This window comes from Loxodonta africana, chromosome X, assembly GCF_030014295.1.
Source record: "Loxodonta africana isolate mLoxAfr1 chromosome X, mLoxAfr1.hap2, whole genome shotgun sequence".
Taxonomy (NCBI): Eukaryota; Metazoa; Chordata; class Mammalia; order Proboscidea; family Elephantidae; genus Loxodonta; species Loxodonta africana.
The window spans coordinates 10,709,927-10,854,105 of NC_087369.1; positions in this window are offsets into that span (position 1 = coordinate 10,709,927).

Below are 144,179 nucleotides of genomic sequence, written 5' to 3' on the forward strand. Positions count from 1 at the left end.
AATTTATTTACCCATTCATCCGTTGATGGACACGTTGGTTGCTTCCAGCTTTTTGCTATTGTAAACAGAGCTGCCATAAACATGGGTGTGCATATATCTGTTTGTGTGAAGGCTCTTGTGTCTCTAGGGTATATTCCGAGGAGTGGGATTTCTGGGTTGTATGGTAGTTCTATTTCTAACTGTTTAAGATAACGCCAGATAGATTTCCAAAGTGGTTGTACCATTTTACATTCCCACCAGCAGTGTGTAAGAGTTCCAATCTCTCCGCAGCCTCTCCAACATTTATTATTTGGTGTTTTTTGGATTATTGCCAGCCTTGTTGGAGTGAGATGGAATCTCATCGTAGTTTTAATTTGCATTTCTCTAATGGCTAATGATCGAGAGCATTTTCTCATGTATCTGTCAGCTGCCTGAATATCTTCTTTAGCGTAGTGTGTGTTCATATCCTTTGCCCACTTCTTGATTGGGTTGTTTGTCTTTTTGTGGTTGAGTTTTGACAGAATCCCATAGATTTTCGAGATCAGGCGCTGGTCGGAGACGTCATAGCTGGAAATTCTTTCCCAGTCTCTAGGTGGTCTTTTTACTCTTTTGGTGAAGTCTTTAGATGAGCATAGGTGTTTGATTTTTAGGAGCTCCCAGTTATCTGGTTTCTCTTCGTCACTTTTGGTAATGTTTTGTATTCTGTTTATGCCTTGTATTAGGGCTCCTAAGGTTGTCCCTATTTTTTCTTCCATGATCTTTATCGTTTTAGTCTTTATGTTTAGGTCTTTGAACCACTTGGAGTTAGTTTTTGTGCATGGTGTGAGGTATGGATCCTGTTTCATGTTTTTGCAAATGGATATCCAGTTATGCCAGCACCATTTGTTAAAAAGACTATCCTTTCCCCAATTAACTGACACTGGGCCTTTGTCAAATATCAGCTGCTCATATATGGATGGATTTATATCTGGGTTCTCAATTCTGTTCCACTGGTCTATGTGCCTGTTGTTGTACCAATACCAGGCTGTTTTGACTACTGTGGCTGTATAATAGGTTCTGAAATTAGGTAGAGTGAGGCCTCCCACTTTCTTCTTCTTTTTCAGTAATGCTTTGCTTATCCGAGGCTTCTTTCCCTTCCATATGAACTTGATGATTTGTTGCTCTATCACCTTAAAAAATGAGATTGGAATTTGGATCGGAAGTGCATTGTATGTATAGATGGCTTTTGGTAGAATAGACATTTTTACTATGTTAAGTCTTCCTATCCATGAGCAGGGTATGTTTTTCCACTTAAGTATGTCCTTTTGAATTTCTTGTAGTAGAGCTTTGTAGTTTTCTTTCTTTTTTTTTTTTTAATTAATTTTTATGAAGCTTCAAGTGAACATTTACCATTCCAATCAGTCTGTCACATGTAAGTTTCCATACATCTTACTCCCTTCTCCCACTTGCTCTCCCCCTATTGAGTCAGCCCTTTCAGTCTCTCGTTTCGTGCCAATTTTGCCAGCTTCCCTCTCTCTCTATCTTCCCATCCCCCCTCCAGTCAAGAGTTGCCAACACACTCTCCCGTGTCCACCTGATTTAATTAGCTCACTCTTCATCAGCATCTCTCTCCCCGCCGCTGACCAGTCCTTTTCATGCCTGATGAGTTGTCTTCGGGGATGGTTCCTGTCCTGTGCCATCAGAAGGTCTGGGGAGCATTGCCTCCGGGATTCCTCTGGTCTCAGTCAGACCATTAAGTCTGGTCTTTTTATGAGAATTTGGGGTCTGCATCCCACTGATCTCCTGGTCTCTCAGGAGTTCTCTGTTGTGCTCCCTGTCAGGGCAGTCATCGATTGTGGCCGGGCACCAACTAGTTCTTCTGGTCTCAGGATGATGTAGGTCTCTGGTTCATGTGGCCCTTTCTGTCTCTTGGGCTCCTAGTTGTCGTGTGACCTTGGTGTTCTTCATTCTCCTTTGCTCCAGGTGGGTTGAGACCAATTGATGCATCTCAGATGGCCGCTTGTTAGCATTTAAGACCCCAGACGCCACATTTCAAAGTGGGATGCAGAATGTTTTCATAATTGAATTATTTTGCCAATTGACTTAGAATTCCCCTCAAACCATGGTTCCCAAACCCCCGCCCTTGCTCCGTTGACCTTTGAAGCATTCATTTTATCCCGGAAACTTCTTTGCTTTTCGTCCAGTCGACTTGAGCTGACCTTCCATGTATTGAGTGTTGTCCTTCCCTTCACCTAAAGCAGTTCTTATCTGCTAATTAATCAGTAAAAAAACCCTCTCCCTCCCTCCCTCCCTCCCTCCCCCCGGCCTCGTAACCACAAAAGTATGTGTTCTTCTCCGTTTGTACTATTTCTGAAGATCTTATAAGAGCGGTCTTATACAATATTTGTCCTTTTGCCTCTGACTGATTTCGCTCAGCATAATGCCTTCCAGGTTCCTCCATGTTATGAAATGTTTCACAGTATTCGTCACTGTTCTTTATCGATGCGTAGTATTCCATTGTGTGAATATACCACAATTTATTTACCCATTCATCCGTTGATGGACACCTTGGTTGCTTCCAGCTTTTTGCTATTGTAAACAGAGCTGCCATAAACATGGGTGTGCATATATCTGTTTGTGTGAAGGCTCTTGTGTCTCTAGGGTATATTCCGAGGAGTGGGATTTCTGGGTTGTATGGTAGTTCTATTTCTAACTGTTTAAGATAACGCCAGATAGATTTCCAAAGTGGTTGTACCATTTGACGTTCCCACCAGCAGTGTATAAGAGTTCCAATCTCTCCGCAGCCTCTCCAACATTTATTATTTGGTGTTTTTTGGATTATTGCCAGCCTTGTTGGAGTGAGATGGAATCTCATCGTAGTTTTAATTTGCATTTCTCTAATGGCTAATGATCGAGAGCATTTTCTCATGTATCTGTCAGCTGCCGGAATATCTTCTTTAGCGAAGTGTGTGTTCATATCCTTTGCCCACTTCTTGATTGGGTTGTTTGTCTTTTTGTGGTTGAGTTTTGACAGAATCCTATAGATTTTCGAGATCAGGCGCTGGTCGGAGACGTCATAGCTGGAAATTCTTTCCCTGTCTGTAGGTTGTCTTTTTACTCTTTTGGTGAAGTCTTTAGATGAACATAGGTGTTTGATTTTTAGGAGCTCCCAGTTATCTGGTTTCTCTTCGTCACTTTTGGTAATGTTTTGTATTCTGTTTATGCCTTGTATTAGGGCTCCTAAGGTTGTCCCTATTTTTTCTTCCATGATCTTTATCGTTTTAGTCTTTATGTTTAGGTCTTTGAACCACTTGGAGTTAGTTTTTGTGCATGGTGTGAGGTATGGGTCCTGTTTCATGTTTTTGCAAATGGATATCCAGTTATGCCAGCACCATTTGTTAAAAAGACTATCCTTTCCCCAATTAACTGACACTGGGCCTTTGTCAAATATCAGCTGCTCATATGTGGATGGATTTATATCTGGGTTCTCAATTCTGTTCCACTGGTCTATGTGCCTGTTGTTGTACCAATACCAGGCTGTTTTGACTACTGTGGCTGTATAATAGGTTCTGAAATTAGGTAGAGTGAGGCCTCCCACTTTCTTCTTCTTTTTCAGTAATGCTTTGCTTATCCGAGGCTTCTTTCCCTTCCATATGAAGTTGGTGATTTGTTGCTCTATCACCTTAAAAAATGAGATTGGAATTTGGATCGGAAGTGCATTGTATGTATAGATGGCTTTTGGTAGAATAGACATTTTTACTATGTTAAGTCTTCCTATCCATGAGCAGGGTATGTTTTTCCACTTAAGTATGTCCTTTTGAATTTCTTGTAGTAGAGCTTTGTGGTTTTCTTTCTTTTTTTTTTTTTTAATTAATTTTTATGAAGCTTCAAGTGAACATTTACCATTCCAATCGGTCTGTCACATGTAAGTTTCCATACATCTTACTCCCTTCTCCCACTTGCTCTCCCCCTATTGAGTCAGCCCTTTCAGTCTCTCGTTTCGTGCCAATTTTGCCAGCTTCCCTCTCTCTCTATCTTCCCATCCCCCCTCCAGTCAAGAGTTGCCAACACACTCTCCCGTGTCCACCTGATTTAATTAGCTCACTCTTCATCAGCATCTCTCTCCCCGCCGCTGACCAGTCCTTTTCATGCCTGATGAGTTGTCTTCGGGGATGGTTCCTGTCCTGTGCCATCAGAAGGTCTGGGGAGCATTGCCTCCGGGATTCCTCTGGTCTCAGTCAGACCATTAAGTCTGGTCTTTTTATGAGAATTTGGGGTCTGCATCCCACTGATCTCCTGGTCTCTCAGGAGTTCTCTGTTGTGCTCCCTGTCAGGGCAGTCATCGATTGTGGCCGGGCACCAACTAGTTCTTCTGGTCTCAGGATGATGTAGGTCTCTGGTTCATGTGGCCCTTTCTGTCTCTTGGGCTCCTAGTTGTCGTGTGACCTTGGTGTTCTTCATTCTCCTTTGCTCCAGGTGGGTTGAGACCAATTGATGCCTCTCAGATGGCCGCTTGTTAGCATTTAAGACCCCAGACGCCACATTTCAAAGTGGGATGCAGAATGTTTTCATAATTGAATTATTTTGCCAATTGACATAGAATTCTAGAAGGGAATCTTTTAAAAGCTCTTTTGTTCTGCCGGCATAGTTAAACCTATCTGTCTCAATCCTATGTTTTGAATTGTCTTTCTTAAGAATATTTGGTACAGGTTTCAGTGAACACATTCAGGAGGGTCTTCACTGGTCCAAGAAAGTTTCTGTGCGCTAAATGCTAACAGAAAAAGATAAGAGTGGAAAGTCTCCTGTGTTCTGTTTGGCTGGTTTCTGTGAAATGTTCCCTAAAAGATAGCCTCCAAGATTATCTTAGTGATTCTCTTTCTACCTCAGGGCCCAGTGGATGTGAGTTCAGCTCTAGCTTTATCATAATGTCTATTCTCAAGGACAGGGAATAATGATTCCAATATTATTTCCTAAATCAAGGGTGGCTTAGAGTCAGAATCAACTCAGAGATGGCAACGGGTTTGGTTCGATTTGGTTTTCACTGAGTGTACTGAAAGTTGTCTTTTCTTGAGACACCAGGAAGGTGTTTGTAAATCGAGATTATTGAAGACACTAAAATGAGAAGTGAGTGTAGCACTCCAAGAGATTGACATGGACTTTAAAATGGATGGCGGTGTTTCATCAACTTGATTTACAAAGGGGGTCAAGTACTTTCCACAAGCCCCTTAAAAGTGGTTGCTATGATTTGCTAGACTTCAAATAGGATAATAAGCCTTGTAGCCTGAACCTAAAAAGTTTAAGGCATTTGAACTTGTAAGTTAAATAAATCGAAGATCAAATTGTAAAATAATGAATCTCTTTGGTAGACACATGCACACCCAGGCGCAGAGCCCACTTACGAGGGTTATAATGGACACTTTGAAGGGCTGTTGTTGTCATTGTTGTTAGGTGCTGTCGAGCCAGTTCCAACTCATAGTGACCCAAGCACAAGGGAACAAAACACTGCCTGGTCTCTGTTGAGCCCATTGTTGCAGCCACTGTGTCAATGCATCTCCTTGAGGGTCTTCCTCTTTTTCTCGCTGATCCTGTACTTTACCAAGCAGGATGTCCTTCTCCAGGGGCTGATCCCTCCTGAGGACATATTCAAAGTCTGTGAGAGGTAGTCTTGCCATCCTTGCTTCTAAGGAGCATTCTGATTTTACTTCTTCCAAGACAGACTTGTTCCTTCTTTTGGCAGTTCATGGTATAGTCAATATTCTTCTCCAACATCAGGTTTCAAAGGCCTGCATTCCTCTTTGGTCTTCCTTATTGATTGCCTAGCTTTCACATGCATATGAGGTGATTGAAACAGAATGGCTTGAGTCAGGCACACCTTAGTCCTCAAGGTGACCTCTTTGCTTTTCAATACTTTAAAGAGGTCTTTTCCAGATTTACCCAATGCAATAGGTCTTTTGACTTCTTGACTGCTGCTTCTGTAAGGGGGAGGGGGAGAGCTTACACTGGAGAAGAAGAAGAGAGAAGGGGTGGTGTCATTTCTCCATAAAAGGGTCCCTAGGTAGTTAAACTTTAAGCCAAGGAAAGGATCCCTATAGGGGTCCCTAATTTGATAAAGTCCCTTACTTGATAAGGTCACTGACTTGGTACTTAAACCTTAAGCTAAGGAAATAGTCTTTATAGGGTTCCTGTCTTGGCTGTTAAACATTAACAGGGACAGACAAGAGACAATGAGGGTATAAAACCCTTAGAAAACAACTCTCGGGGCTCTAAGATTCTGTCTATATCTGAGTAGCCCGCTGGACGCTCCCTAGTCAAGTGTATTTTTGTTGCTGACCCTCTGTTAGATAATAAACCTCTGCTCCCTTGACACTATTTGTCTCCGTGTTTGAATTCTTTCCTACACTGAAGACAAGAACTGAGGCTATTCTCCGGTTACATTTCCAGGGGCCTTGATTGGGGATCCAATTAAGATGAAATCCTTGAAGAGCTCAGTCTTTTCTCCCGTTATCATGATGTTGCTTATTGGTCCAGTTGTGAGGATTTTTGTTTTCTTTATGTTGAGGTGCAATCCATAGTGAAGGCTGTAGTCTTTGATCTTCATCAGTAAGTGCTTCAAGTCTTCTTCACTTACAGCAAGCAAGGACTGTATAATGTCTAAATAACTGTGCCTACACACACACACGGATACACACATGCACAGAAATCACCAATCTGTCTGTCCAAGTTTATGTCAATAATATGATGAAATACTAGTAATGTTTACCATGTTGAATAGGGAATGTCATAACAGACATCTTAACTTTGATTTTAAGGCTTGTCTTATCCATGAAACCAAATATTAACCATAATGAAGAACCTAAAGCAAACTTGGAAAGTCTGCCAGAAAGTGCTGAATAGTGATGAAAATTTGTCTTATCCTGCTAGAAAGGAATAGTCAACCCACATTTACCTCATAATTGAAATCTCACAAAACTCTCCTGGCTGTAGGTGGGTGGACAGCCAAATCAGTAGCAACCAGATCAGAAGTCACCTGATATTGGTTGATCTCAACAAAGAGGGGAAGGTATGTGCTGTGCAATGAATTACTTAAGGTGGCCTTTCTGGCTATGCTCTTGTCACTCCCACCCAGGTGATTGGGGAGGACCCAGCAGATAAGGCAATTATAGCCTAGCAAGGGGTCTGGTCAGTTTTGTCATCCTACTGGGCTTGAAATCAGCCACTGCAGAGGTGGGAAAGAGCAGCCCCCTCATCATCAAGGAAGAATAGTCAGGAGCGTAGCTCATGCTTTGGACACGGGATCCCTGTACTGAGGAGCTCCTGGACCCAGGAGAGAGACAGTGAGCTGTAACCCTGAAGATGGCGAGAAGCAGTGGCAGAGAAACAACAGCAGGAGAGATCCAGCAGCAGGAGACAGCGAGGTGGGCTTCCTGGCCCATGGAAGAAGAAAGCTGAGTGCCTTTGGGCAGGAGCCTAGGGCCAGGGAGAGGCGTGCCCGCAAGCACAGCTGGGAAGTGGCTGTCCTGATGGAAGAACTGTATCCTTGAATGATCTTGAGCCTGAATTGTAAACTGTTCCTTCCCTAAAAACCCGATAATTGTGAGTATTGCCAGTGAGTTGTGTGTGGCCACTGCAATGAATTCTCGAACTCAGCAGAGAAGTAGAGAGTGCTGAGGGAGGGACGGTTGGTGTCAGAATTGGTAAAGATGGCAGAGAGGAGGCATGGCTGACCTGCGCCTCACAGGAGTCAAACTTGGGCTGTTGGCCTTGATTCTCCTTCCCCCTTGTGAAGTTTGAGGAGATCAGATGCTGCCCGCTTTTGTAGCAGGGTTCAGGCAATCCGGTTAGAATGAGCCAATAGTGGGTCTTCTATATTTCTCCCTCTTCTACTCTTTATAAGTCCCATTGACCCTAGCTTCTGGGAGCCATTGGCTTTTCCTGGTATCCAAATGGCCTTCCTACATGCATATAAAATATCTGCTCAGAATAAACCTTTTGTTCAATTTCCAGTGAGTTTTGATTATTTTGAATACCAGATAAATTCCACTGAACTCAGGATCCCTGCTCAGCCCTCTACAGCCTGCTTAGAGCCAATAAGGTCTGATAGGACTCAGATTGTGTTCCTCCAAAAACACTTCTGTTTCTGTTCTTGCATAACCTGAATGAAATGTTCTGCCCTTCTGATATTCTCTCATTTACAGGTGTGCTCCCGTGTGTGTGTGTTTTGTGCCCACAGTTCAGTAATTTCACTCTTTGAACTTGACTACAAATAAAAAGGTTGGTGTGTGGAACACACCAATAGGGGCACAGAAGAAAGGCCTGGTGATTTGCTCCTGTAAGGATTACAACCAACAGAAGTCTATGGGGCACATTTCTACTCTGTAATGCATGGGGTTCCCATTAGTCAGAATCAACTCAACGGGACAGGGTTCACCGGCTGACTTACATTCTTTAGGAAAGACAAGCTTAAGTCTATGCCCATTTCGGTAGGGAGCATCGTGGTGGGTCCAAACAACCCTGTCTGTGGGCACTGTGTGCACAGAAAGTACTGAGCTCTGATGGCTGAATTTCACCGTGGTAGCCCAGTGCCCAACGTTAGTGGGAGGCAAGCATTCCCTGGGCCCCACAGAGCACTACCATCAGCATCCGTATTCAAAATGGAGAATGTCTGCACTTACCCACCACCCACCGAACCCAAATCTGCTTTTTAACAAGCTCCCCAGGTGAGTCCTACGCACATGCAGTTTAAGAAGCATTGGTCTAGTGGTTTTTCTACCGTAATTTTATACTTGATTATTTACGTCAGCAGCAGTTAACTTGAGTGCAGTCACTTTTCTGGAGCAGGAAAATAAAATGAAATATTCCTTCTTTATGGTTGCCGTACATGTGGTGAGTTAAGTCACAACTTATATGCAGGGTAGTTACATTCTGAAAAAAGGAGAGAGAGAGTGAAAGAGACATATTGGTGCAGACAAGAGTACTCCCCCCCCCAAAAAAAACTAAACCCACTGCCATGGGGCGGATTCCCACTCATGGCGACCCCAGGTCACTGCAATCGCTCTGGCTCTGGTGTGCTGTTGTTTGAGTTTAATGTTCAGCAGGGAGTGTGGTAGCATTTATTTGTTTTGGGAAAAAAAAGCTTAGTTTTCAAGCTCTATTACATTGATAAATTGTTTTTGTTGGTATTTTTCGGTGTCATCAAGTGAATTTGAACTCCTAGCAACCTCATGGGACAGATTAGGCCTGCTCTGGTTTTCTGGGCTGTAATCTTTTTTTTTTTTTTTTGATCTTTACTGAAGTAGATAGCCAGGTGTGTCCCTAGGAAAGCTGCTGGGCGGATTTGTATCTCCACCTTAATGTAACCATCCACGTGCTTAACCATTGTGCCACTATCTTTAATTATCAATATGTAAGAACATCTGGATTGTAGAAATGACTTTTTTTTACCATGACGCATTCTCCTGTTTTTCCACAAGAGGGCAGCATAAGCCCATGTTTTAGCAAAAAGGTTTGGAAAGTCTGGTGCGTGAAATTGTGCTGCCATCTCGTGGTGAAATAGGAGAATGCTTCATGAATGGAGATAAACTCTGGTATTTTTGGTTCAAGGAGCCCTGGAGGTGCAATGGTTAAGTGGGCGGTTCAAACTCACCAGCTTGGTTGCCAGGATGGTAACTGAAGTCCTAAGGCTCAGTGGTGAAGAGTTCTGCAGCTAACTAAAAGGTTCGCAGTTCCAGTTCACCAGCCTCTCCTTGGAAAGCCTATGGGGCAGTTCTAATCTATCCAGTAGGGACGCTATGAGTCGGAGTCGGCTGGACTGCAACGGGATTGACTGATTGATTCATTTCTTATAACCGTCCTCTGTGATAGGGGTGCATCTTTCAACTCCAGGAGGATTTTGCAAAACCACAGATGCCTTACAGAGAACCAAAAGAGAAATATTCATATTTTGGGTGAAGAAGGAATGTGTGCATATTTGATATTTTCCACATGGGCAAAGTTGAAAATAATTAGGCTTCTAAGAATAATAGCTTTCAAATTCACTCTAAAACGTAAAATTGAGCAATTAAGCTGTGATTTTTGTGGAAAACGAGTTTTATATACAGCTTTGGAACCTTTTCAGAGAAGATTCTCTGTGTTGGTGAATTTCATTTATTAGATTTACAAGAGATATTCACGTATGTGGGGAGGTGTTAATTCAGAGCATTGAAGTGATTAAAGCGGGATCTGAGTGTCCTGTATCAAGAGATTCAATTGGACTTCAAAGTGGATGAAGGTGTGTCATTAACTTGATTTGCAAATGGCCTCGAATACTTTCCAATGTTGTAGGGGAAGAACATCAGAAAGTTTAGTAAAGCAAAAAGAAAGTCTTATTCGGCACGTATTCAAAAAGACAAAAGTTGAGAAGCGGACAAGCATGCTGCCAGAGCTGATGTCTCCCCGAGTCCAAGGAAAAGTTACAGAACAGACAAAAGTGGGAAAAGCGGGAAGCACGCTGCCACAGCCACGTCCGCCCGAGTCCAAAGACAGTTACAGAGTCGTCAGTATATATTAACGTTACAAAATGGGCAAAACCAGGGAAAACATCACCTTTTCACAGCCTGCCTAGAAACTGTGATCGTACATTTTCAATCGTCTTTCTTAACAACCTTTGGTGGAGGTTTCAGTACCCACAGTCAGGAGGGTCCTCACTGGTCCAACAAATTTTCTATTCACTAAATGCTAATAGAAAACAGGAATGTTTGATTGGCTTTATGGGAAAAGTTCCCTAAAAGATATTTTTCCTCCCTAAAAGATCATTTCCAAGGTTGTCCCATCTATTGTTTATCTAAGGGCCTAGTTGATGTGTCCTTGTGAGCCCTTCTGAGCCCAACACCAGCTGGGTCATATTCTCTACGCTGAAGAACAGGGAATAATGACTCCAATATTAATTCCCAAATCACCACAAGCCCCTTCAAAGTGCTTGCTATTATTTGCTAGCCTTTAAATAGAGTAATAAGGTCAGCAGGCTGAAGTTAAAGGGTTAAGGCATTTGAGCTTTTCAGTTAAATAAATTGACTATCAAATTGTAAAACAACAAATCTTTTTGGCAGGTACTTGTGCGCCCACACACACACACACACACACACTCCACTCACAAAGGGTATAATCAACATTTTGAAGGACTGTATAAACCAAAAAACAAACCAAACCCGTTGCCCTTGAGTCCATTTTGACTCACAGTGACCCTATAGGGCAGAGTAGAACTGCCCCATATGGTTTCCAAGGAGTGACTGGTGGATCCCAAATGCTGACCTTTTGGTTAGCATCTGAAGCTTTTAACCACTACGCCACTAGAGTTTCCTGAAGGACTGTATAATGTCCAAATAAGTGTGCTTACACACACACACACACACACACACACACAAAGACATTCACCAATTACAAATCGATCTGTACAACCCTATGTCAATATTAGGATCAAAGATAAAACCTACTGCCATCCAGTGGATTCTGACAGTGACCCCATAGGATTTTTGAGGCTGTAAATCTCTAAGGAATCGCACTGCCACACCTTCCTCCTGTGGAGACACTGCTGGTTTCCAACTGCGGACCTTTCCCTTAGCAGTCGATTGCTTTAAGCACTACGCCACCGAGGCTCCTTTAATAATATGGTCAAATACCAACTACTTTACCAGTGTTGAATAAGAAAATTAATAACAGACATCTCAGTTTGATTTTAAGGCTTTTCTTATCCACAAAAGCACATATCAACACTAGAAAAAGTGACCCCAACTGCAAAAGCCTGCCAGAAACTGCTCTATAGCAATGTAAATTTGTCTCATCCTGCTAGAAAAGTCCACAAAGCATTATCTCCTAATTTCCATCTCATCAAAAGTCTTTTGGATTCTGCATCCCACTTTGAAGTGTGGTGTCTGGGGTCTTAAATGCTAACAAGCGGCCATCTAAGATGCCTCAATTGGTCTCAACCCACCTGGATCACATGAACCAGAGTCTACATCATCCTGAGACCAGAAGAACTAGATGGTGCCCGGCTACAACTGAAGAATGCCCTGACAGGGAGCACAACAGAGAACCCCTGAGGGAGCAGGAGAACAGTGGGATGCAGACCCCAAATTCTCACAAAAAGAACAGACTTAATGATCTGACTGAGACTAGAGGAATCCCGGTGGTCATGGTCCCCAAACCTTCTGTTGGCCCAGGATAGGAACCATTCCCGAAGACAACTCATCAGAGATGGAAGGGCCTGGACAGTGGGTAGGAGAGAGATGCTGATGAAGAGTGAGCTACTTGTATCAGGTGGACACTTGAGACTGTGTTGGCATCTCCTGTCTGGAGGGGAGATGGGAGGGTAGAGAGGGTTAGAAACTGGTAAAACGGTCACGAAAGGAGAGACTGGAAGGAGGGAGCGTGCCAACCCTTTAGGGGGAGAGTAAATGAGAGTACGTAATAAGGAGTATATAAGCTTCTATGTGACAGACTGACTTGATTTGTAAACGTTCACTTAAAGCACAATAAAAATTATTTAAAAAAAAAAAACTCTGTTGGTCTCGGGGCGGGGAGAGCCCACTTACTAGTAGCCAGGCCAGAAGTAACCTGATATCAGCTGATCTCAGTAAAGAGGGGAAGGCAGGGTTCCCTCAATCCTGTGAAGATGAGCCAATGGTGGGTCTTCTCTATTTCTCCCTCCTCTTCTCCTTAGAAGGCCCGTCGTACCCAGCTCCTTGGAGCCTTTGGCTATGTCTGGAATCCAAATGGTCTCCCCCTATGCCTATGAAATAATCACTCAGAATAAACCTTATGTTCAAATTGCAGTGTCCTTATTAGGTGCCACCCAGTGGGTTGTGACCCAGCAACCACATGTGGCAGAGAACTACCCTGGAGGGTTTTCCTGGGTGTAATCTTTATGGGAGCAGATGGCCAGGTCTTTCTTAGGAGAAGCTACGGGGTAGGTTCCTACTGTTGACTATTAGGTTAGCAGCCAAGCGCTTAACCTTTGCACCACCAGGGCTCCTTACCCTGAGATTGGACAGCTATTAATCTTGGGTTTCATACTTACTGCTTTAAGACTTCTGGAACTTCCGTCAGTATATACAGTACAAAGCTTAACTAGTAAATAAAAGGAAAGATACAAAAATAATTTAATATATGGTCACTTAATGTATGGAGCTGCATGTTAGTATGCATTTTTCTAGGTGCTTTACCCTTAATAATAAAAAAGTTAAAAAAAGAAAATTTTAAGTGTTTAAAACGAACAAATCGAAATACTCATCTGCCTCATGCAAAACAGCTACTTTATCAGGCTGCATCTCCTGGTACTAAATCATTTTAATAAGCACTTAATTGACAGAAAGATCCAGCCAGAAATTGCACCAAGCTGCACCTCTCTGTGATCTGCGTTAGGGCACAGGCCGCCTCAGGGTAGAATTGTTACAGGAGAAAACGGCCTCGGTTCTTGTCTTCGCTGTAGGGAAGAATTCCAACACTGAGACAATTCGTGCCAAGCAATTCGAGGTTTATTAGCTAGCAGAGGGTTAGTAGGGATAGTACACTTGACCAGGGAGTGTCAAGGGGGCTGCTCAGAGAGAGAGAGAACCTGAGTGCCCCATCCAGTCATTTTCTTAGGACTTTATACCCTTTTCTTCTACCTCCCCCTGTTAACCCTTTACTGCCAAGTCAGGGACCCCTGTAGGGACCATTTCCCCTTTCTCTTTCTAGTGCAAGCTCTCCCTTCCCCTTATATCATCCATTTCCTCTCTTTCTTTCCCAAGTGCAAGCTCTCCCCCTTATGGAACCATTAAAAAATAAAATAAAGACAGTAGAGTAAGATCACTCTCAGTGGGCTTTTCTAGTAAATCCATCAAGGAAAAGTGAACATTTCAGGTAACAACTGTCAAACTTATTAAGAGGCAAAAAGTAGAAAAAACAACAAAAAAGAACGAAAAGAAAAGTGAATGAAAGAAAAAACGATCATATCTGTAGGGTGCTGAGATGTTCTCAGAAACAGAGCAAACGGCTGCCCCCCCGCAGCTGACTTCTACCACAGGTGGTGTTGGGCTTTTGCCCAGCCCAGGACACGTCCCAGGGTGCTGAGGATCCTCTAGAACACTTAAGAACTGGTGGCTGAGGAGAGAAAAGCGGCCAGTTGTAAGTACCCACAGCACCCAGAGTTAAGACAGAATGCTAAAACAGTCTCAAACTGCTGTGAGGACCACCCTAAATCCCACCTTGCAGCGCTTCCTTCATTTATTTAATGTGGTAAGATCTCTTTGGAGGAATCCCGGTTGCACAGTGGCTAAGAGCTCGGCTGCTAACCAAAATGTCGCCAGTTGGAATCCCCCAGCCGCCCCATGGAAGCCCTATGGGGCAGTGCTCCTCTGTCCTATAGGGTCTCTATGAGTCACAATGAACTTGAGGGCAGTGGGAAGGAGACCAATCAAAGAAAAAGAAAAAGGATGTGAGACTCATTAGCATATGGCTCTAAGTAAAGCAGGTAACTTACTTATGTCCTATCAGATAGAGGAAACATTCTTAAGTTTCTGTAGCTTTGAACTTAACTAGAGTCGCAACATATCTTGCCATATCAAAGAGTTCAGGTCAGAGCAGGGCTGCTGTGCTTTCTCTGTTCCCAAGTCTGAAGCCAAAACAAGAAACTGGGCATCTAGGAGGCTTCTCTTGCATGAGACACTCCACTATTCAGGTGAGTTTTGATTCTTTTGAACAGCAGAGAAATTCCACCCATGTCAGGAACCCTGCTCAGACGTCCATAGCCTGTGTAGAGCTGAGAAATTCTCATACCATTCAGATTGTGTCCCTCCCTAAGGCTTGTGTTTCTGTTCTTGTGTAATCTGAATCCAATTTTCGGCCCTTGTCACATTCTCTCCCATTTACAGATGTGTGTGTTTTCCCCCGCACTTGAGTGTGATTTCACATTTCCATCTTGATTACTGACTAAAAAATTGTTGGTTGGAACCCACCAGTGGTGGCACAGAAGAAAGGCCTGGCAATCTGCTTCTGTAAAATTCACCCCCAGCAAAACCCTAGAGAACACAGTTCTACTCTATAACCAAGGGGTCTCCATGAGTCAGAATCAACTGACAAAAGAGTTAACCAACTGATTCAGGTTCCTTTAAAAGACAAGCTTACATCTATGCCAATTTAGTAGAGAGCTTCGACGGCGGGTCCAAACTTTCCTGTCTGTGGCCACTATGTGCAAAGTAGATACTGAGCTCTGATTGTTTGAATTCCACCGTGGCGCCCTGTGCCCGACGTTAGCGGGAGGCACGCATTTCCTGGGCCCCACGGCGCAGTACCGTCAGCGTCGGCATCCAACGTGGGGAGTCTCTGGGCTTACCCCTGGATCTAAGTCTGCTTTTTAACAGGCTCCCCATGAGTCCTCACCCACCCAGTGCTGTCAAGTCGATTCCGAGTCATAGCGATTGAAGAAGCATTGGTCTAGAGGTTTTTCTATCATAATTTTATCCTTGATTATTTACTTCAGCTCGAGTTAATTTTAGTTCCATCACTTTTCTGGAGCAGGTCAATGAAATATTCCTTCTTGATTTTTGCTGTGCATATTTATTGTTGCTGTGCATGTGCCGAGAAACGTTCTAGGAAAAATCAAAAAAGACATGGGTGCAGACAAGAGTGCAGGTCATAGCAATCACTGTGGCCTTGATGAGCTCTTGCTTGAGTTTAATGTTTGACAGGGAACAGGGTGGCATTTTTTTTTTCTCAGTAAAAAGTTGACAATTTCAAATTCAGTTACATGGATAAATTGTCTCTGTTCTTGCTGGGTGCCATTGGGTCAATTTGAACTCTTAGTAATTCATGTGATGGAGTAGACATGCTCTGGTTTTTCAGGCTATAATCTTTTTTTTTTTTTTTTAATAATTTTTATTGTGCTTTAAGTGAAAGTTTAGAAATCAAATCAGTCTCTCACACAAATACCCATATTCACCTTGCTACACACTCCCAATTACTCTCCAGCTCTCTCCTGCCTCTCTCTCTTTTCCTATCCATTTCATCAGCTTCTAACCCCCTCCACCCTCTCATCTCCCCTCCAGGCAGGAGATGCTAACATAGTCTCAAGTGTCCTCACCTGATCCAAGAAGCTCACTCCTCACCAGCATCCCTCTCCAACCCCATTGTCCCGTCCAATCTATGTCTGAAGAGATGGCTTCAGGAATGGTTCCTGTCCTGGGCCAACAGAAGGTCTGGGGGCCATGACCACCGGGGTCTTTCCAGTCTCAGTCAGACCATTAAGTCTGGTCTTTTTATGAGAATTTGGGGTCTGTATCCCACTGCTCTCCTGCTCCCTCAGGGGTTCTGTGTTGTGTTCCCTGTCAGGGCAGTCATCGGTTGTATAGGCTATAATCTTTACGGAAGCAGATAGTCAAGTCTTTCTCCAGTGAAGCTGCTGGGTGGCTTTGAACCTCCACCTTTAGGTTACCAGCCAAGTACTTCACCATTGAGCCCCTATCTTTAATTATCCATGTGTAGAATACACACCTGGATTTTAGGATCGACTTTCCCCAATCCGAGGCATTCTTGTATTTGTTCACAAGAGGGCAGCATAAGGAGGTGTCTTAGCAAAAACCATTGACCAGTGTTGTTTTAGGAAATATGCTACCAACTCGTGGGGAAATAGGAGAGGGCTTCATGAATGGAGATGAACGCTGTTCTTTTCTGTTCCAATTGCCCTGGTGGTGCAATGGTTAAGTGGGCGGTTCCAAAACACCAGCTGCTCCTCAGCAGAGAAAACCTGGTGATCTGCCCCTGGAAAGTTTACAGCCCTGTGGGGCAGTTCTACTCTGTCCCATTGGGTCGCTGTGAGTTGGACTCGCTCAAGTGGCACACCACAACAATTGACTACTCGCTTTATTTTGATATGACTTGCACAAACATACTGTCCATGACATGATTTTTCTGATAAAAATGATTATATATTCATTACAAAATTTGGTATAGAGAAGAAAACACAAGTTGTCTGTAGTCACAACACTCAGAGGCAGCGAAGGTGACCAAGTTGGTAGTAACCTCACTTTTCTAGACGACACCTGTGGGAAAGAGGAGTCTACACATTTTAAAGGACGCAGGTCCCCAGTGTAAACTGTTTTCTCATCTTCCCTTTCACATCAAACCTATCTTGAGCGTCTTCCCCATATCCCCAGATATTCTTTGATATTAAATTTTTCTTGGCTGTAATAATTTACTTATTTATTTGTCTTATTAAAATTTAGGTGAATGTCTACAAAGGAAATTAGTTTCTCCTTGAGCAGTTAATACACAAATTGTTTTGTAACATTGGTTGATGTGATTATGAGTTTTAACGGGGCATGGTATCCTATCCTGAGGGTACATTATAACTGTTTGGACAGATACAAATTTGTCTTTTAGGTGTTTTACCCTTCTTTACATTGTAAATGGTTTCACATATAGGAACTCTACTGACAAAAAGTAAATCAGCCACCCAATTAATCACTGCCCGATCTTGATAGAGGTTGAATTTTTGCCCTCTTTCTTTCAGTTGTATTTCTGAAATACTAGTTTGCAGGGAAAGTTGAAGTACCCACTCCACAATTAATCGCTGTCCTTTTATCCCCACGGTCACCTCGGATCTGAAGTTGGTGTCATTCTTCCTATTCTTGATCGCAACCTGTTATTACCAAAGGATGTAGTGTTCATCAACTTAGAATTGTTCTGTTTTTCAATCTAATCATAAGCGCATGTTCTTTGGTCACTTAAGACTATAACTGTGAGATCTACCCATGTCGCTAGGGACACAGTACATTTTAGCAGTTCTAAGATATCATAATTTATCAATATAACTTCCTGGACCTCCAGAAGAATGGACAAATCTGTCTTGGGAGAAGTTCAGCTAGAATGGACCTCGGAAGGGAGGATGGCCCACGTACTTTGGGCATGTGGTCGGGCGGGACCAGTCCCTGGAGAAGGACACTGTTTTAGTCATCCAGTGCTGCTATAACAGAAATACCACAAGTGGATGGCTTTAACACAGTGATGTTTATTTTCTCATCGTAAATTTGGCTAAAAGTTCAAATTCAGGGCGTCAGCTCTAAGGGAAGCCTTTCTCTCTCTGTCAGGTTTGGAGGAAGGTCTTTCTGGACCACAATCTTCCCTTAGACTAGGAGCTCCTTTGCGCAGGAACCACACATCCAAAGGATGAGCTTTGCTCCTGCCACTGCTTTCTTGGTGGTCTGAGCTCCCCAACTCTCTACTTGCCTCCCTTTCCCTTTATCTCTTGGAAGATCCAAGGTGGTGCAGGCCACAGTCCAGGGATATTCCCTTTATACTGGGCCAGGGAGGTGACCTGAATAAGGGTGTTACAATCCCACCCTAATCGTCTTAACATAAAATGACAATCACAAAATGGAGGACAACTGCACAATACTGGGAATCATGCCCTAACCATGTTGGCACATATTTTTGGGGGGACACAATTCAATGCATGACAGACAGCATGCTTGGTAAGGTAGAGGGTCACCGAAAATAGAAAGACCCTTAACAAGATGGAGTGACACAGTGGCTGCAACAATGGGCTCAAGCATAACCAGGGTTGTGAGCATGGCACAGGACTGGGCAGTGCTCCATGCTCTTGTACATAGGGCCGCTATGAGTCTGAACCGACTGACAGCACCTAACAGCACCAACTAAGAAAGCAGCTTAGTTGCCCGGAGGGTGACTGCTATCTATTACAGGGATGCAGCTTTCAGCTCCAGGAGGGTTTGGCAAAAGGACGGAAGCCTTGCGGAAAACCAAAATGGAAGCATTCCTATTTTGGGTGAAGGAGGAGTGCGTGCATATCTGGTGTTTTATACACGGGCAATGTCGGACAGGATTTGGCTTCTAAGAACAATAGCTTCGGAAATCACTGTGAAATGTATGATTGAGTAATGAATGTAAGCTTGTGATTTTGGGGGAAAACTGATTTAGTTTACAGCATTGGAACATTTTAAGAGAACTTACGTTTCAGTCTATTTGTAAGTTTCATTTCTTAGATTTAACAGACTTATCAATCAGCTGGTGTTGTAGAGAAAACCTTGAACACTGTTTCAAGTTAAAACAGAAAGGCTTATTAAGTTTTTTAAGCCGCTGCAGTTGGGGAGCTATGTAGCCATTGAAAATGGAGCCAGGTAGTCCTGGGGCAGTTTCGTTATCCAAGTATTCTCATGGGGTAAAAAGAGGTACCAAACCCTAGGGCGGGCAATGACAGGAAATCAGTGAAGATTGTGATAATCACAGCCTGGTGGGTTACTAGTTATTCATGGTATAGTCCCTGATTACAGAGAGTTCCATAGGATGCTTAGATCATGGTGCCAAGATGCTTACCTGTATTTTTTTTTTATTAACTTTTACTGAGCTTCAAGTGAACGTTTACAAATCAAGTCAATCTCTCATATATAAGTTTATATACCTTTTACTCCGTACTCCCACTTGCTCTCCCCCTAATGAGTCAGCCCTTCCAGTCTCTCCTTTCGTGACAATTTGGCCAGCTTCCAGCTCTCTCTATCCTCTCATCCTCCCTCAAGACAGGAGATGCCAACAGTCTCAAGTGTCCACCTGATATAATTAGCTCACTCTTCATCAGCATCTCTCTGCTACCCAGTGTCCAGTGCCTTCCATGTCTGATGAGTTGTCTTCTGGGATGGTTCCTGTCCTGTGCCAACAGAAGGTTTGGGGACCATGACCGCCGGGATTCCTCTAGTCTCAGTCAGACCATTAAGTCTGGTCTTTTTATGAGAATTTGGGGTCTGCATCCCACTGATCTCCTGGTCCCTCAGGGGTTCTCTATTGTGCTCCCTGTCAGGGCAGTCATCGATTGTGGCCGGGCACCAACTAGTTCTTCTGGTCTCAGGATGATGTAGGTCTCTGGTTCATGTGGCCCTTTGTATCTCTTGGGCTCCTAGTTGTCGTGTGGCCTTGGTGTTCTTCATTTTCCTTTGCTCCAGGTGGGTTGAGACCAATTGCTGCATCTTAGATGGCCGCTTGTTAGCATTTAAGACCCCAGACGCCACATTTCAAAGTGGGATGCAGAATGATTTCATAATAGAATTATTTTGCCAATTGACTTAGAAGTCCCTGCAAACCATGTTCCCCAGACCCCCGCCCTTGCTCCGCTGACCTTTGAAGCATTCATTTTATCCCGGAAACTTCTTTGCTTTTGGTCCAGTCCAATTGAGCTGACCTTCCATGTATTGAGTGTTGTCTTTCCCTTCACCCAAAGCAGTTCTTATCTACTGATTAATCAATAAAAATCCCTCTCCCTCCCTCCCTCTCTCCCCCCCTCGTAACCACAAAAGTATGTGTTCTTCTCAGTTTTTACTATTTCTCAAGATCTTATAATAGTGGTCTTATACAATATTTGTCCTTTTGCCTCTGACTAATTTCGCTCAGCATAATGCCTTCCAGGTTCCTCCATGTTATGAAATGTTTCAGAGATTCGTCACTGTTCTTTATCGATTCGTAGTATTCCATTGTGTGAATATACCACAATTTATTTACCCATTCATCCGTTGATGGACACCTTGGTTGCTTCCAACTTTTTGCTATTGTAAAGAGAGCTGCAATAAACATGGGTGTGCATATATCTGCTTGTATGAAGGCTCTTGTATCTCTAGGGTATATTCCTAGGAGTGGGATTTCTGGGTTGTATGGTAGTTCTATTTCTAACTGTTTAAGGTAACGCCAGATAGATTTCCAAAGTGGTTGTAGCATTTGACATTCCCACCAGCAGTGTATGAGAGTTCCAATCTCTCCGCAGCCTCTCCAACATTTATTATTTTGTGTTTTTTGGATTAATGCCAGCCTTGCTGCTGTGAGATGGAATCTCATCGTAGTTTTAATTTGCATTTCTCTAATGGCTAATGATCGAGAGCATTTTCTCATGTATCTGTTGGCTGCCTGAATATCTTCTTTAGTGAAATGTGTGTTCATACCCTTTGCCCACTTCTTGATTGGGTTGTTTGTCTTTTTGTGGTTGAGTTTTGACAGAATCATGTAGATTTTAGAGATCAGGCACTGGTCGGAGATGTCATAGCTGAAAATTCTTTCCCAATCTGTAGGTGGTCTTTTTACTCTTTTGGAGAAGTCTTTAGATGAGCATAGGTGTTTGATTTTTAGGAGCTCCCAGTTATCGGGTTTCTCTTCATCATTTTTGGTAATGTTTTGTATTCTGTTTATACCTTTTATTAGGGCTCCTAGGGTTGTCCCAATTTTTTCTTCCATGATCTTTATCGTTTTAGTCTTTATGTTTAGGTCTTTGATCCACTTGGAGTTAGTTTTTGTGCATGGTGTGAGGTATGGGTCCTGGTTCATTTTTTTGCAAATGGATATCCAGTTATGCCAGCGCCATTTGTTAAAAAGGCTATCTTTTCCCCAGTTAATTGACACTGGTCCTTTGTCAAATATCAGCTGCTCATACGTGGATGGATCTATGTCTGGGTTCTCAATTCTGTTCCATTGGTCTATGTGTCTGTTGTTGTACCAATACCAGGCTGTTTTGACTACTGTGGCTGTATAATAGGTTCTGAAGTCAGGTAAGGTGAGGCCTCCCACTTTCTTCTTCTTTTTCAGTAGTGCTTTGCTTATCCAGGGCTTCTTTCCCTTCCATATGAAATTGATGAGTTGTTTCTCTATCCCCTTAAAATATGACATTGGAATTTGGATCGAAAGTACGTTAAATGTATAGATGGCTTTTGGTAGAATAGACATTTTTACTATGTTAAGTCTTCCTATCCATGAGCAGGGTATGTTTTTCCACTTAAGCATGTCCTTTTGAATTTCTTGTAGTAGAGCTTTGTAGTTTTCTTTGTATAGGTCTTTTACATCCTTGATTAGATTTATTCCTAAGTATCTTATCTTCTTGGGGGCTACTGTGAATGGTATTGATTTGATTATTTCCTCTTCGGTGTTCTTTTTGTTGCTGTAGAGGAATCCAAGTGATTTTTGTATGTTTATTTTATAACCTGAGACTCTGTCAAACTCTTCTATTAGTTTCAGTAGTTTTCTGGAGGATTCCTTAGGGTTTTCTGTGTATATAATCATGTCATCTGCAAATAGTGATAACTTTACTTCTTCCTTGCCAATCCGGATACCTTTTATTTCTTTGTCTAGCCTAATTGCCCTGGCTAAGACTTCCAACACGATGTTGAATAAGAGCCGTGATAAAGGGCATCCTTGTCTGGTTCCCGTTCTCAAGGGAAATGCTTTCAGGTTCTCTCCATTTAGAGTGATATTGGCTGTTGGCTTTGCATAGATGCCCTTTATTATGTTGAGGAATTTTCCTTCAATTCCTATTTTGGTAAGAGTTTTTATCATGAATGGGTGTTGGACTTTGTCAAATGCCTTTTCTGCATCAATTGATAAGATCGTGTGGTTTTTGTCTTTTGTTTCATTTATGTGATGGATTACATTAATGGTTTTTCTGATATTAAACCAGCCTTGCATACCTGGTATAAATCCCACTTGATCAGGGTGAATTATTTTTTTGATGTGTTGTTGGATTTTATTGGCTAGAATTTTGTTGAGGATTTTTGCATCAATGTTCATGAGGGATATAGGTCTATAATTTTCTTTTTTTGAAATGTCTTTACCTGGTTTTGGTATCAGGGAGATGGTGGCTTCATAGAATGAGTTGGGTAGTATTCCGTCATTTTCTATGCTTTGGAATACCTTTAGTAGTAGTGGTGTTAACTCTTCTCTGAAAGTTTGGTAGAACTCTGCAGTGAAGCCGTCCGGGCCAGGGCTTTTTTTTGTTGGGAGTTTTTTGATTACCGTTTCAATCTCTTTTTTTGTTATGGGTCTATTTAGTTGTTCTACTTCTGAATATGTTAGTTTAGATAGGTAGTGTTTTTCCAGGAATTCATCCATTTCTTCTAGGTTTTCAAATTTGTTAGAGTACAATTTTTCATAATAATCTGAAATGATTCTTTTAATTTCATTTGGTTCTGTTGTGATGTGGTCCTTCTCATTTCTTATTCGCGTTATTTGTTTCCTTTCCTGTATTTCTTTAGTCAGTCTAGCCAATGGTTTATCAATTTTGTTAATTTTTTCAAAGAACCAGCTTTTGGCTTTGTTAATTCTTTCAGTTGTTTTTCTGTTCTCTAATTCATTTAGTTCAGCTCTAATTTTTATTATTTGTTTTCTTCTGGTGCCTGATGGATTCTTTTGTTGCTCACTTTCTATTTGTTCAAATTGTAGGGACAGTTCTCTGATTTTGGCTCTTTCTTCTTTTTGTATGTGTGCATTTATTGATATAAATTGGCCTCTGAGCACTGCTTTTGCTGTGTCCCAGAGGTTTTGATAGAAAGTATTTTCATTCTCGTTGCTTTCTATGAATTTCCTTATTCCCTCCTTGATGTCTTCTATAACCCAGTCTTTTTTCAGGAGGGTATTGTTCATTTTCCAAGTATTTGATTTCTTTTCCCTAGTTTTTCTGTTATTGATCTCTAGTTTTATTGCCTTGTGGTCTGAGAAGATGCTTTGTAATATTTCGATGTTTTGGACTCTGCAAAGGTTTGTTTTATGACCTAATATGTGGTCTATTTTAGAGAATGTTCCATGTGCGCTAGAAAAAAAAGTATATTTTGCAGCAGTTGGGTGGAGAGTTCTGTATAAGTCAGTGAGGTCAAGTTGGTTGATTGTTGTAATTAGGTCTTCCGTGTCTCTGTTGAGCTTCTTACTGGATGTCCTGTCCTTCTCCGAAAGTGGTGTGTTGAAGTCTCCTACTATAATTGTGGAGGTATCTATCTCGCTTTTCAGTTCTGTTAAAATTTGGTTTATGTATCTTGCAGCCCTGTCATTGGGTGCATAAATATTTAATATGGTTATGTCTTCCTGATCAATTGTCCCTTTTATCATTATATAGTGTCCTTCTTTATCCTTTGTGGTGGATTTAAGTCTAAAGTCTATTTTGTCCGAAATTAATATTGCTACTCCTCTTCTTTTTTGCTTATTGTTTGCTTGATATACTTTTTTCCATCCTTTGAGTTTTAGGTTGTTTGTGTCTCTAAGTCTAAGGTGTGTCTCTTGTAGGCAGCATATAGATGGATCGTGTTTCTTTATCCAGTCTGTGACTCTCTGTCTCTTTATTGGTGCATTTAGTCCATTTACATTCAGGGTAACTATAGATAAATAAGTTTTTAGTGCTGTCATTTTGATGCCTTTTTATGTGTGTTGTTGACAATTTCATTTTTCCACATACTTTTTTGTGCTGAGGCGTTTTTCTTAGTAAATTGTGAGATCCTCATTTTCACAGTGCTTGACATTATGTTAGTTGAGTCGTTACGTTTTTCTTGGTTTTTATCTTGAGTTATAGATTTGTTATACCTTTTTGTGGTTTCCTTATTATTTACCCCTATTTTTCTAAGTAAAAACCTAACTTGTATTGTTCTATATCACCTTGTATCACTCTCCATATGGCAGTTCAATGCCTCCTGTATTTAGTCCCTCTTTTTGATTATTGTGATCTTTTACCTATTGACTTCCATGATTCCCTGTTATGTGTATTTTTTTTTTATTAATCTTAATTTGTTTGTTTTTGTGATTTCCCTATTTGAGTTGATATCAGGACGTTCTGTTTTGTGACCTTGTGTTGTGCTGATATCTGATATTATTGGTTCTCTGACCAAACAATATCCTTTAGTATTTCTTGTAGCTTTGGTTTGGTTTTTGCAAATTCTCTAAACTTGTGTTTGTCTGTAAATATCTTAATTTCGCCTTCATATTTCAGAGAGAGTTTTGCTGGATATATGATCCTTGGCTGGCAGTTTTTCTCCTTCAGTGTTCTGTATATGTGGTCCCATTCCCTTCTTGCCTGCATGGTTTCTGCTGAGTAGTCTGAACTTATTCTTATTGATTCTCCCTTGAAGAAAACCTTTGTTTTCTCCCTGGCTGCTTTTAAAATTTTCTGTTTATCTTTGGTTTTGGTGAGTTTGATGATAATATGTCTTGGTGTTTTTCTTTTTGGATCAATCTTAAATGGGGTTCGATGAGCATCTTGGATAGATAGCCTTTCGTCTTTCATGATGTCAGGGAAGTTTTGTGTCAGGAGTTCTTCAACTATTTTCTCTGTGTTTTCTGTCCCCCCTCCCTGTTCTGGGACTCCAGTCACCCGCAGGTTATCCTTCTTGATAGAGTCCCACATGATTCTTAGGGTTTCTTCATTTTTTTAAATTCTTTTATCTGATTTTTTTTCAGCTATGATGGTGTTGATTCCCTGGTCCTCCAGATGTCCCAGTCTGCATTCTAATTGCTCGAGTCTGCTCCTCTGACTTCCTAGTGCGTTGTCTAATTCTGTTATTTTATTGTTAATCTTTTGGATTTCTACATGTTGTCTGTCTATGGATTCTTGCAACTTATTAATTTTTCCAGTATGTTCTTGAATAATCTTTTTGAGTTCTTCAACAGTTTTATCCATGTGTTCCTTGGCTTTTTCTGCAGTTATCCTAATTTCATTTGTGATATCATTAAGCATTCAGTAAATTAGTTTTTTATATTCTGTATCTGATAATTCCAAGATTGTATCTTCATTTGGGAAAGATTTTGATTCTTTTGTTTGGGGGGTTGGAGAAGCTGTCATGGGCTGCTTCTTTAAGTGGTTTGATATGGATTGTTGTCTTCGAGCCATCACTGGGAAACTAGTTTTTCCAGAAAATCCGCTAAAAAAAAAATGCAGTCAGATCCCTATCAGAGTTCTCCCTCTGGCTCAGGCTATTCAGATGTTAATGAAGCCGCCTGGGGAGGGTGGAGGAGGGAACAGAGAGATAGGAGAGTAGCACCTCAGAATATAGCCAGAGTTGCTTGTCTTGCTTGGAATGACTATTATATCTGAGATTCCCGCGGGCGTGTCGCCTATGTGTGCTGGCTGTGTGGAGATTGCCCCCGGGGGGTCTGGCCCGCTGGAGTCACGGTCAGATCCTCCGCTTCCAGCCCCACGCCCAGCGTCAAGGCTCCCCTACTGTGACGGTGCACTCTCGACTCCAAAATCAGTCGCTGCCTCCCGGGGACTTCTCGTCCTTCCAGCCGCGTGGCCGTGCCGCCCTAGAGAACCAGTTGGGCCTCCTCCCGGGGTTAGTTCAGATGGGTGGAGCAGCTCCCCGTGCTTGTGCCGTGACCGAGTGTCCCGGCTGGGACGCTGTTCTCCCCGCTCCAATACCAGTCGCTGCCTCCCGGGGACTTCTCCTACCGGCTGAGTCCCACGCCGCCCGCGTGACCCGGCTGGTCCCTTTCCCGGGGTTAGTTCAGGGGGGTGGAGCAACTCTCTGTGTTTATGCCGTACCTGCGTCCAGTCCAAATCCCTTCGGGACGGTTCCCCGGCTCGGACGCTGTTCTTTCTGCTCCAAGACCAGTCACTGCCTCCCGGGGACTTCTCCTACCAGCTGCGTCCCACGCCACCCGTGGAACTGGCTGGACCCCTCCCGGGGTTAGTACAGGGGGTGGAGCAGCTCTCTGTGCTCGTGCCGTACCTGACAGGTACGCTGGCTCCAGGCTCTGGAAACAATCGCTGCTTCCCCGTATTAGTTCGCTCTCCGTCTCTAAATCTGTGTTTGTTGTTCAGGGTTCGTAGATTGTTATGTATGTGATCGATTCACTTGTTTTTCCGTGTCTTTGTTGTAAGAGGGATCCGAGGCAGCGTCTGCCTAGTCCGCCATCTTGGCTCCGCCTCCCCAAATCTGCTTTTTAACAAGCTCCCCAGGTGAGTCCTACGCACATGCAGTTTAAGAAGCATTGGTCTAGTGGTTTTTCTACCGTAATTTTATACTTGATTTTTTACGTCAGCAGCAGTTAACTTGAGTGCAGTCACTTTTCTGGAGCAGGAAAATGAAATATTCCTTCTTTATGGTTGCCGTACATGTGGTGAGTAAAGTCAAAAGTTATATGTAAGGTAGTAACATTCTGGAAAAAAAAAAAAAAACAAGGGAGAGAGAGAGAGACGTATTGGTGCAGACAAGAGTACACCCAAAAGAAAAAAAAACCAAACTCACTGTCATGGAGTGGATTCCCACTCATGGCGACCCCAGGTCACAGCAATTGCTGTGGCTCTGATGTGCTGTTGTTTGAGTTTAACGTTCAGCAGGGAGTGTGGTAGCATTTATTTGTTTGTGATAAAAAGCTGAGTTTTCTTACATTGATAAATTGTTTTTGTTGGTATTTTTCGGTGTCATCAAGTGAATTTGAACTCCTAGTAACCTCATGGGACAGAGTAGGCCTGCTCTGGTTTTCTGGGCTGTAATCTTTACTGAAGTAGATAGCCAGGTGTGTCCCTAGGAAAGCTGCTGGGCGGATTTGAACCTCCACCTTAATGTAACCACCCAGGTGCTTAACCATTGTGCCACTATCTTTAATTACCAATATGTAAGAACATCTGGATTTTAGAAACGACTCTTTTCTTACCATGACGCATTCTCCTATTTGTCCACAAGAGGGCAGCATAAGCCCATGTTTTAGCAAAAAGCTTTGGAAAGCATGGTGTGTGAAATTGTGCTGCCATCTCGTGGTAAAATAGGAGAATGCTTCATGACTGGAGATGAATGCTGTTCTTTTCTGTTCAAGGAGCCCTGGAGGTGCAGTGGTTAAGTGGGCGGTTCAAACTCACCAGCTTGGTTGCCAGGAGGGTAACTGGAGCCACAAGGCTCAGTGGTGAAGAGTTCTGCAGCTAAACAAAAGGTTGGCAGTTCCAGTTCACCAGCCTGTCCTTGGAAACCCTATGCGGCAGTTGTATTCTATCCAGTAGGGACGCTATGAGTCGGAGTCGGCTGGACTGCAACGGGATTGACTGATTCATTCATTCATTCATTCATTCATTTTAACCGTCCTCTGTGATAGGGGTGCATCTTTCAACTCCAGGAGGATTTTGGAAAACCACAGATGCCTTACAGAGAACCAAAACAGAAATATTCATGTTTTCAGTGAAGAAGGAATGTGTGCATATTTGATGTTTTCCACATGGGCAAAGTTGAAAATAATTTGGCTTCTAAGAATAATAGTTTTGAAATTCACTATAAAAGGTAAAATTGAACAATTAAGCTGTGATTTTTGTGGAAAACGAGTTTTATATACAGCTTTGGAACCCTTTAAGAGAAGTTCCTCTGCGTTGGTGAGTTTCATGTACTAGATTTATAAGAGTTATTGACATATGTGGGGAGGTGTTAATTCAGAGCACTGAAGTGATTAAAGGGGCATCTGAGTGTCCTGTACCAAGAGATTCAAATGGACTTTAAAGTGGATGAAGGTGTGTCATTAACTTGATTTGCAAATGGCCTCGAATACTTTCCAATGTTGTAGGGGAAAAACATCACAAAGTTTAGTAAAGCAAAAAGAAAGTTTTATTCGGCACGTATTCCAAAAGACAAAAGTCGAGAAGCAGACAAGCATGCTGCCAGAGCTAACGTCTGCCCGAGTCCAAGAAAACGTTATAGAAGAGACAAGAGTGGGAAAAGCGGGAAGCACGCTGCCACAGCCACGTCCGCCCGAGTCCAAAGACAGCTACAGAGTCGTCAGCATATATTAATGTTACAAAATGGGCAAAACCAGGGAAAACATCACCGTTTCACAGACTGCCTAGAAACTGATCCTACATTTTCAATCATCTTTCTTAACAACCTTTGGTGGAGGTTTCAGTACCCACAGTCAGGAGGGTCCTCACTGGTCCAACAAATTTTCTATTCACTAAATGCTAATAGAAAACAGATAGGAATGTTTGATTGGCTTTATGGGAAAAGTTCCCTAAAAGATATTTTTCCTCCCTAAAAGATCATTTCCAAGGTTGTCCCATCTGTTGTCTATCTCAGGGCCTAGTTGATGTGTCCTTGTGAGCCTTTCTGAGCCCAGCATCAGCTGGGTCACATTCTCTGTGCTGAAGAACAGGGAATAATGACTCCAATATTAATTCCCAAATCACCACAAGCCCCTTCAAAGTCCTTGCTATTATTTGCTAGACTTTAAATAGAGTAATAAGGCCAGCAGGCTGAAGTTAAAGGGTTAAGGCATTTGAGCTTTTCAGTTAAATAAATTGACTATCAAATTGTAAAACAACAAATCTTTTTGGCAGGTACTTGTGCGCCCACACACACACACACACACACAAACACACACACACACACACCACTCACAAAGGGTATAATCAACATTTTGAAGGACAGTATAAACAAAAAACCAAACCAAACCCGTTGCTGTCCAGTCGAATCCGACTCACAGTGACCCTATAGGACAGAGTAGAACTGCCCCATATGGTTTCCAAGGAGTGACTGGTGGATCCCAAATGCTGACCTTTTGGTTAGCATCCGCAGGTTTTAACCACTATGCCACTAGAGTTTCCTGAAGGACTGTATAATGTCCAAATAAGTGTGCTTACACACACACACACACAAAGGCATTCACCAATTACAAATCGATCTGTACAACCCTATGTCAATATTAGGATCAAAGCCAAAACCTACTGCCATCCAGTGGATTCTGACAGCGACCCCATAGGATTTTTGAGGCTGTAAATCTCTAAGGAAGCCCACTGCCACACCTTCCTCCTGTGGAGACACTGCTGGTTTCCAACTGCGGACCTTTCCCTTAGCAGTCGATCGCTTTAAGCACTGCGCCACTGAGGCTCCTTTAATAATATTATCACATACCAATAATTTTACCAGTGTTGAATAAGAAAATTAATAACAGACATCTCAGTTTGATTTTAAGGCTTTTCTTATCCACAAAAGCACATATCAACACTAGAAAAAGTGACCCCAACTGCGAAAGCCTGCCAGAAACTGCTCTTTAGCAATGTAAATTTGTCTCATCCTGCTAGAAAAGTCCACAAAGCATTATCTCCTAATTTCCATCTCATCACAAGTCTGTTGGATTCTGCATCCCACTTTGAAGTGTGGTGTCTGGGGTCTTAAATGCTAACAAGCGGCCATCTAAGATGCCTCAATTGGTCTCAACCCACCTGGATCACATGAACCAGAGTCTACATCATCCTGAGACCAGAAGAACTAGATGGTGCCCGGCTACAACTGAAGAATGCCCTGACAGGGAGCACAACAGAGAACCCCTGAGGGAGCAGGAGAACAGTGGGATGCAGACCCCAAATTCTCATAAAAAGACCAGACTTAATGGTCTGACTGAGACTAGAAGAATCCCGGTGGTCACGGTCCCCAAACCTTCTGTTGGCCCAGGAAAGGAACCATTCCCGAAGACATCTCATCAAACGTGGAAGGGACTGGACAGTGGGTAGGAGAGAGATGCTGATGAAGAGTGAGCTACTTGTATCAGGTGGACACTTGAGACTGTGTTGGCATCTCCTGTCTGGAGGGGAGATGGGAGGGTAGAGAGGGTTAGAAACTGGTAAAACGGTCACGAAAGGAGAGACTGGAAGGAGGGAGCGTGCTGACCCATTAGGGGGAGAGTAAATGAGAGTATGTAGTAAGGTGTATATAAGCTTCTATGTGACAGACTGACTTGATTTGTAAACGTTCACTTAAAGCATAATAAAAATTATTAAAAAAAAAAAAAGTCTGTTGGTCTCAGGTGGGTAGAGAGCCCACTTACTAGTAGCCAGGCCAGGAGTAACCTTATATCAGCTGATCTCAGTAAAGAGGGGAAGGCAGGGTTCCCTCAATCCTGTGAAGATGAGCCAATGGTGGGTCTTCTCTCTTTCTCCCTCCTCTTCGCCTTAGAAGGCCCATTGTACCCAGCTCCTTGGAGCCTTTGGCTATTTCTGGAATGCAAATGGCCTCCCCCTATGCCTGTGAAAATACCGCTCAGAATAAACCTTATGTTCAAATTGCAGTGTCCTTATTAGGTGCCACCCAGTAGGTTGTGACCCAGCAACCACATGTGACAGAGAACTACCCTGGAGGGTTTTCCTGGGTGTAATCTTTATGGGAGCAGATGGCCAGGTCTTTCTTAGGAGAAGCTACGGGGTGGGTTCCTACTGTTGACTATTAGGTTAGCAGCTGAGCGCTTAACCTTTGCACCACCATGGCTCCTTACCTTGAGATTAGACAGCTATTAATTTTGGGTTTCATACTTAATGCTTTAAGACTTCTGGAATTTAAGTCAGTATATACAGTACAAAGCTTAACTAGTAAATAAAAGGAAAGGTATAAAAATAATTTAATATAGGCTCACTTAATGTATGGAGCTGTACGTTAGTATGCATTTTTCTAGGTGCTTTACCCTTAATAATAAAAAAGTTAAAAAAAAAAAGAAAATTGTAAGTGTTTAAAACCAACAAATCGAAATACTCATCTGCCTCATGCAAAACAGCTACTTTATCAGGCTGCATCTCCTGGTACTAAATCATTTTAATAAGCACTTAATTGACAGAAAGATCCAGACAGAAATTGCACCAAGCTGCATCTCTCTGTGATCTGCGTTAGGGCACAGGCCGCCTCAGGGTAGAACTGTTACAGGAGAAAACCGCCTCGGTTCTTGTCTTCGGTGTAGGGAAGAATTCCAACACTGAGAACAATTAGTGCCAAGCAATTCGAGGTTTATTAGCTAGCAGAGGGTTAGTAGGGATAGTACACCTGACCAGGGAGTGTCAAGGGGGCTGCTCAGAGAGAGAGAGAACCTGAGTGCCCCATTCAGTCATTTTCTTAGGACTTTATACCCTTTTCTTCTACCTCCCCCTGTTAACCCTTCACTGCCAAGTCAGGGACCCCTGTAGGGACCATTTCCCCTTTCTCTTTCTAGTGCAAGCTCTCCCCCTTCCCCTTATATCATCCATTTCCTCTCTTTCTTTCCCAAGTGCAAGCTCTCCCCCTTATGGAACCATTAAAAAATAAAATAAAGACAGTAGAGTAAGATCACTCTCAGTGGGCTTTTCTAGTAAATCCATCAAGGAAAAGTTTGAACATTTCAGGTAACAACTGTCAAACTTATTAAGGGGCAAAAAGTAAAAAAAAAAAACAAAAAAGAACGAAAAGAAAAGTGAATGAAAGAAAAAACGATCATATCTGTAGGGTGCTGAGATGCTCTGAGAGACAGAGCAAACCGCTGCCCCCACCAGGCCTAACTCACCCCCAGCTGACTTCTACCACAGGTGGTGTTGGGCTTTTGCCCAGCCCAGGACACGTCCCAGGGTGCTGAGGATCCTCTAGAACACTTAAGAACTGGTGGCTGAGGAGAGAAAAGCGGCCAGGTGTAAATACCCACAGCACCCAGAGTTAAGACAGAATGCTAAAACAGTCTCAAACTGCTCTGAGGACAACCCTAAATCCCCCCTTGCAGCTCTTCCTTCATTTATTTAATGTGGTAAGATCTCTCTGAAGGAATCCCGGTTGCACAGTGGCTAAGAGCTCGGCTGCTAACCAAAATGTCCCCAGTTGGAATCCCCCAGCCGCCCCATGGAAGCCCTATGGGGCAGTGCTACTCTGTCCTTTAGGGTCTCTATGAGTCACAATGAACTTGAGGGTAGTGGGAAGGAGACCAATCAAAGAAAAAGAAAAAGGAAGTGAGAATCATTAGCATATGGCTCTAAGTAAAGCAGGTAACTTGATTATGTCCTATAAGATAGAGGAAACCTTGTTAAGTTTCTGTAGCTTTGAACTTAACTAGAGTCGCAACATATCTTGCCATATCAAAGAGTTCAGGTTAGAGCAGGGCTGCTGTGATTTCTCTGTTCCCAAATCTCAAGCCTAAACAAGAAACTGGGCATCTAGGAGGCTTCTCTTGCATGAGACACTCCACTATTCAGGTGAGTTTTGATTCTTTTGAACAGCAGAGAAATTCCACCCATGTCAGGAACCCTGCTCAGGCGTCCATAGCCTGTGTAGAGCTGAGAAATGCTCATACCATTCAGATTGTGTCCCTCCCTAAGGCTTGTGTTTCTGTTCTTGTGTAATCTGAATCCAATTTTCGACCCTTGTCACATTCTCTCCCATTTACAGATGTGTGTGTGTGTTCCCCCGCACTTGATTGTGATTTCACATTTTCAACTTGATTACTGACCAAAAAATGGTTGGTTGGAACCCACCAGTGGTGGCACAGAAGAAAGGCCTGGCAATCTGCTTCTGTAAAGATCACAGCCAGCAAAACCCTATAGAGCACAGTTCTGTTACCGCAATTGCGCGAGTTAGATCCGCCTGTCGCAAATAGCCAATTCTTGAGACGGGTCAGGTGGGTAGCAAGAGCTTTATGAGGTATGCCGGTATACGGAGACACAGGGGAATGATGTCCTCCTAAAGTCTTGTGTCTCACCAGAGTGCCGATCCGTTTGGGTTTTTAAGGGAAAAGGGCCCATAAGTTTTAGACGTGTGGGATGTGCACTCTCTTTCTTCTGTTCGGTTTTGGTGGTCGTATCTCAAACATGTTGATCTTTTCCTGCCATTATCCCATCAGATCAGGGGGTAGCTGGCGCCATCCTTCGTCTTATTTGGTGGGCTTAGATCAATATCACTTGTTTACCACAGTCTTAGAGAAAACATTGGTTAACAGTTAACCCTTTGGGGAGCCAACATCAGGATCTTACTTGGAGGCAGGGATGGGCTAGGGAAGGGAAAGGAGAGATAGAAGGAAAAAAAAATTGGCTCAGGTGTTGTTCAAGATATGGCTCAGCAGCCAGTTTCCGTTCTACTCCGTAACCTGTGGGGTCTCCGTGAGTAGGAATCAACTGACAGAGCAGAGTTAATCACCTGATTTAGGTTCCTTATAAAAGACAAGCTTACATTTATGCCGGTTTAGTAGGGAGCTTCGATGGCAGGTCCAAACAACCCTGTCTGTGCCCCCTATGTGCCCAGTAGGTACTGAGCTCTGATTGGTTGAATTCCACCGTGGGCGCCCTGTGCCCGACCTTAGTGGGACGCAGGCGTTCCCTGGGCCCCATGGAGCTGTACTGTCAGTGTGGGCACTCAACATGGGGAGTCTCTGGGCTTACCCCCGACCTACCGAATCCAAATCTGCTTTCTGACAAGCTCCCCAGGTGAGTCCTACGCACATGCAATTTAAGAAGCTCCGGGCTAGTGGTTTTTCTACGCTAATTTTATACTTGATTATTCAGCTCGAGTTAATTTTTGTGCAGTCGCTTTTCTGGAGCAGGTAAAGGAAATATTCCTTCTTTTTTATTGCCGTGCATGTGGTGAGATAAATCACAAGTTTTATGTAGTTTGGGAACGTTCTAGGAAAAGAAGAGAGAGACACATTGGTGCAGACATGCGTGCGGGCCACAGCAGTGTCCGTGGCTCTGACGTGCTTGCTGTTCCTTGCGTTTAATGTTCGACAGGGATCATGGTAGCTTTTATTTATTTTCAATAAAAAGCTGACAATTTTAAATTCAATGAAGCTGATAAATTGTCTCTGTTGTTGTTGTTGTTGGGTGCCATCAAGTCAATTTCAACTCATAGTAACCCTAAGGAAACCCTGGTGGCATAGCGGTTAAGTGCATGGCTGCTAACCAAAAGGTCAGCAGTTTGCATCCACCAGGTGCTCCTTGGGAACTCTGTGGAGCAGTTCTACTCTGTCCTATAGAGTCGCTATGAGTCGGAATGGACTCAGTGGCAATGGATGGGTGGAGTAACCCCATGTGACAGAGTAGACGGGCTCTGGTTTCTAGGCTGTAATCTTTGTAGAAGCGGATATCCAGCTCTTTCTCTAGTGAAGCTGCTGGGTGGATCTGAACCTCCACCTTTAGGTTACCAGCCAAGCGCTTAACCATTTCGTCCCTATCTTTAATTACCAATATGTCAAAAACACCTGGATTTTAGCAATAACTCTCCTCCAATCATGACGCATTCTTCTATTTGTCCACAAGAGGGCAGCATAAGCATGTGTATTAGCAAAAACCTTCGGAAAGTATTGTGTCTGAAATTGTGTTGCCATCTTGTGGAGAAATAGGAGAATGCTTCAGGAATAGAGGTGAAAGCTCCTCTTTTCTGCTCAAGGAGCCCTGGTGGTGCAATGGTTAAGTGGGCAGTTCCAATCCACCAGCAGCTCCTCAGGAGAAAAGACCTGGTGATCCCCTCCTGGAAAGATTACATCCCTATTGGGCAGTTCAACTGGGTCACGTTGGGTCGTATGACTTGGAATTGACTCAAGGACACACAACAACAACAACTGATTGCTCACTTTATACTGATATTACTTGTACAAATTATTCATTAGATTATTTTCTGAGAAAAATGAGTACATATTCATTATAAAAATTGGTATTGAGATGAAACCACAAGTCACCTATAGTCACACTACTCAGATGCAGCCAAGGTCAATAAGCTTGTGTTTTCACTTTTCTAGATGATAGGTCTGGGAAAGAGGAGGAATCTACACATTTTAAAAGACAATATGTCCCCACTATGTATTGTTTCTCTTCCTCCTTTTCACATCAAATGTATCTTGAGCACTTTCCCTGTATCCCTAGATATTCTTTGATATTATGAGTTTTAAAGATTGCATGGTGTTCCATCCTTTGTATACATTATACCTTGTTTATCAGATATAAACTGGCCATTTAGGCTGTTTTACCTGTCTTTAAATTACAAAAGATTTCAAATATAGAAACTCTATAGATAAAAAAGAAATCAGACACTCAATCACTACCCAACTGTGATACATGTTGATTTTTTGCCATCTTCGCTTCAGTTTTATTTGTGAAATAGAAGTTCACAGGGAAAGTTGAAGTACTGTCCCTACAATTAATCGCTATCCTTCTATCCCAGAGGTAACCTTGTATGAGAAGTTGGTGCTGTTCTTCCCACACTTGATCACGTACTTTAACTTCAAAAGGATGTACTCGTAAACAACATAGTATTGTTCTGTGTTTTTAAATTCTAGACATAAATGTAATCACAAATGCATACACTTTTTTCACTTAATATTATAATTTTGAGATACACCAGTGTTGCCATAGACAAAAAATAGTTTATTTTAATGGTTCTAAGATATCAACATTTATCAACATAATTTACTGGATAATTTCTCAGCACACCCCCCCTATTGAAGCATTTAGGTTGTTTCCAGTGATTAAGAGTCAGCGCTCTTGGATTTATGCAGTTGTGGATGAGCTCTCTAGGGGATGTCTCTAGTGAAGAGTTGAATATAAGAAACCGAGGTTATTGGGTACCTAGAAGAGGAAAAAAAAAAAAGAAGAGGAAAGGCTGATTCAAAAGTGTGAGCCTCCTCAGTTCTACTAGACACCACCACACTGCAGTCCCGGTGATGCTAATTGACAGTTCAGCCAGGAGTGGATGAGGGTGCCCTTTCCTTGATTCTCTCCACCACCCTTCCAACCTTGCTGTAAGCCTCTTTGAGGTTAAGCATCTCTAATGGGTTGAATTCTGGCCCTTCCCCAAAAATATATGTCTACCCTGTCTAAGAGTAATAGTGCTCACTCTGTTAAAGTAAAAACAAAGAGATTTATTGAAGGTAATACAAGTGTCCAGTTGGGGAAACAGAAGGCAGAGAGGAATCTATCAGGTTCTCTGAATAATGGAGGGAGAGGTGGCTTTTTATAGTAAAGATGGGGAAGGGAAGAACACAGTGGTCACATGGGGTCACAAGGTGTGTACCTCAGCAGCAGCTACTTCTTCCTAGAACGTCTAGAGTAAACTCCTTCTACAGTCACAATGCTGACCCTCACCCTTACTAAGAGCTTCTGAAGTGTATTCCTGACCCCCACTCTTATTGGACGTAAGTCACCTTGGGGCTAGAGCCAGGCCTGTTAAACAAGCTGATTGATAGGTGCTGGGCTTTTCTGAAAGCACTGAGCCAGAGGCCCAAGGCCATATGCATATGAATGAGATAAAGTCAAGGTTACATTCTCAGGAATGCAGAAGCAGGAGCCCGGGAAAAATGGAGTGTTGATTGAGACCTCCTGTCAGCTGTTACTGCAAAACACTGATTTGAGCTGCCTGCTGCAAAGCCAATACTGAGGCAGGGGTGAGGTAACCAGCAAGAAGGCTTTATTGGATACCAGCATACAAGACACAGAGGGAGATGGGCTCCTCCAAAGTCTGTCTGTCTGCTGGAGACCGACCAGAGGATTTTATAGGGTTAGGGCTTAAAACAAAACAAAACAAAAAAACCAACCAGAGGATTTCATAGGGTTAGGGCTTAGGCCTGAAGAATCTGGAGAATGGCATTTCCCCTTGGAGGGGGGGCATGTTGGCCACATTTCAGACATGGTGACCTTCTGTGGTATTCTTTAGAGGTCCTCTGATGCCATCCTGGTTTTCATCACAAGATGGGTCCCCATTGTCTGGTTGTCTCTTCCCAGATCTTACTGATCTTTGTTCTGCTCGTTCAAGAGGAACATAGGTTCATTTTAAACTTTATAGAACCGTGGAGAAAGGGAGAGGAAAGGGAGGAAACAAACCAGCAATCACAAAATCACCGGGTATGCAAAAGCTAACTATGCAAGCCATGTAGAAACAGTGCTCCATACCCAGGACCTTAAGCCCCTAGGATCTCTTTCTCACGCCGCCTCTTTCACAGCCATTTTGGAAACCCTGGTGGCCTAGTGGTTAAGAGCTACTGCTGCTAATCGAAAGGTCGACAGTTTGAATCCACCAGACACTTCTTGAAAACCCTCAGGGGCAGTTCTACTTTGTCCTATAGGGTCGCTGTGAGTCGGTATCGACTCGACGGCAACGGGTTTTTGGGTTCGGTCAGCCATTTTATTATGCCAAGTGCTTCGGTTTGCGTGTGGCCTTACTTGGGAGGAGGGTCTTTGCACACCAGTGACAAGTGTCCTGTCCAGGCGGGGAGAAGACATAGAGAAGAGGAGAAGGCCAGGGGAAGATGGAGCAGTGATTGGAGTGATGGAGCCACAGGCCAAGGAACATCCGGAGTCGCCAGCAGCTGGAAGAGGCCAAGAGCCTCCAGAGGGAGCGCGGCCCTGCCTGCGCCTTAATTGCAGACTCGTGGCCTCCAGAACTGGCATTTAAAAAAATTTTTTTTATTGTGATAAAAATGGATGTAACAGCACGGCATTCACCCATTAAACATTTTCTACACGTTCATTCAGCGACACCGATGACATTTATCATGTTGTGCAACCGTCAGCAGTATCCGTTGCCAAATTTCCGTCCCCAGAAGCAGATCCACGTTCCTTCAGAAATGGTGTCGCCCCTGCCCCTCCCTCCTGTCCTGGTCACCACTATTACAGTTTTGTCTCCTCATTTGCCTCTTCTAGATATTTCATATAAGTGAGATCATACAATATTTGTGCTTTGGTGACTAACTTACTTCACTCAGAATGATGATTTCTCGGCTCAGCCTAGATCAGACCTTCACTCCTCTTTATGGCTGTAGGGTCCCATGACTCGGAACCGACTCAGGACAGCGGTTAATATTCCATTAGATATAATCAGTTAAGGCAGCCCTAGGAAACTAATACCTTATCTCTCTGTGTTTCATCTTGTTAGCGGGTCTGTGGGGTGAAATCTCAGACCCTTCACAGATTCCTGACTTGCCAGGAACGAGCAGAGCCTGGGCGCTGTCACTGTTCTCAAGGAGCTGAGCTTTGGCGGAGGGACACAGCCAGCCTGTGGTGACCCTCGGAGGTCAGGCATTGTAGGCTGCTAAACCTCTTACAAAACACAGATAACAGAGGCTTATGTGGCCCCAAATGTCCATCGCACTGAGTTAGAGAAACCCTAGGCTAGAAACAATGGAAGGAAAGAGCAGTTTGGATTTGTTCCCCACTGTATCTCCTGTGGAAACCGTGGTGGTTTAGTGGTTAAGTGCTAATGCTGCTGACCAAAAGGTCGGCGGTTCGAATCCGCCAGGCGCTCCTTGGAAACTCTACGGGACAGTTCTACTCTGTCCTATAGGGTCTCAATGAGTAGGAATTGACTCGACGGCAACGAGTTTGTTGTTGTTGTTGTTTTTTTGGGGGAGGGGTTATATCCTGAGAAAACTCTGTTGCGCAGTGGCTAAAAGTTACAGCTTCTAACCAAAAGGTCGGCAGTTCGAATCCTCTAGCTGGTCCTTGGAAACTCTATGGGGCAGTTCTACTCTGTCAATAGGGTCACTATGAGTCGGAATTGACTCCACTTTGCTTTGGTTTTCTTCTGTTTATAAACCTAACTGTACCTAGCTTCTTCAAGCCATTTGCTCATTCTGGAGTCCAAATGGTCTCCCTACAGGAATAGAGAATAACTGCTCAGAATAAACCTTATGTTCACATTCCAGTGAGTTTTGATTATTTTGAACACCAGATAAATTCCACCCACACTCAGGAACCTTGCTCAGCCCTCCATGGCCAGCTTGCTGCTGATAAGGTCTAAATCGACTCAATTTGCCTTCCTCCAAAAAACTAGTGTTTCTGTTCTTGAATAATCTGAAAAAATGTTCTGCCCTTGTCACATTCTCTCCCATTTGTATGTGTGTGTGTGTTGTACCTGCACATGAATATGAGTTCACCCTTAGCACTTGACTACTAATCAAAAGGTTGATGGTTGGAACTCACCAGTTGTGGTGCGGAAGAAAGGCCTGGAGATCTGCTGTTGTAAATACTACAGTCATCAAAACCACATGGAGCACAGTTCTCCCTGTTTACATGGGGTCCCTACGAGTTAGAGTCAACTCAACAGGAAAGGGCTAGTCAACTGATTTAGGTTCCTTATAAAAGATAAGCTTAAGTCTATGGCAGTTTAGGTAGGGAGCATTAATGGCGGGTTCAAAGAACCCTGTCCATAGGCACTATGTGCGCAGGTAGTACTGAGCTCTGATGGTTGAATTCCATCGTGGTCGCGCTGTGCCCAACGTTAGTGGGAGGCGCGCATTCTTTGGGCCCCACGGAGCAGTACCGTCAGTGTCAGAATTCAACATGGGCATCTCTGGGCTTACCCCTGACCTACCGAATCCATTTCTGCTTTTGCACAAGCTCCCCAGGCGAGTCCTATGCACATGCACTTTAAGAAGCATTGGCCTAGTGGTGTTTCTACCATAATTTTATACTTGATTATTTACTTTAGCAGGAGTTAACTTTAGGGCAGCCACTTTTCTGCAGCAGGAAAACGAAATATTCCTTCTTTACGATTGCTGTGCATGTGTGGAGATAAATTACAGGTTTATGTAGTGTAGTAACGTTCTAGGAAAAAAAAAGAGGCAGAGAGAGACATATTAGTGTAGACAAGAATAGCAAAAAAAAAAAAAACCAAAAACACCTAGCCCGCTGCTGCCATCGAGTGGATTCTGACTCATAGCGACCCCAGCTCACAGCTATCGCTGTGACTCCGATGTGCTGTTGTTTGAGTTTAATGTTCAACAGGGAGCGTGGTAGCATTTAGTTGTTTTTGATAAAAAGCTGACAGTTTCAAGTTCTATTGAGTTGAGAAATTGTTTCTGTTGTTATTGTTGGGTGCTATGGAGTCAATTTCAACTCATAGTAACCCCATGTGACAGAGTAGACCTGCTCTAGTTTCCTGGGCTGTCATCTTTACTGAAGGAGATAGCCAGGTCTTTCTCTAGCAAAGCTCCTGGCCGGGTTTGAACCTCCACTTTTATGAAACCACCCAAGTGCTTAACCATTGCACCACTACCTTCAATTACCAATATGTAAAAAACACATCTGGATTCTAGAAATGACTCTTCTCCTATTAGGACGCATTCTCCAATATCTCCAAAAGAGAGCAGCGTAAACAGCAAAAAACCCAAACCCATTGTAGTCCAGTGGATTCCGACTCATAAACCCAATAACCCAATGTGGTCGAGTCGATTCCAACTCAAAGCGACCAAAATTAGCAAAAAGCATTTGAAATCGATGTCTGCCCTGTCAGGGAGCACAACAGACAACTCCTGAGGGAGCAGGAGACCAATGGGATACAGACCCCAAATTCTCATCAAAAGACCATACCTAATGGTATGACTGCGACTAGAGGAATCCCAGAGACAATGCTCCCCAGACCTTCTGATGGCACAGGACAGGAACCATTCCCTAAGACAACTCATCAGGCATGAAAAGGACTGGTCAGTGGGGGGGAGAGAGATGCTGATGAAGAGTAAGCTAATTAAATCAGGTGGACACTGGAGAGTGTGTTGGCAGCTCTTGACTGGAGGGGGGATGGGAAGATAGAGAGAGGGAAGATGGCAAAATTGGCACGAAACGAGAGACTGAAAGGGCTGACTCAATAGGGGGAGAGCAAGTGGGAGAAGGGAGTAAGATGTATGTAAACTTACATGTGACAGACTGATTGGAATGGTAAATGTTCACTTGAAGCTTAATAAAAATTAATTAAAAAAAAAAGAAAGAAAACTACAAAGCTCTACTACAAGAAATTCAAAAGGACATACTTAAGTGGAAAACCATACCCTGCTCATGGATAGGAAGACTTAACATAGTAAAAATGTCTATTCTACCAAAAGCCATCTATACATACAATGCACTTCCGATCCAAATTCCAATCTCATTTTTCAAGGTGATAGAGTAACAAATCACCAACTTCATATGGAAGGGAAAGAAGCCTCGGGTAAGCAAAGCATTACTGAAAAAGAAGAAGAAAGTGGGAGGCCTCACTCTACCTAATTTCAGAACCTATTATACAGCCACAGTAGTCAAAACAGCCTGGTATTGGTACAACAACAGGCACATAGACCAGTGGAACAGAATTGAGAACCCAGATATAAATCCATCCACATATGAGCAGCTGATATTTGACAAAGGCCCAGTGTCAGTTAATTGGGGAAAGGATAGTCTTTTTAACAAATGGTGCTGGCATAACTGGATATCCATTTGCAAAAAAATGAAACAGGACCCATACCTCACACCATGCACAAAAACTAACTCCAAGTGGTTCAAAGACCTAAACATAAAGACTAAAACGATAAAGATCATGGAAGAAAAAATAGGGACAACCTTAGGAGCCCTAATACAAGGCATAAACAGAATACAAAACATTACCAAAAGTGACGAAGAGAAACCAGATAACTGGGAGCTCCTAAAAATCAAACACCTATGCTCATCTAAAGACTTCACCAAAAGAGTAAAAAGACCACCTACAGACTGGGAAAGAATTTCCAGCTATGACGTCTCCGACCAGCGCCTGATCTCTAAAATCTATAGGATTCTGTCAAAACTCAACCCCAAAAAGACAAACAACCCAATCAAGAAGTGGGCAAAGGATATGAACACACACTTCGCTAAAGAAGATATTCGGGCAGCTGACAGATACATGAGAAAATGCTCTCGATCATTAGCCATTAGAGAAATGCAAATTAAAACTACGATGAGATTCCATCTCACTGCAACAAGGCTGGCAATAATCCAAAAAACACCAAATAATAAATGTTGGAGAGGCTGCGGAGAGATTGGAACTCTTATACACTGCTGGTGGGAATGTCAAATGGTACAACCACTTTGGAAATCTATCTGGCGTTATCTTAAACAGTTAGAAATAGAACTACCATACAACCCAGAAATCCCACTCCTCGGAATATACCCTAGAGACACAAGAGCCTTCACACAAACAGATATATGCACACCCATGTTTATGGCAGCTCTGTTTACAATAGCAAAAAGCTGGAAGCAACCAAGGTGTCCATCAACGGATGAATGGGTAAATAAATTGTGGTATATTCACACGATGGAATACTATGCATCGATAAAGAACAGTGACGGATACTGTGAAACATTTCATAACATGGAGAAACCTGGAAGGCATTATGCTGAGCGAAATCAGTCAGAGGCAAAAGGACAAATATTGTATAAGACCACTATTATAAGATCTTGAGAAATAGTATAAACTGAGAAGAATACATACTTTTGTGGTTACGAGGGGGGGAGGGAGGGAGGGAGGGAGGGAGGGAGGGAGGGAGAGGGTTTTTTTACTGATTAATTAGCAGATAAGAACTGCTTTAGGTGAAGGGAAGGACAACACTCAATACATGGAAGGTCAGCTCAATTCGACTGGACCAAAAGCAAAGAAGTTTCCGGGATAAAATGAATGCTTCAAAGGTCAGCGGAGCAAGGGCGGGGGTTTGGGAACCATGGTTTAAGGGGACTTCTAAGTCAATGGGCAAAATAATTCAATTATGAAAACATTCTGCATCCCACTTTGAAATGTGGCGTCTGGGGTCTTAAATGCTAACAAGCGGCCATCTGAGATGCATCAATTGGTCTCAACCCACCTGGAGCAAAGGAGAATGAAGAACACCAAGGTCACACGACAACTAGGAGCCCAAGAGACAGAAAGGGCCACATGAACCAGAGACCTACATCATCCTGAGACCAGAAGAACTAGTTGGTGCCCGGCCACAATCGATGACTGCCCTGACAGGGAGCACAACAGAGAACTCCTGAGAGACCAGGAGATCAGTGGGATGCAGACCCCAAATTCTCATAAAAAGACCAGACTTAATGGTCTGACTAAGACCAGAGGAATCCCGGAGGCGATGCTCCCCAGACCTTCTGATGGCACAGGACAGGAACCATCCCCGAAGACAACTCATCAGGCATGAAAAGGACTGGTCAGCGGCGGGGAGAGAGATGCTGATGAAGAGTGAGCTAATTAAATCAGGTGGACAGGGGAGAGTGTGTTGGCAACTCTTGACTGGAGGGGGGATGGGAAGATAGAGAGAGAGGGAAGCTGGCAAAATTGGCACGAAACGAGAGACTGAAAGGGCTGACTCAACAGGGGGAGAGCAAGTGGGAGAAGGGAGTAAGATGTATGGAAACTTACATGTGACAGACCGATTGGAATGGTAAATGTTCACTTGAAGCTTCATAAAAATTAATTAAAAAAAAAAAAGAAAGAAAACTACAAAGCTCTACTACAAGAAATTCAAAAGGACATACTTAAGTGGAAAAACATACCCTGCTCATGGATAGGAAGACTTAACATAGTAAAAATGTCTATTCTACCAAAAGCCATCTATACATACAATGCACTTCCGATCCAAATTCCAATCTCATTTTTTAAGGTGATAGAGCAACAAATCACCAACTTCATATGGAAGGGAAAGAAGCCTCGGATAAGCAAAGCATTACTGAAAAAGAAGAAGAAAGTGGGAGGCCTCACTCTACCTAATTTCAGAACCTATTATACAGCCACAGCAGTCAAAACAGCCTGGTATTGGTACAACAACAGGCACATAGACCAGTGGAACAGAATTGAGAACCCAGATATAAATCCATCCACATATGAGCAGCTGATATTTGACAAAGGCCCAGTGTCAGTTAATTGGGGAAAGGATAGTCTTTTTAACAAATGGTGCTGGCATAACTGGATATCCATTTGCAAAAAAATGAAACAGGACCCATACCTCACACCATGCACAAAAACTAACTCCAAGTGGTTCAAAGACCTAAACATAAAGACTAAAACGATAAAGATCATGGAAGAAAAAATAGGGACAACCTTAGGAGCCCTAATACAAGGCATAAACAGAATACAAAACATTACCAAAAGTGACGAAGAGAAACCAGATAACTGGGAGCTCCTAAAAATCTGGGAGCTCCTAAAAATCAAACACCTATGCTCATCTAAAGACTTCACCAAGAGAGTAAAAAGACCACCTACAGACTGGGAAAGAATATTCAGCTATGACATCTCCGACCAGCGCCTGATCTCTGAAATCTATAGGATTCTGTCAAAACTCAACCACAAAAAGACAAACAACCCAATCAAGAAGTGGGCAAAGGATATGAACACACACTTCGCTAAAGAAGATATTCAGGCAGCTGACAGATACATGAGAAAATGCTCTCGATCATTAGCCATTAGAGAAATGCAAATTAAAACTACGTTGAGATTCCATCTCACTCCAACAAGGCTGGCAATAATCCAAAAAACACCAAATAATAAATGTTGGAGAGGCTGCGGAGAGATTGGAACTCTTATACACTGCTGGTGGGAATGTAAAATGGTACAACCACTTTGGAAATCTATCTGGCGTTATCTTAAACAGTTAGAAATAGAACTACCATACAACCCAGAAATCCCACTCCTCGGAATATACCCTAGAGACACAAGAGCCTTCACACAAACAGATATATGCACACCCATGTTTATGGCAGCTCTGTTTACAATAGCAAAAAGCTGGAAGCAACCAAGGTGTCCATCAACGGATGAATGGGTAAATAAATTGTGGTATATTCACACGATGGAATACTATGCATCGATAAAGAACAGTGACGGATACTGTGAAACATTTCATAACATGGAGAAACCTGGAAGGCATTATGCTGAGCGAAATCAGTCAGAGGCAAAAGGACAAATATTGTATAAGACCACTATTATAAGATCTTGAGAAATAGTATAAACTGAGAAGAACACATACTTTTTTGGTTACGAGGGGGGGGAGGGAGGGAGGGAGGGGGAGAGGGAGGGAGGGAGGGAGGGAGAGGGTTTTTTTACTGATTAATTAGCAGATAAGAACTGCTTTAGGTGAAGGGAAGACAACACTCAATACATGGAAGGTCAGCTCAATTCGACTGGACCAAAAGCAAAGAAGTTTCCGGGATAAAATGAATGCTTCAAAGGTCAGCGGAGCAAGGGCGGGGGTTTGGGAACCATGGTTTAAGGGGAATTCTAAGTCAATTGGCAAAATAATTCTATTAAGAAAACATTCTGCATCCCACTTTGAATTGTGGCGCCTGGGGTCCTAAAAGCCAACAAGCGGCCATCTAAGATACATCAATTGGTCTCAACCTACCTGGAGCAAAGGCAAAGGAAGAACACCAAGGTCACACGACAACTAAGAACCCAAGAGACAGAAAGGGCCACATGAACCAGAGACCTACATCATCCTGAGACCAGAAGAACTAGTTGGTGCCTGGCCACAATCGATGACTGCCCTGACAGGGAGCACAACAGAGAACTCCTGAGAGACCAGGAGATCAGTGGGATGCAGACCCCAAATTCTCATAAAAAGACCATACTTAATGGTATGACTGCGACTAGAGGAATCCCAGAGACAATGCTCCCCAGAACTTCTGATGCCACAGGACAGGAACCATCCCCGAAGACAACTCATCAGACATGAAAGGGACTGGTCAGCTGGGGGGAGAGAGATGCTGATGAAGAGTGAGCTAATTAAATCAGGTGGACACTGGAGAGTGTGTTGGCAGCTCTTGACTGGAGAGGGGATGGGAAGATAGAGAGAGAGGGAAGATGGCAAAATTGGCACGAAACGAGAGACTGAAAGGGCTGACTCAATAGGGGGAGAGCAAGTGGGAGAAGGGAGTAAGATGTATGTAAACCTACATGTGACAGACTGATTGGAATGGTAAATGTTCACTTGAAGCTTAATAAAAATTAATTAAAAAAAAAAAAAAAAGGATTTGAAAGTATTGCGTCTGAAATTGTGCTGCCATCTAGTGGTGCAATTGGAGAATGCTGCCTGAATAGAGATAAAGGCTGGTATTTTTTTGTTCAAGGAGCCCTGGTGGTGCCATGGTTAAGTGGGCGGTTTAAACTCACCAGCTTGGTTGCTAGGAGAGTAACTGGAGCCCTAAGGCTCAGTGGTGAAGAGTTTGGCAGCTAACCAAAAGGTTGGCAGTTCCAATTCACCAGCCTGTCCTTGGAAACCCTATGGGGCAGTTCTAATCTCTCCAAGAGGGTCACTATGAGTTGGAGTCGGCTGGACTGCAGCAGGTTGGCTTTATTTATTTTAACTGTCATCTGTGAGAGGGATCCATCTTTCAAGTCTAGGAGGATCTAGCAAAAGTACAGAAGCCTCACAGAGAGCCAAAACAGAAATATTCATATTTGGGGTGAAGAAGGAATGTGTACATATTTGATATTTTGTACATGGGCAAAGTTGAAAATAATTTGGCTTTTAAGAATAATAGCTTCGAAACTCACTATAAAATGTATAATTGAGTAATTTATTTAAGCGTCTGATTTTTGTGGAAAACTAGTTTTATATGCAACATTGGAACATTTAAGAGAAGTTTCACTATATCGGGGAGTTTCATTTATTAGATTTAAAAGAGTTATTTACCTATCTGGGAAGGTGTTTGTTAATTCAGACTGTTGAAGTGATTAAAGCCGGAACTGAGCATAGTGTGTCAAGATTCAAATGGACTTTAAAATGGATGACGGTGTTTCATTAACTTGATTTTAAAATGGCGTCAAGTACTTTCCACAAGCCCCTTAAAAGTGGTTGCTATTATTTGCTTCGTGGTGGGGGCCATCCTATGCATTGTAGGATGTCCAGCAGCATCTCTGGCCTCTACCCACTAGATGCCAATAACATCCTCTCCCAGCTCTGACAATCCAAACTGTGTCCAGACGTTCCCAATGTCCCCTGGGAGCACAATCATCCCCAGCTGAGGACCGCTGACTTAGGCTCACAGAAATTGGTTTCTCTTATTAGCAGTTAAGGGTCTTAACACTCCTCATATGCTCCAAAGCCTCAGGAGGACATTCAACGGCTGTTCTCTTATTCAGGGTGTCTCAAAATCAAATGAGCAATAACTGCTACAGCTGTAAAACTCCAGCCATATTTTGATGGCTTAGGACGGGAGGGTGACATTCACACCAATTCCTGCCAAGGATCCAAAGGGTCATGGTTCTCAAGGAGGAGCACAGGAAACCAGTCCTGGTATGGGAAGACTCAGAGTGGCAGCTTCAGTCCAGCCACGGATCCCTGTTTCATTGCCCTTGTCATGCCTCCCTACAGCATTGACTGGGCTTCTTGTCAGGCTTCTTCCCTGGGGCTTTTCTTCTGGCCCAGCTTTACGGAGTGAAGAGGATGACCTCACAGACTATAGCGGCCCAACTAAAGCCACCCGTTGTGACTTAATCCACATTTCCCAGCCATTGCTCTACAATGCACAGCACAGTATGACCACCCCACTTCCCACCACCCAAGTATCCCAGCTGAAAATGTCGACAGTTCTGAGGTTGAGAAACTGTGCTCTCACCTAACCAATTGTAATGTCTTAAAGACATTAAAGCAGTCAAGAAATGGAACAACGAGTTGCATTGGGCATATCTACTGCAAAAGACCTCTTTAAAGTTTTAAAAAGCAAAGATGTCACCTGGATGTCTACGGTGCATCTGGCCCAAGCCATGGTCTATCCAGTTGCCTCATACACATGCAAAAATTGGATAGTGAAAAAGGAAGGCAGTAGAATTGGCGCATTCGAACTTTGGTGTCGGTGGAGACTTTTGAATATACCGTGGATTGCCAAAAGAACGAACAAATCGGTCTCAGAGGAAATACAACCACATTGCTCCTTAGAAGCCAGGATGGCGAGCCTTCGACTTGCTTACTTTGGACACGTCATCAGGAAAGACCAGTTGCTAGGAAAGGACATCATGTTTGGTAGAGAGTCAGTGAAAACTAGGGAAACCCTCCATGAGCTGGATTGACACAACAGCCGCAAGCACGGACTCAAACATGCCAATGATCATAAAGACGGCGCAGGACCAGGGTGCGTTTCCTTCTGTTGTACAGAAAGTCGCCATGAGTTGGAGCCAACTTGGACAGCAACTAACAACAAAAAGATCTGTAAGCTCTAAACTTGATTATTTCCCTATGCACACAGGTGAGTTTTGGCATCAAGTCAGCAGCGACAAGTTTGGTTCAGCTTAGAGCTGGTTGTGTTTACTGATACTGTTTCCCGTGCTGGCTTTACAACACTATTTTTTCATCCCTTTCATTTTGTTGTTGTTGTTGTTGTTTATATTTTCATTGCGGTGGGAATATACATAACAAAATACACACCATCTCAACAATTTCTACTTGTATAATTCAGTGACATTCATTACATTTTTAAAAATACAATTAATATTTTTTACTGTTTCATCAAGGCATTCTTTTTTTTTTTGGCTTTAACAAGGAGAAATTTATTCTCTTACAGTCTACCCAGTGCTGTCAAGTCGATTCCGACTCATAGCGACCCTATAGGACAGAGTAGAACTGCCCCGTAGAGTTTCCAAGGAGCGCCTGGCAGATTTGAACTGCCAACCCTTTGGTTAGCAGCCGTAGAACCACCAGGGTTTGCTCTTACAGTCCAGGAGGCTAGAAATCCCAATTCAGGGTGCCAGCTCCAGGGAAAGGCTTTCTCTCTCTGTCAGCTCTGGAGGAAGGTCCTTGTCATCAATCTTCCTATGGTCTACGAGCTTCTCAGTGCAGGAACCTCGAGTCCAAAGGACACACTCTGCTCCCAGTGCCGATTTCTTGGTGGTAATGAGGTCCCCCTCTCTCTCTACTTGTTTTTCTCTTAAGATACAACCTAATCTTGCAGATTGAGCCCGGCCTCATTGACATAACTGTGACTAATCCCACCTCATTAACACCATAAAGGTAGCATTTACAACACAGAGGAAAACCACGTCAGATGACAAAATGGTAGACAACCACACAATACTGACAATCATGGACTAGCCAAGTTGAAAGGCATTTTTTGGGAGACACAATTCAAGCCGTGACAGTAGTATTCTATTGTGTAGTTTACTTAGCTAGTTCCCTATTGCTGGTCACTTGGATTGTTTTCAGTTTTCCTTTTCCTTTTTCTACCATTCTACGCGATGTCTGAGTTAATGTTTGTACAAATATCATTTGCACAAGTGTACAGATGTTCAAGGGTGTTTGTAGGACAAAGTCCAGAAGTGGGGTTGCTGGCTGAGAGGGCCCACGACAGATAGTGAAGCCGATAGATAAAGCCAGAATCCCCTGCACAGGAGTCAACTGTACTCTTCTAATAATATTTGAGAATGTCGGTTTCCCTTGGCCCCAACCAAAAACTGTATCATCAGATTGTAGGATCGTTTGACATTCTGAGAGTTGAAAATATTTCAGTATAGTTTTAATGTGTACTTCTCTTAATACGGAGGATTGAATATCTACTCATGTTCAACACGTGTATTTCCTTTTTTGTGAACACTTGTTTTTAATCTTTGTCCATTTTTTATGGGACTGGTATTTCTAAGGCCTTTTTTTTATATGTTAAGGATATTAGTCTTTGGTTAATACTTTCAGTTGCAAATATTTATTTCCAATTTGTCATTTATCCTTTGAGTTTATCATTTCTCTTCCTTCTCTTCCTTTTTTCTTTTTCCTCCTCTTCCTTCTACTCCTATTATTTTATAGGCACGTAAACTAAATTTAGAGCAATTGGAACCGTAAAGACTGCCCTAAGAACCAGTTTGATAAATAAATTGTTAATTCCATAGGTGAAAACAGATAATTCTAATAATTTATTTGGACTTTTCAGTGCAAAAATCTCCCATAGGCTAAATAAATCTACTTAAAAGCAAAGAATAAAAAGTAAACTTGAAGTATCTGTAAAGCATTCTGATTTTCTGCTTACCTGGGAATCCTGAATAGTCAATTAACTTCTGTAAAAACAACTAGGAGTGATGAGGTGGAACCCAGAACCTAGTCTACTAGATGCCCAAGCCAATACACCTTTTTTTATATATGTAATTTTTTTGGTGCTTTAGGTGAAAGCTTACAGCTCACGTTAATTTCTCATTCAAAAATGTATACACAGATTGTTTTGTGACATTAGCTGCAATCCCCACCATGTGACAGCACATTCCCCCTTTCCACCCCGGGCTCCCTGTGTCCATTCGACCAGTTCCTGTTCCTTCCTGCCTTCTTATCCTGCTTTTGGACAGGAGCTACCCATTTGGTCTCTTACATCTGATTGAACTAAGAAGCACATTCCTCAGGCGTATCGTTTTTGTTTTATACTCCTGTCTAATCTTTGTCTGAAGAGTGGGCATCAGGAATGGATTCACTTGTGGGTTAACAGAGAGTCTAGGACCATAGTTTGGGGGGTTCCTCCAGTCTCTGTCAGACCATGAAGGCTGATCTTTTTACATGAATTTGGGTTCTGGTCTACATTTTTCTCCTGCTCTGTCCAGGACTCTCTGTTGTGTTCCCTGTCAAGGCGGTCATTGGTGGTAGCCAAGCACCATCTAGTTCTCCTGGTCTCGGGCAGGTGGAGTCTCTGGGTCATGTGGTCCCTTAGCCCTCTAGAATAATATTTTCCTTGTGTCTATGGTTTTCTTCATTCTCCTTTGCTCCAAGTGGGATAGGACCAATAGATGTATCTTAGATGGCTGCTCGAAAGCTTTTAAAGACCCCAGATGCCACTCACCAAAGTGGGATGTAGAACATTTCCTTAATAAACTTGGTCATGTCAATTGACCTACATGTCCCCCGAAACTATGGCCCCAGGCCCCAATCCCAGCGACTCTGTCCCTCAAAGTATTTGGTTGTGTTCAGGGAACTTCTTAGCTTTTGGTTTAGTCCAGTTGTGCTGACTTCCCCTGTATTGTATGTTGTCCTTCCCTTCACCAAAGTTGATAACAGCCTTGAGGTTCACCCATTCTCACTATCCTTTTCCAAATCATTCCACCCCCATTACATAAACTCCATGCCTCCCAAGCAAAAGCTCTCCTTTCTGCCTTTGATTTTTGACACTGTGTGTACAGAAGAAGGGGCCCTGGTGGCACAGTAGTTAAGTGCTCAGGTGCTAACCAAAAGGTCGGTGGTTCAAACCCACCAGCTGCTCCAAGGGAGAAAGATGTGGCAATCTGCTTCCATGAAGGTTACAGCCTTGGAAACCCTATGGGGCAGTTGTCCTCTGTCCTATGGGATCACTATGAGTCAGGTATATATAGAAGGTGATTACCTGCAGATCTCAGGAAGTGAAGGCTTCAAAGAAAGGAACAGGTTTATAGCAAGGGGCACAAAAGGAGAAAATCAGTTTCAGACACACCCTGACAAGTCAAATAAGGATGTTTATTTCAAATGAGTGGATGGCTACGACAATGTTATGTATATGTAAGAAATTTCTTCAGGAAAAGTATACGTCGCCATTCCAAAAAGTAAAAGCCCTCAGAAGACTCTTTGTTTTGAACTTCTGCCCAAAATTGTGGGCTCTACACGAATCTGTGTTAGTAAATATCGCTCAAAGAGGAAGCTGAAGGCACTGATAACAGACAGGAAGGTAGTTGTGATTGCCAATGGGAGGACATAGGAGCCCCTTTCCCGTATCAGTGCTTCTTTTTTAACAGGAAAGCTCTCTGGAAAGTCAAAGGTGGTTTCTCCAGAAAAATCCGCACTGAAATTCCAGATCACTGCACTCAGGGTACAGCAAGAGCTGAGCAAAAGAAGGTGGGTGCAGATTTTGTAATACATTCGAAGAAACTCTGGGTACGGAGATTTGATCCAACTGACCCAAAGGGTCATTGTGCCAAAACTCAGGACTACTGACTTCATCAAATTAGCTAACACGATCAGCTCCTGCGCATACGTGATTTCATCAGGAAGGGCCCAGCTCCCATCCATAACACACACCTGCCCCATCTTGACCAGCACGCCAGAGATGTTAAGGTTTTGAATATAAAAAACTTCCCAAAGTCCAATAGACACCATGGGAACGATCTCGCTGTCCACTTCCCACACTCGCCAGGATCTGCTCATTGCCAGGATGATGCCACATGTCCAAGACATGTAACTGAAAAGGAGGCCGAGGAGTTTGCGGAGAAAGTGCTTCATTTCAAGTCGACTGCAGACAGGGTAGAGGAGTTATGAAGTCAAGCCAGGAACACCAAGGAGGAAAGAAAAATAGATTAGATGAGCTACAGTTTCAAAGGTGCTGACTATTTACATCTTGCCTGAGGTGATATTTACCTATTCCATCTCTTTCCTGGCCTTCAATTAGTGCTCTAAGTATCTTCTGTAAGAATAAAAGAAGCCGAATCTTTAACTTTTAAACCAAAAATATCCCCTGAAGTCATCTTAACCCCTAACAATAATTTAGCTTAACTGGTAAAAAGGACATTCGTTGCCGTCAAGTCGATTCCGACTCATAGCGACCCTATTGGACAGAGTAGAACTGCGCCATAGGGTTTTCAAGGAGCGGCTGGTGGGTTCAAACCTCTGACGTCTTGGTTAGCCGCCAGGCTCTTAACCACTGTGCCACCAGGGCTCCAGAAAAAGCAAGGGAGGAAGCCAAAGAAGTTAAAGAATCGTCCGTGTCCCATGTAGAAATACACATAGACATTTGCTAATGAAATATCAAGGGGGAAAGGCACGCTTCCCTGGCTGCACACAAAATCTCCCCAGAATGGTCGTGGGACTTCCCCTGGCCTGGCATATGAAGTAAACAATAACACAGTGAGGAACGTGCTTCTTAGCTCAATCAGGCAGAGGAGACCTAATGGGCAACACCTGCCCAAAAGCAAAGCTGAGGAGGCAGGAAGGGCCAGGAACACTGGACGAGTGGAAATGGGGAACCTGGGGTGGAAAGGGGGAGAGTGCTCACACATTGGGGGGGTGGCAACCAATGTTCTGAAACAATTGGCGGATACATTTTGGAATGAGAAACTGATCTGCTCTGTCAACTTTTACCTAAAGTATATTAAAAAACAAGTGAGGGAGGAACAACTCGGAAAAGGAGGGTGAGAACGGTTGCCCAGCTTGAAGCGTGTAATTAACATCACTAAATGGTCCGTGTAGAAACTACTGAACCGGTGTGTGTTTTGCTGTGTATATTCTCAACAACAACACAATAAATAAAATCTAGAAAAGAAAAGAAGTCTATAAGTCCATGACCATTGTGGGAATATCTATTTGTAAGACATTTTTGGAGTATAATTTCCCTGTATCTATGAAAAACTGACATGTTGTACCTTGCTCAGCAACTCCAATTCCAGGAATTTGTACTAAGTATTTAGACTGTGGAACAGTTCTACTCTGTCCTATAGGGTGGCTATGAGTCGGAATCGACTCGACGGCACTGGGTTTTGGTTTTTTTTATTTAGATTGTGAACCAACTGAAGTGCATTTCTTGTCAATTCGAACTCTTGGGAGTAAGAAGCAGGGATACTCAGAAAACTGTCCTCATACGACTTCCCCCTCAGTTGCTTTGCACAGAAGGGTATGATATAGGGTCTGCTCAGAGTCACCAGGTGTGTGGCTAATGTAAGTGACTGTCCATACGGAGCATTTTGGAGCCTCCGATCTCTCTGCCCTTGCTGTGAAGCCTGATATTCCCAACAACTTCAGAGTTCTTGCCATTAGACACATGCTTCCTGGCTAATAGTCCATGGCGTTTATTCACATCAAAAGACACCAACATACAGACAAATTCCATGCCCACTAAAATCACGGCGATCTGTGGCCTTCTCTATGTCCCACAAAAAGTGAATCTTGACTAATAGCAGCATATGGGAAGATCTAAAATCTACTTCCCTTCTGGTCTCTGTTCTCTCGATTTGACTCAAGACCTTTTAAGATTAGATACTTCATAAAGAGCAAAGATGCAATGGGTTTATTAAAGGAATTACACCCTGTGGTTTGGTGACACCATCACATATAGCTAAGTCACACATTAGGCATTTACTTTCTTCCCACGTTGACACTAAATCCTGTCATGGTTCTCATGTAAAGAGCGATGTGGCGGTGGAGGTAACATTGGCCAATGTGAGGAGTTACAACTCACATTCAAAGTGATACTCAGATGGCCTCATTTTAACTGCCAACGGCATACAGCCTAGCAGTCCGTGATGAAAATGAAATGAAGCTTGTTTACAGCAACAGAAAGGCGACCTAGGCTTACCTGCTTTGTTTGGCCATCACGGGACATCTGATCTTTCACAGAGAAGACTAAGAGATTAAAGGCGGCCACCAAAAAGCCTCAGTGACCTCAGCCAGGGCAAAAATATAACTAAACCACAGTGCTTCACCCTGACAGAGAAAAAAGGAGACGAGGACTTCTCAGGAGTGCTAACAGTGGTAACTGCCAGCTTGAGAGGTCGTTGGAAATTGAAATATTCTTACATTTCCATAACTACCAGGGCTGGTCAGAGAGTTCTGAAAATGGTAGTCACATGACAGAGGCAAACTAGGGGGCCAGAGGAGTCAGATACCACTAGAAAACTGAAGGCTTTCTAGATTTAAAGTTCTTTTTTGAGGTCCTAACCCACCCACAGAGCCCTGGTGGAGCAGGGGTTAAGAGCTATGGCTGCTAACCAAAATGCTAGCAGTTCAAATCTACCAGCTGTTCCTAGGAAACCCTATGGGGCAGTTCTACTCTGTTCTCTAGGGTCACTGTGAGTTGACGCGACAGCAATGGGTTTTGTTTTTTTTTAACCCCATCCCCGTGTACCTCGGAAGAAAGGCCTGGCAATCTGCTTCTAAAGTAACCTATTTTAAAAAAAGTAAAACCATTGTCATCAAATCAATCCTGACTTTTAGTGACCTTATAGGATTTTCTTGGCTGTCATCTTTATGGAAGCAGATCTCCAGGCCTTTTTGTTGGCAGTACCACTGGGTGGATTAGAACCACCAACCTTTAGGTTGGTAAAAAGAAATCATTTATTTTTCTTAGTTGAGTGCAAATTGTTTGTACCACCCTAAACCAAACCAAAGCCATTGCCATTGAGTCAATTCCAACTCATGACGACCCTATACAATACAGTAGAATTGCCCCATGGGTTTCCAAGGCCGTCATCTTTATGGAAGCAGGCTGCCACATCTTTGTCCCGCTGAGCGGCTGGTGGATTTGAACCATCGACCTTTCAGTTAGCAGCTGAGGACTTGAGCACTGCGCTACCACAGCTCCATTGTGAAAAGTGTGACAGCCATGAAAACCTTATGGAGCACAGTTCTACTCTGCACACATGGGGTCGCCATGAGTCGGAATTGACTCAATTAACAACAGCTTAAAATCACTGTAATTCCTAAGAGTCTTAGTAAGTTGGGAAACTTTAGGAAGGTACACAGTGGATGGAAAGGTCTTCCGTGATAGGAGCCAGAAGCCAGCACCAGAGAAGTCAGGGCGATCTGGAATGTACCTTCCTAAATTTCCTTGCACAGGCACCCACGGTTAGAAAGCAACAGTCTCAAATTCATAAGACCCTTAAACCTGTTGACCCATTGCCATCAAGTCGATTTCGACTCATGGTGACCCTATAGACAGAGTAGAACTGCCTCACAGGGTTTCCAAGGAGCAGCTGGTGGATTCGAACTGCCAACCTTTTTTTGGTTTGTTTACTTTACTGATCTTCATTTATTTATTGTGTTTTAGGTGAAAGTTTACAGCTCAATTTCTGCAAAATTTATACACACATTGTTATGTGCCCCAAGTTGTTACCCCTATAATGTGAGAGCACGTTCCTCCCTTCTACCCCAGGTTCCCGTGTCTACTCAACCAGCTCCTGTCCCTTTCTTCCTTCTCATCTCGCCTCCAGACAGGAGCTGCCCATTAGTCTCATGTATCTACTTGAACTAAGAAGCACTCTCTTCATGAGTATCATTTCATGGTTTATAGTCCAGTCTAATCTTTGTCTGAACAGTTGGCCTTGGAATGGTTTTAGTTCTGGGTTAACAGAGAGTCCGGGGGCAAGCCTTCTGGAGTTCCTCCAGTCTCAGTCAGACCATTAAGTCTGGTCTTTTTACGTGAATTTGAGTTCTGCAGAACACTTTTCTCCTGCTCTGTCAGGGACTCTCTGTTGTGTTCCCTGTCAGGGTGGTCACTGGTGGTAGCCAGGCACTATCTAGTTCTGGTCTCAGGCTGATGGAGTCTCTGGTTTAGGTGGTGAACTGCCAACCTTTTGGTTACCGGCTAAGCTTTTAACCACTGTGCCACCAGGTTTTTTTTTTTTTTAATTAAACTTTTTTTTTAAATAATTTTTGTTGTGCTTTAAGTGAAAGTTTACAAATCAAGTCAGTCTCTCACACAAAAACCCATATACACCTTGCTACACACTCCCAGTTACTCTCCCCCTAATGAGACAGCCCACTCTCTCCCTCCACTCTCTCTTTTCGTGTCCATTCCGCCAGCCTCTAACCCCCTCCACCCTCTCATCTCCCCTCCAGGCAGGAGATGACAACATAGTCTCAAGTGTCCACCTGATCCGAAAGCTCACTCCTCACCAGCATCCCTTTCCAACCCATTGTCCAGTCCAATCCATGTCTGACGAGTTGGCTTCGGGAATGGTTCCTGTCCTGGGCCAACAGAAGGTCTGGGGTCCGTGACCACTGGGGTCCTTCCAGTCTCAGTCAGACCGTTAAGTCTGGTCTTTTTAGGAGAATATGGGGTCTGCATCCCACTGCTCTCCTGCTCCCTCAGGGGTTCTCTGTTGTGCTCCCTGTCAGGGCAGTCATCGGTTGTGGGCGGGCACCATCTAGTTCTTCTAGTCTCAGGATGATGTAGTCACAGATTCATGTGGCCCTTTCTGTCTCTTGGGCTCGTAATCACCTTGTGTCCTTGGTGTTCTTCATTCTCCTTTCATCCAGGTGGGCTGAGACCAATTGATGCATCTTAGATGGCTGCTTGCTAGCGTTTAAGACCCCAGACACCACTCTTCAAAGTGGGATGCAGAATGTTTTGTTAATAGATTTTATTATGCCTATTGACTTAGATGTCCCCTGAAACCATGGTCGCCAGACCGTTGCCCCTGCTACGCTGGCCTTCAAAGCATTCAGTTTATTCAGGAAACTTCTTTGCTTTTGGTTTAGTCCAATTGTGCTGACCTCTCCTGTGTCCCCTGTACTATGTGCTGTGTTTCCCTTCACCTAAAGTAGTTCTTATCTACTACCTAATTAGCGAATACCCCTCTCCCACCCTCCCTCCCTTCCCCATCTCGTAACCACAAAAGAATGTTTTCTTTTCAGTTTAAACTATTTCTCGAGTTCTTATAATAGTGGTCTTATACAATATTTGTCCTTTTGCAACTGACTCATTTCACTCAGCATAATGCCTTCCAGGTTCCTCCATGTTATGAAATGTTTCACATATTCCTCACTGTTCTTTATCGATGCGTAGTATTCCATCGTGTGAATATGCCATAATTTATTTACCCATTCATCCGTTGATGGGTACCTTGGTTGCTTCCATGTTTTTGCTATTGTAAACACTGCTGCAATAAACTTGGGTGTGCATATATCTGTTGGTGTAAGGGCTCTTATTTCTCTAGGATATATTCCAAGGAGTGGGATTCCTGGATCGTATGGTAGTTCTATTTCTAGCTTTTTAAGGAAGCGCCAAATCGATTTCCAAAGTGGTTGTACCATTTGACATTCCCACCAGCAGTGTAGAAGTGTTCCAATCTCTCCACAGCCTCTCCAACATTTATTATCTTGTGTTTTTGGATTAATGCCAGCCTCGTTGGAGAGAGATGAAATCTCATCGTAGTTTTGATTTGCATTTCTCTAATGGCTAATGATCGTGAGCATTTCCTCATGTATCTGTTAGCTACCTGAATGTCTTCTTTAGTGAAGTGTTTGTTCATATCTTTTGCCCATTATTTAATTGGGTTGTTTGTCTTTTTGCAGTTGAGTTTTTGCAGTATCATGTAGATTTTAGAGATCAGGCGCTGATCAGAAATGTCATAGCTAAAAACTTTTTTCCGGTCTGTAGGTAGTCTTTTTACTCTTTTGGTGAAGTCTTTGGATGAGCATAAGCGTTTGATGTTCAGGAGCATCCAGTGATCTGGTTTTTCTTCTACATTCTTTATCGGGTTTTCTATACTGTTTATGCCATGTATTAGGGCTCCTAGCGCTGTTCCTATTTTTTTCTTCCATGATCTTTATCGTTTTAGATTTTATATTTAGGTGTTTGATCCATTTTGAGTTAGTTTTTGTGCATGGAGTGAGGTATGGGTCTTGTTTCATTTTTTTGCAGATGAATATCCAGTTATGCCAGCACCATTTGTTAAAAAGACTGTCTTTTCCCTGTTTAACTTTTTGGGGCCTTTGTCAAATATCAACTGCTCATATGTGGATGGATTTATGTCTGGATTCTCAATTCTGTTCCATTGGTCCATGTATCTGTTGTTGTACCAGTACCAGGCCGTTTTGAATACTGTGGCGGTATGATAGGTTCTGAAATCAGTTGAAGTAAGGCCTCCCACTGTGTTCTTCTTTTTCAGTAATGCCTTATTTATCCGGGGCCTCTTTTTCTTCCATATGAAATCGGTGATTTGTTTCTCCCTCTCATTAAAGAATGTCCTTGGGATTTGGATCGGAATTGCATTACATGTAGAGATCGCTTTTGGTAGAATAGACATTTTTATAATGTTAAGTCTTCCTATCCATGAGCAAGGTATGTTCTTCCACTTATGTAAGTCTCTTTTGGTTTCTTGCAGAAGTGTACTGTAGTTTTCTTTGTATAAGTCTTTTACATCTATGGTAAGATTTATTCCTAAGTATTTTATCTTCTTGAGGGCTACTGTAAATGGCATTGATTTGGTGATTTCCACTTCGATGTTCTTTTTGTTGGTGTAGAGGAATCCAAGTGATTTTTGTATGTTTATCTTGTATCCTGATACTCCACTGAACTCTTCTATTAGTTTCAGTAGTTTTCTGGAGGATTCCTTAGGGTTTTCTGTGTATAAGATCATGTCATCTGCAAATAGAGATACTTTTACTTCTTCCTTGCTAATCTGGCTGCCTTTTATTTCTTTATCTAGCCTAACTCCTCTGGCTAAAAAAAAAAAAAAATTTTTTTTCTTTTTAATTGCTCTGGCTAGGACTTCCAGCACAATGTCGAATAAGAGTGGTGATAAAGGGCATCCTTGTCTGGTTCCCAATCTCAATGGGAATGTTTTCAGGCTCTCTCCGTTTAGGGTGATGTTAGCTGTTGGCTTTGTATAAATGCCCTTGATTATGTTGAGAAATTTTCCTTCTATTCCTATTTTGCTGAGAGTTTTTATCATGAATGAGTGTTGAACTTTGTCAAATGCCTTTTCTGCATCAATTGATAAAATCATGTGATTCTTGTCTTTTGTTTTACTTATATGGTGTATTACATTAATTGTTTTCTAATGTTGAACCATCCCTGCATACCTGGTATGAATCCCACTTGGTCATGGTGAATTATTTTTTTGATATGTTGTTGAATTCTATTGGCTAGAATTTTGTTGAGGACTTTTGCATCTACATTCATGAGGTATCCAGGTCTATAATTTTCTTTTCTTGTGGTGTCTTTACCTGGTTTTGGTATCAGGGATATGGTGGCTTCATAGAATGAGTTTGGTAGCATTTCATCCTTTTCTATGCTCAGAAATACCTTTAGTAGTAGTGGTGTTAACTCTTCTCTGAAAGTTTGGTAGAACTCTGCAGTGAAGCCCTCTGGACCAAGGCTTTTTTTTTGTTGGGAGTTTTTTGATTACCTTTTCAATCTCTTCTTTTGTTATGGCTCTGTTTAGTTGTTCGGCCTCTGTTTGTGTTAGTTTAGGTAGGTAGTGTGTTTCTAGGAATTCGTCCATTTCTTCTAGGTTTACAAATTTGAGTATAGTTTTTCATAGTAATCAGATATGATTCTTTTAATTTCAGTTGGGTCTGTTGTAATGTCGCCCGTCTCATTTCTTATTTGGGTTATTTGCTTCCTCTCCTGTTTTCCTTTTGTCAGTTTGGCCAATGGTTTATCAATTTTGTTGAGTTTTTCAAAAAACCAGCTTTTGGTCTGGTTAATGCTTTCAATTGCTTTTCTGTTTTCTATTTCATTTAGTTCTGCTCTAATTTTTATTATTTGTTTTCTCCTGGTGCCTGTGGGTTTCTTTTGTTGCTCTCTTTCTATTTGTTCAAGTTGTAGGGATAGTTCTTTGATTTTGGTCCTTTCTTCTTTTTGGATGTGTGCATTTATTGATATAAATTGGCCTCTGAGCACCGCTTTTGCTGTGTCCCAAAGGTTCTGACAGGAAGTGTTTTCATTCTCATTGGATTCTCTGAATGTCTTTATTCCATCCTTAATGTCTTCAATAATCCAGTCTTTTTTGAGCAGGGTATTGTTCAGTTTCCAAGTGTTTGATTTCTTTTCCCTGCTTTTTCTGTTATTGATTTCCACTTTTATAGTCTTATGGTCAGAGAAGATGCTTTGTAATATTTCGATGTTTTGGATTCTGCTAAGGCTTGCTTTATGACCTAATATGTGGTCTATTCTAGAGAATGTTCCATGTGCACTAGGAAAGAAAGTATATAGTTGGTTGCTGTTGGGTGGAGTGTTCTGTATATGTCTACGAGGTCAAGTCGGTTGGTTGTGGCATTTAGATCTTCCGTGTCTTTATTAAGCTTCTTTCTGGATGTCCTGTCCTTCACCGAAAGTGGTGTGTTGAAGTCTCCTACTATTATTGTGGAGCTGTCTATATCACTTTTCAATGCTGATAGTTTGTTTTATGTATCTTGCAGCCCTGTCATTGGGTGCAGAAATATTTAATATGGTTATATCTTCTTTTTTTTTCTTGGTGTATTGTCCCTTTAATCATTATATAGTGTCCTTCCTTATCCTTTCTGATGGATTTAACTTTAAAGTCTGTTTTGTCAGAAATTAATATTGCCACTCCTGCTCTTTTTTGATTGTTGTTTGCTTGATATATATTTTTTTATCCTGTGAGTTTTAGTTTGTTTGTGTCTCTAAGTCTAAGGTGTGTCTGTTGTAGGCAGCATATAGACGGATCTTGTTTTTTAATCCATTCTGCCACTCTCTGTCTCTTTATTGGTGCGTTTAGTCCATTTACATTCAGGGTAATTATGGATAGGTATGAATTTAGTGCTATCATTTTGATGTCTTTTTTTGTGTGTTGTTGACAGCTTCTTTTTCCCACTTGATTTTATGTGCTGAGTAGGTTTTCTTTATATATTGTCCTTTCCTCGTATTTGTTGTTGTTGTTTCTGCTGAGTCTGTATTTTTCCCTTGTATTTTATTTTGATGAGTAGGACAGTTTGTATCCTTTGTGGTTACCTTATTAGCTACCCCTATTTTTCTAAATTTGTAACTAACTTTTATTTCTTTGTATCGCCGTATGTTCCTCTCCATACGGAAGGTGTATGATTACATTTCTTAGTCCCTCTTTATTATTTTAATGGTGTCTTTTTTATATAATAACATCGCCGTTACCCTGTGTTGGGTTTTTTTTTTTTTTTTGGAATTGGATTTCCCTGTCTGGGTTGACTTCTGGTTGCTCTGCCCAGGGTTCTAGTCTTTGGTCGATACCTGATATTGTTGATTTTCTAACCAAAGAACTCCCTTTAGTATTTCTTGTAGTTTTGGTTTGGTTTTTACGAATTCCCTCAACTTGTGTTTATCTGGAAATGTCTTAATTTCACCTTCATATTTAAGAGACAGTTTTGATGGATATATGATTCTTGGCAGGCAATTTTCCTTCAGTTTTTTAAATATGTCATCCCATTGCCTTCTTGCCTGCATGGTTTCTGCTGAGTAGTCCGAGCTTATTCTTATTGGCTCTCCCTTGTAGGTGACTTTTCTTTTATCCCTCGCTGCTCTTATAATTGTCTGTTTATCTTTGGTTTCGGCAAGCTTGATTATAATATGTCTTGGAGACTTTCTTTTAAGATCTACTTTATGTGGAGTTCGATGAGCATCTTGGATAGATATCTTCTCATCTTTCACAATATCAGGGAAGTTTTCTGTCAATAAATCCTCAACAATTTTCTCTGTAGTTTCTGTTATCCCTCCCTGTTCTGGTACTCCAGTCACTCGTAGGTTATTTCTCTTGATAGAGTCCCACATGATTCTTGAGTTTTCTTCATTTTTTAAAATTCTTTTATCTGATTTTTCTTCAAATATATTAGTGCCAAGTGATTTATCTTCGAGTTCAGAAATTGTAGCTTCTACTTGCTCAATTCTGCTCCTCTAACTTTCTATTGAGTTATCTAATTCTGTAATTTTATTGTTAATCTTCCAAATTTCTGATTGCTGTTTGTCTATGGAATTTTCCAGCTTATTAAACTTTTCATTATGTTCCTGAATAATCTCTCTGATTTCTTCAGTTGCTTTATCTGTGTGTTCCTTGACTTGTTCTGCGTATTGCCTCATTTCCTTCCTGATGTCTTGAAGAGGTTCTGTATATTAAACTATTGCATTCTGCTTCCGGTAATTCCAGGAATGCACTTTCATCTAAAAGATTCTTGGATTCTTTGTTTTGGAAGCCTGTTGAGGTGATCATGGCCTATTTCTTTATGTGACTTGATATTGACTATTGTCTCTGAGCCATCTATAAGTTATTGTATTAGTTTATGCTTGCTTACTGTGTCGTAGCTGCTTGCTTTGTTTTGTTTTGGTATACCCCTATGGGTTGCTTGAGTGAGCTAGCTTGATTATTTTCGCCTTTGGAGCTCTGGTGTCCTGTCCCCAGCTGGCTAGAGCTGTTATCAGGTATATCAGTCTAGGAGTCCATTCACTTTTCTTGTATGAATTCAGCTCAGGTTTCCAGCTAGCTGATATCAAGTGTGTGGTACAGGCTCTGTCCTACAGTCTTAGAGGGGCAGGGGTGATTGGCGTATATACCCGTGTCTGATTGCAGCAGGGGATCACGCTCTGAGCGAGGCAGGGGCCTGAGAACTGACCCCCAAGTGTCTCTGAGGAAAACGCGTCTCTGTTCCGTAGAGCGTGCTGGTGGGTGGGCTCTGCAGAGGGACTATGGGTACCCAAAGTTTTTGTTGTAAGGACTGGGAGGCACCAGTTATCCCTGGACCCTGTCACGGGTGGCTGGGCGACCCAAGTGGAGCCACCAGTCCTTAGGTCCCTGTTGTGGGTAGGTGAGGACCTTGTTTAATAGGCAAAGCAATGTCAAATGTCAAACACCCACCTCTCCACCGCACAGCTGAAATGGTTGGAGTTTGCCAGCCAGGGCCTATTCTCCCGAAATAGGCCCACACGGGTCCATGCAAAAGGGAAAGGTGCTCAAGGTCCACGGACGGTTTATACCTGGACGGGAGCCACTTCTGTCCTGAGCTCCCCCAGGTAATGGAGCTAGCAAATTATCTTTTTCCCCCAGCTGCAAATTTTTTCCTTCCCCAAGGCTGGGAGGGCGGCTCCAGGTGCTCACCAGCGTGTATCTCAGGCCTAGGGATACAGCCGCTGAGGCCGTCTTGGGGGTGGGGGGGGGGCGTGGTAAAATATAGGCTACTCCTTAGCTTTTGCCGAGAACGCCCTTCTGCTCAGATCCCGGAGGTGTGAGCGGGCCATTTGGCTGCTGCTTCTCCCTGAGGAAACTGCGTTCTCCTCAGGTCCGGGAGGTGTCAGTGGGCTGTGTGGCTGCTGCTTCCCCCTGAGGAAACTGTGGCCCAACGCTAGGACCAGCCTGCGGCAGCAGCCACTCCGGGAATGGGGCCTGAGGGCTCCTCGCAATTCAGGGCCCCTAACACCTCTCAGCTTCTGAATGGTCTCTTTCTTCCCCTGCCCCCTCAGTTCCTTGTCTAAGCTTGCCTTTGACCCGCAGGGCTCCCAGCTCCCAGCTGGTCACAAATATATTCCTTTAAATTGTTTTTTCAGGTCTTTGTTGTAAAGAGGGCTCCAGGGAAGCTTCTGTCTATTCCACCATCCTGGCTCCACCTCCCACATCTGCTTTTTAACAAGCTCCCCAGGTGAGTCCTATGCATATGCAGTTTAAGAAGCATTGGTCTAGTGGGTTTTCTACCCTAATTTTATACTTGATTATTTACGTCAGCAGGAGTTAACTTTAGTTCAGTCACTTTTCTAGAGCAGGAAAATAAAATATTCCTTCTTTATGATTGCCATACATGTGGTGAGATAACTCACAAGTTTTATGCAGCGTAGTAAGGTTCTAGAAAAAAAAACAGAGAGAGACATATTGGTGCAGACAAGAGTACCCCCGCCCCTCCAAAAAAAAACAAACCCACTGCCATGAAGCGGATTCCCACTCATGGCGACCCCAGGTCACTGCAATCGCTGTGGCTCTGATGTGTTGTTGTTTGAGTTTAATGTTCAGCAGGGAGCGTGGTGGCATTTATTTGTTTGTGATGAAAAGCTAAGATTTTCAAGTTCTTTTAAGTTGATAAATTGTTTCTGTTGGTATTTTTGGGTGCCATCATGTGAATTTGAACTCCTAGCAACCTCATGGGACAGAGTAGGCCTGCTCTGGTTTTCTGGGCTGTAATCTTTACTGAAGTAGATAGCCAGGTGTTTCCCTAGCAAAGCTGCTGGGCGGGTTTGAACCTCCACCTTAATGTAACCACCCAAGTGCTTAACCATTGCGCCACTATCTTTAATTACCAATATGTAACAAACATCTGAATTTTAGAAATGACTCTTTTCTTACCATGACGCATTCCCTATTTGCCCACAAGAGGGCAGCCTAAGCACATGTTTTTGAAAAAGCTTTGGAAAGCATGGAGTGTGAAATTGTGCTGCCATCTCGTGGTGAAATAGGAGAATGCTTCATGAGTGGAGATGAACACTGTTCTTTTCTGTTCAAGGAGCCCTGGAGGTGCAATGGTTAAGTGGGCGGTTCAAACTCACCAGCTTGGTTGCCAGGATGGTAACTGGAGTCCTAAGGCTCAGTGGTGAAGAGTTCCCCAGCTAACCAAAAGGTTGGCAGTTCCAGTTCACCAGCCTGTCCTTGGAAACCCTATGGGGCAGTTCTATTCTATCCAGTAGGGACGCTATGAGTCGGAGTCGGCTGGACTGCAAGGGGATTGACTGATTGATTCATTTATTTTAACTGTCATCTGGGATAGGGGTGCATCTTTCAAATCCAGGGGGATTTTGCAAAACGACAGATGCCTTACAGAGAACCAAAACAGAAATATTCATATTTTGGGTGAAGAAGGAATGTGTGCATATTTGATATTTTCCACATGGGCAAAGGTGAAAATAATTTCCTTCTAAGAATAATAGCTTTGAAGTTCACTATAAAATGTAAAATTGAGCAATTAAGCTGTGATTTTTGTGGAAAACGAGTTTTATATATAGCTTTGGAACCTTTTAAGAGAAGTTTCTCTGTGTTGGTGAGTTTCATTTATTAGATTTATAAGAGTTATTGACATATGTGGGGAGGTGTTAATTCAGAGCATTGAAGTGATTAAAGGGGCATCTGAGTGTCCTGTACCAAGAGATTCAAATGGACTTTGAAGTGGATGAAGGTGTGTCATTAACTTGATTTGCAAATGGCCTCGAATACTTTCCAATGTTGTAGGGCAAAAACATCACAAAGTTTAGTAAAGCAAAAAGAAAGTCTTATTGGGCATGTATTCAAAAAGACAAAAGTCCAGAAGCAGAGAAGCATGCTGCCAGAGCTAATGTCTTCCGGAGTCCAAGGAAACATTACAGAAGAGACAAAAGTGGAAAAGCGCCAAGCACGCTGCCACAGCCACATCTGCCCGAGTCCAAAGACAGCTACAGAGTCGTCAGTAGATATTAACGTTACAAAATGGGCAAAACCAGGGAAAACATCACCGTTTCTCAGACTGCCTAGAAACTGATCCTACATTTTCAGTCGTCTTTCTTAACAACCTTTGGTGGAGGGTTCAGTACCCACAGTCAGGAGGGTCCTCACTGGTCCAACAAATTTTCTATTCACTAAATGCTAATAGGAAACAGGAATGCTTGATTGGCCTTATGTGAAAAGTTCCCTAAAAGATATTTTTCCTCCCTAAAAGATCATTTCCAATCTACTGTCTTTCTCAGGGCCTCGTTGATGTGTCCTTCTGAGCCCAGCGCCAGCTGGGTCACATTCTCTACGCTGAAGAACAGGGAATAATGACTCCAATATTAATTCCTAATTCACCACAAGCCCCTTCAAAGTGCTTGCTATTATTTGGTAGACACTAAAAAGAATAATAAGGCCAGTGGGCTGAACTTAAAAGGTTAAGGCATTTGAGCTTTTCAGTTAAATAAATTGACTATCAAATTGTAAAACAACAAGTTCTTGGCAGGTACTTGTGCGCCCAAACACACACACACACACACACACACACACACACACACACCCCACTCACAAAGGGTATAATCAACATTTTGAAGGACTGTATAAACCAAAAACCTAAGGAAACCTGTTGCCGTCAAGTTGATTCCGACTCACAGTGACCCTATAGGACAGAGTAGAACTGCCCCATATGGTTTCCAAGGAGCGACTGGGGGATCCCAACTGCTGACCTTTCGGTTAGCATCCGCAGCTTTTAACCACTATGCCACTAGGGTTTCCTGAAGGACTGTATAATGTCCAAATAAGTGTGCTTACATACACACACACACACACACACACACACACACACAAAGACATTCACCAATTACAAATCGATCTGTACAACCCTGTGTCAATATTAGGATCAAAGCCAAAACCTACTGCCATCCAGTGGATTCTGACAGGGACCCCATAGGATTTTTGAGGCTGTAAATCTCTAAGGAAGCCCACTGCCACACCTTCCTCCTGTGGAGACACTGCTGGTTTCCAACTGCGGACCTTTCCCTTAGCAGTCGATCGCTTTCAGCACTGCGCCACCGAGGCTCCTTTAATAATATGATCAAATACCAATAATTTACCTGTGTTGAATAAGAAAATTAATAACAGACATCTCAGTTTGATTTTAAGGCTTTTCTTATCCACAAAAGCACATATCAACACTAGAGAAAGTGACCCCAAGTGCAAAAGCCTGCCAGAAACTGCTCTATAGCAATGTAAATTTGTCTCATCCTGCTAGAAGAGTCCACAAAGCATTATCTCCTAATTTCCATCTCATCAAAAGTCTGTTGGATTCTGCATCCCACTTTGAAGTGTGGTGTCTGGGGTCTTAAATGCTAACAAGCGGCCATCTAAGATGCCTCAATTGGTCTCAACCCACCTGGATCACATGAACCAGAGTCTACATCATCCTGAGACCAGAAGAACTAGATGGTGCCTGGCTACAAGTGAAGAATGCCCTGACAGGGAGCACAACAGAGAACCTCTGAGGGAGCAGGAGAACAGTGGGATGCAGACCCCAAATTCTCATAAAAAGACCAGACTTAATGGTCTGACTGAGACTTGAAGAATCCCGGTGGTCACGGTCCCCAAATCTTCTGTTGGCCCAGGACAGGAACCATTCCCGAAGACATCTCATCAGACATGGAAGGGTCTGGACATGGGTAGGAGAGAGATGCTGATGAAGAGTGAGCTACTTGTATCAGGTGGACACTCGAGACTGTGTTGGCATCTCCCGTCTGGAGGGGAGATGGGAGGGTAGAGAGGGTTAGAAACTGGTAAAATGGTCACGAGAGACTGGAAGGAGGGAGCGTCCTGACTCATTGGGGAGAGAGTAAATGAGAGTATGTAGTAAGCTGTATATAAGCTTACATGTGACAGACTGACTTGATTTGTAAACGTTCACTTAAAGCACAATAAAAATTATTCAAAAAAAAAAAAGTCTGTTGGTCTCAGGTGGGTGGAGAGCCCACTTACTAGTAGCCAGGCCAGAAGTAACCTGATATCAGCTGATCTCAGTAAAGAGGGGAAGGCAGGGTTCCCTCAATCCTGTGAAGATGAGCCAATGGTGGGTCTTCTCTATTTCTCCCTCCTCTTCTCCTTAGAAGGCCCGTCGTACCCAGCTCCTTGGAGCCTTTGGCTATGTCTGGAATCCAGATGGTCTCCCCCTATGCCTATGAAATAACCGCTCAGAAGAAACCTTATGTTCAAATTGCAGTGTCCTTATTAGGTGCCACCCAGTGGGTTGTGACCCAGCAACCACATGTGACAGAGAACTACCCTGGAGGGTTTTCCTGGGTGTAATCTTTATGGGAGCAGATGGCCAGGTCTTTCTTAGGAGAAGCTACGGGGTAGGTTCCTACTGTTGACTATTAGGTTAGCAGCTGAGTGCTTAACCTTTGCACCACCACGGCTCCTTACCCTGAGATTGGACAGCTATTAATTTTGGGTTTCATACTTAATGCTTTAAGACTTCTGGAACTTACGTCAGTATATACAGTACAAAGCTTAACTAGTAAATAAAAGGAAAGTTACAAAAATAATTTAATATATGGTCACTCAATGTATGGAGCTGTACGTTAGTATGCATTTTTCTAGGTGCTTTACTCTTAATAAAAAAAATTAAAAAAAAATTTTAAGTATTTAAAACCAATAAATTGAAATACTCATCTGCCTCGTGCAAAACAGCTACTTTATCAGGCTGCATCTCCTGGTACTAAATCATTTTAATAAGCACTTAATTGACAGAAAGATCCAGCCAGAAATTGCACCAAGCTGCACCTCTCTGTGATCTGCGTTAGGGCACAGGCCGCCTCAGCGTAGAACTGTTACAGGAGAAAACGGCCTCGGTTCTTGTCTTCGCTGTAGGGAAGAATTCCAACACTGAGACAATTAGTGCCAAGCAATTCGAGGTTTATTAGCTAGCAGAGGGTTAGTAGGGATAGTACACTTGACCAGGGAGTGTCAAGGGGGCTGCTTAGAGAGAGAGAGAGAACCTGAGTGCCCCATCCAGTCATTTTCTTAGGACTTTATACCCTTTTCTTCTACCTCCCCCTGTTAACCCTTCACTGACAAGTCAGGGACCCCTGTAGGGACCATTTCCTCTTTCTCTTTGTAGTGCAAGCTCTCCCCCTCCCCCTTATATCATCCATTTCCTCTCTTTCTTTCCCAAGTGCAAGCTCTGCCCCTTATGGAACCATTGAAAAATAAAATAAAGACAGTAGAGTAAGATCAGTCTCAGTGGGTTTTCTAGTAAATCCATCAAGGAAAAGTTTGAACATTTCAGGTAACAACTCTCAAACTTATTAAGAGGCAAAAAGTAAAAAAAAAAAAAAAAAAGAACGAAAAGAAAAGTGAATGAAGGAAAAAAACGATCATATCTGTAGAGTGCTGAGATGCTCTGAGAGACAGAGCAAACCGCTGCCCCCACCAGGCCTAACTCACCCCCAGCTGACTTCTACCACAGGTGCTGTTGGGCTTTTGCCCAGCCCAGGGCACGTCCCAGGGTGCTGAGGATCCTCTAGAACACTTAAGAACTGGTGGTGGCTGAGGAGAGAAAAGCGGCCAGGTGTAAATACCCACAGCATCCAGAGTTAAGACAGAATGCTAAAACAGTCTCAAACTGCTCTGAAAAAGGTCCACCCTAAATCCCACCTTGCAGCGCTTCCTTCATTTATTTAATGTGGTAAGATCTCTTTGGAGGAACCCCGGTTGCACAGTGGCTAAGAGCTCAGCTGCTAACCAAAATGTCGCCAGTTGGAATCCCCCAGGAGCCCCATGGAAGCCCTATGGGGCAGTGCTACTCTGTCCTATAGGGTCTCTTTGAGTCACAATGTACTTGAGGGCGGTGGTAAGGAGACCAATCAAAGAAAAAGAAAAAGGATGTGAGACTCATTAGCATATGGCTCTAAGTAAAGCAGGTAACTTAATTATGTCCTATAAGATAGAGGAAACATTCTTAAGTTTCTGTAGCTTTGAACTTAACTAGAGTCGCAACATATCTTGCCATATCAAAGAGTTCAGGTCAGAGCGGGGCTGCTGTGCTTTCTCTGTTCCCAAATCTGAAGCCAAAACAAGAAACTGGGCATCTAGGAGGCTTCTCTTGCATGAGACAGTCCACTATTCAGGTGAGTTTTGATTCTTTTGAACAGCAGAGAAATTCCACCCATGTCAGGAACCCTGCTCCAGTGTCCGTAGCCTGTGTAAAAAAAAAGCTGAGAAATTCTCATACCATTCAGATTGTGTCCCTCCCTAAGGCTTGTGTTTCTGTTCTTGTGTAATCTGAATCCAATTTTCGGCCCTTGTCACATTCTCTCCCATTTACAGATGTGTGTGTGTTCCCCCGCACTTGAGTGTGATTTCACATTTTCAACTTGATTACTGACCAAAAAATTGTTGGTTGGAACCCACCAGTGGTGGCACAGAAGAAAGGCCTGGCAATCTGCTTCTGTAAAGATCACCCCCAGCAAAACCCTAGAGAACACAGTTCTACTCTATAACCAAGGGGTCTCCATGAGTCAGAATCAACTGACAAAAGAGAGTTAACCGACTGATTTAGGTTCCTCATAAAAGACAAGCTTACATCTATGCCGATTTAGTAGAGAGCTTCGACGGCGGGTCCAACCTTCCCTGTCTGTGGCCACTATGTGCACGGTAGATACTGAGCTCTGGTTGTGTGAATTCCACCATGGTGCCTTGTGCCCGACGTTAGCGGGAGGCACGCATTCTCTGGGCCCCACAGTGCAGTACCATCAGCGTCGGCATCCAACGTGGGGAGTCTCTGGGCTTCCCCCTGGATCTAAGTCTGCTTTTTGACAGGCTCCCCATGTGAGTCCTCACCCACCCAGTGCTGTCAAGTCGATTCCGACTCAGAGAGATTTAAGAAGCATTGGTCTAGAGGTTTTTCTATCATAATTTTATACTTGATTATATACTTCAGCTCGAGTTAATTTTAGTTCAATCACTTTTCTGGAGCAGGTCAATGAAATATTCCTTCTTGATTTTTGCTGTGCATATTTATTGTTGCTGTGCATGTGCCGAGAAACGTTCTAGGAAAAAACAAAAAAGACATGGGTGCAGACAAGAGTTCAGGTCATAGCAATCACTGTGGCCTCTATGAGCTCTTGCTTGAGTTTAACGTTTGACAGGGAACAGGGTGGCATTTTTTTTCTCAGTAAGAAATTGAGAATTTCAAATTCAATTACATGGATAAATTGTCTCTGTTGTTGTTGGGTGCCATCGAGTCAATTTGAACTCTTAGTAACCCCTGTGATGGAGTAGACATGCTCTGGTTTTCCAGGCTGTAATCTTGTTTTTTTTTATTATTATTAATTTTTATTGTGCTTTAAGTGAAAGTTTACAAATCAAATCAATCTCTCACACAAATACCCATATTCACCTTGCTACACACTCCCAGTTACTCTCCCCCTAATGAGACAGCCAGCTCTCTCCTGCCTCTCTCTCTTTTCGTGTCCATTTCATCAGCTTCTAACCCCCTCCACCCTCTCATCTCCCCTCCATGCAGGAGATGCCAACATAGTCTCAAGTGTCCCCACCGGATCCAAGAAGCTCACTCCTCACCAGCATCCCTCTCCAACCCATTGTTCAGTCCAATCCATGTCTGAAGAGTTGGCTTCAGGAATGGTTCCTGTCCTGGGCCAACAGAAGGTCTGGGGGCCATGACCACCAGGGTCCTTCCAGTCTCAGTCAGACCATTAAGTCTGGTCTGATGAGAATTTGGGGTCTGCATCCCACTGCTCCCTCAGGGGTTCTGTGTTGTGTTCCCTGTCAGGGCAGTCATCGGTTGTATAGGCTATAATCTTTACAGAAGCAGATAGTCAAGTCTTTTTCCAGTGAAGCTGCTGGGTGGCTTTGAACCTCCACCTTTAGGTTACCAGCCAAGTACTTCACCATTGAGCCCCTATCTTTAATTATCCATGTGTAGAATACACACCTGGATTTTAGGATCGACTTTCCCCAATCCGAGGCATTCTTGTATTTGTTCACAAGAGGGCAGCATAAGGAGGTGTCTTAGCAAAAACCATTGACCAGTGTTGTTTTAGGAAATATGCTACCATCTCGTGGGGAAATAGGAGAGGGCTTCATGAATGGAGATGAACGCTGTTCTTTTCTGTTCCAATTGCCCTGGTGGTGCAATGGTTAATGGGCGGTTCCAAAACACCAGCTGCTCCTCAGCAGAAAAAACCTGGTGATCTGCCCCTGGAAAGTTTACAGCCCTGTGGGGCAGTTCTACTCTGTCCCATCGGGTCGCTGTGAGTTGGACTCGCTCAAGTGGCACACCACAACAATTGACTACTCGCTTTATTTTGATATGACTTGCACAAACATACTGTCCATGACATGATTTTTCTGATAAAAATGATTATATATTCATCACAAAATTTGGTATAGAGAAGAAAACACAAGTTGTCTGTAGTCACAACACTCAGAGGCAGCGAAGGTGACCAAGTTGGTAGTAACCTCACTTTTCTAGACAACACCTGTGGGAAAGAGGAATCTACACATTTTAAAGGACGCAGGTCCCCAGTGTAAACTGTTTTCTCATCTTCCCTTTCACATCAAACCTATCTTGAGCGTCTTCCCCATATCCCCAGATATTCTTTGATATTAAATTTTTCTTGGCTGTAATAATTTACTTATTTATTTGTCTTATTAAAATTTAGGTGAATGTCTACAAAGGAAATTAGTTTCTCCTTGAGCAGTTAATACACAAATTGTTTTGTAACATTGGTTGATGTGATTATGAGTTTTAACGGGGCATGGTGTCCTATCCTGTAGGTACATTAGAACTGGTTGGACAGATACAAATTTGTCTTTTAGGTGTTTTACCTGTCTTTACATTGGAAATGATTTCACGTATAGGAACTCTACTGACAAAAAGTAAATCAGCCACCCAATTAATCACTGCCCGATCTAGATAGAGGTTGAATTTTTGCCCTCTTCCCTTCAGTTGTATTTCTGAAATACTAGTTTGTAGGGAAAGTTGAAGTACCCACTCTGCAATTAATCGCTGTCCTTTTATCCCCACGGTCACCTCGGATCTGAAGTTGGTGTCATTCTTCCTATTCTTGATCGCATCCTGTTATTACAAAAGGATGTAGTGTTCATCAACTTAGAATTGTTCTGTTTTTCAATCTAATCACAAGCGCATGTTCTTTAGTCACTTAAGACTATAATTGTGAGATCTACCCATGTCGCTAGGGACACAGTACATTTTAGCAGTTCTAAGATATCGTAATTTATCAATATAACTTCCTGGACCTCCAGAAGAGTGGACAAATCTGTCTTGGGAGAAGTTCAGCTAGAATGGACCTTGGAAGGGAGGATGGCCCACGTACCTTGGGCATGTGGTCGGGAGGGACCAGTCCCTGGAGAAGGACACTGTTTTAGTCATCCAGTGCTGCTATAACAGAAATACCACAAGTGGATGGCTTTAACACAGTGATGTTTATTTTCTCATCGTAAATTTGGCTAAGAGTTCAAATTCAGGGCGTCAACTCTAGGGGAAGCCTTTCTCTCTCTGTCGGCTTTGGAGGCAGGTCTTTCTGGACCACAATCTTCCCCTAGACTAGGAGCTCCTTTGCGCAGGAACCCCACATCCAAAGGATGCGCTTTGCTCCTGCCACTGCTTTCTTGGTGGTCTGAGCTCCCCAACTCTCTGCTTGCCTCCCTTTCCTTTTCTCTCTTGGAAGACCCAAGGTGGTGCAGGCCACAGTCCAGGGAAACTCCCTTTATACTGGGCCAGGGAGGTGACCTGAATAAGGGTGTTACAATCCCACCCTAATCGTCTTAACATAAAATGACAATCACAAAATGGAGGACAACCGCACAATACTGGGAATCATGCCCTAACCACGTTGGCACATATTTTTGAGGGGACACAATTGAATGCATGACAGACAGCATGCTTGGTAAGGTAGAGGGTCAGTGAAAAAGAGGAAGACCCTTAACAAGATGGAGTGACACAGTGGCTGCAACAATGGGCTCAAGGATAACCAGGGTTGTGAGCATGGCACGGGACTGGGCAGTGCTCCATGCTCTTGTACATAGGGCCGCTATGAGTCTGAACCGACTGACAGCACGTAACAGCACCAACTAAGAAAGCAGCTTGGTTGCCCGGAGGGTGACTGCTATCTATTATAGGGATGCAGCTTTGAACTCCAGGAGGGTTTGGCAAAAGAACGGAAGCCTTGAGGAAAACCAAAATGGAAGCATTCCTATTTTGGGTGAAGGAGGAGTGCGTGCATATCTGGTATTTTATACATGGGCAATGTCGGACAGGATTTGGCTTCTAAGAACAACAGCTTCGGAAATCACTGTGAAATGTATGATTGAGTAATGAATGTAACTTGTGATTTTGGGGGAAAACTGATTTAGTTTACAGCATTGGAACATTTTAAGAGAACTTACGTTTCAGTCTATTTCTAAGTTTCATTTCTTAGATTTAACAGACTTATCAATCAGCTGGTGTTGTAGAGAAAACCTTGAACACTGTTTCAAGTTAAAACAGAAAGGCTTATTAAGATTTTTAAGCCGCTGCAGTTGGGGAGCTATGTAGCCATTGAAAATGGAGCCAGGTAGTCCTGGGGCGGTTTCCTTATCCAAGTATTCTCATGGGGTAAAAAGAGGTACCAAACCCTAGGGCGGGCAATGACAGGAAATCAGTGAAGATTGTGATAATCACAGCCTGGTGGGTTACTAGTTATTCATGGTATAGTCCCTGATTACAGAGAGTTCCATAGGATGCTTAGATCATGGTGCCAAGATGCTTACCTGTATTTTTTTTTATTAACTTTTACTGAGCTTCAAGTGAACGTTTACAAATCAAGTCAATCTCTCATATGTAAGTTTATATACCTCTTACTCCATACTCCCACTTGCTCTCCCCCTAATGAGTCAGCCCTTCCAGTCTCTCCTTTCGTGACAATTTGGCCAGCTTCCAGCTCTCTCTATCCTCTCATCCTCCCTCCAGACAGGAGATGCCAACAGTCTCAAGTGTCCACCTGATATATTTAGCTCACTCTTCATCAGCGTCTCTCTGCTACCCAGTGTCCAGTCCCTTTCATGTCTGATGAGTTGTCTTCTGGGATGGTTCCTGTCCTGTGCCAACAGAAGGTTTGGGGACCATGACCGCCGGGATTCCTCTAGTCTCAGTCAGACCATTAGTCTGGTCTTTTTATGAGAATTTGGGGTCTGCATCCCACTGATCTCCTGGTCCCTCAGGGGTTCTCTATTGTGCTCCCTGTCAGGGCAGTCATCGATTGTGGCCGGGCACCAACTAGTTCTTCTGGTCTCAGGATGATGTAGGTCTCTGGTTCATGTGGCCCTTTCTGTCTCTTGGGTTCTTAGTTGTCGTGTGACCTTGGTGTTCTTCCTTTGCCTTTGCTCCAGGTGGGTTGAGACTAATTGATGTATCTTAGATGGCCGCTTGTTGGCATTTAGTACCCCAGACGCCACATTTCAAAGTGGGATGCAGAATGTTTTCATAATTGAATTATTTTGCCCATTGACTTAGAAGTCCCCTCAAACCATGGTTCCCAAACCCCCGCCCTTGCTCCGCTGACCTTTGAAGCATTCATTTTATCCCGGAAACTTCTTTGCTTTTGGTCCAGTCGAATTGAGCTGACCTTCCATGTATTGAGTGTTGTCCTTCCCTTCACCCAAAGCAGTTCTTATCTGCTAATTAATCAGTAAAAAAACCCTCTCCCTCCCTCCCTCCGTCCCCCCCTCGTAACCACAAAAGTATGTGTTCTTCTCGGTTTATACTATTTCTCAAGATCTTATAATAGTGGTCTTATACAATATTTGTCCTTTTGCCTTTGACTCATTTCGCTCAGCATAATGCCTTCCAGGTTCCTCCATGTTATGAAATGTTTCACAGATTTCGTCACTGTTCTTTATCCATGCGTAGTATTCCATTGTGTGAATATACCACAATTTATTTACCCATTCATCCGTTGATGGACACCTTGGTTGCTTCCAGCTTTTTGCTATTGTAAACAGAGCTGCAATAAACATGGGTGTGCATATATCTGTTTGTGTGAAGGCTCTTGTGTCTCTAGGGTATATTCCGAGGAGTGGGATTTCTGGGTTGTATGGTAGTTCTATTTCTAACTGTTTAAGATAACGCCAGATGGATTTCCAAAGTGGTTGTACCATTTTACAATCCCACCAGCAGTGTATGAGAGTTCCAATCTCTCCGCAGCCTCTCCAACATTTATTATTTTGTGTTTTTTGGATTAATGCCAGTCTAGTTGGTGTGAGATGGAATCTCATCGTAGTTTTAATTTGCATTTCTCTAATGGCTAATTATCGGGAGCATTTTCTCATGTGTCTGTTGGCTGCCTGAAAATCCTCTTTAGTGAAATGTGTGTTCATATCCTTTGCCCACTTCTTGATTGGGTTGTTTGTCTTTTTGTGGTTGAGTTTTGACAGAATGACGTAGATTTTAGAGATCAGGCGCTGGTTGCAGATGTCATAGCTGAAAATTCTTTCCCAGTCTGTAGGTGGTCTTTTTACTCTTTTGGTGAAGTCTTTAGATGAGCATAGGTGTTTGATTTTTAGGAGCTCCCAGTTATCTGGTTTCTCTTCGTCATTTTTGGTAATGTTTTGTATTCTGTTTATGCCCTGTATTAGGGCTCCTAAGGTTGTCCCTATTTTTTCTTCCATGATCTTTATCGTTTTAGTCTTTATGTTTAGGTCTTTGATCCACTTGGAGTTAGTTTTTGTGCATGGTGTGAGGTATAGGTCCTGTTTCATTCTTTTGCAAATGGATATCCAGTTATGCCAGCACCATTTGTTAAAAAGACTATCATTTCCCTAATTGACTGACACTGGTCCTTTGTCAAATATCAGCTGCTCATACATGGATGGATTTATATCTGGGTTCTCAATTCTGTTCCATTGGTCTATGTGCCTGTTGTTGTACCAATACCAGGCTGTTTTGACTACTGTAGCTGTATAATAGGTTCTGAAATTAGGTAGAGTGAGGCCTCCCACTTTCTTCTTCTTTTTCAGTAATGCTTTGCTTATCCGGGGGTTCTTTCCTTTCCATATGAAATTAGTGATTTGTTTCTCTGTCCCCTTAAAATATGACATTGGTATTTGGATTGGAAGTGCGTTATATGTATAGATGGCTTTTGGTAGAATAGACATTTTTACTATGTTAAATCTTCCTATCCATGAGCAAGGTATGTTTTTCCACTTAAGTAAGTATGTCCTTTTGAATTTCTTGTAGCAGAGTTTTATAGTTTTCTTTGTATAGGTCTTTTACATCCTTGGTAAGATTTATTCCTAAGTATTTTATCTTCTTGGGGGCTACTGTGAATGGTATTGATTTGGTGATTTCCTCTTCGATGTTCTTTTTGTTGATGTAGAGGAATCCAAGTGATTTTTGTATGTTTATCTTATAATCTGAGACTCTGCCAAACTCTTCTATTAGTTTCAGTAGTTTTCTGGAGGATTCCTTAGGGTTTTCTGTGTATAAGATCATGTCGTCTGCAAATAGAGATAATTTTACTTCCTCCTTGCCAATCCGGATGCCCTTTATTTCTTTTTCTCGCCTAATTGCCCTGGCTAGGACTTCTAGCGCAATGTTGAATAAGAGCGGTGATAAAGGGCATCCTTGTCTGGTTTCCGTTCTCAAGGGAAATGCTTTCAGGTTCTCTCCATTTAGAGTGATGTTGGCTGTTGGCTTTGCATAGATGCCCTTTATTATGTTGAGGAATTTTCCTTCAATTCCTATTTTGGTGAGAGTTTTTATCATAAATGGGTGTTGGACTTTGTCAAATGCCTTTTCTGCATCAATTGATAAGATCATGTGGTTTTTGTCTTTTGTTTTATTTATGTGGTGGATTACATTAATGGTTTTTCTAATATTAAACCAGCCTTGCATACCTGGTATAAATCCCACTTGATCGTGGTGAATTATTTTTTTGATATGTTGTTGAATTCTCTTGGCTAGAATTTTGTTGAGGATTTTTGCATCTATGTTCATGAGGGATATAGGTCTGTAATTTTCTTTTTTTGTAATGTCTTTACCTGGTTTTGGTATCAGGGAGATGGTGGCTTCATAGAATGAGTTGGGTAGTATTCCGTCATTTTCTATGCTTTGAAATACCTTTAGTAGTAGTGGTGTTAACTCTTCTCTGAAAGTTTGGTAGAACTCTGCAGTGAAGCCGTCCGGGCCAGGGCTTTTTTTTTTGGGAGTTTTTTGATTACCGTTTCAATCTCTTTTTTTGTTATGGGTCTATTTAGTTGTTCTACTTCTGAATGTGTTAGTTTAGGTAGGTAGTGTTTTTCCAGGAATTCATCCATTTCTTCTAGGTTTGAAAATTTGTTAGAGTACAATTTTTCGTAATAATCTGATATGATTCTTTTAATTTCAGTTGGGTCTGTTGTGATGTGGCCCTTCTCGTTTCTTTTTCGGGTTATTTGTTTCCTTTCCCGTATTTCTTTAGTCAGTCTAGCCAATGGTTTATCAATTTTGTTAATTTTTTCAAAGAACCAGCTTTTGGCTTTGTTAATTCTTTCAATTGTTTTTCTGTTCTCTAATTCATTTAGTTCAGCTCTAATTTTTATTATTTGTTTTCTTCTGGTGCCTGATGGATTCTTTTGTTGCTCACTTTCTATTTGTTCAAATTGTAGGGACAGTTCTCTGATTTTGGCTCTTTCTTCTTTTTGTATGTGTGCATTTATTGATATAAATTGGCCTCTGAGCACTGCTTTTGCTGTGTCCCAGAGGTTTTGATAGGAAGTCTTTTCAGTCTCGTTGCATTCTATGAATTTCCTTATTCCCTCCTTGATGTCTTCTATAACCCAGTCTTTTTTCAGGAGGGTATTGTTCAGTTTCCAAGTTTTTGATTTCTTTTCCCTGGTTTTTCTGTTATTGATTTCTAGTGGATTCCCACTCATGGCGACCCGAGGTCACAGCAATTGCTGTGGCTCTGATGTGCTGTTGTTTGAGTTTAATGTTCAGCAGGGTGTGTGGTAGCATTTATTTGTTTTGGGGAAAAAATGCTGAGTTTTCTTACATTGATAAATTGTTTTTGTTGGTATTTTTCGGTGTCATCAAGTGAATTTGAACTCCTAGTAACCTCATGGGACAGAGTAGGCCTGCTCTGGTTTTCTGGGCTGTAATCTTTACTGAAGTAGATAGCCAGGTGTGTCCCTAGGAAAGCTGCTGGGAGGATTTGAACCTCCACCTTAATGTAACCACCCAGGTGCTTAACCATTGTGCCACTATCTTTAATTACCAATATGTAAGAACATCTGGATTTTAGAAATGACTCTTTTCTTACCATGACGCATTCTCCTATTTGTCCACAAGAGGGCAGCATAAGCCCATGTTTTAGCAAAAAGCTTTGGAAAGCATGGTGTGTGAAATTGTGCTGCCATCTCGTGGTAAAATAGGAGAATGCTTCATGACTGGAGATGAATGCTGTTCTTTTCTGTTCAAGGAGCCCTGGAGGTGCAGTGGTTAAGTGGGCGGTTCAAACTCACCAGCTTGGTTGCCAGGAGGGTAACTGGAGCCACAAGGCTCAGTGGTGAAGAGTTCTGCAGCTAAACAAAAGGTTGGCAGTTCCAGTTCACCAGCCTGTCCTTGGAAACCCTATGCGGCAGTTGTATTCTATCCAGTAGGGACGCTATGAGTCGGAGTCGGCTGGACTGCAACGGGATTGACTGATTCATTCATTCATTCATTCATTCATTTTAACCGTCCTCTGTGATAGGGGTGCATCTTTCAACTCCAGGAGGATTTTGGAAAACCACAGATGCCTTACAGAGAACCAAAACAGAAATATTCATGTTTTCAGTGAAGAAGGAATGTGTGCATATTTGATGTTTTCTACATGGGCAAAGTTGAAAATAATTTGGCTTCTAAGAATAATAGTTTTGAAATTCACTATAAAAGGTAAAATTGAACAATTAAGCTGTGATTTTTGTGGAAAACGAGTTTTATATACAGCTTTGGAACCCTTTAAGAGAAGTTCCTCTGCGTTGGTGAGTTTCATTTATTAGATTTATAAGAGTTATTGACATATGTGGGGAGGTGTTAATTCAGAGCACTGAAGTGATTAAAGGGGCATCTGAGTGTCCTGTACCAGGAGATTCAAATGGACTTTAAAGTGGATGAAGGTGTGTCATTAACTTGATTTGCAAATGGCCTCGAATACTTTCCAATGTTGTAGGGGAAAAACATCACAAAGTTTAGTAAAGCAAAAAGAAAGTCTTATTGGGCATGTATTCAAAAAGACAAAAGTCAAGAAGCAGACAAGCATGCTGCCAGAGCTAATGTCTGCCCGAGTCCAAGGAAACGTTATAGAAGAGACAAGAGTGGGAAAAGCGGGAAGCACGCTGGCACAGCCACGTCCGCCCGAGTCCAAAGACAGCTACAGAGTCGTCAGTATATATTGACGTTACAAAATGGGCAAAACCAGGGAAAACATCACCGTTTCACAGACTGCCTAGAAACTGATCCTACATTTTTAATCGTCTTTCTTAACAACCTTTGGTGGAGGTTTCAGTACCCACAGTCAGGAGGGTCCTCACTGGTCCAACAAATTTTCTATTCACTAAATGCTAATAGAAAACAGATAGGAATGTTTGATTGGCTTTATGGGAAAAGTTCCCTAAAAGATATTTTTCCTCCCTAAAAATCATTTCCAAGGTTCTCCCATCTGTTGTCTATCTCAGGGCCTAGTTGATGTGTCCTTGTGAGCCCTTCTGAGCCCAGCATTAGCTGGGTCACATTCTCTGCGCTGAAGAACAGGGAATAATGACTCCAATATTATTTCCTAAATCACCACAAGCCCCTTCAAAGTGCTTGCTATTATCTGCTAGACTTTAAACAGAGTAATAAGGCCAGCAGGCTGAACTTAAAGGTTTAAGGCATTTGAGCTGTTCAGTTAAATCAATTGACTATCAAATTGTAAAACAACAAATCTTTTTGGCAGGTATTTGTGCGCCCCCCCCCACACAAACACACAAACACACACACACACACAAACACACACACACACACATACTCCACTCACAAAGGGTATAATCAACATTTTGAAGGACTGTATAAACCAAAAACCAAACCAAACCCGTTGCCTTTAAGTAGATTCCGACTCACAGTGACCCAATAGGACAGAGTAGAACTGCCCCATATGGTTTCCAAGGAGTGACTGGTGGATCCCAACTGCTGACCTTTTGGTTAGCATCTGAACCTTATAACCACTATGCCACTGGGGTTTCCTGAAGGACTGTATAATGTCCAAATAAGTGTGCTGAGACACACACACACAAAGACATTCACCAATTACAAATCGATCTGTACAACCCTATGTCAATATTAGGATCAAAGCCAAAACCTACTGCCATCCAGTGGATTCTGACAGCGACCCCATAGGATTTTTGAGGCTGTAAATCTCTAAGGAAGCGCACTGCCACACCTTCCTCCTGTGGAGACACTGCTGGTTTCCAACTACGGACCTTTCCCTTAGCAGTCGATGGCTTTAAGCACTGCGCCACCGAGGCTCCTTTAATAGTATGATCCAATACCAATAACTTTACCAGTGTTGAATAAGAAAATTAATAACAGACATCTCAGTTTGATTTTAAGGCTTTTCTTATCCACAAAACCACATATCAACACTAGAAAAACTGACCCCCAACTGCAAAAGCCTGCCAGAAACTGCTCTATAGCAACGTAAATTTGTCTCATCCTGCTAGAAAAGTCCACAAAGCATTATCTCCTAATTTTCATCTCATCAAAAGTCTGTTGGATTCTGCATCCCACTTTGAAGTGAGGTGTCTGGGGTCTTAAATGCTAACAAGCGGCCATCTAAGATGCCTCAATTGGTCTCAACCCACCTGGATCACATGAACCAGAGTCTACATCATCCTGAGACCAGAAGAACTAGATGGTGCCCGGCTACAAGTGAAGAATGCCCTGACAGGGAGCACAACAGAGAACCCCTGAGGGAGCAGGAGAACAGTGGGATGCAGACCCCAAATTCTCATAAAAAGACCAGACTTAATGGTCTGACTGAGACTAGAAGAATCCCGGTGGCCACGTTCCCCAAACCTTCTGTTGACCCAGGAAAGGAACCATTCCCGAAGACATCTCATCAGACAGGGAAGGGCCTGGACAATAGGTAGGAGAGAGATGCTGATGAAGAGTGAGCTACTTGTATCAGGTGGACACTTGAGACTGTGTTGGCATCTCCTGTCTGGAGGGGAGATGGGAGGGTAGAGAGGGTTAGAAACTGGTAAAACGGTCACAAAAGGAGAGACTGGAAGGAGGGAGCGTCCTGACCCATTAGGGGGAGAGTAAATGAGAGTATGTAGTAAGGTGTATATAAGCTTCTATGTGACAGACTGACTTGATTTGTAAACGTTCACTTAAAGCACAATAAAAATTATTCAAAAAAAAAAAAAGTCTGTTGGTCTCGGGGCGGGGTGGAGAGCCCACTTACTAGTAGCCAGGCCAGAAGTAACCTGATATCAGCTGATCTCAGTAAAGAGGGGAAGGCAGGGTTCCCTCAATCCTGTGAAGATGAGCCAATGGTGGGTCTTCTCTATTTCTCCCTCCTCTTCTCCTTAGAAGGCCCATTGTACCCTGCTCCTTGGAGCCTTTGGCTATGTCTGAAATCCAAATGGCCTCCCCCTATGCCTATGAAATAACCGCTCAGAAGAAACCTTATGTTCAGATTGCAGTGTCCTTATTAGGTGCCACCCAGTGGGTTGTGACCCAGCAACCACATGTGACAGAGAACTACCCTGGAGGGTTTTCCTGGGTGCAATCTTTATGGGAGCAGATGGCCAGGTCTTTCTTAGGAGAACCTACGGGGTAGGTTTCTACCGTTGACTATTAGGTTAGCAGCCGAGCGCTTAACCTTTGCACCACCACGGCTCCTTACCCTGAGATTGGACAGCTATTAATTTTGGGTTTCATACTTAATGCTTTAAGACTTCAGGAACTTACAAAGCTTAAACTAGTAAATAAAAAAGTTACAAAAATAATTTAATATATGGTCACTTAATATATGGAGGTGTACGTTAGTATGCATTTTTCTAGGTGCTTTACCCTTAATAATAAAAAAGTTAAAAAAAAAAAAAGAAAAAAACAGAAAATTTTAAGTATTTAAAACCAACAAATTGAAATACTCATCTGCCTCGTGCAAAACAGCTACTTTATCAGGCTGCATCTCCTGGTACTAAATCATTTTAATAAGCACTTAATTGACAGAAAGATCCAGACAGAAATTGCACCAAGCTGCATCTCTCTGTGATCTGCGTTAGGGCACAGGCCGCCTCAGCATAGAACTGTTTCAGGAGAAAAGGGCCTCGGTTCTTGTCTTCGCTGTAGGGAAGAATTCCAACACTGAGACAATTCGTGCCAAGCAATTCGAGGTTTATTAGCTAGCAGAGGGTTAGTAGGGTTAGTACACTTGACCAGGGAGTGTCAAGGGGGCTGCTCAGAGAGAGAGAGAACCTGAGTGCCCCATTCAGTCATTTTCTTAGGACTTTATACCCTTTTCTTCTACCTCCCCCTGTTAACCCTTTACTGCCAAGTCAGGGACCCCTGTAGGGACCATTTCCGCTTTCTCTTTCTAGTGCAAGCTCTCCCCCTTCCCCTTATATCATCCATTTCCTCTCTTTCTTTCCCAAGTGCAAGCTCTCCCCCTTATGGAACCATTAAAAAATAAAAAAGACAGTAGAGTAAGATCACTCTCAGTGGGCTTTTCTAGTAAATCCATCAAGGAAAAGTGAACATTTCAGGTAACAACTGTCAAACTTATTAACATGCAAAAAGTAAAAAAAAAAACAACAAAAAAGAACGAAAAGAAAAGTGAATGAAAGAAAAAACGATCATATCTGTAGGGTGCTGAGATGTTCTCAGAGACAGAGCAAACGGCTGCCCCCCCGCAGCTGACTTCTACCACAGGTGGTGTTGGGCTTTTGCCCTGCCCAGGATATGTCCCAGGGTGCTGAGGATCCTCTAGAACACTTAAGAACTGGTGGCTGAGGAGAGAAAAGCGGCCAGTTGTAAGTACCCACAGCACCCAGAGTTAAGACAGAATGCTAAAACAGTCTGAAACTGCTCTGAGGACAACCCTAAATCCCACCTTGCAGCGCTTCCTTCATTTATTTAATGTGGTAAGATCTCTTTGGAGGAATCTCGGTTGCACAGTGGCTAAGAGCTCGGCTGCTAACCAAAATGTGGCCAGTTGGATTCCCCCAGCCGCCCCATGGAAGCCCTATGGGGCAGTGCTACTCTGTCCTGTAGGGTTTCTTTGAGTCACAATGTACTTGAGGGCAGTGGGAAGGAGACCAATCAAAGAAAAAGAAAAAGGAAGTCAGACTCATTAGCATATGGCTCTAAGTAAAGCAGGTAACTTACTTATGTCCTATCAGATAGAGGAAACATTCTTAAGTTTCTGTAGCTTTGAACTTAACTAGAGTCACAACATATCTTGCCATATCAAAGAGTTCAGGTCAGAGCAGGGCTGCTGGGCTTTCTCTGTTCCCAAATCTGAAGCCAAAACAAGAAACTGGGCAACTAGGAGGCTTCTCTTGCATGAGACACTCCACTATTCAGGTGAGTTTTGATTCTTTTGAACAGCAGAGAAATTCCACCCATGTCAGGAACCCTGCTCAGACGTCCATAGCCTGTGTAGAGCTGAGAAATTCTCATACCATTCAGATTGTGTCCCTCCCTAAGGCTTGTGTTTCTGTTCTTGTGTAATCTGAATCCAATTTTCGGCCCTTGTCACATTCTCTCCCATTTACACATGTGTGTGTTTTCCCCCGCACTTGAGTGTGATTTCACATTTTCATCTTGATTACTGACCAAAAAATTGTTGGTTGGAACCCACCAGTGGTGGCACAGAAGAAAGGCCTGGCAATCTGCTTCTGTAAAGTTCACCCCCAGCAAAACCCTAGAGAACACAGTTCTACTCTATAACCAAGGGGTCTCCATGAGTCAGAATCAACTGACAAAAGAGTTAACCAACTGATTCAGGTTCCTTATAAAAGACAAGCTTACATCTACGCCGATTTAGTAGAGAGCTTCGACGGAGGGTCCAGACTTTCCTGTCTGTGGCCACTATGTGCATAGTAGACACTGAGCTCTGATTGTTTGAATTCCACCGTGGCGCCCTGTGCCCGACGTTAGCGGGAGGCACGCATTTCCTGGGCCCCACGGCATGGTACCATCAGCGTCGGCGTCCAACGTGGGGAGTCTCTGGGCTTACCCCTGGATCTAAGTCTGCTTTTTGACAGGCTCCCCATGAGTCCTCACCCACCCAGTGCTGTGAAGTCGATTCCGAGTCATAGCGATTGAAGAAGCATTGGTCTAGAGGTTTTTCTATCATAATTTTATCCTTGATTATTTACTTCAGCTCGAGTTAATTTTAGTTCCATCACTTTTCTGGAGCAGGTCAATGAAATATTCCTTCTTGATTTTTGCTGTGCATATTTATTGTTGCTGTGCATGTGCCGAGAAACGTTCTAGGAAAAATCAAAAAAGACATGGGTGCAGACAAGAGTGCAGGTCATAGCAATCACTGTGGCCTTGATGAGCTCTTGCTTGAGTTTAATGTTTGACAGGGAACAGGGTGGCATTTTTTTTTTTCTCAGTAAAAAGTTGACAATTTCAAATTCAGTTACATGGATAAATTGTCTCTGTTCTTGCTGGGTGCCATTGGGTCAATTTGAACTCTTAGTAATTCATGTGATGGAGTAGACATGCTCTGGTTTTTCAGGCTATAATCTTTTTTTTTAATAATTTTTATTGTGCTTTAAGTGAAAGTTTAGAAATCAAATCAGTCTATCACACAAATACCCATATTCACCTTGCTACACACTCCCAATTACTCTCCAGCTCTCTCCTGCCTCTCTCTCTTTTCCTATCCATTTCATCAGCTTCTAACCCCCTCCACCCTCTCATCTCCCCTCCAGGCAGGAGATGCTAACATAGTCTCAAGTGTCCTCACCTGATCCAAGAAGCTCACTCCTCACCAGCATCCCTCTCCAACCCCATTGTCCCGTCCAATCTACGTCTGAAGAGATGGCTTCAGGAATGGTTCCTGTCCTGGGCCAACAGAAGGTCTGGGGGCCATGACCACCGGGGTCTTTCCAGTCTCAGTCAGACCATTAAGTCTGGTCTTTTTATGAGAATTTGGGGTCTGTATCCCACTGCTCTCCTGCTCCCTCAGGGGTTCTCTGTTGTGTTCCCTGTCAGGGCAGTCATCGGTTGTATAGGCTATAATCTGTACGGAAGCAGATAGTCAAGTCTTTCTCCAGTGAAGCTGCTGGGTGGCTTTGAACCTCCACCTTTAGGTTACCAGCCAAGTACTTCACCATTGAGCCCCTATCTTTAATTATCCATGTGTAGAATACACACCTGGATTTTAGGATCGACTTTTCCCAATCCGAGGCATTCTTGTATTTGCTCACAAGAGGGCAGCATAAGGAGGTGTCTTAGCAAAAACCATTGACCAGTGTTGTTTTAGGAAATATGCTACCAACTCGTGGGGAAATAGGAGAGGGCTTCATGCATGGAGATGAACGCTGTTCTTTTCTGTTCCAATTGCCCTGGTGGTGCAATGGTTAAGTGGGCGGTTCCAAAACACCAGCTGCTCCTCAGCAGAGAAAACCTGGTGATCTGCCCCTGGAAAGTTTACAGCCCTGTGGGGTAGTTCTACTCTGTCACATTGGGTCGCTGTGAGTTGGACTCGCTCAAGTGGCACACCGTAACAATTGACTACTCGCTTTATTTTGATATGACTTGCACAAACATACTGTCCATGACATGATTTTTCTGATAAAAATGATTATATATTCATTACAAAATTTGGTATAGAGAAGAAAACACAAGTTGTCTGTAGTCACAACGCTCAGAGGCAGCGAAGGTGACCAAGTTGGTAGTAACCTCACTTTTCTAGACGACACCTGTGGGAAAGAGGAGTCTACACATTTTAAAGGACGCAGGTCCCCAGTGTAAACTGTTTTCTCATCTTCCCTTTCACATCAAACCTATCTTGAGCGTCTCCCCCATATCCCCAGATAATCTTTGATATTAAATTTTTCTTGGCTGTAATAATTTACTTATTTATTTGTCTTATTAAAATTTAGGTGAATGTCTACAAAGGAAATTAGTTTCTCCTTGAGCAGTTAATACACAAATTGTTTTGTAACATTGGTTGATGTGATTATGAGTTTTAATGGGGCATGGTGTCCTATCCTGTGGGTACATTAGAACTGGTTGGACAGATACAAATTTGTCTTTTAGGTGTTTTACCTGTCTTTACATTGTAAATGGTTTCACATATAGGAACTCTACCGACAAAAAGTAAATCAGCCACCCAATTAATCACTGCCCGATCTTGATAGAGGTTGAATTTTTGCCCTCTTCCCTTCAGTTGTATTTCTGAAATACTAGTTTGCAGGGAAAGTTGAAGTACCCACTCCACAATTAATCGCTATCCTTTTATGCCCACGGTCACCTCGGATCTGAAGTTGGTGTCATTCTTCCTATTCTTGATCACAACCTGTTATTACCAAAGGATGTAGTGTTCATCAACTTAGAATTGTTCTGTTTTTCAATCTAATCACAAGCGCATGTTCTTTGGTCACTTAAGACTATAACTGTGAGATCTACCCATGTCGCTAGGGACACAGTACATTTTAGCAGTTCTAAGATATCGTAATTTATCAATATAACTTCCTGGACCTCCAGAAGAATGGACAAATCTGTCTTGGGAGAAGTTCAGCTAGAATGGACCTTGGAAGGGAGGATGGCCCACGTACTTTGGGCATGTGGTCGGGAGGGACCAGTCCCTGGAGAAGGACACTGTTTTAGTCATCCAGTGCTGCTATAACAGAAATACCACAAGTGGATGGCTTTAACACAGTGATGTTTGTTTTCTCACGGTAAATTTGGCTAAAAGTTCAAATTCAGGGCCTCAGCTCTAGGGGAAGCCTTTCTTTCTCTGTCGGCTTTGGAGGCAGGTCTTTCTGGACCACAATCTTCCCCTAGACTAGGAGCTCCTTTGCGCAGGAACCCCAGGTCCAAAGGATGCGCTTTGCTCCTGCCACTGCTTTCTTGGTGGTCTGAGCTCCCCAACTCTCTGCTTGCCTCCCTTTCCTTTTCTCTCTTGGAAGACCCAAGGTGGTGCAGGCCACAGTCCAGGGAAACTCCCTTTATACTGGGCCAGGGAGGTGACCTGAATAAGGGTGTTACAATCCCACCCTAATCGTCTTAACATAAAATGACAATCACAAAATGGAGGACAACTGCACAATACTGGGAATCATGCCCTAACCATGTTGGCACATATTTTTGGGGGGACACAATTCAATGCATGACAGACAGCATGCTTGGTAAGGTAGAGGGTCACCGAAAATAGAAAGACCCTTAACAAGATGGAGTGACACAGTGGCTGCAACAATGGGCTCAAGCATAACCAGGGTTGTGAGCATGGCACAGGACTGGGCAGTGCTCCATGCTCTTGTACATAGGGCCGCTATGAGTCTGAACCGACTGACGGCACCTAAGAGCACCAACTAAGAAAGCAGCTTGGTTGCCCGGAGGGTGACTGCTATCTCTTATAGGGATGCAGCTTTCAGCTCCAGGAGGGTTTGGCAAAAGGACGGAAGCCTTGCGGAAAACCAAAATGGAAGCATTCCTATTTTGGGTGAAGGAGGAGTGCGTGCATATCTGCTATTTTATACATGGGCAATGTCGGACAGGATTTGGCTTCTAAGAACAATAGCTTCGGAAATCACTGTGAAATGTATGATTGAGTAATGAATGTAAGCTTGTGATTTTGGGGGAAAACTGATTTAGTTTACAGCATTGGAACATTTTAAGAGAACTTACGTTTCAGTCTATTTGTAAGTTTCATTTCTTAGATTTAACAGAGTTATCAATCAGCTGGTGTTGTAGAGAAAACCTTGAACACTGTTTCAAGTTAAAACAGAAAGGCTTATTAAGTTTTTCAAGCCGCTGCAGTTGGGGAACTCTGTAGCCCAGTGAAAATGGAGCCAGGTAGTCCTGGGGCAGTTTCGTTATCCAAGTATTCTCATGGGGTAAAAAGAGGTACCAAACCCTAGGGCGGGCAATGACAGGAAATCAGTGAAGATTGTAATAATCACAGCCTGGTGGGTTACTAGTTATTCATGGTATAGTCCCTGATTACAGAGAGTTCCATAGGATGCTTAGATCATGGTGCCAAGATGCTTACGTGTATTTTTTTTTTTATTAACTTTTATTGAGCTTCAAGTGAACGTTTACAAATCAAGTCAATCTGTCATATATAAGTTTATATACCTCTTATTCCGTACTCCCACTTGCTCTCCCCCTAATGAGTCAGCCCTTCCAGTCTCTCCTTTTGTGACAATTTGGCCAGCTTCCAGCTCTCTCTATCCTCTCATCCTCCCTCAAGACAGGAGATGCCAACAGTCTCAAGTGTCCACCTGATATAATTAGCTCACTCTTCATCAGCATCTCTCTGCTACCCAGTGTCCAGTCCCTTTCATGTCTGATGAGTTGTCTTCGGGGATGGTTCCTGTCCTGTGCCAACAGAAGGTTTGGGGACCATGACCGCCGGGATTCCTCTAGTCTCAGTCAGACCATTAAGTCTGGTCTTTTTATGAGAATTTGGGGTCTGCATCCCACTGATCTCCTGCTCCCTCAGGGGTTCTCTATTGTGCTCCCTGTCAGGGCAGTCATCTATTGTGGCCGGGCACCAACTAGTTCTTCTGGTCTCAGGATGATGTAGGTCTCTGGTTCATGTGGCCCTTTCTGTCTCTTGGGCTCCTAGTTGTCGTGTGACCTTGGTGTTCTTCATTCTCCTTTGCTCCAGGTGGGTTGAGACCAATTGATGCATCTCAGATGGCCGCTTGTTAGCATTTAAGACCCCAGACGCCACATTTCAAAGCGGGATGCAGAATGTTTTCATAATTGAATTATTTTGCCAATTGACTTAGAATTCCCCTTAAACCATGGTTCCCAAACCCCCGCCCTTGCTCCGCTGACCTTTGAAGCATTCATTTTATCCCGGAAACTTCTTTGCTTTTGGTCCAGTCGAATTGAGCTGACCTTCCATGTATTGAGTGTTGTCCTTCCCTTCACCTAAAGCAGTTCTTATCTGCTAATTAATCAGTAAAAAAAACCCTCTCCCTCCCTCCCTCCCTCCCTCCCTCCCTCCCCCCGCCCTCGTGAACACAAAAGTATGTGTTCTTCTCAGTTCATACTATTTCTCAAGATCTTATAATAGTGGTCTTATACAATATTTGTCCTTTTGCCTCTGACTGATTTCGCTCAGCATAATGCCTTCCAGGTTCCTCCATGTTATGAAATGTTTCACAGATTCGTCACTGTTCTTTATCGATGCGTAGTATTCCATTGTGTGAATATACCACAATTTATTTACCCATTCATCCGTTGATGGACACCTTCGTTGCTTCCAGCTTTTTGCTATTGTAAACAGAGCTGCAATAAACATGGGTGTGCATATATCTGTTTGTGTGAAGGCTCTTGTGTCTCTAGGGTATATTCCGAGGAGTGGGATTTCTGGGTTGTATGGTAGTTCTATTTCTAACTGTTTAAGATAACGCCAGATAGATTTCCAAAGTGGTTGTACCATTTGACATTCCCACCAGCAGTGTATAAGAGTTCCAATCTCTCCGCAGCCTCTCCAACATTTATTATTTGGTGTTTTTTGGATTATTGCCAGCCTTGTTGGAGTGAGATGGAATCTCATCGTAGTTTTAATTTGCATTTCTCTAATGGCTAATGATCGAGAGCATTTTCTCATGTATCTGTCAGCTGCCTGAATATCTTCTTTAGCGAAGTGTGTGTTCATATCCTTTGCCCACTTCTTGATTGGGTTGTTTGTCTTTTTGTGGTTGAGTTTTGACAGAATCCTATAGATTTTCGAGATCAGGCGCTGGTCGGAGACGTCATAGCTGGAAATTCTTTCCCAGTCTGTAGGTGGTCTTTTTACTCTTTTGGTGAAGTCTTTTAGATGAGCATAGGTGTTTGATTTTTAGGAGCTCCCAGTTATCTGGTTTCTCTTCGTCACTTTTGGTAATGTTTTGTATTCTGTTTATGCCTTGTATTAGGGCTCCTAAGGTTGTCCCTATTTTTTCTTCCATGATCTTTATCGTTTTAGTCTTTATGTTTAGGTCTTTGAACCACTTGGAGTTAGTTTTTGTGCATGGTGTGAGGTATGGGTCCTGTTTCATTTTTTTGCAAATGGATATCCAGTTATGCCAGCACCATTTGTTAAAAAGACTATCCTTTCCCCAATTAACTGACACTGGGCCTTTGTCAAATATCAGCTGCTCATATGTGGATGGATTTATATCTGGGTTCTCAATTCTGTTCCACTGGTCTATGTGCCTGTTGTTGTACCAATACCAGGCTGTTTTGACTACTGTGGCTGTATAATAGGTTCTGAAATTAGGTAGAGTGAGGCCTCCCACTTTCTTCTTCTTTTTCAGTAATGCTTTGCTTACCCGAGGCTTCTTTCCCTTCCATATGAAGTTGGTGATTTGTTGCTCTATCACCTTAAAAAATGAGATTGGAATTTGGATCGGAAGTGCATTGTATGTATAGATGGCTTTTGGTAGAATAGACATTTTTACTATGTTAAGTCTTCCTATCCATGAGCAGGGTATGTTTTTCCACTTAAGTATGTCCTTTTGAATTTCTTGTAGTAGAGCTTTGTAGTTTTCTTTCTTTTTTTTTTTAATTAATTTTTATGAAGCTTCAAGTGAACATTTACCATTCCAATCAGTCTGTCACATGTAAGTTTCCATACATCTTACTCCCTTCTCCCACTTGCTCTCCCCCTATTGAGTCAGCCCTTTCAGTCTCTCGTTTCGTGCCAATTTTGCCAGCTTCCCTCTCTCTCTATCTTCCCATCCCCCCTCCAGTCAAGGATTGCCAACACACTCTCCAGTGTCCACCTGATTTAATTAGCTCACTCTTCATCAGCATCTCTCTCCCCCCAGCTGACCAGTCCTTTTCATGCCTGATGAGTTGTCTTCGGGGATGGTTCCTGTCCTGTGCCATCAGAAGGTCTGGGGAGCATTGTCTCTGGGATTCCTCTAGTCTCAGTCAGACCATTAAGTATGGTCTTTTTATGAGAATTTGGGGTCTGCATCCCACTGATCTCCTGTTCTCTCAGGAGTTCTCTGTTGTGCTCCCTGTCAGGGCAGTCATCGATTGTGGCCAGGCACCAACTAGTTCTTCTGGTCTCAGGATGATGTAGGTCTCTGGTTCATGTGGCCCTTTCTGTCTCTTGGGCTCTTATTTGTCGTGTGACCTTGGTGTTCTTCATTCTCCTTTGCTCCAGGTGGGTTGAGACCAATTGATGCATCTCAGATGGCCGCTTGTTAGCCTTTAAGACCTCGGATGCCACATTTCAAAGTGGGATGCAGAATGTTTTCATAATAGAATTATTTTGCCAATTGACATAGAAGTCTAGAAGGGAATCTCTTAAAAGCTCTTTTGTTCTGCCAGCACAGTTAACCCTATCTGTCTCAATCCTATGTTTTGAATTGTCTTTCTTAAGAATATTTGGTACAGGTTTCAGTGAACACAGTCAGGAGGGTCTTCACTGGTCCAAGAAAGTTTCTATGCACTAAATGCTAACAGAAAAAGATAAGAGTGGAAAGTCTCCTGTGTTCTGTTTGGCTGGTTTCTGTGAAAAGTTCCCTAAAAGATAGCCTCCAAGATTATCTTAGTGATTCTCCTTATACCTCAGGGCCCAGTTGATGTGAGTTCAGCTCCAGCTGGGTCACAATGTCTATGCTCAAGGACAGGGAATAATGATTCCAATATTATTTCCTAAATCAAGGGTGGCTTAGAGTCAGAATCAACTCAGAGATGGCAATGGGTTTGGTTCGATTTGGTTTTCACTGAGTGTACTGAAAGTTGTCTTTTCCTGAGACACCAGGAAGGTGTTTGTAAATCGAGATTATTGAAGACACTAAAATGAGAAGTGAGTGTAGCACTCCAAGAGATTGACATGGACTTTAAAATGGATGGCAGTGTTTCATCAACTTGATTTGCAAAGGGGGTCAAGTACTTTCCACAAGCCCCTTAAAAGTGGTTGCTATGATTTGCTAGACTTCAAATAGGATAATAAGCCTTGTAGCCTGAACCTAAAAAGTTTAAGGCATTTGAACTTGTAAGTTAAATAAATCGAAGATCAAATTGTAAAACAATGAATCTCTTTGGTAGACACATGCACACATGCACACCCAGGCGCAGAGCCCACTTACGAGGGTTATAATGGACACTTTGAAGGGCTGTTGTTGTCATTGTTGTTAGGTGCTGTCGAGCTGGTTCCAACTCATAGTGACCCAAGCACAAGGGAACAAAACACTGCCTGGTCTGTGTTGAGCCCATTGTTGCAGCCACTGTGTCAATGCATCTCCTTGAGGGTCTTCCTCTTTTTCTCGCTGATCCTGTACTTTACCAAGCAGGATGTCCTTGTCCAGGGGCTGATCCCTCCTGAGGACATATTCAAAGTCTGTGAGAGGTGGTCTTGCCATCCTTGCTTCTAAGGAGCATTCTGATTGTACTTCTTCCAAGACAGACTGGTTCATTCTCTTGGCAGTTCATGGTATAGTCAATATTCTTCTCCAACATCAGGTTTCACAGGCCTGGATTCTTCTTTGGTCTTCCTTATTCATTGCCCAGCTTTCACATGCATATGAGGTGATTGAAACAGAATGGCTTGAGTCAGGCACACCTTAGTCCTCAAGGTGACCTCTTTGCTTTTCAATACTTTAAAGAGGTCTTTTCCAGATTTACCCAATGCAATAGGTCTTTTGACTTCTTGACTGCTGCTTCTGTAAGGGGGAGGGGGAGAGCTTACACTGGAGAAGAAGAAGAGAGAAGGGGTGGTGTGATTTCTCCATAAAAGGGTCCCTAGGTAGTTAAACTTTAAGCCAAGGAAAGGATTCCTATAAAAAAATGTAGGGGTCCCTAATTTGATAAAGTCCCTGACTTGATAAGGCCACTAACTTGGTAATTAAACCTTAAGCTAAGGAAATAGTCTTTATAGGGTCCCTGTCTTGGCTGTTAAACATTAACAGGGACAGATAAGAGACAAGAAGGGTATAAAACCCTAAGAAAACAACTCTCAGGGCTCTAAGATTCTCTCTATATCCGAGTAGCCCGCTGGACGCTCCCTAGTCAAGTGTACTTTTGTTGCTGACCCTCTGTTAGATAATAAACCTCTGCTCCCTTGACACTATTTGTCTCCGTGTTTGAATTCTTTCCTACACTGAAGACAAGAACCCAGGCTATTCTCCGGTTACACTTCCAGGGGCCTTGACTGGGGATCCAAGTAAGATGAAATCCTTGAAGAGCTCAATCTTTTCTCCCATTATCATGATGTTGCTTATTGGTCCAGTTGTGAGGATTTTTGTTTTCTTTATGTTGAGGTCCAATCCATAGTGAAGGCTGTAGTCTTTGATCTTCATCAGTAAGTGCTTCAAGTCTTCTTCACTTACAGCAAGCAAGGACTGTATAATGTCTAAATAACTGCCTCCACACACACACAGAGATACACACATGCACAGAAATCACCAATCTGTCTGTCCAAGTTTATGTCAATAATATGATGAAATACTAGTACTGTTTACCATGTTGAGTAGGAAACGTCACAACAGACATCTTAACTTTGATTGGAAGGCTTGTCTTATCCATGAAACCAATATTAACCATAAAAAAGAATCTAAAGCAAACTTGGAAAGTCTGCCAGAAAGTGCTGAATAGTGATGAAAATTTGTCTTATCCTGCTAGAAAGGAATAGTCAACCCACATTTACCTCATAATTGAAATCTCACAAAACTCTCCTGGCTGTAGGTGGGTGGACAGCCAAATCAGTAGCAACCAGGTCAGAAGTCACCTGATATTGGTTGATCTCAACAAAGAGGGGAAGGTATGTGCTGTGCAATGAATTACTTAAGGTGGCCTTTCTGGCTATGCTCTTGTCACTCCCACCCAGGTGATTGGGGAGGACCCAGCAGATAAGGCAATTATAGCCTAGCAAGGGTTCTGGTCAGTTTTGTCATCCTACTGGGCTTGAAATCAGCCACTGCAGAGGTGGGAAAGAGCAGCCCCCTCATCATCAAGGAAAAACAGTCAGGAGCGTAGCTCATGCTTTGGACGCGGGATCCCTGTACTGAGGAGCTCCGGGACCCAGGAGAGAGACAGTGAGCTGTAACCCTGAAGATGGCGAGAAGCAGTGGCAGAGAAACAACAGCAGGAGAGACCCAGCAGCAGGAGACAGCGAGGTGGGCTTCCTGGCCCATGGAGGAAGAAAGCTGAGTGCCTTTGGGCGGGAGCCTAGGGCCAGGGAGAGGCGTGCCCGCAAGCAGAGCTGGGAAGTGGCTGTCCTGATGGAAGAACTGTATCCTTGAATGATCTTGAGCGTGAATTGTAAACTGTTCCTTCCCTAAAAACCCGATAATTGTGAGTATTGCCAGTGAGTTGTGTGTGGCCACTGCAATGAATTCTCGAACTCAGCAGAGAAGTAGAGAGTGCTGAGGGAGGGACGGTTGGTGTCAGAATTGGTAAAGATGGCAGAGAGGAGGCATGGCTGACCTGCGTCTCATAGGAATCAAACTTGGGCTGTTGGCCTTGATTCTCCTTCCCCCTTGTGAAGTTTGAGGAGGTCAGATGCTGCCCGCTTTTGTAGCAGGGTTCAGGCAATCCGGTTAGAATGAGCCAATAGTGGGTCTTCTATATTTCTCCCTCTTCTACTCTTTATAAGTCCCATTGACCCTAGCTTCTGGGAGCCATTGGCTTTTCCTGGTAACCAAATGGCCTTCCTACATGCATATAAAATATCTGCTCAGAATAAACCTTTTGTTCAATTTCCAGTGAGTTTTAATTATTTTGAACACCAGATAAATTCCACTGAACTCAGGATCCCTGCTGAGCCCTCTACAGCCTGCTTAGAGCCAATAAGGTCTGATAGGATTCAGATTGTGTTCCTCCCAAAACACTTCTGTTTCTGTTCTTGCATAACCTGAATGAAATGTTCTGCCCTTCTGATATTCTCTCATTTACAGGTGTGCTCCCGTGTGCGTGTGTGTTGTGCCCACAGTTCAGTAATTTCACTCTTTGAACTTGACTACAAAGAGAAAAGTTGGTGTGTGGAACACACCAATGGGGGCACAGAAGAAAGGCCTGGTGATTTGCTCCTGTACAAATTACAACCAACAGAAGTCTATGGGGCACATTTCTACTTTGTAATGCATGGGGTTCCCATTAGTCAGAATCAACTCAACGGGACAGGGTTCACCGGCTGACTTACATTCTTTAGGAAAGACAAGCTTAAGTCTATGCCCATTTCGGTAGGGAGCATCGTGGTGGGTCCAAACAACCCTGTCTGTGGGCACTGTGTGCACAGGAAGTACTGAGCTCTGATGGCTGAGTTTCACCGTGGTAGCCCAGTGCCCAACGTTAGTGGGAGGCAAGCATTCCCTGGGCCCTACAGAGCACTACCATCAGCATCCGCATTCAAAATGGAGAATCTCTGCACTTACCCCCACCCACCGAACCCAAATCTGCTTTTTAACAAGCTCCCCAGGTGAGTTCCACGCATATGCAGTTTAAGAAGCATTGGTCTAGTGGGTTTTCTACCGTAATTTTATACTTGAGTATTTACGTCAGCAGCAGTTAACTTGAGCGCAGTCACTTTTCTGGAGCAGGAAAATGAAATATTCCTTCTTTATGGTTGCCGTACATGTGGTGAGTAAAGTCACAAGTTATATGCAAGGTAGTAACATTCTGGGGGAAAAAAAAAAAAAAAAAACGAGTGAGAGAGAGACATGTTGGTGCAGACAAGAGTACACCCAAAAGAAAAAAAACCAAACTCACTGTCATGGAGTGGATTCCCACTCATGGCGACCCCAGGTCACAGCAATTGCTGTGGCTCTGATGTGCTGTTGTTTGAGTTTAATGTTCAGCAGGGAATGTGGTAGCATTTATTTGTTTTGGGGAAAAAAAGCTGAGTTTTCAAGTTTTCTTACGTTGATAAATTGTTTTTGTTGGTATTTTTCGGTGTCATCAAGTGAATTTGAACTCCTAGTAACCTCATGGGACAGAGCAGGCCTGCTCTGGTTTTCTGGGCTGTAATCTTTACTGAAGTAGATAGCCAGGTGTGTCCCTAGGAAAGCTGCTGGGCGGATTTGAACCTCCACCTTAATGTAACCACCCAGGTGCTTACCATTATGCCACTATCTTTAATTATCAATATGTTTTTAAGAACATCTGGGTTTTAGAAACGACTCTTTTCTTACCATGACGCATTCTCCTATTTTCCACAAGAGGGCAGCATAAGCACATGTTTTAGCAAAAAACTTTGGCAAGCATGGTGTGTGAAATTGTGCTGCCATCTCGTGGTGAAATAGGAGAATGCTTCATGAGTGGAGATGAATGCTGTTCTTTTCTGTTCAAGGAGCCCTGGAGGTGCAATGGTTAAGTGGGCGGTTCAAACTCACCAGCTTGGTTGCCAGGAGGGTAACTGGAGCCCCAAGGCTCAGTGGTGAATAGTTCTGAAGCTAACTAAAAGGTTGGCAGTTTCAGTTCACCAGCCTGTCCTTGGAAACCCTATGCGGCAGTTGTAATCTATCCAGTAGGGACCCTATGAGTGGGAGTCGGCTGGACTGCAACGGGATTGACTGATTCATTCATTCATTCATTCATTCATTTTAACCGTCCTCTGTGATAAGGGTGCATCTTTCAACTCCAGGAGGATTTTGCAAAACCACAGATGCCTTACAGAGAACCGAAACAGAAATATTCATATTTTGGGTGAAGAAGGAATGTGTGCATATTTGATATTTTCCACATGGGCAAAGTTGAAAATAATTTGGCTTCTAAGAATAATAGCTTTGAAATTCACTATAAAATGTAAAATTCAGCAATTAAGCTGTGATTTTTGTGGAAAACCAGTTTTATATACAGCTTTGGAACCCTTTAAGAGAAGTTTCTCTGTGTTGGTGAGTTTCATTTATGTGGGGAGGTGTTAATTCAGAGCATTGAAGTGATTAAAGGGATATCTGAGTGTCCTGTACCAAGAGATTCAAATGGACTTTAAAGTGGATGAAGGTGTGTCATTAACTTGATTTGCAAATGGCCTCGAATACTTTCCAATCTTGTAGGGGAATAACATCAGAAAGTTTACTAAAGCAAAAAGAAAGTCTTATTCGGCACGTATTCAAAAAGACAAAAGTCGAGAAGCAGACAAGCATGCTGCCAGAGCTGATGTCTCCCCGAGTCCAAGGAAACGTTACAGAAGAGACAAGAGTGGCAAAAGCGGCAAGCACGCTGCCACAGCCACGTCTGTCCGGGTCCAAAGACAGCTACAGAGTCGTCAGTAGATATTAATGTTACAAAATGGGCAAAACCAGGGAAAACATCACCTTTTCACAGACTGCCAAGAAACTGATCCTACATTTTTAATCGTCTTTCTTAAGAATCTTTAGTGGAGTTTTTAGTACCCACAGTCAGGAGGGTCCTCACTGGTCCAACAAATTTTCTATTCACTAAATGCTAATAGAAAACAGATAGGAATGTTTGATTGGCTTTATGGGAAAAGTTCCCTAAAAGATATTTTTCCTCCCTAAAAGATCATTTCCAAGGTTGTCCCATCTATTGTCTATCTCAGGGCCTAGTTGATGTGTCCTTGTGAGCCTTTCTGAGCCCAGCACCAGCTGGGTCACATTCTCTATGCTGAAGAACAGGGAATAATGACTCCAATATTATTTCCTAATTCACCACAAGCCCCTTCAAAGTGCTTGCTATTATTTGCTAGACTTTAAATAGAGTAATAAGGCCAGCAGGCTGAACTTAAAGGTTTAAGGCATTTGAGCTGTTCAGTTAAATCAATTGACTATCAAATTGTAAAACAACAAGTTCTTGGCAGGTACTTGTGCGCCCAAACACACACACACACACACACACACACACACACACACACACACACACCACTCACAAAGGGTATAATCAACATTTTGAAGGACAGTATAAACCAAAAACCAAACCAAACCCGTTGCCCTCGAGTCCATTTCGACTCACAGTGACCCTATAGGACAGAGTAGAACTGCCCCATATGGTTTCCAAGGAGTGACTGGTGGATCCCAAATGCTGACCTTTTGGTTAGCATCTGAAGCTTTTAACCACTATGCCACTAGAGTTTCCTGAAGGACTGTATAATGTCCAAATAAGTGTGCTTACACACACACACACACACACACACACACACACACAAAGACATTCACCAATTACAAATCGATCTGTACAACCCTATGTCAATATTAGGATCAAAGATAAAACCTACTGCCATCCAGTGGATTCTGACAGGGACCCCATAGGATTTTTGAGGCTGTAAATCTCTAAGGAATCGCACTGCCACACCTTCCTCCTGTGGAGACACTGCTGGTTTCGAACTGCGGACCTTTCCCTTAGCAGTCGATTGCTTTAAGCACTACGCCACCGAGGCTCCTTTAATAATATGGTCAAATACCAATAATTTACCAGTGTTGAATAAGAAAATTAATAACAGACATCTCAGTTTGATTTTAAGGCTTTTCCTATCCACAAAAGCACATATCAACACTAGAAAAAGTGACCCCAAGTGCAAAAGCCTGCCAGAAACTGCTCTATAGCAACGTAAATTTGTCTCATCCTGCTAGAAAAGTCCACAAAGCATTATCTCCTAATTTCCATCTCATCAAAAGTCTGTTGGATTCTGCATCCCACTTTGAAGTGAGGTGTCTGGGGTCTTAAATGCTAACAAGTGGCCATCTAAGATGCCTCAATTGGTCTCAACCCAGCTGGATCACATGAACCAGAGTCTACATCATCCTGAGACCAGAAGAACTAGATGGTGCCCGGCTACAACTGAAGAATGCCCTGACAGGCAGCACAACAGAGAACCCCTGAGGGAGCAGGAGAACAGTGGGATGCAGACCCCAAATTCTCACAAAAAGACCAGACTTAATGATCTGACTGAGACTAGAGGAATCCCGGTGGTCATGGTCCCCAAAGCTTCTGTTGGCCCAGGATAGGAACCATTCCCGAAGACAACTCATCAGAGATGGAAGGGACTGGACAGTGGGTAGGAGAGAGATGCTGATGAAGAGTGAGCTACTTGTATCAGGTGGACACTTGAGACTGTGTTGGCATCTCCTGTCTGGAGGGGAGATGGGAGGGTAGAGAGGGTTAGAAACTGGTAAAACGGTCACGAAAGGAGAGACTGGAAGGAGGGAGCGTGCCAACCCATTAGGGGGAGAGTAAATGAGAGTACGTAATAAGGAGTATATAAGCTTCTATGTGACAGACTGACTTGATTTGTAAACGTTCACTTAAAGCACAATAAAAATTATTAAAAAAAAAAAAAGTCTGTTGGTCTCGGGGCGGGGTGGAGAGCCCACTTACTAGTAGTAGCCAGGCCAGAAGTAACCTGATATCAGCTGATCTCAGTAAAGAGGGGAAGGCAGGGTTCCCTCAATCCTGTGAAGATGAGCCAATGGTGGGTCTTCTCTATTTCTCCCTCCTCTTCTCCTTAGAAGGCCCGTTGTACCCAGCTCCTTGGAGCCTTTGGCTATGTCTGGAATCCAAATGGTCTCCCCCTGTGCCTATGAAATAATCACTCAGAATAAACCTTATGTTCAAATTGCAGTGTCCTTATTAGGTGCCACCCAGTGGGTTGTGGCCCAGCAACCACATGTGACAGAGAACTACCCTGGAGGGTTTTCCTGGGTGCAATCTTTATGGGAGCAGATGGCCAGGTCTTTCTTAGGAGAAGCTACGGGTTAGGTTCCTACCGTTGACTATTAGGTTAGCAGCCAAGCGCTTAACCTTTGCACCACCACGGCTCCTTACCCTGCGATTAGACAGCTATTAATCTTGGGTTTCATACTTAATGCTTTAAGACTTCTGGAACTTACGTCAGTATATACAGTACAAAGCTTAACTAGTAAATAAAAGGAAAGTTATAAAAATAATTTAATATATGGTCACTTAATGTATGGAGCTGCATGTTAGTACGCATTTTTCTAGGTGCTTTACCCTTAATAATAAAAAAGTTAAAAAAAGAAAATTTTAAGTGTTTAAAACGAACAAATCGAAATACTCATCTGCCTCATGCAAAACAGCTACTTTATCAGGCTGCATCTCCTGGTACTAAATCATTTTAATAAGCACTTAATTGACATAAAGATCCAGCCAGAAATTGCACCAAGCTGCACCTCTCTGTGATCTGCGTTAGGGCACAGGCCGCCTCAGGGTAGAATTGTTACAGGAGAAAACGGCCTCGGTTCTTGTCTTCCCTGTAGGGAAGAATTCCAACACTGAGACAATTAGTGCCAAGCAATTCGAGGTTTATTAGCTAGCAGAGGGTTAGTAGGGATAGTACACTTGACCAGGGAGTGTCAAGGGGGCTGCTCAGAGAGACAGAGAACCTGAGTGCCCCATCCAGTCATTTTCTTAGGACTTTATACCCTTTTCTTCTACCTCCCCCTGTTAACCCTTTACTGCCAAGTCAGGGACCCCTTTAGGGACCATTTCCCCTTTCTCTTTCTAGTGCAAGCTCTCCCCCTTCCCCTTATATCATCCATTTCCTCTCTTTCTTTCCCAAGTGCAAGCTCTGCCCCTTATGGAACCATTAAAAAATAAAGACAGTAGAGTAAGATCAGTCTCAGTGGGCTTTTCTAGTAAATCCATCAAGGAAAAGTGAACATTTCAGGTAACAACTGTCAAACTTATTAACAGTCAAAAAGTAAAAAAAAAAACAACAAAAAAGAACAAAAAGAAAAGTGAATGAAAGAAAAAACGATCATATCTGTAGGGTGCTCAGATGCTCTGAGAGACAGAGCAAACGGCTGCCCCCCCGCAGCTGACTTCTACCACAGGTGGTGTTGGGCTTTTGACCTGCCCAGGACACGTCCCAGGGTGCTGAGGATCCTCTAGAACGCTTAAGAACTGGTGGCTGAGGAGAGAAAAGCGGCCAGTTGTAAGTACCCACAGCACCCAGAGTTAAGACAGAATGCTAAAACAGTCTCAAACTGCTGTGAGGACCACCCTAAATCCCACCTTGCAGCGCGTCCTTCATTTATTTAATGTGGTAAGGTCTCTTTGGAGGAATCCCGGTTGCACAGTGGCTAAGAGCTTGGCTGCTAACCAAAATGTCGCCAGTTGGAATCCCCCAGCCGCCCCATGGAAGCCCTATGGGGCAGTGCTACTCTGTCCTATAGGGTCTCTATGAGTCAGAATGAACTTGAGGGCAGTGGGAAGGAGACCAATCAAAGAAAAAGAAAAAGGATGTGAGACTCATTAGCATATGGCTCTAAGTAAAGCAGGTAACTTACTTATGTCCTATCAGATAGAGGAAACATTCTTAAGTTTCTGTAGCTTTGAACTTAACAAGAGTCGCAACATATCTTGCCATATCAAAGAGTTCAGGTCAGAGCAGGGCTGCTGTGCTTTCTCTGTTCCCAAGTCTGAAGCCAAAACAAGAAACTGGGCAACTAGGAGGCTTCTCTTGCATGAGACACTCCACTATTCAGGTGAGTTTTGATTCCTTTAAACAGCAGAGAAATTCCACCCATGTCAGGAACCCTGCTCCAGCATCCGTAGCCTGTGTAAAAAAAAAGCTGAGAAATTCTCATACCATTCAGATTGTGTCCCTCCCTAAGGCTTGTGTTTCTGTTCTTGTGTAATCTGAATCCAATTTTCGGCCCTTGTCACATTCTCTCCCATTTACAGATGTGTGTGTGTTCCCCCGCACTTGAGTGTGATTTCACATTTTCATCTTGATTACTGACCAAAAAATTGTTGGTTGGAACCCACCAGTGGTGGCACAGAAGAAAGGCCTGGCAATCTGCTTCTGTAAAGTTCACCCCCAGCAAAACCCTAGAGAACACAGTTCTACTCTATAACCAAGGGGTCTCCATGAGTCAGAATCAACTGACAAAAGAGAGTTAACCAACTGATTTAGGTTCCGTGTAAAAGACAAGCTTAGATCTATGCCGATTTAGTAGAGAGCTTCGACGGCGGGTCCAACCTTCCCTGTCTGTGGAGACTATGTGCACAGTAGATACTGAGCTCTGGTTGTGTGAATTCCACCATGGTGCCCTGTGCCCGACGTTAGCGGGAGGCACGCATTCTCTGGGCCCCACAGTGCAGTACCATCAGCGTCGGCATCCAACGTGGGGAGTCTCTGGGCTTACCCCTGGATCTAAGTCTGCTTTTTAACAGGCTCCCCATGTGAGTCCTCACCCACCCAGTGTTGTCAAGTCGATTCCGAGTCATAGCGATTGAAGAAGCATTGGTCTGGAGGTTTTTCTATCATAATTTTATCCTTGATTGTATACTTCAGCTCGAGTTAATTTTAGTTCCATCACTTTTCTGGAGCAGGTCAATGAAATATTCTTTCTTGATTTTTGCTGTGCATATTTATTGTTGCTGTGCATGTGCCGAGAAACGTTCTAGGAAAAATCAAAAAAGACATGGGTGCAGACAAGAGTGCAGGTGATAGCAATCACTGTGGCCTCGACGAGCTCTTGCTTGAGTTTAACGTTTGACAGGGAACAGCGTGACATTTTTTTTTTCTCAGTAAAAAGTTGACAATTTCAAATTCAGTTACATGGATAAATCGTCTCTGTTGTTGTTGGGTGCCATCGGGTCAATTTGAACTCTTAGTAACTCATGTGATGGAGTAGACATGCTCTGGTTTTTCAGGCTATAATCTTTTTTTTTAATAATTTTTATTGTGCTTTAAGTGAAAGTTTAGAAATCAAATCAGTCTCTCACACAAATACCCATATTCACCTTGCTACACACTCCCAATTACTCTCCAGCTCTCTCCTGCCTCTCTCTCTTTTCCTATCCATTTCATCAGCTTCTAACCCCCTCCACCCTCTCATCTCCCCTCCAGGCAGGAGATGCTAACATAGTCTCAAGTGTCCTCACCTGATCCAAGAAGCTCACTCCTCACCAGCATCACTCTCCAACCCCATTGTTCAGTCCAATCCATGTCTGAAGAGTTGGCTTCAGGAATGGTTCCTGTCCTGGGCCAACAGAAGGTCTGGGGGCCATGACCACCGGGGTCTTTCCAGTCTCAGTCAGACCATTAAGTATGGTCTTTTTATGAGAATTTGGGGTCTGTATCCCAGTGCTCTCCTGCTCCCTCAGGGTTTCTCTGTTGTGTTCCCTGTCAAGGCAGTCATCGGTTGTATAGGCTATAATCTTTACGGAAGCAGATAGTCAAGTCTTTCTCCAGTGAAGCTGCTGGGTGGCTTTGAACCTCCACCTTTAGGTTACCAGCCAAGTACTTCACCATTGAGCCCCTATCTTTAATTATCCATGTGTAGAATACACACCTGGATTTTAGGATCGACTTTCCCCAATCCGAGGCATTCTTGTATTTGTTCACAAGAGGGCAGCATAAGGAGGTGTCTTAGCAAAAACCATTGACCAGTGTTGTTTTAGGAAATATGCTACCAACTCGTGGGGAAATAGGAGACTGCTTTTTTTTTTTTCATGAATAGAGATGAGCGCTGTTCTTTTCTGTTCCAATTGCCCTGGTGGTGCAATAGTTAAGTGGGCGGTTCCAAAACACCAGCTGCTCCTCAGCAGAGAAAACCTGGTGATCTGCCCCTGGAAAGTTTACAGCCCTGTGGGGCAGTTCTACTCTGTCCCATTGGGTCGCTGTGAGTTGGACTCGCTCAAGTGGCACACCACAACAATTGACTACTCGCTTTATTTTTATATGACTTGCACAAACATACTGTTCATGACATGATTTTTCTGATAAAAATGATTATATATTCATTACAAAATTTGGTATAGAGAAGAAAACACAAGTTGTCTGTAGTCACAACACTCAGAGGCAGCGAAGGTTACCAAGTTGGTAGTAACCTCACTTTTCTAGACGACACCTGTGGGAAAGAGGAATCTACACATTTTAAAGAACACAGATCCCCAGTGTAAAATGTTTTCTCATCTTCCCTTTCACATCAAACCTATCTTGAGCGTCTTCCCCATATCCCCAGATATTCTTTGATATTAAATTTTTCTTGGCTGTAATAATTTACTTATTTATTTGTCTTATTAAAATTTAGGTGAATGTCTACAAAGGAAATTAGTTTCTCCTTGAGCAGTTAATACACAAATTGTTTTGTAACATTGGTTGATGTGATTATGAGTTTTAACGGGGCATGGTGTCCTATCCTGTGGGTACATTAGAACTGGTTGGACAGATACAAATTTGTCTTTTAGGTGTTTTACCTGTCTTTACATTGGAAATGATTTCACATATAGGAACTCTACTGACAAAAAGTAAATCAGCCACCCAATTAATCACTGCCCGATCTTGATAGAGGATGAATTTTTGCCCTCTTCCCTTCAGTTGTATTTCTGAAATACTAGTTTGCAGGGAAAGTTGAAGTACCCACTCTGCAATTAATCGCTGTCCTTTTATCCCCACGGTCACCTCGGATCTGAAGTTGGTGTCATTCTTCCTATTCTTGATCGCAACCTGTTATTACCAAAGGATGTAGTGTTCATCAGCTTAGAATTGTTCTGTTTTTCAATCTAATCATAAGCACATGTTCTTTGGTCACTTAAGACTATAACTGTGAGATCTACCCATGTCACTAGGGACACCGTACATTTTAGCAGTTCTAAGATATCATAATTTATCAATATAACTTCCTGGACCTCCAGAAGAATGGACAAATCTGTCTTGGGAGAAGTTCAGCTAGAATGGACCTTGGAAGGGAGGATGGCCCACGTACTTTGGGCATGTGGTCGGGAGGGACCAGTCCCTGGAGAAGGACACTGTTTTAGTCATCCAGTGCTGCTATAACAGAAATACCACAAGTGGATGGCTTTAACACAGTGATGTTTATTTTCTCATCGTAAATTTGGCTAAAAGTTCAAATTCAGGGCATCAGCTCTAAGGGAAGCCTTTCTCTCTCTGTCAGGTTTGGAGGAAGGTCTTTCTGGACCACAATCTTCCCTTAGACTAGGAGCTCTTTTGCGCAGGAACCCCACATCCAAAGGATGAGCTTTGCTCCTGCCACTGCTTTCTCGGTGGTCTGAGCTCCCCAACTCTCTACTTGCCTCCCTTTCCCTTTATCTCTTGGAAGATCCAAGGTGGTGCAGGCCACAGTCCAGGGATATTCCCTTTATACTGGGCCAGGGAGGTGACCTGAGTAAGGGTGTTACAATCCCACCCTAATCGTCTTAACATAAAATGAGAATCACAAAATGGGGGACAACCGCACAATACTGGGAATCATGCCCTAACCATGTTGGCACATATTTTTGAGGGGACACAATTCAATCCATGACAGACAGCATGCTTGGTAAGGTAGAGTGTCAGCGAAAAAGAGGAAGACCCTTAACAAGATGGAGTGACACAGTGGCTGCAACAATGGGCTCGAGCATAACCAGGGTTGTGAGCATGGCACAGGACTGGGCAGTGTTCCATGCTCTTGTACATAGGGTCGCTATGAGTCTGAACCGACTGACAGCACGTAACAGCACCAACTAAGAAAGCAGCTTGGTTGCCCGGAGTGTGGCTGCTATGTATTATAGGGATGCAGCTTTCAGCTCTAGGAGGGTTTGGCAAAAGGACGGAAGCCTTGCGGAAAACCAAAATGGAAGCATTCCTATTTTGGGTGAAGGAGGAGTGTGTGCATATCTGCTATTTTATACATGGGCAATGTCGGACAGGATTTGGCTTCTAAGAACAATAGCTTCGGAAATCACTGTGAAATGTATGATTGAGTAATGAATGTAAGCTTGTGATTTTGGGGGAAAACTGATTTAATGTACAGCATTGGAACATTTTAAGAGAACTTACGTTTCAGTCTATTTGTAAGTTTCATTTCTTAGATTTAACAGAGTTATCAATCAGCTGGTGTTGTAGAGAAAACCTTGAACACTGTTTCAAGTTAAAACAGAAAGGCTTATTAAGTTTTTCAAGCCGCTGCAGTTGGGGAACTCTGTAGCCCAGTGAAAATGGAACCAGGTAGTCCTGGGGCAGTTTCGTTATCCAAGTATTCTCATGGGGTAAAAAGAGGTACCAAACCCTAGAGCGGGCAATGACAGGAAATCAGTGAAGATGTTACTAGTTATTCATGGTATAGTCCCTGATTACAGAGAGTTCCATAGGATGCTTAGATCATGGTGCCAAGATGCTTACCTGTATTTTTGTCTGTCTTGCAAAACTATCTCGTTGACAACAACGCCGAGACAGCACTCTTCCTGAGAACATTGATTTTCAAGGGTACAGATAGTCACTTGGTTAAGACTCTCTTGGGGAATATGGTTTCAAGTTCTGGTTTTGACCGCTGAAGAAAACCACTGTGACTCTAATAGTACCCAGCAAGTTCTCTCCTTTTTCAAAATGGGTGATTGAGAGCTTGCCATAAGTAACCCCATGGAGAATTTAGAAGTTCTTTTCCTTCCCCTGCCTGCCTCCTCCTTCCCCTGCCTTTGCTATTGACTTTGTTTTGACCTAATGCCAATGACTTTGTTTGATCTGATGCAAATAACTTCTTTTGTTCTGTCCAGACCACCTGTGACTCACAAGTCCTCACAGGGAAATGAGGGGCCAGTGTCTGACAAGTATACATGTTTAGCCTGATAAAGAGAAGTCCAGCATGTATCTCTTTAGTCTGATAAAGAGATTCTTGTCACTATCTGGTAATGAAGAACTCCTCCTGCCAGGGGACCTGTAGGCTACAAAGACACATCTAACCTTTGTAAAAATTCCATATAGGCTCTAATGAAAAATCACTTTTTGGGACGCCATAGAGACGGCCCGTGTTGCTGTCAGGATTCCGGCGATGTACACATCTCCTGGATAAACTTTCTCATTCTTCCTGACTTGGAGTATGTTTCCTTGGCTCGACTGCTCCGGGGCACAGACCCTAGTCAGGCAACAACAGGTTTTTCTCGAAATACCTATTTGTTAGTCTAGAAATCCCGATTAAAATTACATAGCGTGGTCAGCCTGTTTCACTGACTTCGGGGCCCTGGTGGTGCAGTGGTTAAGCGTTTGGCTGGTAAGCAAAAGGTTGGGAGTTCAAATCCACCAGCTGCTCCTTGGAAACCCTGTGGGGCAGTTCTACTCTTGTAGTATAGGATGTTGTAGGGTAAGAAACACCACAAGGTTTAGTAAAGCAAAAAAGAAACTTTCATTGGGAATATATTCAAAAAAGTAAAACTGGGAACTGGATAACCATGCTGCCAGTCACGTCTGCCCGAGTTCAAGGAAATATTATAGAATAGGCAAGGCTTGGTATTTTCAATCGCATCATATGCATGTGAAAGCTGGACAACGAATACCGAAGAGCGAAGAAGAGTTGACGCCCTTGAATTTTGGTGTTGGCGAAGAATACTGAATATACCATAGACTGTCAAAAGAACCAACAAATCTGTCTTGGAAGAAGTGCGGCCAGAATGCTCCTTAGAAGCCAGCATGGCGAGACTGCGTCTTACATATTTGGGATATGTTGTCAGGAGGGATCAGTCCCTGGAGAAGGACATCATGCTTGGCCCAGAGTACAGGGTCAATGGAAAAGAGGAAGACCCTCAACAAGGTGGACTGACACAGTGGCTGCAACAGTGAGCTCAAGCATAACAGGGATTGTAAGGATGGCACAGGACCGGGCAGCGTTCCCTTCTGTTGTGCACGGGGTCGGTATGAGTCGGAAGCGACTTGACGGCACCTAACAACAACGACAACAGGCAAGGACGGGTAAACGGACAAGCGAGTCCCTGGGGATCTAAGCCTCTCCAAAAGACTGACTGGAAAAGGGAAGCAAGGGAAGGGCTTGTATGGGTTCGGTGGAGACAACAGAGTAATGAATATTTAGTGGGCTTCTTTCAAGGTGCGGGTCCTTCTCAGAATGGGGTGTATGTTAATTAGGTTGCCCTGGCATCTGCAATCTAACATGGAACCAGCTGCTATTCAAGATGGAGTCCTCTGGGCAGCCCTTGGCATCACTTATTATGGGATATAGCACAAGCGCACTTGATCTTCAGGACTACATTGCCATCTTCGGAGGGCTAAGGAAGGTCAAACAGCAGTCACACTCTCTTCCTGTGCCCAGGCTGAGCCTGCAAAGGAAGGGTGAAGGGGACTAGGAAAACACTAAGAAAAAAAAAGAGATAGTAATTCCTGGACTGCCCCAATCCTATCTCATGTTGACAGGGTGGGTTCCTGTTTAGGGAACTTCTAAATGGGAATCTTTTAAAAGCTCTTTTGTTCTGCCAGCACAGTTAACCCTATCTGTTTCAATCCTATGTTTTGAACTGTCTTTCTTAAGAATATTTGGTACAGGTTTCAGTGAGGACAGTCAGGAGGGTCTTCATTGGTCCAAGAAAGTTTCTATGCACTAAACGCTAACAGAAAAAGATAAGAGTGGAAAGTCTTCTGTGTTGTGTTTGACTGCTTTCTGTGAAAAGTTCCCTAAAAGATAGCCTCCAAGATTATCTTAGTGATTCTCTTTATACCTCAGGGCGCCGTTGATGTGGGTCCAGCTCCAGGTGGGTCATGTTCTCTATGCTCAAGGACAGGGAATAATGATTCCAATATTATTTCCTAAATCAAGGGTGGCTACGAGTCGGAATCAACTGGGAGACGGCAACGGGTTTGCTTTGATTTGGTTTTCACTGAGTGTACTGAAAGTTGTCTTTTCTTGAGACACCGGGAAGGTGTTTGTAAATCGAGATTATTGAAGACACTAAAATGAGAAGTGAGTGTAGCAGTCCAAGAGATTGACATGGACTTTAAAATGGATGGCGGTGTTTCATCAACTTGATTTGCAAAGGGGGTCAAGTACTTTCCACAAGCCCCTTAAAAGTGGTTGCTATGATTTGCTAGACTTCAAATAGGATAATAAGCCTTGTAGCCTGAACCTAAAAAGTTTAAGGCATTTGAACTTGTAAGTTAAATAAATCGAAGATCAAATTGTAAAACAATGAATCTCTTTGGTAGACACATGCACACATGCACACCCAGGTGCAGAGCCCACTTACGAGGGTTATAATGGACACTTTGAAGGGCTGTTGTTGTCATTGTTGTTAGGTGCTGTCGAGCCGGTTCCAACTCATAGTGACCCAAGCACAAGGGAACAAAACACTGCCAGGTCCTGTGCCATTCTCACAGTCCTTGCTGTGCTGAGCCCATTGTTGCAGCCACTGTGTCAATGCATCTCCTTGAGGGTCTTCCTCTTTTTCTCTGACCCTGTACTTTACCAAGCAGGATGTCCTTCTCCAGAGGCTGATCCCTCCTGAGGACATATTCAAAGTCTGTGAGAGGTAGTCTTGCCATCCTTGCTTCTGAGAAGCATTGTGATTGTACTTCTTCCAAGACAGATTGGTTTATTCTTTTCGCAGTTCATGGTATAGTCAATATTCTTCTCCAACATCAGGTTTCAGAGGCCTGGATTCTTCTTTGGTCTTCCTTATTCATTGCCCAGCTTTCACATGCATATGAGGTGATTGAAACAGAGTGGCTTGAGTCAGGCACACCTTAGTCCTCAAGGTGACCTCTTTGCTTTTCAATACTTTAAAGAGGTCTTTTCCAGATTTACCCAATGCAATAGGTCTTTTGACTTCTTGACTGCTGCTTCTGTAAGGGGGAGGGGGAGAGCTTACACTGGAGAAGAAGAAGAGACAAGGGGTGGGGTCATTCCTGAATAAAATAGTCCTTTTTTTTTTCTTTTACAGAGGAAGAGACAGGGGGTGGTGACATTTCTCCATAAGATGGTCCCTACATAGTTAAGCTTTAAGCCAAGGAAATGATCCCTATATATAAAAAAAAATATATAAAAAAAAATATATAGGGGTCCCTAATTTGATAAAGTCCCTTACTTGATAAGGTCACTAACTTGGTAATTAAACCTAAAGCTAAGGAAATAGTCTTTATAGGGTCCCTGTCTTGGCTGTTAAACATTAACAGGGACAGATAAGAGACAAGAAGGGTATAAAACCCTAAGAAAACAACTCTCAGGGCTCTAAGATTCTCTCTATATCCGAGTAGCCCGCTGGACGCTCCCTAGTCAAGTGTACTTTTGTTGCTGACCCTCTGTTAGATAATAAACCTCTGCTCCCTTGACACTATTTGTCTCAGTGTTTGAATTCTTTCCTACACTGAAGACAAGAACCCAGGCTATTCTCCGGTTACACCTCCAGGGGCCTTGACTGGGGATCCAAGTAAGATGAAATCCTTGAGGAGCTCAATCTTTTCTCCCGTTATCATGATGTTGCTTATTGGTTCAGTTGTGAGGATTTTTGTTTTCTTTATGTTGAGGTCCAATCCATAGTGAAGGCTGTAGTCTTTGATCTTCATCAGTAAGTGCTTCAAGTCTTCTTCACTTACAGCAAGCAAGGACTGCATGTCTAAATAACTGTGCCTCCACACACACACAGAGATACACACATGCACAGAAACCACCAATCTGTCTGTCCAAGTTTATGTCAATAATATGATGAAATACCAGTAATGTTTACCATGTTGAGTAGGGAACATCATAACAGACATCTTAACTTTGATTTTAAGGCTTTTCTTATCCATGAAACCAAATATTAACTATAAAAAAGAACCTAAACCAAACATTGCAAGTCTGCCAGAAACTGCTGTAGAGTGATGAAAATTTGTCTTATCCTGCTAGAAAGGAATAGTCAGCCCACATTTACCTCATAATTGAAATCTCACAAAACTCTCCTGGCTGTAGGTGGGTGGACAGCCAAATTAGTAGCAACCAGGTCAGAAGTCACCTGATATTGGTTGATCTCAACAAAGAGGGGAAGGTATGTGCTGTGCAGTGAATTACTTAAGGTGGCCTTTCTGGCTATGCTCTTGTCACTCCCACCCAGGTGATTGAGGAGGACCCAGCAGATAAGGCAATCATAGCCTAGCAAGGGGACTGGTCAGTTTTGTCATCCTACTGGGCTTGAAATCAGCCACTGCAGAGGTGGGAAAGAGCAGCCCCCTCATCATGAAGGAAGAACAGTCAGGAGCGTAGCTCATGCTTTGGACGCGGGATCCCTGTACTGAGGAGCTCCGGGACCCAGGAGAGAGACAGTGAGCTGTAACCCTGAAGATGGCGAGAAGCAGTGGCAGAGAAACAACAGCAGGAGAGACCCAGCAGCAGGAGACAGCGAGGTGGGCTTCCTGGCCCATGGAAGAAGAAAGCTGAGTGCCTTTGGGCGGGAGCCTAGGGCCAGGGAGAGGCGTGCCTGCAAGCACAGCTGGGAAGTGGCTGTCCTGATGGAAGAACTGTATCCTTGGATGATCTTGAGCCTGAATTGTAAACTGTTCCTTCCCTAAAAACCCGATAATTGTGAGTATTGCCTGTGAGTTGTGTGTGGCCACTGCAATGAATTCTCGAACTCAGCAGAGAAGTAGAGAGTGCTGAGGGAGGGACGGTTGGTGTCAGAATTGGTAAAGATGGCAGAGAGGAGGCATGGCGGACCTGCGCCTCACAGGAATCAAACTTGGGCTGTTGGCCTTGATTCTCCTTCCCCCTTGTGAAGTTTGAGGAGGTCAGATGCTGCCCGCTTTTGTAGCAGGGCTCAGGCAATCCGGTTAGAATGAGCCAATAGTGGGTCTTCTATATTTCTCCCTCTTCTACTCTTTACAAGTCCCATTGACCCTAGCTTCTGGGAGCCATTGGCTTTTCCTGGTATCCAAATGGCCTTCCTACATGCATATAAAATATCTGCTCAGAATAAACCTTTTGTTCAATTTCCAGTGAGTTTTGATTATTTTGAACACCAGATAAATTCCACTGAACTCAGGATCCCTGCTGAGCCCTCTACAGCCTGCTTAGAGCCAATAAGGTCTGATAGGACTCAGATTGTGTTCCTCCAAAAACACTTCTGTTTCTGTTCTTGCATAACCTGAATGAAATGTTCTGCCCTTCTGATATTCTCTCATTTACAGGTGTGCTCCCGTGTGCGTGTGTGTTGTACCCACAGTTCAGTAATTTCACTCTTTGAACTTGACTACAAAGAGAAAGGTTGGTGTGTGGAACACACCAATGGGGGCACAGAAGAAAGGCCTGGTGATTTGCTCCTGTAAAGATTACAACCAACAGAAGTCTATGGGGCACATTTCTACTCTGTAATGCATGGGGTTCCCATTAGTCAGAATCAACTCAACGGGACAGGGTTCACCGGCTGACTTACATTCTTTTTGAAAGACAAGCTTAAGTCTATGCCCATTTCGGTAGGGAGCATCGTGGTGGGTCCAAACAACCCTGTCTGTGGGCACTGTGTGCACAGGAAGTACTGAGCTCTGATGGCTGAATTTCACCGTGGTAGCCCAGTGCCCAACGTTAGTGGGAGGCAAGCATTCCCTGGGCCCCACAGAGCACTACCATCAGCATCCGCATTCTAAATGGAGAATCTCTGCACTTACCGCCACCCACCGAACCCAAATCGGCTTTTTAACAAGCTCCCCAGGTGAGTTCCACGCACATGCAGTTTAAGAAGCATTGGTCTAGTGGGTTTTCTACCGTAATTTTATACTTGATTATTTACGTCAGCAGCAGTTAACTTGAGTGCAGTCACTTTTCTGGAGCAGGAAAATGAAATATTCCTTCTTTATGGTTGCCGTACATGTGGTGAGTAAAGTCACAAGTTATATGCAAGGTAGTAACATTCTGGAAAAAAAAAAAAAACGAGAGAGAGAGAGAGACGTATTGGTGCAGACAAGAGTACACTCAAAAAAAAAAAACCAAACTCACTGTCATGGAGTGGATTCCCACTGATGGCGACCCCAGGTCACAGCAATTGCTGTGGCTCTGATGTGCTGTTGTTTGAGTTTAATGTTCAGCAGGGAATGTGGTAGCATTTATTTGTTTTGGGGAAAAAAAGCTGAGTTTTTAAGTTTTATTACGTTGATAAATTGTTTTTGTTGGTATTTTTCGGTGTCATCAAGTGAATTGGAACTCCTAGTAACCTCATGGGACAGAGTAGGCCTGCTCTGGTTTTCTGGGCTGTAATCTTTACTGAAGTAGATAGCCAGGTGTGTCCCTAGGAAAGCTGCTGGGCGAATTTGAACCTCCACCTTAATGTAACCACCCAGGTGCTTACCATTATGCCACTATCTTTAATTATAATATGTTTTTAAGAACATCTGGGTTTTAGAAATTACTCTTTTCTTACCATGACGCATTCTCCTATTTTTCCACAAGAGGGCAGCATAAGCATATGTTTTAGCAAAAAACTTTGGCAAGCATGGTGTGTGAAATTGTGCTGCCATCTCGTGGTGAAATAGGAGAATGCTTCATGAGTGGAGATGAATGCTGTTCTTTTCTGTTCAAGGAGCCCTGGAGGTGCAATGGTTAAGTGGGCGGTTCAAACTGACCAGCTTGGTTGCCAGGAGGGTAACTGGAGCCACAAGGCTCAGTGGTGAATAGTTCTGAAGCTAACTAAAAGGTTGGCAGTTCCAGTTCACCAGCCTGTCCTTGGAAACCCTATGGGGCAGTTCTATTCTATCCAGTAGGGACCCTATGAGTGGGAGTCGGCTGGACTGCAACGGGATTGACTGATTCATTCATTTCTTTTAACCGTCCTCTGTGATAAGGGTGCATCTTTCAACTCCAGGAGGATTTTGCAAAACCACAGATGCCTTACAGAGAACCAAAACAGAAATATTCATATTTTGGGTGAAGAAGGAATTTGTGCATATTTGATATTTTCCACATGGGCAAAGTTGAAAATAATTTGGCTTCTAAGAATAATAGCTTTGAAATTCACTATAAAATGTAAAATTCAGCAATTAAGCTGTGATTTTTGTGGAAAACGAGTTTTATATACAGCTTTGGAACCCTTTAAGAGAAGTTTCTCTGTGTTGGTGAGTTTCATTTATTAGATTTACAAGAGTTATTTACGTATGTGGGGAGGTGTTAATTCAGAGCATTGAAGTGATTAAAGGGGCATCTGAGTGTCCTGTACCAAGAGATTCAAATGGACTTCAAAGTGGATGAAGGTGTGTCATTAACTTGATTTGCAAATGGCCTCGAATACTTTCCAGTGTTGTGGGGAAGAACATCAGAAAGTTTAGTAAAGCAAAAAGAAAGTCTTATTCGGCACGTATTCAAAAAGACAAAAGTCGAGAAGCAGACAAGCATGCTGCCAGAGCTAATGTCTGCCCGAGTCCAAGGAAAAGTTACAGAAGAGACAAGAGTGGGAAAAGGGGCAAGCACGCTGCCACAGCCACGTCCGCCGGAGTCCAAAGACAGCTACAGAGTCCTCAGTATATATTAACGTTACAAAATGGGCAAAACCAGGGAAAACATCACCTTTTCACGGACTGCCTAGAAACTGTGATCGTACATTTTCAATCGTCTTTCTTAACAACCTTTGGTGGAGATTTCAGTACCCACAGTCAGGAGGGTCCTCATTGGTCCAACAAATTTTCTATTCACTAAATGCTAATAGAAAACAGATAGGAATGTTTGATTGGCTTTATGGGAAAAGTTCCCTAAAAGATATTTTTCCTCCCTAAAAGATCATTTCCAAGGTTGTCCCATCTATAGTTTATCTAAGGGCCTAGTTGATGTGTCCTTCTGAGCCCTTCTGAGCCCAACACCAGCTGGGTCACATTCTCTACGCTGAAGAACAGGGAATAATGACTCCAATATTAATTCCCAAATCACCACAAGCCCCTTCAAAGTGCTTGCTATTATTTGGTATCCTTTAAATAGAATAATAAGGCCAGCAGGCTGAAGTTAAAGGGTTAAGGCATTTGAGCTTTTCAGTTAAATAAACTGACTATCAAATTGTAAAACAACAAATCTTTTTGGCAGGTACTTGTGCGCCCACACACACACACACACACACACACACACACACACACACACCACTCACAAAGGGTATAATCAACATTTTGAAGGACTGTATAAACCAAAAACCAAACCAAACCCGTTGCCCTCGAGTCCATTTCGACTCACAGTGACCCTATAGGACAGAGTAGAACTGCCCCATATGGTTTCCAAGGAGTGACTGGTGGATCCCAACTGCTGACCTTTTGGTTAGCATCCGCAGGTTTTAACCACTATGCCACTAGGGTTTCCTGAAGGACTGTATAATGTCCAAATAAGTGTGCTTACACACACACACACACACACAAAGACATTCACCAATTACAAATCGATCTGTACAAGCCTATGTCAATGTTAGGATCAAAGCCAAAACCTACTGCCATCCAGTGGATTCTGACAGCGACCCCATAGGATTTTTGAGGCTGTAAATCTCTAAGGAAGCCCACTGCCACACCTTCCTCCTGTGGAGACACTGCTGGTTTCCAACTGCGGACCTTTCCCTTAGCAGTCGATCGCTTTAAGCACTGCGCCACCGAGGCTCGTTTAATAATATGATTACATACCAATAATTTTACCAGTGTTGAATAAGAAAATTAATAACAGACATCTCAGTTTGATTTTAAGGCTTTTCTTATCCACAAAAACACATATCAACACTAGAAAAAGTGACCCCAACTGCAAAAGCCTGCCAGAAACTGCTCTATAGCAACGTAAATTTTGTCTCATCCTGCTAGAAAAGTCCACAAAGCATTATCTCCTAATTTCCATCTCATCAAAAGTCTGTTGGATTCTGCATCCCACTTTGAAGTGTGGTGTCTGGGGTCTTAAATGCTAACAAGCGGCCATCTAAGATGCCTCAATTGGTCTCAACCCACCTGGATCACATGAACCAGAGTCTACATCATCCTGAGACCAGAAGAACTAGATGGCGCCCAGCTACAACTGAAGAATGCCCTGACAGGGAGCACAACAGAGAACCCCTGAGGGAGCAGGAGAACAGTGGGATGCAGACCCCAAATTCTCATAAAAAGACCAGACTTAATGGTCTGACTGAGACTAGAGGAATCCCGGTGGTCACGGTCCCCAAACCTTCTGTTGGCCCAGGAAAGGAACCATTCCCGAAGACATCTCATCAGACGTGGAAGGGACTGGACAATGGGTAGGAGAGAGATGCTGATGAAGAGTGAGCTACTTGTATCAGGTGGACACTTGAGACTGTGTTGGCATCTCCTGTCTGGAGGGGAGATGGGAGGGTAGAGAGGGTCAGAAACTGGTAAAACGGTCACGAAAGGAGAGACTGGAAGGAGGGAGCGTGCTGACCCATTAGGAGGAGAGTAAATGAGAGTATGTAGTAAGGTGTAAAAAAAAAAAAATTTTTTTTTTTCAGTAAGTTGTATATAAGCTTCTATGTGACAGACTGACTTGATTTGTAAATGTTCACTTAAAGCACAATAAAAATTATTAAAAAAAAAAAGTCTGTTGGTCTCAGGTGGGTGGAGAGCCCACTTACTAGTAGCCAGGCCAGAAGTAACCTGATATCAGCTGATCTCAGTAAAGAGAGGAAGGCAGGGTTCCCTCAATCCCGTGAAGATGAGCCAATGGTGGGTCTTCTTTATTTCTCCCTCCTCTTCTCCTTAGAAGGCCCGTCGTACCCAGCTCCTTGGAGCCTTTGGCTATGTCTGGAATCCAGATGGTCTCCCCCTATGCCTATGAAATAACCACTCAGAAGAAACCTTATGTTCAAATTGCAGTGTCCTTATTAGGTGCCACCCAGTGGGTTGAGACCCAGCAACCACATGTGACAGAGAACTACCCTGGAGGGTTTTCCTGGGTGTAATCTTTATGGGAGCAGATGGCCAGGTCTTTCTTAGGAGAAGCTATGGGGTAGTTTCCTACTGTTGACTATTAGGTTAGCAGCCGAGCGCTTAACCTTTGCACCACCATGGCTCCTCACCGTGAGATTGGACAGCTATTAATTTTGGGTTTCATACTTAATGCTTTAAGACTTCTGGAACTTACGTCAGTATATACAGTACAAAGCTTAACTAGTAAATAAAAGGAAAGTTATAAAAATAATTTAATATAGGGTCACTTTATGTATGGAGCTGTACGTTAGTATGCATTTTTCTAGGTGCTTTACTCTTAATAAAAAAAATTAAAAAAAAATTTTAAGTGTTTAAAACCAATAAATTGAAATACTCATCTGCCTCGTGCAAAACAGCTACTTTATCAGGCTGCATCTCCTGGTACTAAATCATTTTAATAAGCACTTAATTGACGGAAAGATCCAGCCAGAAATTGCACCAAGCTGCATCTCTCTGTGATCTGCGTTAGGTCACAGGCCGCCTCAGCGTAGAACTGTTACAGGAGAAAACGGCCTCGGTTCTTGTCTTCGCTGTAGGGAAGAATTCCAACACTGAGAACAATTAGTGCCAAGCAATTCGAGGTTTATTAGCTAGCAGAGGGTTAGTAGGGATAGTACACTTGACCAGGGAGTGTCAAGGGGGCTGCTTAGAGAGAGAGAGAACCTGAGTGCCCCATCCAGTCATTTTCTTAGGACTTTATACCCTTTTCTTCTACCTCCCCCTGTTAACCCTTCACTGCCAAGTCAGGGACCCCTGTAGGGACCATTTCCTCTTTCTCTTTGTAGTGCAAGCTCTCCCCCTTCCCCTTATATCATCCATTGCCTCTCTTCCTTTCCCAAGTGCAAGCTCTGCCCCTTATGGAACCATTGAAAAATAAAATAAAGACAGTAGAGTAAGATCAGTCTCAGTGGGTTTTCTAGTAAATCCATCAAGGAAAAGTTTGAACATTTCAGGTAACAACTGTCAAACTTATTAAGAGGCAAAAAGTAAAAAAAAAAAAAAAAAAGAACGAAAAGAAAAGTGAATGAAAGAAAAAAACGATCATATCTGTAGGGTGCTGAGATGCTCTGAGAGACAGAGCAAACCGCTGCCCTCACCAGGCCTAACTCACCCCCAGCTGACTTCTACCACAGGTGGTGTTGGGCTTTTGCCCAGCCCAGGACACGTCCCAGGGTGCTGAGGATCCTCTAGAACACTTAAGAACTGGTGGCTGAGGAGAGAAAAGCGGCCAGGTGTAAATACCCACAGCACCCAGAGTTAAGACAGAATGCTAAAACAGTCTCAAACTGCTCTGAAAAAGGACCACCCTAAATCCCCCCTTGCAGCGCTTCCTTCATTTATTTAATGTGGTAAGATCTCTTTGGAGGAACCCCGGTTGCACAGTGGCTAAGAGCTCCGCTGCTAACCAAAATGTGGCCAGTTGGAATCCCCCAGCCGCCCCATGGAAGCCCTATGGGGCAGTGCTACTCTGTCCTATAGGGTCTCTATGAGTCACAATGAACTTGAGGGCAGTGGGAGGGAGACCAAAGAAAAAGAAAAAGGAAGTGAGACTCATTAGCATATGGCTCTAAGTAAAGCAGGTAACTTAATTATGTCCTATAAGATAGAGGAAACATTCTTAAGTTTCTGTAGCTTTGAACTTAACTAGAGTCGCAACATACCTTGCCATGTCAAAGAGTTCAGGTCAGAGCAGGGCTGCTGTGCTTTCTCTGTTCCCAAATCTGAAGCCAAAACAAGAAACTGGGCATCTAGGAGGCTTCTCTTGCATGAGACACTCCACTATTCAGGTGAGTTTTGATTCTTTTGAACAGCAGAGAAATTCCACCCATGTCAGGAACCCTGCTCAGGCATCCATAGCCTGTGTAGAGCTGAGAAATGCTCATACCATTCAGATTGTGTCCCTCCCTAAGGCTTGTGTTTCTGTTCTTGTGTAATCTGAATCCAGTTTTCGGCCCTTGTCACATTCTCTCCCATTTACAGATGTGTGTGTGTTCCCCAGCACTTGAGTGTGATTTCACATTTTCAACTTGATTACTGACCAAAAAATGGTTGGTTGGAACCCACCAGTGGTGGCACAGAAGAAAGGCCTGGCAATCTGCTTCTGTAAAGTTCACCCCCAGCAAAACCCTAGAGAACACAGTTCTACTCTGTAACCAAGGGGTCTCCATGAGTCAGAATCAACTGACAAAAGAGTTAACTGACTGATTTAGGTTCCTTATAAAAGACAAGCTCACATCTATGCCGATTTAGTAGAGAGCTTCGACGGAGGGTCCAACCTTCCCTGTCTGTGGCCACTATGTGCACAGTAGATACTGAGCTCTGGTTGTTTGAATTCCACCGTGGCGCCCTGTGCCCGACGTTAGCGGGAGGCACGCATTTCCTGGGCTCCACGGCACGGTACCATCAGCGTCGGCATGCAACGTGGGGAGTCTCTGGGCTTACCCCTGGATCTAAGTCTGCTTTTTGACAGGCTCCCCATGTGAGTCCTCACCCACCCAGTGCTGTCAAGTCGATTCCGACTCATAGAGATTTAAGAAGCATTGGTCTAGAGGTTTTTCTATCATAATTTTATACTTGATTATATACTTCAGCTCGAGTTAATTTTAGTTCAATCACTTTTCTGGAGCAGGTCAATGAAATATTCCTTCTTAATTTTTGCTGTGCATATTTATTGTTGCTGTGCATGTGCTGAGAAACGTTCTAGGAAAAAACAAAAAAGACATGGGTGCAGACAAGAGTGCAGGTCATAGCAATCACTGTGGCCTCTATGAGCTCTTGCTTGAGTTTAATGATTGACAGGGAACAGGGTGGCATTTTTTTTTTTCTCAGTAAAAAGATGACAATTTCAAATTCAATTACATGGATAAATTGTCTCTGTTGTTGTTAGGTGCCATCGAGTCAATTTGAACTCTTAGTAACCCATGTGATGGGGTAGACAGGCTCTGGTTTTCTAGGCAGTAATCTTCTTTTTTTTTAATAATTTTTACGTGCTTTAAGTGAAAGTTTACAAATCAAATCAGTCTCTCACACAAATACCCATATTCACCTTGCTACACACTCCCAATTACTCTCCTGCCTCTCTCTCTTTTCCTATCCATTTCATCAGCTTCTAACCCCCCTCCACCCTCTCATCTCCCCTCCAGGCAGGAGATGCCAACATAGTCTCAAGTGTCCCCACCTGATCCAAGAAGCTCACTCCTCACCAGCATCCCTCTCCAACCCATTGTTCAGTCCAATCCATGTCTGAAGAGTTGGCTTCAGGAATGGTTCTCCCATTAGTCAGAATCAACTCAACGGGACAAGGTTCACCGGCTGACTTACATTCTTTATGAAAGACAAGCTTAAGTGTATGCCCATTTTGGTAGGGAGCATCGTGGTGGGTCCAAACAACCCTGTCTGTGGGCACTGTGTGCACAGGAAGTACTCAGCTCTGATGGCTGAATTTCACCGTGGTAGCCCAGTGCCCAACGATAGTGGGAGGCAAGCATTCCCTGGGCCCCACAGAGCACTACCATCAGCATCCGCATTCTAAATGGAGAATGTCTGCACTTACCCCCCACCCACCGAACCCACATCTGCTTTTTAACAAGCTCCCCAGGTGAGTCCTTCGCCCATGCATTTTAAGAAGCGTTGGTCTAGTGGGTTTTCTTCCGTAATTTTATACTTGATTATTTACGTCAGCAGCAGTTAACTTGAGTGCAGTCACTTTTCTGGAGCAGGAAAACGACATATGCCTTCTTTATGGTTGCCGTGCATGTGGTGAGGTTAATCACAAGTTATATGCAGGGTAGTAACATTCTGGAAAAAAAAAGAGAGAGAGAGACATATTGGTGCAGACAAGAGTACTCCCCCCCCCAAAAAAAACCTACTGCCATAGAGTGGATTCCCACTTATGGGAACCCCAGGTCACAGCAGTCGCTGTGGCTCTGATGTGCTGTTGTTTGAGTTTAATGTTCAGCAGGGAGTGTGGTAGCATTTATTTGTTTTTGATAAAAAGCTGAGATTTTCAAGTTCTATTAAGTTGATAAATTGTTTTTGTTGGTATTTTTGGGTGCCATCAAGTGATTTTGAACTCTAGTATCCTCATGTGAGAGAGTAGAGCTGCTTTGGTTTTCTGGGCTGTAATCTTTACTGAAGTACATAGCCAAGTGTTTCCCTAGCAAAGCTGCTGGGCGGGTTTGAACCTCCACCTTAATGTAACCACCCAAGTGCTTAACCATTGCGCCACTATCTTTAATTACCAATATGTAAGAACATTTGGATTTTAGAAATGACTTTTTTTTTTTTTACCATGACGCATTGTCCAATATTTCCACAAGAGGGCAGCATAAGCACATGTGTTTGCAAAAAGCTTTGGAAAGCATGGTGTGTGAATTTGTGCTGCCATCTCGTGGTGAAATAGGAGAATGCTTCATGAATGGAGATAAACTCTGGTATTTTTGGTTCAAGGAGCCCTGGAGGTGCAATGGTTAAGTGGGCGGTTCAAACTCACCAGCTTGGTTGCCAGGATGGTAACTGGAGTCCTAAGGCTCAGTGGTGAAGAGTTCTGCAGCTAACTAAAAGGTTGGCAGTTCCAATTCACCAGCCTGTCCTTGGAAACCCTATGGGGCAGTTCTAATCTATCCACTAGGGACACTATGAGTCGGAGTCGGCTGGACTGCAACGGGATTGAAGGATTGATTCATTTATTTTAACTGTCATCTGGGATAGGGGTGCATCTTTCAACTCCAGGAGGATTTTGCAAAACGACAGATGCCTTACAGAGAACCAAAACAGAAATATTCATATTTTGGGTGAAGAAGAAATGTGTGCATATTTGATATTTTCTACATGGGCAAAGTTGAAAATAATTAGGCTTCTAAGAATAATAGCTTTGAAATTCACTATAAAATGTAAAATTCAGCAGTTAAGCTGTGATTTTTGCGGAAAACGAGTTTTATATACAGCTTTGGAACCCTAAAGAGAAGTTTCTCTGTGTTGGTGAGTTTCATTTATTAGATTTATAAGAGTTTTTTTTTTTATATAAAAGTTATTCACGTATGTGGGGAGGTGTTAATTCAGAGCATTGAAGTGATTAAAGGGGGATCTGAGTGTCCTGTACCAAGAGATTCAAATGGACTTTAAAGTGGATGAAGGTGTGTCATTAACTTGATTTGCAAATGGCCTCGAATACTTTCCGATGTTGTAGGGGAAAAACATCACAAAGTTTAGTAAAGCAAAAAGAAAGTTTTATTCGGCACGTATTCCAAAAGACAAAAGTCGAGAAGCAGACAAGCATGCTGCCAGAGCTGATGTCTCCCCGAGTCCAAGGAAACGTTACAGAAGAGACAAGAGTGGCAAAAGCGGCAAGCACGCTGCCACAGCCACGTCTGCCCGAGTCCAAAGACAGCTACAGAGTCGTCAGTAGATATTAACGTTACAAAATGGGCAAAACCAGGGAAAACATCACCGTTTCTCAGACTGCCTAGAAACTGATCCTACATTTTCAATCGTCTTTCTTAACAACCTTTGGTGGAGGGTTCAGTACCCACAGTCAGGAGGGTCCTCACTGGTCCAACAAATTTTCTATTCACTAAATGCTAATAGGAAACAGGAATGTTTGATTGTCTTTATGTGAAAAGTTCCCTAAAAGATATTTTTCCTCCCTAAAAGATCATTTCCAAGGTTGTCCCATCTGTTGTCTATCTCAGGGCCTAGTTGATGTGTCCTTGTGAGCCCTTCTGAGCCCAGCGCCAGCTGGGTCACATTCTCTACGCTGAAGAACAGGGAATAATGGCTCCAATATTATTTCCTAAATCACCACAAGCCCCTTCAAAGTGCTTGCTATTATTTGCTAGCCTTTAAGTAGAGTAATAAGGCCAGCAGGCTGAACTGAAAGGGTTAAGGCATTTGAGCTTTTCAGTTAAATAAATTGACTCCCAAATTGCAAAACAACAAATCTTTTAGGCAGGTACTTGTGCGCCCACACACACACACACACACACACACACACCACTCACAAAGGGTATAATCAACATTTTGAAGGACTGTATAAACCAAAAACCAAAGAAACCTGTTGCCGTCAAGTTGATTCCGACTCACAGTGACCCTATAGGACAGAGTAGAACTGCCCCATATGGTTTCCAAGGAGCGACTGGGGGATCCCAACTGCTGACCTTTTGGTTAGCATCCGCAGCTTTTAACCACTATGCCACTAGGGTTTCCTGAAGGACTGTATAATGTCCAAATAAGTGTGCTAACACACACACACACACACACAAAGACATTCACCAATTACAAATCGATCTGTACAACCCTATGTCAATATTAGGATCAAAGCCAAAACCTACTGCCATCCAGTGGATTCTGACAGCGACCCCATAGGATTTTTGAGGCTGTAAATCTCTAAGGAAGCCCACTGCCACACCTTCCTCCTGTGGAGACACTGCTGGTTTCCAACTGCGGATCTTTCCCTTAGCAGTCGATCACTTTAAGCACTGCGCCACCGATGCTCCTTTAATAATATGATCAAATACCAATAATTTTACCAGTGTTGAATAACAAAATTAATCACAGACATCTCAGTTTGATTTTAAGGCTTTTCTTATCCACAAAAGCACATATCAACACTAGAGAAAGTGACCCCAAGTGCAAAAGCCTGCCAGAAACTGCTCTATAGCAATGTAAATTTGTCTCATCCTGCTAGAAGAGTCCACAAAGCATTATCTCCTAATTTCCATCTCATCAAAAGTCTGTTGGATTCTGCATCCCACTTTGAAGTGAGGTGTCTGGGGTCTTAAATGCTAACAAGTGGCCATCTAAGATGCCTCAATTGGTCTCAACCCACCTGGATCACATGAACCAGAGTCTACATCATCCTGAGACCAGAAGAACTAGATGGTGCCCGGCTACACCTGGAGAATGCCCTGACAGGGAGCACAACAGAGAACCCCTGAGGGAGTAGGAGAACAGTGGGATGCAGACCCCAAATTCTCATAAAAAGAACAGACTTAATGGTCTGACTGAGACTTGAAGAATCCCGGTGGTCACGGTCCCCAAATCTTCTGTTGGCCCAGGACAGGAACCATTCCCGAAGACATCTCATCAGACATGGAAGGGTCTGGACATGGGTAGGAGAGAGATGCTGATGAAGAGTGAGCTACTTGTATCAGGTGGACACTCGAGACTGTGTTGGCATCTCCTGTCTGGAGGGGAGATGGGAGGGTAGAGAGGGTTAGAAACTGGTAAAATGGTCACGAAAGGAGAGACTGGAAGGAGGGAGCGTCCTGACTCATTAGGGAGAGAGTAAATGAGAGTATGTAGTAAGCTGTATATAAGCTTACATGTGACAGACTGACTTGATTTGTAAACGTTCACTTAAAGCACAATAAAAATTATTCAAAAAAAAAAAAAGTCTGTTGGTCTCAGGTGGGTGGAGAGCCCACTTACTAGTAGCCAGGCCAGAAGTAACCTGATATCAGCTGATCTCAGTAAAGAGGGGAAGGCAGGGTTCCCTCAATCCTGTGAAGATGAGCCAATGGTGGGTCTTCTCTATTTCTCCCTCCTCTTCTCCTTAGAAGGCCCGTCGTACCCAGCTCCTTGGAGCCTTTGGCTATGTCTGGAATCCAGATGGTCTCCCCCTATGCCTATGAGATAACCGCTCAGAAGAAACCTTATGTTCAAATTGCAGTGTCCTTATTAGGTGCCACCCAGTGGGTTGTGACCCAGCAACCACATGTGACAGAGAACTACCCTGGAGGGTTTTCCTGGGTGTAATCTTTATGGGAGCAGATGGCCAGGTCTTTCTTAGGAGAAGCTACGGGGTAGGTTCCTACTGTTTACTATTAGGTTAGCAGCTGAGTGCTTAACCTTTGCACCACCAGGGCTCCTGACCCTGAGATTGGACAGCTATTAATCTTGGGTTTCATACTTAATGCTTTAAGACTTCTGGAACTTACGTCAGTATATACAGTACAAAACTTAACTAGTAAATAAAAGGAAAGTTACAAAAATAATTTAACATATGGTCACTTAAAGTATGGAGCTGTACGTTAGTATGCATTTTTCTAGATGCTTTACCCTTAATAATAAAAAAGTTAAAAAAAGAAAATTTTAAGTATTTAAAACTATTAAATTGAAATACTCATCTGCCTCGTGCAAAATAGCTACTTTATCAGGCTGCATCTCCTGGTACTAAATCACTTTAATAAGCACTTAATTGACAGAAAGATCCAGCCAGAAATTGCACCAAGCTGCACCTCTCTGTGATCTGCGTTAGGTCACAGGCCGCCTCAGCGTAGAACTGTTACAGGAGAAAACGGCCTCGGTTTTTGTCTTCGCTGTAGGGAAGAATTCCAACCCTGAGAACAATTCGTGCCAAGCAATTCGAGGTTTATTAGCTAGCAGAGGGTTAGTAGGGATAGTACACTTGACCAGGGAGTGTCAAGGGGGCTGCTCAGAGAGAGAGAGAACCTGAGTGCCCCATCCAGTCATTTTCTTAGGACTTTATACCCTTTTCTTCTACCTCCCCCTGTTAACCCTTCACTGCCAAGTCAGGGACCCCTGTAGGGACCATTTCCCCTTTCTCTTTCTAGTGCAAGCTCTCCCCCTTCCCCTTATATCATCCATTTCCTCTCTTTCTTTCCCAGGTGCAAGCTCTGCCCCTTATGGAACCATTAAAAAATAAAATAAAGACAGTAGAGTAAGATCAGTCTCAGTGGGCTTTTCTAGTAAATCCATCAAGGAAAAGTTTGAACATTTCAGGTAACAACTGTCAAACTTATTAAGGGGCAAAAAGTAAAAAAAAAAAGAACAAAAAGAAAAGTGAATGAAAGAAAAAACGATCATATCTGTAGGGTGCTGAGATGCTCTGAGAGACAGAGCAAACCGCTGCCCCCACCAGGCCTAACTCACCCCCAGCTGACTTCTACCACAGGTGGTGTTGGGCTTTTGCCCAGCCCAGGACACGTCCCAGGGTGCTGAGGATCCTCTAGAACACTTAAGAACTGGTGGCTGAGGAGAGAAAAGCGGCCAGGTGTAAATACCCACAGCACCCAGAGTTAAGACAGAATGCTAAAACAGTCTCAAACTGCTCTGAGGACCACCCTAAATCCCCCCTTGTAGCGCTTCCTTCATTTATTTAATGTGGTAAGATCTCTTTGGAGGAACCCTGGTTGCACAGTGGCTAAGAGCTCGGATGCTAACCAAAATGTGGCCAGTTGGAATCCCCCAGCCGCCCCATGGAAGCACGATGGGGCAGTGCTACTCTGTCCTATAGGGTCTCTTTGAGTCACAATGTACTCGAGGGCAGTGGGAAGGAGACCAATCAAAGAAAAAGAAAAAGGATGTGAGACTCATTAGCATATGGCTCTAAGTAAAGCAGGTAACTTAATTATGTCCTATCAGATAGAGGAAACATTCTTAAGTTTCTGTAGCTTTGAACTTAACAAGAGTCGCAACATATCTTGCCATATCAAAGAGTTCAGGTCAGAGCAGGGCTGCTGTGCTTTCTCTGTTCCCAAATCTGAAGCCAAAACAAGAAACTGGACATCTAGGAGGCTTCTCTTGCATGAGACACTCCACTATTCAGGTGAGTTTTGATTCTTTTGAACAGCAGAGAAATTCCACCCATGTCAGGAACCCTGCTCAGACGTCCGTAGCCTGTGTAAAAAAAAAGCTGAGAAATTCTCATACCATTCAGATTGTGTCCCTCCCTAAGGCTTGTGTTTCTTTTCTTGTGTAATCTGAATCCAGTTTTCGGCCCTTGTCACATTCTCTCCCATTTACAGATGTGTGTGTGTTCCCCCACACTTGAGTGTGATTTCACATTTTCAACTTGATTACTGACCAAAAAATTGTTGGTTGGAACCCACCAGTGGTGGCACAGAAGAAAGGCCTGGCAATCTGCTTCTGTAAAGTTCACCCCCAGCAAAACCCTAGAGAACACAGTTCTACTCTATAACCAAGGGGTCTCCATGAGTCAGAATCAACTGACAAAAGAGTTAACCGACTGATTTAGGTTCCTTATAAAAGACAAGCTTACATCTATGCCGATTTAGTAGAGAGCTTCGACGGAGGGTCCAACCTTCCCTGTCTGTGGCCACTATGTGCACAGTAGATACTGAGCTCTGGTTGTGTGAATTCCACCATGGTGCCCTGTGCCCGACGTTAGCGGGAGGCACGCATTCTCTGGGCCCCACAGTGCAGTACCATCAGCGTCGGCATGCAACGTGGGGAGTCTCTGGGCTTACCCCTGGATCTAAGTCTGCTTTTTGACAGGCTCCCCATGTGAGTCCTCACCCACCCAGTGCTGTCAAGTCGATTCCGACTCACAGAGATTTAAGAAGCGTTGGTCTAGAGGTTTTTCTATCATAATTTTATCCTTGATTGTATACTTCAGCTCGAGTTAATTTTAGTTCAATCACTTTTCTGGAGCAGGTCAATGAAATATTCCTTCTTAATTTTTGCTGTGCATATTTATTGTTGCTGTGCATGTGCCGAGAAACGTTCTAGGAAAAAACAAAAAAGACATGGGTGCAGCCAAGAGTGCAGGTCATAGCAATCACTGTGGCCTCTATGAGCTCTTGCTTGAGTTTAACGTTTGACAGGGAACAGGGTGGCATTTTTTTTTCTCAGTAAAAAGTTGACAATTTCAAATTCAATTACATGGATAAATTGTCTCTGTTGTTGTTAGGTGCCATCGAGTCAATTTGAACTCTTAGTAACCCATGTGATGGAGTAGACATGCTCTGGTTTTCCAGGCTGTAATCTTGTTTTTTTTTTTTTTTTTTTATTAATTTTTATTGTGCTTTAAGTGAAAGTTTACAAATCAAATCAATCTCCCACACAAATACCCATATTCACCTTGCTACACACTCCCAATTACTCTCCCCCTAATGAGACAGCCAGCTCTCTCCTGCCTCTCTCTCTTTTCGTGTCCATTTCATCAGCTTCTAACCCCCTCCACCCTCTCATCTCCCCTCCATGCAGGAGATGCCAACATAGTCTCAAGTGTCCCCACCTGATCCAAGAAGCTCACTCCTCACCAGCATCCCTCTCCAACCCATTGTTCAGTCCAATCCATGTCTGAAGAGTTGGCTTCAGGAATGGTTCCTGTCCTGGGCCAACAGAAGGTCTGGGGGCCATGATCACCGGGGTCCTTCCAGTCTCAGTCAGACCATTAAGTCTGGTCTTATGAGAATTTGGGGTCTGCATCCCACTGCTCCCTCAGGGGTTCTGTGTTGTGTTCCCTGTCAGGGCAGTCATCGGTTGTATAGGCTATAATCTTTACGGAAGCAGATAGTCAAGTCTTTTTCCAGTGAAGCTGCTGGGTGGCTTTGAACCTCCACCTTTAGGTTACCAGCCAAGTACTTCACCATTGAGCCCCTATCTTTAATTATCCATGTGTAGAATACACACCTGGATTTTAGGATCGACTTTCCCCAATCCGAGGCATTCTTGTATTTGTTCACAAGAGGGCAGCATAAGGAGGTGTCTTAGCAAAAACCATTGGCCAGTGTTGTTGTAGGAAACATGCTACCATCTCGTGGGGAAATAGGAGAGGGCTTCATGAATGGAGATGAGCGCTGTTGTTTTCTGTTCCAATTGCCCTGGTGGTGCAATGGTTAAGTGGGCGGTTCCAAAACACCAGCTGCTCCTCAGCAGAGAAAACCTGGTGATCTGCCCCTGGAAAGTTTACAGCCCTGTGGGGCAGGTCTACTCTGTCACATTGGGTCGCTGTGAGTTGGACTCGCTCAAGTGGCACACCACCACAATTGACTACTCGCTTTATTTTGATATGACTTGCACAAACATACTGTCCATGACATGATTTTTCTGATAAAAATGATTATATATTCATCACAAAATTTGGTATAGAGAAGAAAACACAAGTTGTCTGTAGTCACAACACTCAGAGGCAGCGAAGGTGACCAAGTTGGTAGTAACCTCACTTTTCTAGACGACACCTGTGGGAAAGAGGAATCTACACATTTTAAAGGACGCAGGTCCCCAGTGTAAACTGTTTTCTCATCTTCCCTTTCACATCAAACCTATCTTGAGCGTCTCCCCCATATCCCCAGATAATCTTTGATATTAAATTTTTCTTGGCTGTAATAATTTACTTATTTATTTGTCTTATTAAAATTTAGGTGAATGTCTACAAAGGAAATTAGTTTCTCCTTGAGCAGTTAATACACAAATTGTTTTGTAACATTGGTTGATGTGATTATGAGTTTTAACGGGGCATGGTGTCCTATCCTGTGGATACATTATACCTGGTTGGACAGATACAAATTTGTCTTTTAGGTGTTTTACCTGTCTTTACATTGGAAATGATTTCACATATAGGAACTCTACTGACAAAAAGTAAATCAGCCACCCAATTAATCACTGCCCGATCTTGATAGAGGTTGAATTTTTGCCCTCTTCCCTTCAGTTGTATTTCTGAAATACTAGTTTGCAGGGAAAGTTGAAGTACCCACTCTGCAATTAATCGCTGTCCTTTTATCCCCACGGTCACCTCGGATCTGAAGTTGGTGTCATTCTTCCTATTCTTGATCGCATCCTGTTATTACAAAAGGATGTAGTGTTCATCAACTTAGAATTGTTCTGTTTTTCAATCTAATCACAAGCGCATGTTCTTTAGTCACTTAAGACTATAATCGTGAGATCTACCCATGTTGCTAGGGACACAGTACATTTTAGCAGTTCTAAGATATCGTAATTTATCAATATAACTTCCTGGACCTCCAGAAGAGTGGACAAATCTGTCTTGGGAGAAGTTCAGCTAGAATGGACCTTGGAAGGGAGGATGGCCCACGTACCTTGGGCATGTGGTCGGGAGGGACCAGTCCCTGGAGAAGGACACTGTTTTAGTCATCCAGTGCTGCTATAACAGAAATACCACAAGTGGATGGCTTTAACACAGTGATGTTTATTTTCTCATCGTAAATTTGGCTAAGAGTTCAAATTCAGGGCGTCAGCTCTAAGGGAAGCCTTTCTCTCTCTGTCGGCTTTGGAGGCAGGTCTTTCTGGACCACAATCTTCCCCTAGACTAGGAGCTCCTTTGCGCAGTAACCCCACATCCAAAGGATGCGCTTTGCTCCTGCCACTGCTTTCTTGGTGGTATGAGCTCCCCAACTCTCTGCTTGCCTCCCTTTCCTTTTCTCTCTTGGAAGACCCAAGGTGGTGCAGGCCACAGTCCAGGGAAACTCCCTTTATGCTGGGCCAGGGAGGTGACCTGAATAAGGGTGTTACAATCCCACCCTAATCGTCTTAACATAAAATGACAATCACAAAATGGAGGACAACCGCACAATACTGGGAATCATGCCCTAACCATGTTGGCACATATTTTTGAGGGGACACAATTCAATCCATGACAGACAGCATGCTTGGTAAGGTAGAGGGTCAGCGAAAAAGAGGAAGACCCTTAACAAGATGGAGTGACACAGTGCCTGCAACAATGGGCTCAAGCATAACCAGGGTTGTGAGCATGGCACAGGACTGGGCAGTGCTCCATGCTCTTGTACATAGGGCCGCTATGAGTCTGAACCGACTGACGGCACCTAAGAGCACCAACTAAGAAAGCAGCTTGGTTGCCCGGAGGGTGACTGCTATCTATTATAGGGATGCAGCTTTCAGCTCCAGGAGGGTTTGGCAAAAGGACGGAAGCCTTGCGGAAAACCAAAATGGAAGCATTCCTATTTTGGTTGAAGGAGGAGTGCGTGCATATCTGGTATTTTATACATGGGCAATGTCGGACAGGATTTGGCTTCTAAGAACAATAGCTTCGGAAATCACTGTGAAATGTATGATTGAGTGATGAATGTAAGCTTGTGATTTTGGGGGAAAACTGATTTAGTTTACAGCATTGGAACATTTTAAGAGAACTTACGTTTCAGTCTATTTGTAAGTTTCATTTCTTAGATTTAACAGAGTTATCAATCAGCTGGTGTTGTAGAGAAAACCTTGAACACTGTTTCAAGTTAAAACAGAAAGGCTTATTAAGTTTTTCAAGCCGCTGCAGTTGGGGAACTCTGTAGCCCAGTGAAAATGGAGCCAGGTAGTCCTGGGGCAGTTTCGTTATCCAAGTATTCTCATGGGGTAAAAAGAGGTACCAAACCCTAGGGCGGGCAATGACAGGAAATCAGTGAAGATTGTAATAATCACAGCCTGGTGGGTTACTAGTTATTCATGGTATAGTCCCTGATTACAGAGAGTTCCATAGGATGCTTAGATCATGGTGCCAAGATGCTTACGTGTATTTTTTTTTTATTAACTTTTATTGAGCTTCAAGTGAACGTTTACAAATCACGTCAATCTGTCATATATAAGTTTATATACCTCTTACTCCGTACTCCCACTTGCTCTCCCCCTAATGAGTCAGCCTTTCCAGTCTCTCCTTTCGTGACAATTTTGCCAGCTTCCAGCTCTCTCTATCCTCTCATCCTTCCTCAAGACAGGAGACGCCAGCACAGTCTCAAGTGTCCACCTGATATAATTAGCTCACTCTTCATCAGCATCTCTCTGCTACCCAGTGTCCAGTCCCTTTCATGTCTGATGAGTTGTCTTCGGGGATGGTTCCTGTCCTGTGCCAACAGAAGGTTTGGGGACCATGACCGCCGGGATTCCTCTAGTCTCAGTCAGACCATTAGTCTGGTCTTTTTATGAGAATTTGGGGTCTGCATCCCACTGATCTCCTGCTCCCTCAGGGGTTCTCTGTTGTGCTCCCTGTCAGGGCAGTCATCGATTGTGGCCGGGCACCAACTAGTTCTTCTGGTCTCAGGATGATGTAGGTCTCTGGTTCATGTGGCCCTTTCTGTCTCTTGGGCTCTTAGTTGTCGTGTGACCTTGGTGTTCTTCATTCTCCTTTGCTCCAGGTGGGTTGAGACCAATTGATGCATCTTAGATGGCCGCTTGTTAGCATTTAAGACCCCAGACGCCACATTTCAAAGTGGGATGCAGAATGTTTTCATAATTGAATTATTTTGCCAATTGACTTAGAAGTCCCCTTAAACCGTGGTTCCCAAACCCCCGCCCTTGCTCCGCTGACCTTTGAAGCATTCATTTTATCCCAGAAACTTCTTTGCTTTTGGTCCAGTCGAATTGAGCTGACCTTCCATGTATTGAGTGTTGTCCTTCCCTTCACCTAAAGCAGTTCTTATCTGCTAATTAATCAGTAAAAAAACCCTCTCCCTCCCTCCCTCCCTCTCCCCCTCGTAACCACAAAAGTATGTGTTCTTCTCAGTTTATACTATTTCTCAAGATCTTATAATAGTGGTCTTATACAATATTTGTCCTTTTGCCTCTGACTCATTTCGCTCAGCATAATGCCTTCCAGATTCCTCCATGTTATGAAATGTTTCACAGATTCGTCACTGTTCTTTATCGATGCGTAGTATTCCATTGTGTGAATATACCACAATTTATTTACCCATTCATCCGTTGATGGACACCTTGGTCACTTCCAGCTTTTTGCTATTGTAAACAGAGCTGCAATAAACATGGGTGTGCATATATCTGTTTGTGTGAAGGCTCTTGTGTCTCTAGGGTATATTCCGAGGAGTGGGATTTCTGGGTTGTATGGTAGTTCTATTTCTAACTGTTTAAGATAACGCGAGATAGATTTCCAAAGTGGTTGTACCATTTACATTCCCACCAGCAGTGTATAAGAGTTCCAATCTCTCCGCAGCCTCTCCAACATTTATTATTTGGTGTTTTTTGGATCATTGCCAGCCTTGTTGGAGTGAGATGGAATCTCATCGTAGTTTTAATTTGCATTTCTCTAATGGCTAATGATCGAGAGCATTTTCTCTTGTATATGTTAGCTGCCTGAATATCTTCTTTAGCGAAGTGTGTGTTCATATCCTTTGCCCACTTCTTGATTGGGTTGTTTGTCTTTTTGTGGTTGAGTTTTGACAGAATCCTATAGATTTTAGAGATCAGGCGCTGGTCAGAGATGTCATAGCTGAAAATTCTTTCCCAATCTGTAGGTGGTCTTTTTACTCTTTTGGTGAAGTCTTTAGATGAGCATAGGTGTTTGATTTTTAGGAGCTCCCAGTTATCTGGTTTCTCTTCGTCACTTTTGGTAATGTTTTGTATTCTGTTTATGCCTTGTATTAGGGCTCCTAAGGTTGTCCCTATTTTTTCTTCCATGATCTTTATCGTTTTAGTCTTTATGTTTAGGTCTTTGAACCACTTGGAGTTAGTTTTTGTGCATGGTGTGAGGTATGGGTCCTGTTTCATTTTTTTGCAAATGGATATCCAGTTATGCCAGCACCATTTGTTAAAAAGACTATCCTTTCCCCAATTAACTGACACTGGGCCTTTGTCAAATATCAGCTGCTCATATGTGGATGGATTTATATCTGGGTTCTCAATTCTGTTCCACTGGTCTATGTGCCTGTTGTTGTACCAATACCAGGCTGTTTTGACTACTGTGGCTGTATAATAGGTTCTGAAATTAGGTAGAGTGAGGCCTCCCACTTTCTTCTTCTTTTTCAGTAATGCTTTGCTTATCCGAGGCTTCTTTCCCTTCCATATGAAGTTGGTGATTTGTTTCTCTATCACCTTGAAAAATGAGATTGGAATTTGGATTGGAAGTGCATTGTATGTATAGATGGCTTTTGGTAGAATAGACATTTTTACTATGTTAAGTCTTCCTATCCATGAGCAGGGTATGTTTTCCCACTTAAGTATGTCCTTTTGAATTTCTTGTAGTAGAGCTTTGTAGTTTTTTCTTTTTTTTTAAATTAATTTTTATTAAGCTTCAAGTGAACATTTACCATTCCAATCAGTCTGTCACATGTAAGTTTACATACATCTTACTCCCTTCTCCCACTTGCTCTCCTCCTATTGAGTCAGCCCTTTCAGTCTCTCGTTTCGTGCCAATTTTGCCATCTTCTCTCTCTCTCTATCTTCCCATTCCCCCTCCAGTCAAGAGTTGCCAACACACTCTCCAGTGTCCACCTGATGTAATTAGCTCACTCTTCTTCAGCATCTCTCTCCCCGCCGCTGACCAGTCCTTTTCATGCCTGATGAGTTGTCTTCGGGGATGGTTCCTGTCCTGTGCCATCAGAAGGTCTGGGGAGCATTGCCTCCGGGATTCCTCTGGTCTCAGTCAGACCATTAAGTCTGGTCTTTTTATGAGAATTTGGGGTCTGCATCCCACTGATCTCCTGGTCTCTCAGGAGTTCTCTGTTGTGCTCCCTGTCAGGGCAGTCATTGATTGTGGCCGGGCACCAACTAGTTCTTCTGGTCTCAGGATAATGTAGGTCTCTGGTTCATGTGGCCCTTTCTGTCTCTTGGGTTCTTAGTTGTCGTGTGACCTTGGTGTTCTTCCTTTGCCTTTGCTCCAGGTGGGTTGAGACCAATTGATGTATCTTAGATGGCCGCTTGTTGGCATTTAGGACCCCAGGCGCCACAATTCAAAGTGGGATGCAGAATGTTTTCATAATAGAATTATTTTGCCCATTGACTTAGAAGTCCCCTCAAACCATGTTCCCCAGACCCCATCCCCTGCTCCGCTGACCTTTGAAGCTTTCATTTTATCCCGGAAACCTCTTTGCTTTTAGTCCAGTCCAATTAGGCTGACCTTCCTTGTATTGAGTGTTGTCTTTCCCTTCACCCAAAGCAGTTCTTATCTACTGATTGATCAATAAAAATCTCTCTCCCTCCCTTCCTCCCTCCCCCCTTTGTAACCACAAAAGTATGTGTTCTTCTCCGTTTTTTCTATTTCTCGAGATCTTATAATAGTGGTCTTATACAATATTTGTCCTTTTGCCTCTGACTCATTTCGCTCAGCATAATGCCTTCCAGAATCCTCCATGTTATGAAATGTTTCAGCGATTCGTCACTGTTCTTTATCGATGCGTAGTATTCCATTGTGTGAATATACCACAATTTATTTACCCATTCATCCGTTGACGGACATCTTGGTTGCTTCCAGCTTTTTGCTATTGTAAACAGAGCTGCAGTAAACATGGGTGTGCATATATCTGTTTGTGTGAAGGCTCTTGTGTCTCTAGGGTATATTCTGAGGAGTGGGATTTCTGGGTTGTATGGTAGTTCTATTTCTAACTGTTTAAGATAACGCCAGATGGATTTCCAAAGTGGTTGTACCATTTTACAATCCCACCAGCAGTGTATGAGAGTTCCAATCTCTCCGCAGCCTCTCCAACATTTATTATTTTGTGTTTTTTGGATTAATGCCAGTCTAGTTGGAGTGAGATGGAATCTCATCGTAGTTTTAATTTGCATTTCTCTAATGGCTAATGATCAGGAGCATTTTCTCATGTGTCTGTTGGCTGCCTGAATATCTTCTTTAGTGAAATGTGTGTTCATATCCTTTGCCCACTTCTTGATTGGGTTGTTTGTCTTTTTGTGGTTGAGTTTTGACAGAATCATGTAGATTTTAGAGATCAGGCGCTGGTCAGAGATGTCATAGCTGAAAATTCTTTCCCAATCTGTAGGTGGTCTTTTTACTCTTTTGGTGAAGTCTTTAGATGAGCATAGGTGTTTGATTTTTAGGAGCTCCCAGTTATCTGGTTTCTCTTCGTCATTTTTGGTAATGTTTTGTATTCTGTTTATGCCCTGTATTAGGGCTCCTAAGGTTGTCCCTATTTTTTCTTCCATGATCTTTATCGTTTTAGTCTTTATGTTTAGGTCTTTGATCCACTCGGAGTTAGTTTTTGTGCATGGTGTGAGGTATGGGTCCTGTTTCATTCTTTTGCAAATGGATATCCAGTTATGCCAGCACCATTTGTTAAAAAGACTATCATTTCCCCAATTGACTGACACTGGTCCTTTGTCAAATATCAGCTGCTCATACATGGGTGGATTTATATCTGGGTTCTCAATTCTGTTCCACTGGTCTATGTGCCTGTTGTTGTACCAATACCAGGCTGTTTTGACTACTGTAGCTGTATAATAGGTTCTGAAATCAGGTAGAGTGAGGCCTCCCACTTTCTTCTTCTTTTTCAGTAATGCTTTGCTTATCCGGGGGTTCTTTCCCTTCCATATGAAATTAGTGATTTGTTTCTCTATCCCCTTAAAATATGACATTGGTATTTGGATTGGAAGTGCGTTATATGTATAGATGGCTTTTGGTAGGATAGACATTTTTACTATGTTAAGTCTTCCTATCCATGAGCAGGGTATGTTTTTCCAGTTAAGTATGTCCTTTTGAATTTCTTGTAGCAGAGTTTTATAGTTTTCTTTGTATAGGTCTTTTACATCCTTGGTAAGATTTATTCCTAAGTATTTTATCTTCTTGGGGGCTACTGTGAATGGTATTGATTTGGTGATTTCCTCTTCGATGTTCTTTTTGTTGATGTAGAGGAATCCAAGTGATTTTTGTATGTTTATCTTATAACCTGAGACTCTGCCAAACTCTTCTATTAGTTTCAGTAGTTTCCTGGAGGATTCCTTAGGGTTTTCTGTGTATAAGATCATGTCGTCAGCAAATAGAGATAATTTTACTTCCTCCTTGCCAATCCGGATGCCCTTTATTTCTTTTTCTCGCCTAATTGCCCTGGCTAGGACTTCTAGCACAATGTTGAATAAGAGCGGTGATAAAGGGCATCCTTGTCTGGTTCCCGTTCTCAAGGGAAATGCTTTCAGGTTCTCTCCATTTAGAGTGATGTTGGCTGTTGGCTTTGCATAGATGCCCTTTATTATGTTGAGGAATTTTCCTTCAATTCCTATTTTGGTGAGAGTTTTTATCATAAATGAGTGTTGGACTTTGTCAAATGCCTTTTCTGCATCAATTGATAAGATCATGTGGTTTTTGTCTTTTGTTTTATTTATGTGGTGGATTACATTAATGGTTTTTCTGATATTAAACCAGCCTTGCATACCTGGTATAAATCCCACTAGATCGTGGTGAATTATTTTTTTGATATGTTGTTGAATTCTCTTGGCTAGAATTTTGTTGAGGATTTTTGCATCTATGTTCATGAGGGATATAGGTCTGTAATTTTCTTTTTTTGTAATGTCTTTACCTGGTTTTGGTATCAGGGAGATGGTGGCTTCATAGAATGAGTTGGGTAGTATTCCGTCATTTTCTATGCTTTGAAATACCTTTAGTAGTAGTGGTGTTAACTCTTCTCTGAAAGTTTGGTAGAACTCTGCAGTGAAGCCGTCCGGGCCAGGGCTTTTTTTTGTTGGGAGTTTTTTGATTACTGTTTCAATCTCTTTTTTTGTTATGGGTCTATTTAGTTGTTCTACTTCTGAATGTGTTAGTTTAGGTAGGTAGTGTTTTTCCAGGAATTCATCCATTTCTTCTAGGTTTGCAAATTTGTTAGAGTACAATTTTTCGTAATAATCTGATATGATTCTTTTAATTTCAGTTGGGTCTGTTGTGATGTGGCCCTTCTCGTTTCTTTTTCGGGTTATTTGTTTCCTTTCCCGTATTTCTTTAGTCAGTCTAGCCAATGGTTTATCAATTTTGTTAATTTTTTCAAAGAACCAGCTTTTGGCTTTGTTAATTCTTTCAATTGTTTTTCTGTTCTCTAATTCATTTAGTTCAGCTCTAATTTTTATTATTTGTTTTCTTCTGGTGCCTGATGGATTCTTTTGTTGCTCCCTTTCTATTTGTTCAAGTTGTAGGGACAGTTCTCTGATTTTGGCTCTTTCTTCTTTTTGTATGTGTGCATTTATTGATATAAATTGGCCTCTGAGCACTGCTTTTGCTGTGTCCCAGAGGTTTTGATAGGAAGTATTTTCATTCTCGTTGCATTCTGTGAATTTCCTTATTCCCTCCTTGATGTCTTCTATAACCCAGTCTTTTTTCAGGAGGGTATTGTTCAGTTTGCAAGTTTTTGATTTCTTTTCCCTAGTTTTTCTGTTATTGATTTCTAGTTTTATTGCCTTGTCGCCTCAGAAGATGCTTTGTAATATTTCAATGTTTTGGATTCTGCAAAGGTTTGTTTTATAACCTGATATGTGGTCTATTCTAAAGAATGTTCCATGTGCGCTAGAAAAAAAAGTATACTTTGCAGCAGTTGGGTGGAGAGTTCTGTATGAGTCAATGAGGTCAAGTTGGTTGATTGTTGTAATTAGGTCTTCCGTGTCTCTATTAAGCTTCTTACTGGATGTCCTGTCCGTCTCCGAAAGTGGTGTGTTGAAGTCTCCTACTATAATTGTGGAGGTGTCTATCTCACTTTTCAGTTCTGTTAAAATTTGATTTATGTATCTTGCAGCCCTGTCATTGGGTGCATATATATTTAATATGGTTATGTCTTCCTGATCAATTGTCCCTTTTATCATTATATAGTGTCCTTCTTTATCCTTTGTGGTGGATTTAAGTCTAAAGTCTATTTTGTCAGAAATTAATATTGCTACTCCTCTTCTTTTTTGCTTATTGTTTGCTTGATATATTTTTTTCCATCCTTTGAGTTTTAGTTTGTTTGTGTCTCTAAGTCTAAGGTGTGTCTCTTGTAGGTAGCATATAGACGGATCGTGTTTCTTTATCCAGTCCGAGACTCTCTGTCTCTTTATTGGTGCATTTAGTCCATTTACATTCAGCGTAATTCTAGATAAATAAGTGTTTAGTGTTGTCATTTTGATGCCTTTTTATGTGTGTTGTTGACAATTTCATTTTTCCACATACTTTTTTTGTGCTGAGACGTTTTTCTTAGTAAATTGTGAGATCCTCATTTTCGTAGTGTTTGACTTTATGTTTGTTGAGTCATTACATTTTTCTTGGCTTTTATCTTGAGTTATGGGGTTGTTATACCTCTTTGTGGTTACCTTAATATTTACCCCTATTTCTCTAAGTAAAAACCTAACTTGTATTGTTCTATATCGCCTTGTATCACTCTCCATATGGCAGTTCTATGCCACCTGTATTTAGTCCCTCTTTTCGATTATTGTGATCTTTTACATATTGACTTCAATGATTCCCTGTTATGAGCATTTTTTTTTTAATTAATCTTAATTTGTTTTTGTGATTTCCCTATTTGAGTTGATATCAGGATGTTGTGTTTTGTGACCTTGTGTTGTGCTGGTATCTGATAGTATTGGTTTTCTGACCAAACAATATCCTTTAGTATTTCTTGTAGCTTTGGTTTGGTTTTTGCAAATTCTCTAAACTTGTGTTTATCTGTAAATATCTTAATTTCGCCTTCATATTTCAGAGAGAGTTTTGCTGGATATATGATCCTTGGCTGGCAGTTTTTCTCCTTCAGTGCTCTGTATATGTCGTCCCATTCCCTTCTTGCCTGCATGGTTTCTGCTGAGTAGTCTGAACTTATTCTTATTGATTCTCCGTTGAAGGAGACCTTTCTTTTCTCCCTGGCTGCTTTTAAAATTTTCTCTTTATCTTTGGTTTTGGCAAGTTTGATGATAATATGTCTCGGTGTTTTTCTTTTTGGATCAATCTTAAATGGGGTTCGATGAGCATCTTGGATAGATATCCTTTCATCTTTCATGATGTCAGGGAAGTTTTCTGCCCGCAGATCTTCAACTATTTTCTCTGTGTTTTCTGTCCTCCCTCCCTGTTCTGGGACTCCAATCACATGCAAGTTATCCTTCTTGATAGAGTCCCACATGATTCTTAGGGTTTCTTCATTTTTTTTTAATTCTTTTATCTGATTTTTTTTCAGCTATGTTGGTGTTAATTCCCTGGTCCTCCAGATTTCCCACTCTGCATTCTAATTGCTCGAGTCTGCTCCTCTGACTTCCTATTGCATTGTCTAATTCTGTAATTTTATTGTTAGTCTTTTGGATTTCTACATGCTGTCTCTCTATGGATTCTTGCAACTTATTAATTTTCCCACTATGTTCTTGAATAATCTTTTTGAGTTCTTCAACTGTTTTATCAGTGTGTTCCTTGGCTTTTTCTGCAGTTTGCCTTATTTCGTTTGTGATGTCTTGAAGCATTCTGTAAATTAGTTTTTTATATTCTGTATCTGATAATTCCAGGATTGTATCTTCATTTGGGAAAGATTTTGATTCTTTTGTTTGGGGGGTTGTAGAAGCTGTCATGGTCTGCTTCTTTATGTGGTTTGATATCGACTGCTGTCTCAAAGCCATGACTGGGAAACTTGTTTTTCCAGAAAATCCGCTAAAAAAAAATACAGTCAGATCCCTATCAGAGCTGCCCTTGGATTATAACCGCCCCCTTGTTCCCTGTAAGGATGAAAGTCCAAGATTTGGATCATATATGCTTGGCTGGAGGTGGTTCTGTGTTTTTAGTCCAATTAGGGATGGATTTTTGGTCCCTGGGTTTTTTGTGGTTCCTTCTCTCAGGCCAGAAGAATGGGTTAGGAAAAGACAAAAAAAAAAAAAAAAAGGGAGGGGGGAAGCAAAGCCGCCGTGGAGCCGGAGCCGTTCTCCCTCTGTCTCAGGAAATTCCAATGTTAATGAAGCCGCCTGGGAAGGGTGGGGGAGAGTTCAGAGAGATAGGAGAGTAGCACCTCGGAATATAGCCAAAGTTGCTTGTCTTGCTTGGAATGACTATTTTATCTGAGATTCCCGAGGGGCGTGTCGCCTACGTGTGCTGGCTGTGTGGAGATTGCTCCCGGGGGTCTGGCCCGCTGAAGCCGCAGTCAGATCCTCCGCTGCCAATCCAAAGCCCAGCGTCAAGGTTCCCCTGCTGGGACGCTGCACTCCCGGCTCCAAAATCAGTCGCTGCCTCCCGGGGACTTCTCGTCCCGCCACCCGCGTCGCCGCGCCGACTCCACAGACCGGCTGGGCCCCCTCCCGGGGTTAGTTCAGGGGAGTAGGGCTGCGCCCCTTGTTTGCGCCATCACAAGATTTTTGAGTTCAGCTCCCCTGGGCCCAGAAGCCCAGCGCCAAGGTTACCTGACTGGGACCCTGGCTCCAGGCTCCGAAAACAGTGGCTGCTTCCCCGTATTTGTTTGTTTTCGGCCTCTAAATAGGTGTTTGTTGTTCAGGGTTCGTAGATTGTTATGTATGTGATTGATTCACTTGTTTTTCAGAGTCTTTGTTGCAAGAGGGATCCGAGGTAGCGTCTACCTAGTCCTCCATCTTGGCCCTGCCTCCCTGGATTTTCGCTTCCATGTATTTTTGTCTGACTTGCAAAACTATCTCATTGACAACAGCACCGAGACAGCACTCTTCCTCAGAACATTTATTTTCAAGGGTGTAGATAGTCACTTGGTTAAGACTCTCTTGGGGAATATGGTTTCACATCCTGGTTTTGACCACTGAAGAAAACCACTGTGACTCTAATAGTACCCAGCAAGTTCTCTCCTTTTTCAAAATGGGTGATTGAGAGCTTGCCATAAGTAACCCCATGAAGAATTTAGAAGTTCTTTTCCTTCCCCTGCCTGCCTCCTCCTTCCCATGCCTTTGCTATTGACTTTGTTTTGACCTAATGCCAATGACTTTGTTCTTTGTTTGATGTGATGCAAATAAATTCTTTTGTTCTGTCCAGACCACCTGTGACTCACAAGTCCTCACAGGGAAATGAGAGGCCAGTGTCTGACAAGTATACATGTTTAGTCTGATAAAGAGAAGTCCAGCATGTATCTCTTTAGTCTGATAAAGAGATTCTTGTCACTATCTGGTAATGAAGAACTCCTCCTGCCAGGGGACCTGTAGGCTACAAAGACACATCTAACCTTTGTAAAAATTCCATATAGGCTCTAATGAAAAATCACTTTTTGGGACGCCATAGAGACGGCCCGTGTTGCTGTCAGGATTCCGGCGATGTACACATCTCCTGGATAAACTTTCTCATTCTTCCTGACTTGGAGTATGTTTCCTTGGCTCGACTGCTCCGGGGCACAGACCCTAGTCAGGCAACAACAGGTTTTTCTCGAAAAACCTATCTGTTAGTCTAGAAATCCCGATTAAAATTACATAGCCTGGTCAGCCTGTTTCATTGACTTCGGGGCCCTGGTGGGGCAGTGGTTAAGTGTTTGGCTGGTAAGCAAAAGGTTGGGAGTTCAAATCCACCAGCTGCTCCTTGGAAACCCTATGGGGCAGTTCTACTCTGTAGTATAGGGTGTTGTAAGGTAAGAAACACCACAAGGTTTAGTAAAGCAAAAAAGAAACTTCCATTGGGCATATAATCCAAAAGGTAGAAATGGGAACTGGTTAACCATGCTGCCAGTCACCTCTGCCCGAGTTCCAGGAAATATTATAGAATAGGCAAGCCATGGTATTTTCAGTCACATCATATGCATGTGAAAGCTGGACAATGAATAGCGAAGAGGGAAGAAGGGTTGACGCCTTTGAATTGTGGTGTTGGGGAAGAATATTGAATATACCATGGACTGCCAAAAGAACCAACAAATCTGTCTTGGAAGAAGTGCGGCCAGAATGCTCCTTAGAGGCAAGGATGGCGAGACTGGGTCTTACATATTTTGGACATGTTGTCAGGAAGGATTAGTCCCTGGAGAAGGACATCTTGCTTGGCACAGAGTACAGGGTCAACGGAAAAGAAGAAGACCCTCAACAAGGTGGATTGACACAGTGGCTGCAACAGTGAGCTCAAGCATAACAGGGATTGTAAGGATGGCGCAGGACCCGGCAGTGTTCCCTTCTGTTGTGCACAGGGTCGGTATGAGTCAGAAGCGACTGGACGGCACCTAACAACAACAACAACAGGCAAGAACGGGTAAACGGACAAGCATGCTGCCACAGCCATGTCTGCCCAAGTCCGAGGAACATTACAGAGTCATTACTATATATCAACCTTAAAAATGGGCAAATCCATTGAAAGCATCACCTTTTCACAGATTGGCTAGAAACTGAGATCTTGTTACCAATTGCTAATCTGACACAAAGTGTCCTTGCCTTTTCTGGGGTAGGAGTACTCACGAAAGACAAACTTTATCTTCAGCAAGCTTTATTTTGCTTGAGTCAAGCAAAAGGAGTCTGTGGAGATCTAAGCCTCTCCAAAGGACTGACTGGAAAAGCGAAGCAAGGGAAGGGCTTATATGGGTTCCCTGGACACAAGAGAGTAATGAATATTTAGTGGGCTTCTTTCAAGGGGCGGGTCTTTCTCAGAATGGGGGTGTATGTTAATTAGGTTGCCCTGGCATCTGCAGTCTAACATGGAACCAGCTGCTATTCAAGATGGAGTCCTCTGGGCAGCCCTTGGCATCACTTCTTATGGGATATAGCACAAGGGCACTTGATCTTCAGGACTACACTGCCATCTTCGGAGGGCTGAGGAAGGTCAAACAGCAGTTACACTCTCTTCCTCTGCTCATGCTGAGCCTGCAAAGGAGAAGGGGACTAGAAAAACACTAAGAAAAGGAGATAGTAATTCCTGGACTGCCCCAATCCTATCTCATGTTGACAGGGTGGGTTCCTGTTTACCGAACTTCTAGAGGGGAATCTTTTTTTTATCAACTTTTATTAAGCTTCAAGTGAACGTTTACAAATCCAATCAGTCTGTCACATATAAGTTTACATACAT